General features: G+C 41.8%; 1 protein-coding gene across 3 annotated transcripts; it reads right to left on the bottom strand.

Annotated features, from left to right (window-relative positions):
- Positions 1-41,386: 41,386 nt before the first annotated feature.
- Positions 41,387-106,193, bottom strand: ACSL3 (acyl-CoA synthetase long chain family member 3). Of its 3 annotated transcripts, none has more exons than XM_004762903.3 (16): positions 105,924-106,193; positions 85,515-85,572; positions 70,888-71,304; positions 62,548-62,725; positions 61,158-61,267; positions 60,162-60,300; positions 58,106-58,256; positions 56,107-56,230; positions 55,585-55,656; positions 53,947-54,086; positions 51,755-51,927; positions 50,072-50,146; positions 48,684-48,875; positions 47,140-47,254; positions 45,135-45,292; positions 41,387-42,138 (listed from the first exon to the last, which is right to left on the bottom strand). In XM_004762903.3, the coding sequence occupies exons 3-16, from the start codon at positions 71,263-71,265 to the stop codon at positions 41,981-41,983; spliced, it is 2,163 nt and encodes a 720-aa protein (XP_004762960.1). In that variant the 5' UTR covers positions 71,266-71,304; positions 85,515-85,572; positions 105,924-106,193; the 3' UTR covers positions 41,387-41,980. The 3 variants fall into 3 exon arrangements, with proteins under 3 accessions (XP_004762960.1, XP_004762961.1, XP_004762959.1); XM_004762904.3 differs by having other exon boundaries at positions 85,544-85,572; XM_004762902.3 differs by lacking the exon at positions 85,515-85,572.
- Positions 106,194-144,179: the final 37,986 nt, after the last annotated feature.

Below are 144,179 nucleotides of genomic sequence, written 5' to 3'. Positions count from 1 at the left end.
CTTTAAAAAAAATACTTTAATGTTCAAATGCATTATTACCTTAATGATTAGAGTTGGGTTTTTTTTAAGATTTTTTTAATCTTTTTTTTTAAGATTTTATTTATTTACTTGAGAGAGAGAGAGAGAATGAGCGGGGGATGGGCAAAAGGGAAGGAGAATCAGTGAGCAGGGAGGCTACACAGGGCTCCATCCCAGGACCCTGCAATCGTCCTGAGCTGAAGGCAGATGCTTAACTGACTGAACCACCCAGGCACTCCTTTATTTATTTATTTATTTATTTATTTATTAAATATTTTATTTATTTATTTGACAGACAGAGATCACAAGTAGGCAGAGAGGCAGGCAGAGAGAGAGGAAAGGAAGTGGGCTCCCTGCGGAGCAGAAAGCCTGATGCAGGGCTTGATCCCAGGACCCTGGGATCACGACCTGAGCAGAAGGCAGAGGCTTTAACCCACTGAGCCATCCAGGCACCTCCCCCCCCCAGGCACTCCTTTAAAGGTTAGGTTTTAAATCGCCTGAAAATTAAAATATTATTTCGTGTTTGGATATTCCCTCCTCCAGCTCATGTAAGAGGTTTCTTTGTTGGGTCCTTTGAGATATGCCAAGGTAATTATACTTTTGCATAGCTGGAGATAAAACCGCCCCACATGACCCAGTCTGTCCATCAAGATAATGTCCATGAAGACCCAGTCTACTCCTGTTCTCAGCATTCAGGAGTTTCTTCCCCAGAAAGAAGAGAGTAGGAAGCTAAAGTCTGAATGCTGTTGCTTTTTAACTGATTTTCTTTTGATTACAGCTATTGATTCTTTTATAGCACGAGAGAAATCATTTGTGGTCATGTCTATATGTTGAAAAATAACAGACACCTTCTAAAATATTAGCCAGAAGAGTTTTAATAGTTTCCATGGCCAATGTAAATCATAGCTCAAGTGATGACAATAATAGTTTGATACATATTTGTTGAATTAGCAAATGGATGGTATGATGGTTCAAAGCACATAAACACACTAGAAAAGTCAAAATGACCTGGAATAGTCAATATGGTGACAGACATGACAAAAGTCCCATCTGAATGTCATCTTCTAGGGGATAGAAAAGGGATTTTAATTTAGCCAAGGCATTCAAAACCATGTGTTTCGGATAATCTTCTTAGACACAATCATTATTTTTATTTTAAGTCGTTGAATGATTCTCAAGGACTTCATTCTGGCAAGAAAAAGACATTGTTTATAATTCATTAGATGCATGTTACAGTATTTTGTATTCTGTAATTTTAGCCTGAAATCCCAAGAGTCCCCACCACAGACTCTTCCCCCATGGTACTGAAAAGTTTGTAACAGTACAGGATTAAAGAAAAGACTCTTCCAATGGCATGTGACCACTGCTGTGGGAGATCCCACACCTTTTCCTTGAGACTGGTACCCATCGGAGCACCACATACACATGTTACTCGGTATGGGTCATAAATCTACAGAAGTTCAGAAAAATCGTGATCAATTAACGTTGGACTTAGTGAAGCCCTTTTTTCTTCCACTTCCATCTCCTCCTAACCCAGTCAGGGTTGCCTTCCATGACTAATGAAATCATGTACGCATGGTGGATTCATCCAGGTCAATGTCATGAGAAAAATACCCAAAAGGTACACAATTACAGTCTAATCATTGTGTCATAATGTATTCAGACTATTATGCTAATTTGACAACAGCCACGTGGAATTCGAACAGTGCGACCCATCTTCCTTTCAGGTCATCCCTATTGTACACCACCCTGCTGACCGTCTGGCAATTGTTTCAGGGAATGATTGAACATTATTTCAAGCCTGCCTAGAGACCAAGGGAATTTGACAGAATGGAAATGTAACGACTCAATTGCAACATTCACAGATTTCTAAGACTTTTAAAAATTATTTTTCTTCTCAGCACACATTTACTCAGCTGTTACGTTCCCTGCATGGGACAATATATCAGACATCAAAAAATGAATAAGGCTTGCCCCTCAAGAAACGCATCGCTGAAGCAAAGGAGGGAGAGTATACAACGGCCTGTAACGTAACGTTGGCTGTTCACTAGGGTAACCCCAGCCAATGTCATTGTGAGCACGCTGGCAATGTACTTAGTCTAAACTGAGTGTGCTGTAAGTATATGATACATAGAAGATCTCAAACAACTTGTTATACCTCCTTTATAAGCATTGCATTGTTACATGTTGAAATGATATTTTTAGATATATTACATTCAGGAAAATATGTTTTTGAAATTAACTTTTGCATTGTTTTCACCTTTTTCAATATGGCTACTGGGAAATTTTAATTCCGTATCTGGCCCAGGTTATACTTCTACTGGACTGCACTGATGCGATGTTTGTGCTACAGAAAGACAATTGCACACACAGGAAAAGGCAATAGATTCTGCTGGGCAGAGATTTTGAAATTTAATGCATGTTTGTCTTTAAGGGATTACTTTAGAAGAAGTTTGGGGAGAAAACCAAAATGGAAGAAATAGAGGCAACATCACAGAAGCCTTAAACTCCTTGGCGAGTCTGTGGAATGGCTGGTAGACCGGGGTGAGAGGAGAAGGGAAGCCAGTAGCCATAGTCTAGGCTGGGAAGCATATGGAGGCCCAGACAGGTAGGGTCTTGTCCAACCTAACAACGAGTCCTACTTGATCCAATGAACTAAGGAGCATCATCAAAGGTCTTTAAGCAGGTGATTGACATGATCAGGACTTGCTTGTTCTGGGAGCAGAGAAGAAGCTGAGGAAGGGAGAAACCAGAAGAGAGACCATTAGAAAATCAGGCCAGGAATAATGAGAGCTTGAATAAGAGTGATGATGGGAAGGCAGCCATCAATGAGACACATCAGCTCAACCTCAAAGCTCCAAATAATGTGGTGCTTTCTTTGAAGTCAGGACAGAGTTTACCCGCCAAGCTCATGCTTACTTTCTATCTGATAAATGCACTTAATCTTATTGTCAACCAATAAAATTGTAGAGAATTATATTTTTTTGAAAGATTTTATTTATTTGACAGAGAGAGGGTCAAGGAAGAGCACAAGCCAGGGCGTGGGTGGGGGGAGGGGGAAGCAGACTCCCCACTGAGCAGGAGCCCCATCCAGGGCTCCATCCCAGGACCCTGAGATCATGACCTGAGCTTAAAGCAGACGCCCAACTTACAGAGCCACCCAGGCGCCCCTGCTGAGAATCATACTGATTTTCAGACAGAGTCTCTAGAATTCATAATCTCTACGTTCTTTAGGGCTTTCTTCTCATTCATCCTGAGTCCACAGAGGACGATAAAAGCAACTTCTTGCTAAGTCAGTGCACGTGGGGTACTTCCTCATGAGACAGGCTCGCTCTTTATCTCCTGCCGTGCCGTTGTTGTAAAAGACGAGTCCACGCAGCCAGCCCCAGACTTGACTTGGTCTCCTTCCACTTTCCTTTTGCACAAAGGCCACTGAAATCTGTCCTCTCGTTCCTCTCTTGTTTACATAATAGCTACTTCGGTCTTCTGTCCTCTTTTTGTTTTCCCTTGGGGAGAACAATGCTACTGTCCCCAGGATTCATGAGAAAAAATGAAGAGTATAGTTCAATTAGCACTCGTCAGAGGCAAATATTGGAGTGTTCCAAGTAAGTAGCAAGACATGAAGCTAGCAGAAGTTAGTGGAGGCTGAGAAGGGGAGATGGAAGGCAAGGGCGCAAAAACAGTTTAGCCCTGTAAAGAGAGCTAGAAAGAGAAAGTGAAATATTTAATTTTATTGAGAAGGAGATTAGTAGAGGAAGTGAGATTAAAATACACATGCATACACGTGAGCGTATGTCCATACACACCCACATACAAACATGAGATCCACTGACTATGGCTGTAAAAGTAGGAATCTTCGTCTTTTTAGTCAATATGTGTCTTCGTTCTCAAGAGCCTACTGGATGATTGGTATCATTTTCAAATCTTCACAGCAGCTTTCTGAATGGAACCTCCTAGAGAGCCATGTGTAACAAAACGTGAAACTGACTCACAAAGTGAAACATTCGATTTCCAGACATCTCAGTGTATGACTCAGTTAGCCAGACGACATGATCTGCTCATAAGAAAGTGTAGGGGATTCCATTCTCCAAAGTAAACATTCCAAAGTATTCTGTACTCTGTTACTGACCAGCCAGGATATCCTAAAATACTGGTGGGGGCTGGGAAGTCAGAAACTGCCCCAATCAAACAGGTTTCTTAGTTGTAAGCAACAGAAACCAACTCTGGCTATATTAAGTTAAGAAAGAGAGGAAGAAAGGAAGAAGGAAGGAAGGAAAGAAAGAAAGAAAGAAAGAAAGAAAGAAAGAAAGAAAGAAAGAAAGAAAGAGAGAGAAATTGAAAACCTATGGAATAATTCATGGAAGTGAATAAAAAGTAAGTAGAAGAAAAGCAAGGAATCAGGGTAGCTCTGGAGAACTAAGTAGCAGGAACCAAGGACAGTCTGTTCAGGGAGCTAACATCAAGATTCATCAGGTTACCCCATAATCCTCTGCATTACTCCATGTGATGTCCATGTTTTCTAGGGAAAGAGCTTTTTATCAGTGTAGTTTAAATCACCGATCTTCTTGTCTAGGGAAGACAAACTTCCTTGATTGGCTGTCCCTCCAAGCCTGAAAGCAGCAGAGAAAGTATGGTTGAGACTTCTGAATGGAAGAAGGCATGTAGGGCAGGCAAAAGCAGCAGGTGTCCTCTACAAGACCGGTACCCTTTCTGCGTGCATGCTATCCACCATCTTCACCCACCCACCCACATGGTTCACCTTCAATCCACTTTCTCCAAGATGCCTTTTCTGGATTTACAACCCCTATCGACCTCTTTCACTTCTGAACATATTCAGTACAGCTAGTCATTCACACATTCATTCAACAAGCATTTTCAAGCCTTCACTATGTGCCAGGTACTCACTCCATGGTGTACCCATTTTTCTTCTGATGGTCCCACTCCTCTCCTTCATGTTTCAGGTATAATTGTTCACATTTGGGAACTCAATTAAGATGGTGCAGCATTTATTGGTCATTTATCAATCTTTGTTGCTAAGTCTCAACCTTGGACCAAATGCTCCAACCTAGATACAAGCTCTGAAATTACTTTAAAAGCCTGTACTACCCAACTACTGATAAAACCAAAGACCTTAGACATACTTGCAGGACAGATCAAGTCTAACTCTAAGTGATACAAGCAACGATCTGAGTTTACACTTAATTTGCTGTTATTCACCCCATCAATAAACAATACCATTGGATGTGTTTTTTGTATAGGACACTTTTCTACACAGAGCTGACATACAACAGCACACACTGATACACCTGTCTCTGTTTTGTTAAAATAGTGAAAATTCCCATGGTGGCTAGTCAATAGTCACTGTCCTAAGCCTCCAGGCACATTATTACCACACTAGCCACATCCCCTTTGTTATGACTCCTCCCCCGAACCCCACCTTCTCACAGTCCAGTGACAAAGGGTTCATCTTTGGCCCAGAACTCTGGTCTAGCCGTCAAGCCAGTGTCTGTTCTGTTAGGTGCCCACACCATCACCATCCTTATCAATAAATATTTCTAATATCACCCTGGTTCTAAGTATGATGTTGGGGTTAAAGATGGGCAGACCTTATCTTTAAAGCACTTGCAGATAGAGTACTACTAGCAATAAAAAGGAACAAAGTAGATAAATCTTAAAAACCTTATGTTGAGCAAAGGAAACCAGACATAAAAGAATGCATATTGTATGATTCCATTTATACAATGTTCTAGAGCAGAAAACAAAGAACTTTGATAATATAAATCAGAAGAGTAGTTCCTTGGGGTGGAATGGAGGAGGAGGGTGTGTCTAATAGCTTAAAATCTATTTACTTTGCTGTATGTGAATTATTCTTAAAAAAGAGCTTAAAGTCCGATGAGGAAGACAGCACCTTCAAAAATTAGTTTAATGCTCATTAGAAAGCCAAAGTCCCACAAGAGACACAGCTAGAACCTGCATAGACAAGTGGTTATGACCATTTTCTCTTGGGTTGTGCCCAGCTGTCCAGATTTAAATCTTGTTCGGTGTTGGGGTACCTGGGTGGCTTAGGGGGTTAAAGCCTGTGCCTTCAGCTCAGGTCATGATCCCAGAGTCCTGGAATGGAGCCCCACCTTGGCCTCTCTGCTCAGCAGGGAACCCGCTTCCCCCCCGCCCCCCCCCACTCTGCCTACCTCTTTGCCTACTTGTGATCTTTGCCTGTTAAATCAATAAATAAAATCTTTTTTTAAAAAATCTTATTTTGTGTGACTGCAGGCAAGTTAATTTAGCTCTCTCAGCTTTCTCATCTGCAAAATGGTCACAATAACAGTAAGTATCTAGGGTTGTTATAAGAGGCGGATATATTACCCATTGAAAGCATCTAGGGCATTTGGTACATGGGAGGTATACAACAAATGTGCACTATTAATGAGATAATTATTGGACTTCACAGAAGGAGGTTGTGTCCCACTGGGAAAGCCCTGAGAAGGAACATTTGGGCTGAGATTTGAAGAACTGATTATAAAATGTGGCCATGGGGAGAAAGGAGGACTTTTTATGTGTGTGTGCTTATCTGGCCACTCTAATCCAAGAATTCTCTGCAGTCTCATCTTCTCAAGCAAGGAAGTGATCTTCCCTTTGGCCATGTTATCACTCTCTTGACATGTGCTCTCATACACTTGCATTTATTTTTTTTAATATTTTATTTATTTATTTGAGAGAGACAGAGAGCATGAGAGGGGCAGGGCAGAGGGAGAGGGAAAGGCAGACTCCCCACTAAGCAGGGAGCCAGATGCAGGACTCCATCCAGCACCCTGGGATCATGACCCAAGCCAAAGGCAGATGCCCAACCGACTGAGCTACTAGGTGCCCCGACAGTTGCGTTTAATAAAAAAATTAACCAATTAGTATTTAAGTATTTACTTTGTATTTATCAATCTTCGCTAGGAGACTAGAAGCTGTAGGTGGCCAAGACACTCACTTTTATATCCCCAGGTGTTAGCACAGAAACTTTCAGGAATTACTTAGCTGTATATGAATAAATAATAAATACATCATTTATTTTATATAAATCAAATTATGTTTACTCCATTCGAGTCAACTTAAACTATGTTTATGGTGGACCAGGGTTTCTCTGTGGGCATAGTATTGCTCTGCCACTTTCTCCAGGTGAACGCTGGGCAAGTGAGTGAGGTCCTCTATAGGCCAGTGTCCTCACATGTAGACCAGGGTCATAAGAGTTCATCTACATCGATTTGTTGTTGTTACAGACAAGGGAACGTTTGTAAAGCATTTATCACTGTGCCTATCTCAGGTGATCAAAAAATGGTGTCATTTTCAGTGTCGAAGAGTCATTATCAGTCTCTTTACCCAAACTGGAGCACTACATCACTCCACCCAAGATGTCATTATGCCAAAAACATTAAAATCTATTAAAATACTCTTGACTGTACATATCATTCAATCCTTCTTCTCAAATTCCTCCCCCAAACCCAACTGGCAAAGTGTGGAATAAGGATGATCAGCTTTGTCTTCATTGTATACAGCTGGCCCAAGAATGCATAGCAAAGACATTTATCCCTGTAAGGGCCTGGTTAGCCAGAGGGAGCCATTTCCTTGTAAACTTGGATTGACCCTGCCCTTCCCAGAGGAACTTACTTGCAAACCCCGGATATAGGGGCGAGCCGGGCTGGATGGAGACATCCAATCAATGGGGCCCGCACATATTTACTCTGGTGAATTGAAATTCAATTGGCCACCCGCATTGCCCACCGAGCATGACTGTGCAGTTTTCCTGTGTGTTGCAATCTCATTGGCCACCTGTGGGTGGGCCGGGCTCAACCACCTCTATAAAGGTTAGTCTGTGAGGGGGTGGGGGGTGATTGTTGTAGGGGTAGTTGTTAGGAGCTGCGCTGCTGGGAGCAGTGGCTTTGGGGTCATTGTAGTCATCAGGAGTGGTAGTCGTCGGGAAGCAGCATCACGGGGGGGGGGGGGGTCGTCGTCGTCAAAGCAGTGTCGTCAGGGGTGGCATCATCAGGGTCGCCGTCACCTCTTCATAAGAGACAGCCCCAACCGGTGGGTTTGATTTTCAATGCTTGGTGCGAAATAAAGCTTTGCTTGACTTTTGCTTTGCATCAATCTCATTCCTTTGATCATGGACCCTAACAATCCCAATACCAACATTTCTTTTTTTCCAACTCTAAGATCAAATTTCCTTTTTTTAAGATTTATTTTTTGGGAGCACCTGTGTGGCTCAGTGGGTTGAGGTCTCTGCCTTCTGCTCCCGTCGTGGTCCCGGGGTCCTGGGATTGGGCTCCTCGTTGGGCGCTCTGCTCAGCGATGGGCCTGCTTCCCTTCCTCTCTCTCTGCCTGCTTCGTTGCCTGCTTGTGATCTCTGTCTGTCAAATTAATAAAAATCTATTTTTTTATTTTAGAAAGAGAGAGAGAATGCGTGAATGGGAGAAAAGGGCAGATGGAGAGAATCTTCCATCAGACTCCCCGCTGCGGGCAGAGCCAGACGTGGGGCTTGATCTCATGACCCTGAGATCCTGACGTGAGCCAAAACCAAGAGACAGAGGCTTAACCGACTCAGCCACCCAGGTGCCCCAAGATTATACTTTCTAATGCTTTCCAATAGTGAGTGTGTGAGTTTTACTAAAGTATTTTAGAATGTATAGAAATGTCACACCTACTGTATTTCATTTTACACTTCCATCAACCTTATTATAACACCTTTCAAAATAAAGTTAGAAAATGAGAAGATAACATAATCTGTCCCCAGCTACACCTATAGCAAGGGTTAGGGCCAGGTTTCTAAATTCAAGTTTTCTGGCTCTGAACCTGACATTCTTTAGCTTCCAGTCTAAATGTAAGTTTCTGGAAATTTCTATAGCAGGGGAATAATGACCTCTCTGAGCGTCTTTGTATCTGGGTGTGATGAAGCTCGATGTCTGACTTTGTCTGACCCCCAGGTCTAAGCTCCAGGGAAATCATATCGTACGTGATAAGCACAGCCTGAGGCTTCGAGATTTTAATTAGCCACTGGCCTAGTATGAATTTCCTGCAGCAAAAGTTCAGCTGAATAAAGTCCAATCACCAGGCAACAAACATCATTGGAAAAACTCCCACCTTGAAGAGGTGGTGAAAGAGCCCATCACGTTAGTAGAGAAAAATAAAAGTCCTAGATGTGGGAGCCTCCAGGGTGGGCCAGCTCAGATGACCCGACCACCTACGGGGCTCCGCTTCCATTGTTTGTTTTTTTCCCTGCATCACGTTATACTCAGTTTCAATGTGGTGACGTCATTTTCTTTTTTATCCTTTATGAATTATCACAAAATATAATAGCATGCTTTACATACATATATACATATTCAAGTGTAATTGTAAGCTTTTTTTTTTTAAAGGCTTTATTTATTTATTTATTTATTTGACAGAGATAGAGGGAACACAAGCCAGGGGCACAGCAGAGGGACCCAGGATCATGATCTGAGCCAAAGGCAGAGGCTTAACTGACCAAGCCCCCCAGGCACACCGTTGTTCTTTTAACCTTAATAAACATACTAAATTCTTCAGCGAGGAATACAATGTGAAAGCTTCAAGCCATATCTGGGCATTCAGTAAACGCTTACTAACCTAGAATCTGCTGAAATGCCTTTCCAGGTGCCTTTCAGGGCTTCACAAAATGGCACAAAAGCAAGCTTTCCTCCTAACTCCACCATGGTACTAAATATACCCACAAAGCAGAACTCTTTGGAAGCCCTAGTCCCTTCCCTCCCCGATTCTGATGCATCAAAACACTATTAGATAGAGTTTCAAAGTCAAAATAATCAGACTACTTTTCACCACCAACCCTGGAGAAATAAAACTGCAAACAACTCATTAGAAAAAAAGGCATCTTGATGGCTGTCCAAAATACTATATCACTATTTAACATTTTCTCTGGGATGCTTTCTCTCTAACTATTGGAGAGGGGAAAAATCCCCGCTTCTCTACACATAGATATGCGTGGACCATAGGCTCAAATTTCTCACATGGAAGCCTTGACAGATCCCCCCTCTGAAAAGAAGGCCCACCGGGCGGATGCTTCCTCATTTGTATTTTCCCTCCCCAGCTGCCTGAGTAAATGTCATGATTTTTAAAATGAAGTCTGTTTTTTTGTTTTTTTGTTTTTTTGTTTTTTGCCCAAATCCAAAATATCTTTATTTGCACCCTGGAAATGCTGACATCAATTGCCTTACAAATCCAGGGAGAAAAAATCCCAGTTAATTGTAGTTGACAAGACAGTAGCATCTCTAATAATGGCAGGCACACGGTTTGACGGCAAGGTGTCTGTTGCCATAGTTACTCGTAAGGTAAGACAACGGCAGCTCCAGAAAGTAAAGTGTCACGGAAGGGAGAGTGACTGCATATCACTTAGCGAAATGCGCCCACGTGGCACCTTAACTGATTATTCCAGAGGGATGCTACCTTCCATCAGGTGAAGCTGATAATCGGGAGCAATGGCCTCTGGGAGACCGATTTTCTCAGGGCTTTTTCTTCTAGATCCCAAAAGACTGGTGAAAAGCATCCCCTGATAATTCTTTAGAGCAATTCTTCAGCCTGTGCTCTTTCGACGGTTTAGAAATGGAATGTCACATCAATTGACCACTTGAAACATTTTAGACTCTCTAATACCCGCTGCCTCCACCGCCAAAGAGGGACAAGCCGAGTTCCCAGTGACTTGTCCTATCTATACCATAGCAAGCGACCACGTCCGCCTTTTCCCTTAAATGGTTGGATTCTAAAACAAGCGCGCTGGGAATCAAAGTGTGTATGTTCTTACCTAAGTGTATATTTTACCAACTTAAACAAATGAGACAAATTGATGAATGTCTTTAAATCATTTATACAGGAGCGCCTGGGCGGCTCAGTCAGTGAAGCGGCTGCCTTCCGCTCAGGTCATGAACTCAGGGTCCTGGGATCGAGCCCCATGTAGGGCTCTCTGCTCAGGGGGGACGCCTGCTTCTCCCTCTCCCTCCGCTGTTCTCCCTGCTTGTGCTTGCTTTCTCTCTCTCTCTCTCTCTCTGACAAATAAATAAAGAAAATATTTAAAAACAAACAAACAAATCATATATACACATACATGTGTCCACAATTTAAGAATTCTTGGTAGTGTTTACACAGTGCTTTTGCTCCCTTCCATCAGAGGAGAACATTGAGTCAGAAATAATCCATTTCCGGTTGGCCCAGCTAGTTTCAGATGGCTCCCAGAGCCATTCACAACTCCTTGGAGGCTTTTGTGAGGTAAATAAGCATAGAATACAATTTCTTTAGAAAAATAATGTTAAGTTTATTATATAGCAAGGAGAGAAGGAGTTAAAGTCTTAATGATAGAAATAATGCTCTCCCTATATAAGACTACACTGTGTGGTGAAAAAGAAACACACATTTTCTGTGATGGAATATACTAGAAGGCAATGAAATAGACTAGAAGGTCGGAGTATAATACTCACCAACATGTGCAGTGCTACCCTAATCCCACTACTTTTCCTAAGAGAAAGGGTCTCTACAAAAATTAGAATATAGGAATATAAAAACAAATGGGAAGCCTAGATTCCTCACAAAATCCTGCCTGCAAAAGGTATGATGTTTTTGCTTCTTATCCAGAAAAACAAAAATAATGTAAAAGAACTATTATTCTTTCCTATTTGGTACAAACTTCTGGGGAGAAAAATGCGCATTCGCAAGCATACACACAAATCTACATATGTATGATGTATTCATAAGTATTAGCATATCACTGTGATTCAGGTCCCAGGATTCAGCGAGTCTAATATTTTTGTATCTGTCAATATTTCTCAGTTGCCTGGGATAACCTGAAAGTTTCAAGCCTCTTTTCCCTGGTGGCTCTGTGTCAGAGAAGATAAAGGAAAAGGAAATCAAAAGCCCTAATTGCATCAGCTGACACTGGAAGGGACAGCCGAGGGATCACAGGCGAAGGCTGGCAACCAGCCCCTTTTCTCACAGAGGAAAATTACCAGAGCTGGCTGCAGTGGACTAAGAGCAGCCAGCGCCGGGTGGTCTCCTCTCATCTGAGACGGAGCAGATGAAGTTCTGCAAAGATGGGAGAGGGAAGCCCGGATTCTACCTGCAGGCCACCTGGTGGCTGAGCATCCCCATCTCCGAGCAGGTAGTACCCTCCCCCCCCACACCCTTTGGGACAGTGGACAGATGGACAGAGGGCATGAAACACTACTGGTCAAAAGCCCCACAGGTGCTTCCTAGAACAGCTGCAACACTAAAAATCAACAGAAAAGCACTCACAGTGTGGGTGACCACCAGCTTGTTGATAATACAGTTGTAGAAGTGGAAGCCCCAGGAAACCCGGCGGCTTCTCCCGGTGCCGGAAGAGGTGAGATGGGGGGAGGCATGGTGGTCCAGCTGCTCGGACCCACAGGACTGCCACGACCAAGAGTAGAGGAAAAACAGAAGTCAACGGAAATATGGTGCTGCAGAGATAATAGAGAGTTCAACCTACTGTCCCAAAGGACATTGTTAGGAGCCTCAGGAGGGTAAAGACCCTCTGACTTGTCCCCTGCTCTATTTCAGCTCCTAGTAGAGAAACTGGCTCATAAAGGCACTCAAAACATTTTACATGAATAAATGAATAAACAAATGAACGGATGAGACATTGCCTACATTTAAAGAACTCTAATCATAAAAAAAAAGTTGAATGCGAGGGGCACCTGGGTGGCTGGGTCGGTTTAGCACCCTCCTTCCACTCAGGTCGTGATCTCAGGGTCCTAGGATCAAGTCCCCCGGTCGGGATTCCCTACTAGGCGAGAAGTTCCCTTTTCCTTCCCCTCTGCCCCTTGTGAGCTTGTTCTCTCTCTCAAATAAATAAATAAAAATTTTCAAAAGTTTTTTTTTTAAAAAAGCTGAATGCACACACTATGGGGGATTCATGGGGAAGGGGGAGTGCTACAGCCTGGAGGAAAATCACGATCTTTGTCTCTGTGCTATAGTTAGACCATGAACATGGAACATGGTCTGGTGAGAATGTTCTACTAACTGGAAATTTTTTAGTCTACACTCATACCACCCTGAATGAGCCTGATCTCGTCTATTAACTAGAAGCTTAAATATTTTACTATTTGATTCTTATCTTCCCTTTATGGGTAGGAACCTAAGACACTCCTAGGAAAAAGGCAAATAGGGATAAATCGCACAAGGATCAACGCTCTAGGAAATGGAGTCTTTAAAAAAAAAAAAAAAAAAAAGATTTTATTTCTTTATTTGACAGAGAGATAGAGAGAGAGCACAAGTAGGCAGAGTGGCAGGGCTTAGTCCCAGGACCCTGGGATCATGACCTAACCCAAAGTGCAGCTGTTTAACCAACTGAGCCACCCAGGCACCCCAAGGGGATGGAGTCTTAAACAGTGGAATGAAGGAAGCAGGCAATGACCCGTTGAAATAGAGCCCGTGGTTACCCAGATTCCATTTCAGGAGTTTCAGGCTCTTTGGATCTATGGCCCTAAAAGGAGAGAATCGTGTGTCGTTATTCTGGAACAGAGAAGAGGAACCACCGTACACCTTTATCCCTTCCCAAGTAGAAGCTACTGGGAGTGAGGTAGCATCTATTTCCAGAGCTAAACCCAGTGGCACAGCTCCTTGGAAAGACCTTCGTCAGTGCCTGGGCAGCCGGTTCCACACTCTCTTGCCTCCACCCTAACCTCTTCTTGACAACAGACCATGTTCCAAGAACACCGTTTCCAGACTCTATTCACAAATAAAGGGCAAAAAGACACAGGATTAAAGTTTCATCACCAAAACTCACGCCCCCACTTTAGGCAGATCAACAGTGCTAATCCTCTTTGACCCACATGGATGGCGACCCAGTCCTTCCGCTAGAAAAGCCAGCAGATTTCCAAATGGCTACTGAGCTCAGCCAAGACCCTGGACACTTCGTCCTCAGGCAAAATGAGTCGTCCATGGAAGACAAGTCAATTCTAGCTCTAGGATTGGGAGTCATGGAAGGCTGAATGGGCCCCGAAGGACCTTGGTGTCACCAGGGTTGTGTTTTCCAGCCGTCTTCAGTGGAACAGCCTAAAAGGGAAGGTTTCGAAGTGCTGGGAGGGAGCATGAAAAGGAAAATAAACAGAATGGGGAGACAGCTGGAGTGTGGATGCCCGAGTCCCTTCTGAACTTTGTACAGGGAGACCTCACGTGTTCTCTCTTCCCGCGGAAGCGGGGACAGACGGACCCTGCCCTGCCACAGGGCCAGACTGAGATAGACCTCCACTCGCTCTTTGGAAATCCATGGGAATTTTTCTCTCTGGCCCAGAACCTGATACCCGAATATAAAGAGGGATAACTTTGTTTTCTCTTCCTTTCAGTTCCCATTATCAGTTTCGACACTGAAATTTCTTCTAATTCCCTCCCTGTCTCTGCCGTTCATAGCCTGCTTAGCTGCTTTGCCCTCCACCCCTTTCGCACCAAAGATGGGAAAAGAATTCTCAGGAGGAAAAAAAGTATAACTTTCTCATCACAAAAACAAACTTTTGGCATTTGTCCTTAGGGCTTATCTTAAATAACATAACATGTTATTACACTTTCAATAAGTATTAAACATCAACTTTATACCCAGCCCTCTGCGTGAGATAGCAAGTTGGGCAGAGTACAGATCCCGCTATCCTCGGAATCCCGGTGTTATAATAATTTGTTTATGTGCCTTAACATTTTCATATGGATAGGAGCAAGGCATTGTGGGAATGCAGTGGAATAAACCCTTAATTGTCCCTGGAGATATGGAGGAAATCTTCTTGGAAAGGGTGACATTTGAGCTGGCTCTTAAGGGATAAATAGTAATTCTCTATGCAGTCAAAAAAAAAAAAAAAGGAAAGAGCTTAGGAGGCTAAAGTAAGATCATCTTAAAACAAGAGAAGATGAAAAATCACTTGTGTGTTCAGGAGACTGCATTCAACAGCAATCTAAGAGACGAGACTGTGTACGTATGTAGAAGCCAGGGCAAGTCAGGGCAAGTCAGGGCAAGGACGCTCTCTATTTAGAGCCTTGGACCCGTGTCTCTAGGAAATTAGGGGAATGGAAGGGTTTCAAGTTACAAAGCAGCCTGATCAAATTTGCATATTAAAACAATTCCTCTAACTGTGATGATGAGGATAACTTGTCAGGGCAGGACTGGAGGCAGGGGATCTAGTGAGGAGGTACTGAGAAGTCCAGCCAGAGATGGGGAGGGTCTGTAAGGCAGTGGCATAAGTTTGGAGAAGAGGGCTTCACCTTATTTGTGGCTCAAGTTCCCAAGGTAACTTTTTTCCCTAATATTGGGATGTGGAATCAGACGAGAGGATATCTACATCCTAAGGCAAGGGTTGTGTGCTTTCTTTGCTTATCTTTTTTTTTTTTTTTTTTTTTTTTTTTTACTTGACAGACAGAGAGCACATGTAGGCAGAGAGGCAGGCAGAGAGAGAGGAAGGCAAGCAGGCTCCCCGCTGAGCAGAGAGCCCAATGCGGGGCTCAATCCCAGGACCCTGGGATCATGACCTGAGCCGAAGGCAGAGGTTTAACCCACTGAGCCACCCAGGCGCCCCTCTTTGCTTATCTTTATTAAAAATTATCTCATCCTGAGCCTGAACTAGGCTCTTCCAAGGCAAGTGAGTGGTGGTGGTGGCGGTGGTTTGTCATTGTTGATCATGATGGCAATGGTGGTTGTGGTGATGATGGTGATGATGGTGACGATGGTGTTGATGGTGATGGTGACGATGGTGTTGACGGTGATGGTGATGACGTGATGGTGACAACCCACGCAGAATATGAGAATAAACTTCAAACAATCCTGAATTAAGATTACGCACCAATTATTCTCTCAAAAGTTCTGTTTTATCTTCAGAAATAAAGTTACCATTATTAGTTGAGGCTGTTCTTGCCTTTCAATTAGGATGTGCCCCAGGTAGAGGAAAGAAGGACAGAGCTATGGGCCTGACATGTACTTGGCAGGACAAGAATGAGATTTGGCCATAGTGATCCGAAGGGGCACGTGCACCCGAATGTTTATAGCAGCAATGTCCACAACAGCCAAACTATGGAAAAAAACCTAGATGTCCATCAACAGATGAATGGATAAAGAAGAAGTGGTATATATACACAAAGGAATACTACGCAGCCATCAAAGAAATGAAATCTTGCCACTTGCAACAATGTGGATGGAACTAGAGGGTATTGTTCTGAGTGAAATAAGTCAATCGGAGAAAGATAATGATCATATGATCTCTCTGATATGAGGAATTTGAGAGGCAGGGTGGGGGTTTGAGGGGTAGGGAGGGAAAAAATGAAACAAGTTGGGATCAGGAGGGAGACAAACCATAAGCGACTCTTAATCTCACAAAACAAACTGAGGGTTGCTGGGGGGTGGGAAGTAGGGAGAGGGTGGTTTGGTTATGGACGTCGGAGGGTGTGTGCTATGGTGAGTGCTGTGAAGTGTGTAAGCCTGATGATCCACAGACCTGTCCCCCTGGGGCAAATAATACTTTTTATTTCAATAAAAATAATTTTTAAAAAAGAATGAGATTTGGCAATCATAACTGTATACCTCTTTCAAGTCTGGGAGTTTCCAGACTTGACTGATTTTTATAAATGGAATTAAACCTCCCTCTACTTCTATTCTGACTACAGCTAACCTCTTTCGACCATTTAAAATGTGTCACAAACTATTTTAAGCTCTTCATATGCACTTCATATGCACTATCTCCTATAATCTTTTTAATGGTCTAGGAGTAGGCTTTGTTACTATACCCATTTTGCAGAGGTGGAAGCTGAGACACAGACCCATTCACTGCCTTGCTCAAGGTCACACAGCGAGTCATCCACGATTCTCTGCAGTCTGGCCCTGTTGACCCCAGAACTTTGGCTCTTTTCCTCAACACCAATACCACTGCTCTTACATGGGACAGAGATAGTCACAGAACCTTTGTGCACATTCATATTCGGATGACGAAGCCCTAGGCTGGCCAGTCAAATCAACAACAGTGAAAGTTCAAGGTTGCAGAAAGTGAGAGGCACACATTAGCTTCAAAGGGAAGGTCATTGCTATGTGGGGAGGGATCTTCCCCTGGCCACACAGAAATGGCTCCCATGCTGGCAACTGGAATTCTGTGAAACATCTGCTATTTAAAGCACTTTGCTGAGAGAGAGAAAAGCAAAGAACTCCTCGAATGAGGCACTCAGAGCTACTGGAAATCCCCCAAGACTCATGACTGACATGAGCATTTCTCCACCTCTGCTCTTCCCCCTCACGAGGACATGGGGCAAAGTCAAGTTATTAAGGGAGCAGGTAGAGGGAGAGGCGAGCCGCAGAGACAGCGACTAATATGAAAGCCGTAGGAAAGGTCTGCCGAGAAGACAGTAAGGAGCAGGAGACGGAGGCAGGCATCCAGAGGAAGTGGTTTTGTTAAGGCTTGCTAAGAGCAACAAAGGTTCTGGGAAAACCAAGGACCCCGTGGGAAGGTGAGTGACCCAGAACTTACAATATGTGCTTCTTGAGATCAGAAGATGTCTACTGACTATAACTTTTCAAATGGGAGCCCTAGTAGATAAACAAGGCTTCAAAATCTGAAAATCTTCGTGTGAGTCAAAATACAGCCTGATTCCCTGGAAAGATGTCTTGTCATGCCTCCGAGACTCCTTCGCTCCCCCAGACTTCAAAGCACAGATGTCAGGTTTCCAAACAGGCCAGGCTACCTTCGAAGATTAAAAGAAAAAGCAAGAGCAGGAAGAGATGAAAACCGCAGTTGGTGTGTTGTAAATGGGAATTGTCTCTGTAAGGCATGGGGCTCGTCTCAGTTCTGTGGGTCGCGTGTGAAAATCAAAATGATTACACCAAGTGCAAGAGACTGACATGTCCTCCACCGGCCAAACAGGTGGCCTCTGGCTTCACTGTTGCCCTCGGCCTCACTGCAGAAACGGGACTTGAAAAGACGAGAGTCTTCTGAAGTTGTTCCATCAGAGCCTCTGGGTTCGAAAGTCATAGCCAGTGGGAGAAAGCCGGTTGGCAATGTCGCTTTCTTTAATCTGAGCTTTTTTTATTTTATTTTATATGGGAAATTCTCCTTAATCTTACAACATAGAAGTTTATTTTTAATCTTTTGAAAATTCCTTAAATTAATATTTGAGAACCAGAAATAGAAACACGCTATGTTCAAGAAATGATGGTGGATTTGTCTTATATTAGCTTCTCTTGTTTTCTTTTGTTTGTTGGGGGGTTTGAATCTCTTTCTGAATCTCTTTCCTTGCCACTTTTATTTCTAATCTGTTTAGTAGAAGATGAAAGCAACCCCCTTTTCCAAATGAAACTGAGAGAAGATTCCTTTCTTCCGGTGAGAGTGTGTCCTCATGTCCCGGGTAGTTTTTCCACCAGCAGCAACCAGACGTGAGCCCAGCCACTGCCTCTCCTGGGAGCACCATCTCCTCAACCGCCCAACATCCGAAGGCACATCTGGACCCCTAGCCATTCTTTAAGTTCAATAAGCTGAGATGGCTTCCAAACTTTTTGGGTAGAAAAGACAATATCTTAACACCAGAAAGTGTTCAAAGCCCTTCCACATGAATGTCACTGTGCATTTGCTATTGCTTCATTTTTTAAAACTATCTGAATGGCAGAAAGCAGTGGACTCGATGGTCCTCTTAGGACATATATTTGCAGATTAGCAGAGCATCTACCCAGATCAGAACAGTAGCAGTCAGTGCATCCTCCAGAGGTACGATCCATGAGTCTAGTTTCCGATGCACAATCTGATCCATTGGTCACTCACAGGGATTGGAAATTCCCAGGGCTGTGGGGTCCAGTCTCTGCTCAAAACATGCTGTTCCAGTCTAGGTGTCCAACAGCTCAATCGCATTACACCAAAGCACCAGGGCACTGGGCACTGCCATGGGGACGTTGTCACTCCCCTAGTAAACACCCTTCTCAAATTTTAAAGTACCACAAGACTCCAAGGGCCATCTGGCTGGAAACAGTCCTGGGCTATATTTTAATTCCCAAAGACTCATCACTACCTGAGATAGTCTTAAAGTCCTTAAAATACCTTGGCATTCCCAAGCCCTTATTCAGCAAATTTGGCGTCATGTATATTTCTAAGTGCAACTGACCATCCTGTGATTTCCCTCTTCCCCTCTGCCATGAGACAGACCTCCTGCTCACGAGACACTGCCGTCATGGGTAGTATCTAAAGTGGCTTCTGCAATGCTCTATCCACCTAGGATGGTTTCCTCCTCTCTCCCTCTCCTGTCTCTCCTTTACCCCGCCCTTACAGTCTTACTCCAACCACAATACCTTACTCTTCTTCTCACCCTCCACTTTACCATTCTCCCAGGCCCTAGGTCTGTAGTAGCACCGTAATCGCTGTGCATGGGAGCTTGCATTTGGGATCAAAGAGGCTTCTGATCCATACATAATTCTAGAGACTTTTCTCCCTGCGCAGTTTCCAGCAACAATGCAGCCTTCTTGGTAACAGAGATAACTCAGACTGTGGAAGCAGACAGAGCTGAGCTCACATATTGCTTTGTTCATGTTATCACGCTTGCATGTTCTCAAAAGTATATGTTGAGCAACTTCTATACTTCAAGCCCTGTGTTGGGTGTGGAGGACTCAATAGGGAGCAAAACAGTTTCTGTCCTAACGCCCCGGAAGTTTCTGGTGGAACTGACGCGGCAGATCCTCCAAAGAATCTTCCGAATAATTGTTGAAACTTGCAATAAATAGTAGGAAGATGACATACAGGTGGGACAAGAACATTTAATAGAAAGATTTCACTCGGTGTCTCTAAGGGGAAATAAAGTTCAAGCTGACACTGCCAGGGTAAGTACCAGTTGGCTGCGTAACAAGAGAAGGAAAAACTGGTTGTTGAGGAAAAGAACCTACATGTCCATCAGTAGTAGGATGAGTCAGCGCGAATAGTGGAGGCGAAGGGCCTGAGGTTAGGGAAATGTGGAGGAGAAACGGAAGGGACAGAGAGCAAAGAGAGAGGATGAATGGTGCAAGACGAGGCAAAAGTCACGGGCCGTGTCTGGGAGGCTTCTGATGATCTGGGATTTTTTTTTTAAAAAGCAACAGGAGGGGCGCCTGGGTGGCTCAGTGGGTTAAGCCGCTGCCTTCGGCTCGGGTCATGATCTCAGGGTCCTGGGATCGAGTCCCGCATCGGGCTCTCTGCTCAGCAGGGAGCCTGCTTCCTCCTCTCTCTCTCTCTGCCTGCCTCTCTGCCTGCTTGTGATCTCTCTCTCTCTCTCTGTGAAGTAAATAAATAAATAAATCTTTAAAAAGCAACAGGACATTCACGTCCAAAATATATATTTCAGAAAAAACTCTTACAACTCAAAAAGGAGTGAACAATCACAAAGCAGGTCAAAGGCATGCCAGTTCATGCCACAAAGGATGTCAGAATGGCCAACAAATTACACGAAAGAGTGCTCAGATTCATCGGTCATCAGAGAAATGTGGGTTAAAGCACAGGGAAACCTTACTATGTAACCACCAGAATGGCTACAGTTGAAAATGCCACTGTACTTAGTGTTGGTCAAAATAAGAGGCAACTGGAATTCTCTCACCGCCTCGCAGGTGGGTGTGTAAATTTGCACAATCGCTTTGGGAAAACATGTGGCAAGCCTACAAAAGCAACAGGTGTGTGTGTACCTAGGAGGTATGAGCATATACCCCAGAATGTCCATGTCCACCAAAGGAGCCTTCGCAGCAGCTCCAGGTAGAATGGGTCCAAACTGTCAACAACTTACATGCCCACGAACTCTAGAATGAATAGATAAATGGTGAAATATTCGTAAAATAGAACACCACGCTTCAGTGAAAAGAACAAGCTAATGACACACACGACGTGGTTAAAGCTTACAGATGTGATATTGAGAGAAACGAATTAAATGGGGCAGGAGGATGACTCAGTCTGGGTGGCTCAGTGGGTTAAGCATCTGCCTTGGGTTTAAGTCATGATCTCAGGGTCCTGGGATTGAGTCCCATGCCCGGCTCCCTGCTCGTGGGGAGCCTGCTTCTCCCTCTCCCTCTGCCTGCCACTCTCTCAAATAAATAAATAAAATCTTATAAAAAAAAAAACATTTTTAAAACAGAGGGGGGAGCAAGCAATACAGGAAGGGACGTGCAGGCCAGCTGAGAGTAGGTCTTCAAGACTTTAGATGAACAAGGATGACGAAGCCGTGAGGAGAAAGACCCTCCCGCCCCACAAGCGGGCGTAACCGACACAGAACAGTCCTGGCATCGACATCTGGGGTTTAGAAACTAGGCGGCAGATCGAAAACCCTCTGGAGAGCTCCAAGTCTCCATCCAAGCTAAGCACGAGTCCCGCGCAGACAGCACACTCAGCATCCTGGGCAAGCTGGGGGCTCTTTCTTCCAGGCCCTTTAGATATAGCCCCCCAGTGGCCTGATTCCACCTGGCCTTGTTGCCCGCTGACTCAGACAACGGGGCGACCTTCAGGGGCGCCCAGCAAATGCGGAGGAGAAATGAGCTGAATGAAGGAAAAGGGAAACTGACACGTGCCCGAGGTTAAGTCAAATGACTCGGTTTTCAACAAACCGTCACTCATAGCAAAGAATTCCAGTCAGGTCTTCAGGGCCAATGGCGGTGCTGAGGGACAGGTTTCTAGAATGCATCTGAGGGACATGGCTTCTGTGGGAGTACTTTCTCCTCCTCTTGATTTCTGCAGCATTTTAGCGAAAAGCATTCTTAAGACATCCCTCCACTCTTCCTGGTTTGGTGCTCACGGATATGCTTTTGCTCCCTGCTGGGTGGTAAGGTCCCCGAGGGCAGACACCAGACCAGTTCATCTTGATTCCGCCCGCCCAGACCTCCCAAGCCAGAGAGGCAGCAGGTGTCCCTGGGAGCCGGGAGCAGCATGTCCGCTGCAGGACAGACCCTGATGGGGTGCGGCGGCAGGGGAAGCGGGGCGGGGCGGGGCGCCTTGCAGAGTCACATCGAGTCCCATCATCTGGGGCCTGAGTTATCACTGCTTCTCTGAGAGAAGTAAAAATAAAGTGTTTAAAATTCAAGAAGTCATCTCAGCGAAGCAGGGGCTAGGTGAAGACAGCCCTTGTGCCGGTATAAACAGCAGACGGCGAAGGATAGAAATGGAGCGCCAGAGAAGAGAGGCAAGGTCACCTTGCCCTTGGGTCTCATTAGTGGAAATAAATCTTACAGGAAAGTCACATCTTTTAAAGATGTTTGGAAGTTTCCTGGGTGATCATGAAAGCGCCGGCCGCAGTGTGAGGTTTTCAGAATAGACAGCGTCTGCCCTGAGAGCAACCGGATTGGCCATTAGGACAATGTGGGGTGAGGAGCTCTCTTCACTTCTCTAGCTGCTAATTAAGAAATCCGCTACATGTCAGGGGCTTGATGTTACCTAACGGGCTAAAGCCCTCCATGGTGATGACAATAACATTGGTGGGTCTTCTGGAGTTCATCTCGAACTGGATTTCCTGCGGTGATGAGATTAGATCGTGTTGTTCTTTGACAGTCTCTTAATGGACATATGGAAGACATGGCTGAGCGAGAGGAATAAAGGCTTTTACCTTCTCGCATTCTCCCTCCATCCCCACAGCCCCGACCAGCCCGACAGCCACCGTGTGCCCTCAGCCGTCTTCACCTGCACACGGGTGCTCTTGGTACGATGTGTGGGAATCACAGGGCCTGGCTGCCTGTGGACCCACGCCCTTCACTGCCATGCTCAAGGGAAAACCTCCGAGAGGGCAGTGTTGCAAAGATGTTTTGCTGATACAAATTTAGAGTCCAGCAGATCTGGTTTTTGCCTCACTTTGCCCCTCACCAGGCTCAGTTAAGCTTTGGAACCCCATCTAAGCCTCAGTTGTACTCATCTGTAAAATGGGAGTAGTGATAGTACCTACCTCATGAGTGTTTGGGAATTAAATGAGATAAAGCATGCATACGGTTTAGTGTAGTATCTAGTTCCTAAGAAGCGCTAATGGCACTATTTTTATTATTCTCTGAGAATGCCTCTTTATCTGACCCTCTTTCTTTTATAGAGTAGAAACATTTTGCCATCATTACACCACCCAGGGAGAGAAGAAGGGATGTCTGCTTACAGAGGAAACTATTAATAAGATGGCCATACGTACTCTGAAAAACAATCTGAGGGGTTTGAAGTGGCGGGGGGGGTGGGAGGTCGGGGGGGGTACCAGGTGGTGGGTATTATAGAGGGCACGGATTGCATGGAGCACTGGGTGTGGTGAAAAAATAATGATACTGTTATGCTGAAAATAAATAAATGAAAAAAAAAAAAAGATGGCCATACGTACAGATTTCTACATTCAAGCTTAGAAGATGGCTCTTTGACAGAGGCTAATTAGGATCTCACAGGAAGCTCTAAGGCCCTACATAGGACACACTCCTTTAAATATCATATATCACTGAGGCACCGGGGTGGCTCAGTCAGTTGAGCATCTGTCTTTGGCTCAGGTCATGATCCCAGGGTCTTGGAATCAAGCCCTGGGCCAGCTTCCCTGCTCAGCGGGGAACCTGCTTCTCCCTCTCCCCACTGCTCATGCTTTCTCTCTCACTATCTCTCCCTCCCAAATAAATAAATAAATAAACTATTTATATCGCACGCCATTATGTGTTTACAGTTCTAAAGTAAACTAAGATCTTTGAAGGGTGCTTCTCCATCAGTCTCGTTCTTTCTACTGCCAATGGAGAAGGATCTCTCAGATTGGTGCCAGCATATTGCCTTAAGGAGAGACAAGGCAGACACAAGGCAGTCAAGGCACATCCTCCAAGAAGAGTGGGATTTAACAAAGTTTGCACAATCGTCAACGAAAAAGAAACGGAGTGGCAGTGACCGTGACTCTTGGCTTTTCCCATCCCTGGTGAATGGAGTTATCTCACCTTGCCTACCGAGGATGCTCTAAATGGTATGATATGAGAGATGGGTGTTTTCTTTGAGGCTGACTGACCTCAAAAGAGAGAGGGCATGAAGTCATATCACTGTCGGTGAAGGACAGATGCATATCAATGTATATTAACCACTTGGGTCAGCAGAGTTGCAGTGACTGGTTCTGACCTAGGCCCCTGGGGTTTTTGACACAGAATCACTGGACCAAAGCACAGACAGTGCTGCATCCCTGCGCTCACGGCCCAGACAAAGTGGAAGAATGAAAAAGAGGAAGGCGGAAGTTTGCCACGTGCTCAACAGAAGTCACCTTAAAACAAAAAGCCAAAAAAATTGTTGTTCTCAGTTGTACATCTATTCTCATCTTATCATCTTCATTTAGATACAAACTTGTTGATTTAAAGAAACAAAACAAAACAAAAAATGGAAAGTCATGGTCACCAAGGGTCACCAAGTTCCAGAACTTCATCCTTGTCTAAGACCTAGAACCCCTTCGTTTCTATGAAAATTAGGCAAATAACTCCTAAAACCCAATGTGGAATCCAGGGCTGGCCATAATTACCTGGGAAACATTTATAAATTACAGACACTGTGAGGTTACCCCATATGGACTGACCTAGAGGTATAGAGGTGGGCCTATTGATTGAAGCACCCCCTAGTGACTGTGATGGGTGACCAACTTTGAGAACCCCTGGAATGGGCCATCTCCATGCCCAGCTTTATGGAATTTGCACCTGACTGCCATCTCCTCAGTAACAGTCCTCCTTATAATTCACCACTGGGAAGCCTGCCCAGCAAGAAGATAACGTGACACCAATAGCCAGTCTCTTCTACTACTCATCCACGAGTTTTCCTGCTCTTCTGCTGCAAAAAGTCCATTCCAACAATCGATAAAACTAAAAGGCAACCGACAGAATGGGAGAAAATATTTTCAAATGACATATTTGATAAAGGGTTAATATGCAGTATCTACAAAAAGCTTACAAAACTCAACAAACAAAACATACTTAATCTAATTAAAAATTGGGCAGAAAACATGAATAGACATTTTTCCAAGGAACACATACAGATGGCCAACAGACTCATGAAAAAATGCTCAACATCACTCTTCATCAGGAAATGCAGATCAAAACTACAATTAGGTATCACCTCATACTTGTCAGAACGGCTAAAACCAACAACGCAAGAAACAACAGGTGCCCCTGGCCTTTACCTTGAGCTGTGTTTGGACTTCTCCTCTCTCGAAATGGAATCCAATGACTCGTTCTCATGCTGAACACTTTTCCTGTTGAGAATCTTATAAACGCAACATGAGTTTGTCCCTGAACATAGTGGCTAAATGTCCAGAAGAACAGGGACACCTGGGTGGCTCAGTCGTTAAGTGTCTGCCTTTGTCTAAGGTCATGATCCCACAGTCCTGGGATCGAGCCCTGCATGGGGCTACCTGCTCAGCAGGAAGCCTGCTTCTCCCTCTCCCACTTCCCTGCTTGTGTTCCCTCTCTCGCTGTGTCTCTGTCTGTCAAATAAATAAATAAAATCTTTAAAAAAAAAAATAAACGTCCAGAAAAACAATCACTCCCATAGGTGCTCAGGAAAATTCCTAATGAGCCCGTGGAGTACTACTTAATAAAAGGAGAGAGAGAGTGCTGTATTTCAACTCTGTGTACGTGTATATTGTAGGAGAGGAGAGATTTTTGAGTCAGATTTAAGCAAAGCAATAAATTAATCTTTTATTCCAACAAGGGAAAAAACAATCTGACCTTGTATCTAGAAGCTGGGGAAAAGACAAGCTTCTCTTTTATCATTTTGGAAAGATGCCAGGCGTGGGGAGGCGGAAGAGGTATGGAGGGTGGAGGAGTAGTTTTTCTTTTTTAATCACAGTTTTTAAAATGGTATACTAGGCCTTGTCAGGCCTAAACCTCCCTAAATCATCCTTCAGAGGAAAAAAAATCCTGTAATCTCCCGTCCTCCTTTGTGGGGAAGAAAGATGTCATGGAAACCACGCCTGTGCCTAAAACAAGAGATGGTGACAACGATACGTAACTGTTTCCATGACTCCAAAAGGAGATGTTGGTCTCTACGTGGAGGCGTTTTATCAAGCATCGGGAACTTTCCCTGAGCTGAGTCGCCTGGGCCCACCCTGCCTCGGTTACTCTCTACTCAAGCTTTAAAGTCAAATTGCCCAGAAGCTTTTTCTTCTCCCCTCGGTTGGCAAAGATCCCTATTCCCCTGGATGTGAGCTCTTCAGACCATGAGCAGCGGTTCTCATCAGCGGGGTAGGACCGTCTGGAGACATTTTTGGTTGGCGCAGCTGGGAGGGAGGCATCTAGTGGTAGACGCCAGGGGCGATGTGAAGCATTCTGCAATGCACAGGAGGACCCCGACCAGAAAAAGATTATCGACCCCAAACTTCTGCAGCAGAGAGTTTGAGAAATGTTGGGCATGTGAGCTGTGTGCGGGCCCAGCAGCGGGACTTGACACTGCTGATGTCCCTCCTCCTTGGCCTTTTTCCTCCTTGGTCTCTAGGACACTACCCTCTCTGGGTCTCCAGGATCCATCCTCCAGACATCACCAGAGCATCCCTGACTCACCATATCCGAAACGGAGTTCCTGATCTTTCCTCAAAACCCCTGCTCCCCTAACGCATCTCTGCTAGCGGCCAGCTCAGCCTAGTGGCTCATGGGAGTAACGTCGCAATGGTCCTTGACGCCTCTCTTCCTCTCAAACACTCAGCCAATCTACCATCAAATCCTGTTGACCCAAAATGTATCCAAATGTGACCGCTGCTGTCACCACGGACGGCTTCAGCTACGACCATCTCTCACCCTGAACATCACACTGGTCCCTCTGCTTCCACCTCTGGCCCCTTCTCAGGACAGAAGCCAGAGGGATCCTTTCAAAATGTAAGCCAGATCATGTCACTTCTCTATTGGGAATCCCCCAAAGGCTCCTTCCTATCAATCCCAGGGTGGAAGCCAAAGTTCTTACAGTGTCTTGATAAGGTTTTATATAATCCATCTGCTTCAAAATCCCCTAATCAACCCCAACAGTGTTTCTGCGACTCATAGCCTACAACTCTCCCCTCTCTGCATCACCCTGGCCTTCAGGACCTCTGCTGTACCCTCTGCCTAGAATGATCTGCCCCTCAAGTCCCTAGAACTTGCCCCAAGACCCTTTAGGTCTTACTGAAATGTCACCTTCTCAGAGAGACCTCCCATGGCCACACTATTTAAAATTGTAGCTGCCCCACCCCATCTCCACTTATAGGTTTTCATATTTGTTCCATAGTGTGTATCACCATCTGGCATGATACTTATTTTCCTTAGCTGATTTGTTATCTGATCCTCCCAACAGGAAGCAAGCTGTCTAAGGGCTGGGATTTTTTCTTTTTTTATTGCTGTTCCCACAGTACACAGGTAAGTGCTGTCTGGAGTAAATGCCCACAGTGATGAATGAGCAGATCCCCAGTTCAGCATCAAGATTGTCTAGGAACAGGGGGTGCCTTGTTGCATCCCTGACACGGGGTCGGGCTCAGCCCTCCTTTCTCTTCTCCCTATCTGACACTGGTCCCTTGCCTAGACCACGCACTGGACAAGAAGCTTTGGTACAAATTAAATGAAATGACTAATTGCATTTAATTTATTAGGAACCCAATCCATTTTTAATCACATTTCAGTCTGAATGCTTAAAATGTCAAAAAGCATCTTTGCCTCCGTGAAGGCTTCCTCCTGCTGACCTAACCGGTTTATCATTTCACCAGGACTCTGGCGGAGGCTGCAGAGCTCGCCCGAGGACAGGCTTTGAGCAGACTTTCTGCACCATCTTGTGGACAGTCTGGGAACTACACCTCCGGGCAGTCAACTGGGTCCCAGCGGGCATGAAATGCGTCTACTGACTGGTCTCTTCACAGCCCCAAAGCCAGACGTTTCTCTTCCCCATCCTTTGACTTCCCAGACCGTCTTTGGCCGAGATGGTTCTCAACCTTTTTCAGGAGAAAAATGAATTTCCACGTGGCCCCTCAAGGACAACACTGAAGGCTACTCGCAGTCTTGATGACTCCCAAATGGCCCGTTAATCAGCACCTTCATCCGGTTGAAGTCCCCGTGTCCGGAAACACGGTGGGTAGCATCAGTCGCTAAGATCCATGTCCTGCGATGCATGAGTTCGGTGACGTCAGGAGAGGCTCTCCCACCTTCGGCTCCCAAAACTCAGCCCTTGGGAGTTCTGAAACACGCATCTGAGGTTGTTAGGTATAAAAGCTCCTGGGAGAGGCAACAGCTTTGTTTCCAATCACACCAACCTACAGACAGGTGTTGAAGGGCAAGGGCAGAGGAGAAAGGCCTCGAAGAAAGGTCTGAAGGTGGACACTAAGGGGCGAGGCCCGAGACAAAGAAAGGCAAGGGGGCCTCTAAATTCGACTTCACACACCTTTGCTTTAGTCCTTTTCGGTCCGACTGCGTTCAGTAGGATCTCACTACTTCTATTCTGTGTATTTGGGATTGGGGAGGGAAAAAGGTGTTAGATCCGTCTTAACTGGTGAAAACTCTACATTACCATCCTCTATAAAGCAGTCCTATTACTCTCAAGAACCCCCAAACAATATTCACTAACTGCAGCCACCGAAGTCTGGAAAAGATTATAGACCAAGAACAATAACCTGAAATGAGCACATGAATTGTTAGAAAGGAGCTTGTGCTTCTGAGGTGTGAGACTCCTTTGGCCAAGATTAGGGGGATTGTTTTCATGATATCAATAAAGAAATGAAAGAGTGTGGAATTTTAAGTAAATTCAGGCTGTAGACCCCAATACCTGAATTACCGTCAGAAGGAGAAGGGAAGAGAATAAACATTATTATTAAGAGCCTATTTAAAGCACTATTGAGGCATATTACATACCTTTTCATCAAAATTACTCTCTTCTGAGACCAGCTCTGTGTACTAGTAACTTAACCTCTCTGAGCCTAAGTCTTCTCCATAAAAGGATGCTGACTGAAAAGCAATTCAATGATTTCTCAAAAAGCAAAATGCAGAATTGCCATATGATCCCGCAAGTCCACTGCTGGGAATGCACCCAAAAGAAGTGAAAGCAGGAACTCAAACAGATATTTCTACATCGATGTGCAAAACAGCATTATTCCCCACAATAAAAAGGGAAATGACTCAAATACTCATCAAGAGATGACTCTATGAGCAAAATGTGGTATAAACATACAAATGATCACTATTCGGCCTTAAAGGGAACAGAATTTTTTTTTAAGATTTTATTTATTTGTCAGAAAGAGAGAGCACAAGCTGAGGGAGCCGCAGAGGGAGAAGGAGAGCAGGTTGCCCGCTCGCTGAGCAAGGAGCCCGATGTGGGACTCCATCCCAGGACCCTGGGATCATAACCTGAACCAAAGGCATACATGTAACTGACTGAGCTGCCCAGCCACTGTAGAATGGAATAGAATTCTGATGCAATATACAACATGGGTGGAACCTTGAAGACATGATTCTGTGTGAAATAAGACAAACACAAAACGAGTATGTACCGTCCCACTTACATGAGGTGCTGAGAACAGGCAAATTCAACTCACAGAGACAAAAAGTAGAAGAGATGTTAGTTACTAGGACCTGGGGAGGGGCAGGAATGGGGAGTTAGTGTTCAGTGGGGACAGAGTTTAGTCGGGGAAGATGCAAAATTTCTGTACATGGATAGTGGTGGCCGTGGCTTGTCATGAATGAGCTTAATGCCACTGAACGGTACACTTAAAAAGGGTTAAAATGTTAAGTCTGGTGCTATCTGTAATTTAGCACAATAATTAGACAGAAAACCATGCTGAGTTACCATTCAGAGCCAAGTCTTCCTTTGACCCCCAAATCAATGTCCTTTCTACCAGATCCTCTCATTCCAAATGTGTTAAATTGTGGTTTTGTTAAGAATTACTTGGCAAAAAGTATGAATAGATGTTGTAAATTAATTGGGTAGTTATATTGGTCCCTGAAGCACAGAAAGGAAAGATATTGCAATGAATTTTTCCAAATAAGAAATACTGCTTCCGGCTTTCCTCCTGAGCTGATTGCATTCTGGACCATGTGTCTCCCCTGGGGATGCGGGGGGTGCAGGGTGGGAGGGCAGGGCAGGCAATTTCTCTCTTCTGTAGTCTTGATGAGAAAAGTCTCCACAATGTACTTTTTTTTTTTCTATTAACAATGTAAAAGGACGACTTTTTTTCCTCCAATTTTAATTGAGATGGAACATTCCAGAACAAGAAAATATCATGCATTGGATGATGAGTAAGCCGGACATCATGGGAATGACAGTCGCAGGACGCAGCTATTTGCCAAAAATGTGACCTACGGGATTTAAGGACCATGTCACGCTGCTCTGCTTGGATGGTTTTTATTTGGATGAGATGAAACCACCAATTTAATTTTTTTTTTTTTTTTGAGGGGAAAAATGTCCAGAGCAAACCAGAGTATGGAGAGGGGGTTGTTCGCAGCCATGGGGAAAGAGGGAAAGGTGCCCCTAACTTGGGGAACTCTGGGACTTCCAGAGGAAATACCCTAGTCGCCCTGGGGTGAACACAAAAAGAAAAAGAGATAAGGGGATACTTAGATGCCCCGGTTATGCTCTCACCTGGGAGGAAAGTAAGCGAAAAGGACTGCAACTTTGAAGACAAATGACAGAGTAGGAGTCTCTCCACAGGGGGCACTCAGTCTTATTTTCTTATCACTCCCAAATCCTGCCAAAGAGCATAGTCAAGACTAAAAATATAAAAGGCCATAAAAGGGAGGTCCGAATGGCTCTCCAGATGTGTGCGAATCCATTCTATGAGAAATCACGCTAGCGAGGACAGATAAAAACGCGATGGGCTTCCATGGTAAAGCTGACTTGATTGATAAACATATATTGAGCACATACCGAATAAAAGGTTTGGGGCCAGGTTCTATGGAATACAGAATCAACCCCTATCCCATCCCCATGCGAGATCATAATCTAGCTTTACATTTTTTTTTTTGGAATTTAGTCCCATCAACAGAAAACTATCCTGATTTGAATAGTTTAATTAAATAACAGGTAGCGAAGGGAGGAATTCCAGTCTCAATGGAGGGTTGAATATGTGCATTTAAGGTGCCCCCCTCTCCTTGGTCTTCATTAATATGGTAGCAAGAAAATGTTGCAGGACATAAGCCCACCACAGTAAGGAAAATAAATGAACGGCTATTGTTGAAGTGAAGTCAACAAACATCAGGGAGACAGAGGCTGGATGGAGAGATCTTAGAATAAAGATCGGAGGAAATCATGACTTTAGAATCTGCATGGAAGGGAGTACATTCCAGAAAAAAGCCAAACCCTCTGGGGAGATTGAGGACTCAGACACAGCAGGAATATCGAGATAGTGAGGTGAAGGCCTGTACAAGGAACTGCTGCTCTGCCCACTGCGCTCCCTGGAAATCTCTGCCCCCCCCCTCCCCCTGCCCCAGGCTAATCACTAGAGTGCTCCTCAAGGCAAATCATATGGGGTCTGGAAACATCTCTGCCTTCTGGCATTTAGGATGCCCTCAATCTTGCAGAGGCAACCCCCTCCAATGGAAAGCTTTTGCCCACATACAGGATCTTTCATTGCCTTGTGCTCCACTCTGAATGGACACAAGGATGAACTTCCAGGATAGAGATTGTTTTCAATAGTCATTTTTTTAATGACTCCCACTAATATAAAGAAAAACTAGGTTACAGACAAGAACTCAAAAAAAATGAAAACTCTCATTAGCAACTGTGCCCATAAAACGGAAATAGGATGTTATCTAAAGAAAGAAAATCATAGATCAAAATAAGAGCTATTGAAAAATTTTAAAATACTGCCAACAGAATATTCATTATAAGGTTTGGGAAAATAAAATCTACCCAAAATCAGGTCCCACGCTCGAGAGATAAAAAAGATGATAGAAAAAATAAGAGACCTATAAAACTAATCCATGGATCCAGTATTAGCTAATAGGACTTCCAGGAAAAGAGAAATGGGAAGGGAAGAAATTGTCAAAGAAACAGTACAAGACAGTGAGAAGTCAGAGGTGGGAATGAGCGTTCAGGTGGTAAGGGAAAACATTGCAAAGGAGTAGAGTTTTAGCTCAGCCTTGAAAGATGTGTGGGATTCTGACCAATGGGGAAAGCAAGGATCTCAGGACACAGCCTAGCAGGGCCCAGACCAGAAGACAGCATGCTTTGGCCCATGAACCTGCATAGATTCAGGTCCAAGTACCATCTCGCCAGCATGGGCATCTCCAACACTGATCTATGTGACATCTGTTGGAATCCTCATAGAAAGACCAGGGGGCCACAGTGCAAATTCTGCCTCCCTCCCTAGGAAATGGTTTAAAAGTCCAGAACAAGGGGCAGGAGGGGGCAAAGGAAACCCCCAGAGTGACTTTAAGTGGGCATCAGGCACCTTTGGGGGGTCAAGGAAATGTTCTAGAACCAGATGGTGGCGATGGTGGCCCAACTCTATAAATTCACTACAGATCATTAAATTACACACTTATAATAAGGGAATAATAAGGGAATCTTACGGTATATCAACTCTACCCCAATAAAGCTGTTTTTAAAAAAGAGAAAGGAACCCGCTGCCTGGGAAAGCGTGGTCGTCACGTTCATCCGCGAACGGAACTGAGTGGAATGACTGCCGCGTCAGGAACGGGATGACCGGGTGGCCTACTCTGAGCCAAAATTAACAAAAATCCCTTCGCGGAGTACCGCGATCTTCCTGCCGGCACATATCCAACCTGTTCATTTCCACCCCGTCCCGGACGAAGCGCCCCGCCCGGAGCCAGCGGCGGAGCGGTCACTGTCTCGCTGACCATCGCGGCAGGTGGGCAGTGCCATGCTCGGCCCCCAGCGCAGGCCCGCAGCGGCACCGGTGACAGAGCAGGTGGGCAGAATACCGGGAGCATCAGGGGTCAGCAGGGCAGGGATGGGGCAGTGAACGAGGACACCCATTTTTAGGGCACCATCGCGGGGACGGAGGGAGGCAACACACCTAACGTCCTTGGCAAAGTCTCAGTGTTAGCTGTTACAATTATTATTTTTCTGGAACTCCCAAGCGTGAGAATTATTAGTGTCTTACAGACCCTGGTTTCTCAAGAGGTTTTGCAATAAAATTGACATCATTTTTCTGTATCTTTTTTTTTTTTTTTTTTTTTTAATCTGATAGAGAGAGATCACAAGCAGGCAGAGAGGCAGGCAGAGGAGAGGGGAGGAAAGCAGGCTCCCGACTGAGCAGGGAGCCCGACATGGGACTCGATCCCAGGACACTGGGATCATGATCTGAGCTGAAGGCAGAGGCTGAACCCACTGAGTCACCCAGGCGCCCCATTTTTCTGTATCTTTAAAGCAAAAGAAAGAACAGGAAGGATTGGGGAAGAAGGAAGGGAGACCCAGCATAAAACTCTTGTTCCTCAAACTGCAATGTCAAATTCATCTTTTTCTTCCATAGCCATAATGCGTTTTATGACATCAAGGGCGTGCTGGTGACTGGGCATCGTGGGTGTCCTGCTGCGGTGAGTCTGCGTCAACCTCTTCTACCTGTGACAATAGCATATTCTGCTGCATCAGGTTCCCACGACTCTCTAGGAGAAAGGCTCGGGGTCTGCGCTACTTTGGGAAGCCAGGAAGCCAGGGACAGAGCTGGCAGACGTCAGCATGCACGGCAGCCGGCATCCCAGGGCTGGTGATTCACAGAAGGAGAATGGGGGGCACGGAAGCATCCATTATCTCCACGCAGTCCCTGCCGCTTCCTGTAAATGCTGCGGAGGAGGGAGGCGAGATCCACCCGGCCAGGGCTGCCTTGGGGCTCCCCACCGAGCGCCAGCACGTCTCTTTTTGATGAATGATACTGTGTAGGTTTTTATTTCCCTCATTGTTAGAGTATTCCTGGGAAGGGGAGGACAAAACAAGGTCCCAAGTGACTCAAAAGGCATATGAGATTATTATTTATCATCGGGGAAAAAGGGAGGGAGGGAGGGAAGAACTATGTGACCAAAAATCCTAATAGCTCACATCCCACACCTTCTTTCTCCTGGCCGCCTGCATTTTAGCCTGGGCAAAGGCTAACTGATGAAGAAGGTCCCAGAGCAAACGTTCTGAATCTCAGAGAAGAAAGACATCCTACGCTAGACCTGCGAAATGAAAGGAATTGCTAAAACCTCCGTGTCCTGGGGAATTTAAACTTACCCCAGGAGTCAGGATATATACACTCAATACAAAATAACAATTGGATTGCTTGCAAAACTTCTAAGGCTTGCTCCAGCACTTCCACTACTCAAGAACTGTCCTATATGTGAGTTTCCACTTATGCCCAAAAGTGTTAGTAAGGGCCCTTTGCTGTCACATTGATTGTAGTGGTAAACTCTGGAATAACCTAAAAGCCCAGAAGGAAAGAATGATTAAATACATTATAATACAGGACACCTGGTTGGCTCAGTTGATTAAGCATCTGCCTTCAGCTCAGGTCATGACCCCAGGGTCCTGAGAACAAGTCCCCGCATCCCTTCTCAGCAGGGAGTCGTCTTCTCCCTCTACCTCCGCCCCCACTTGTGATCTCTATCTCAAGATCTCTCTCAAACAAATCTAAAATAAATCTAAAACAAAATAACAAGTATGCATAAAAAATTTTTTAAAGAGCTGTATGGAGACAAAAGTGCCACATAAATAGGAAAATTCCAATTGAGTGCTGAGGCAGTCAACACGAGGATTGATAACATGAAAATTAAAATATACAGAAAAGGGAAGGAAACACAAAAGAAAAAAATGTTTACTACAGGAGGACAGGGATAGATACTTAAATATCACATTATAAAGGTGGAATAAACAGAAAATTGATAAGCAAAATGCATAATTGGGGGGCACCTGGGTGGCTCAGTGGGTTAAGCCTCTGCCTTCAACTCGGGTCATGATCTCGGGGTCTTGGGATCGAGCCCCACATCCGGCTCTCTGCTCAGCAGGGAGCTTGCTTCCCCCTCTCTCTTTGCCTCCCTCTCTGCCTGCTTGTGATCTCTGTCACATAAATAAAATCTTTTAAAAAGAAGTATAATTGGAAGAACACTTTCAAAAAAAAGAAAAAAAGGGGTGCTATGGGTTGAATTGTGTCCCCACCCCCACCCCCCAGACATATACGTTGTCCTAACTCCTAGTATCTCAGAATGGACCTTACTTGGAGGTAGTAGGGTTATTGCAGACGACCAGGGTAATGCGACTGTGTCCTTATGTAAAGGGGAAATTTGAACACACAGATGCACAGAGGGAAGATGATGTGAAGACACGGGGAGAAGGTGGCCATGGGGAGGACCGGGGCGATGGGTCTGTAGGCCCAAGACTGCCACACATCATGGCAAGCCGCCAGCAGCTGGGAAGAGGCTGGAAAGAATTCTCTGATGGACTTCAGAAGGAACATGGCCAAGCCAACACACCTAGACTCCAGAACAGTGAGAACAGATTTCTTCAGTTTTCAGTCACCCAGCTTGAGGGATTCTGTGACAGCAGCCCTAGGAAACTAACACTCTAATATAAATACAATGAGATTAAAAAATCAAAAGTTGGGGCACCTGGGTGGCTCAGTCGTTAGGCATCTGCCTTTGACTCAGGTTATGATCCCAGGATCTTGGGACACACACACACACATTTTGACCTGAAGTGCCTCTACATTTTTATTCCAACTTTCTTCCCCCAAATCATTCATAATATGAAATAATCCTCATGATATAAGAAGTTGTATAAACACTTGTTGCCCATATGATCAGTCGAATGGATGTTATATGACATTTAGCTATTTAGATATTAGGGCATGTAGGGTGTTTCCAATCGACAGTTACTATAAACAACTTCACCGTGAAAGTCTTTGTCCAACCCAGCCTGAGCGCCCCTCCCCTGACGCCCACCCAGCCCCCTGTTAAAGCCATCCTCTGATCTCATTCTGACCTTCAGTCGGCCTCCCATTTCAGACACAGAACCCTTCTGAGGTCAGACAGCATCCAGTACAGGGCCGTGAGGGTAGACAAAGTGCAAGGGCATTGGAACTATAGGCTTTTACAAACAGAATTTGGAAAGCTGTGGCATCACATTATTTGGGCAACATAGCAGTGGGTTTTTCATTCCTATTTTGATGGAGACTGTGGAACTGTGCAGTATCACAGAGCAAAAATTTCACAGCTGTGTTCTGCTAAAAGCTACGATGTTTTTCCTCCAGTGGAAAGCTGGACTCAGGTATGGGACAAGGGACATACCTACACCCCAGCCCACGGACCCGTACGCTCACTTAAAAATGATTATCTTAACATGACTGTGGTCATTAAGGAAACCCAAAGTGAATGATTTTAAAACTCTATACATTTCCTGGTAAAGCACAAACACTTGTGAACGAAAAAGTCCATGATTTTAAAATATCGAGATGTAAGCCACATAAATCAAAGCTTTCTAGGGTCCTCAAGAATTTTGCCAGTAATTTGTTTCAGATTGTAAAGAAGTCCTGAGGTCAAAAAGCAAAAATGAACTATTGGTACTTCATCAGGATAAAAAGCTTTGCACAGCAAAGGAAACAATCAACAAAACTAAGAGACAACCTATGGAATGAGAAGATATTTGCAAATAACATACCTAATAGAGGGCTAGTATCCATAACCTATAAAGAACTTATCAAACTCAACACCCAAAAAAAACCCCAAAAAATCCAGTCAGGAAATGGGCAGAAGAAATGAACAGACAATTTCTTCAAAGACGACATGCAGATGGCCAACAGACACATGAGGAATGCTCCACGTCACTTGGCATCAGGAAAATACAAATCAAAACCACAATGAGATACCATCTCACACCAGTCAAAATGGCTAATATTAACAAGTCAGTAAACAAATATTGATAAGGATGTGCAGAGGGCGGGAGTCCTCTTACACTGCTGGTGGGAATGCAAACTGGTACGCCCACTCTAGAGAACAGTATGGAGGTTCCTCAAAAGGTTACAAATAGAACTACCCTATGACCCAGCAATTGTACTATTAGGTATTTATCCAGAGGGTACAAAAATGCTAATCCAAAGGGGTACATGCACTCCAATGTTTATGGCAAACATTAACAATAGCCTATATACACACATATACATATGCATGCAATGCGTGTACACACACACACACATGAATATTACTCAGCCATCAAAAAGAATGAAACTGGGGCACCTGGGTGGCTCCGTGGGTTAAGCCGCTGCCTTCAGCTCAGGTCATGATCTCAAGAGTCCTCAGATTGAGCCCCGCATTGGGCTCTCTGCTCAGCGGGAAGCCTGCTTCCTCCCCCCCACCCCGCCTGCTTGTAATCTCTGTCAAATAAATAAAATCTTTAAAAAAAAAAATAATAATGAGACCTTGCCATTTGTAAAGACACAGATGGAACTAGAGGGTATTATGATAAGCAAAGTCAGTCAAAAAAAGACAAATACCATATATTTCACTCGTGAGGAATTTAAGAAACAAAACAGATGAACATAGGGGAAAGGAAGGAAAAATAAAATAAGATTAAAAACAGAGTGGGAGGCAAACCATAGGAGAGTATAGGGAACTAACTGGAGGGGAGCTGGGTGGGGGGATGGGGTAATTAGCGGATGGTGGTTAAGGAGAACACTTGATATTATGAGCACTGGGTGTTACATGCAAGTGATGAATACATATGACTAAACTGAATTTAAATTTTAAGAGAAAATCTGTGAATGCAGAAAAACTTTCAGCAACAAAAAACTCGTATTGGAGAGAGACCCTATTTCTACAAGGTAATCCATGCAGAAAAAGTTTTAATCAGAGGCCCCATCTTATTGTCAGAGAACTCACACGACAGGATTTCTCTTTACAAAGAACTCAGGATTGACAAGGAATCACCAAATGGAAAAGTTGCTTCTGAATGAATCCCACCAAGTCAACACTATTCAAAAGTATCACTCAATAAGGATGCTAATGGAAAGGTTTGATGAAAAGGGTTCCAGAAAGTCTAAACTAGAAAAATGCATCTAACGTTCAACACATATATGCCTTGTGGTTATAATTTTGTTAACATTTTAATTTAATCAAGAAAGTGATTGAATGCCCATTCAGGGGCCCATGGACCCTTATTAAAGCACTGGAGCTGGAGCTGATTTCCAAACAGATGGGACCTTGGAGTCTACATGCTTGCAAGTAGATTAGAATCAGAGGCAAGTTTTTGTTTTTGGGGGAGAGGGGGTCACATTGATGATATCACTTAAATCAGGCTATCTATATATGTAAACGTAGACTGTTCTTGTATCTTTTCATGACAACAGAGACCTGCCTCACCTAAAATCATAGGTGTTACTTAGTGTAGTATAAACATTAAGCTACCAAAGTTTAAAGTAACAATCTGAGCAGTTAATGACAGAAATGAGGCACAATTAATATTTAAGTTGATGCACAACACACAAAGCTGCTTTTTTACAGTTGCAGGATTCTGTACAGTGACCTGCTTTTATAGAAGTGTTGTTGCTATCAAGGTACATACATCTGTTTTTGTCAGAAACAAACATCAAGTGGTCTTGAAGGGGGGGGGCGGTTCTGAGATATCACAGCAGGCAACAATTCTTTCACAATTACAGGATTAAAAGTAGGAATAAAACCCAGATTTATGGCTGCCATGTTGCTTTTAATTTCTCCCACAAATTGTAGGATCTCTAATTCCATAATTTGTGAATATTTTATGTGTAGAAAACATCTTAACGGCACTAATTTTTAAATGCTGACAGCAGATAATCTGTGTAGGCACACCCAAAATAGAAAGGAGGCATCAGGAAGGGTTAGAGAAACGGAGATCAGAGGAATGCTATCCAGAAACAAAGTAGGTTAAGACCAGAATTTCTAAAGTACAGTATTTGCCTTCAAGTGGATTGGCTAGGCCAGAAAAGCAAATTCCCCAAACTCTTTTTTCAAAACAAGTATTTCAAGAATGTCAGTTTAAGTTTGACCTTATATTATAGAGACTTTTTTTTTTTTGAGGAAAAAAAACCACAAAATATTGTTTTAATATCAGAAACTTTTTCCATATCTTTATTCTTCAAACTTGATGTCAATTTACAAATAAATAGTCCATACCATGTGGCTATATTGCTTCTTTATGATATACACTTCTTTAGGCAGAAAACAGCAGTAACCAAGAATACATCCAAAATGAGCTCCCAGTGAATAACCAACTGTTAAGCGTAGAGAGAGGACGCATTACATTTCAGCGTGGTCCAGTATGTACACTGTTAAAAGTGGATCCCCTTTAAAACATCACAGATGTACATAATTCTCTTACAAAAAGAACGAACTCACAGACAAGAGATTTTAAATTTTAGAGTTGTATCACAGGAAATAATTGCTTTAAAAACTACAAAAATTTATTTTAGCAGCAAAAAAAAAAAAAATTATTCCAGGATAATCTTTAAACATTGCTGAAAAAATGCAAGCTTTGGAGAACATGGTATTAGATCCATTACTTAAAAAAAAAAAAAAAAAAACGAAGCAGTACTTAATAGAGACCACTTACAGTTCTGTTCTGCTGTTGGTAAAAACCTTTCTAATAAAGTTGAAGCTAAAAAATCCCGAGCAGGAGAGGTGGGGAAGGCTGCCGAGAGAAAAGGGGAGGTAGCCGCCATCAGCCCTCAGACTTACTGTCATGGGCAAGGCTGAGAAGTCTTATGTAACTCATTTCCAGAAAACAAGTTCTTCAGAATCATTCTTTTTAGTATCTATAGTCTGTTTTCAGATTTAGCAACTGACTTCGACATTCTTCAAAGTTTTCCTCCCCAAGTGTCTTCAAGCTAAAACCAGTATTTTAATAAAATCCTCATTGTTAGGTGGTTGTTTTTGGTTTTGGTTGTTAAACCAATTGTTTCTTTTTGAAAAGTTCAGATGAAAAAGTCTCATTTTTCAAGTCACTAAAGATGGTGTGGGTCAGAGAGGAACTTGTTTGAAAGGGGACGCTACTTTATGTAAATTCATACTCTGCTGTGACATCTGACACCTGGCATCTGAGATTTTAGGACTGAAAGGAATTCCAAAAAATGAGAAAAATGGAACAAAATGCAAATTAAATCAGTCCTGTTAGAGGCTTCTGAATAGAAACAACTTGTATCCAGAGTCAGTGATAAGCTGCATCTTCATCTGACACGGTTTTCAAGTCCCGATTCCCTTGTCCTCTCCCTCCCTTTGAAGCACTGAACCTTCTTTTCTAAATACAACTTCTCAAAAATCATTTGAAAGCAGACATTCTAAAGCTAAAGCGTCAGAAACAAATTCTCCACCCACCCCAACTTAATCTTCAGATCACAACATCCTGACAGAGAAGCTCTGTTTAATGCCTTTCATTGTTTTACTTCTTGGCAGTTTTCCCAAACTTTATGAATAAATTTAAACCATGACAAGGAAAAACACACTCAAAACATAATGCAAATATAAACAAATACAAGAAAAGTTTGAAACAGAGCACCATATGCGGTATCTCCAAATATGGTGTGTGTGCAACATGACCAAAAGCTACAGAGTCCTGGGTCTCAGCACTCCTACTATCCTACCCAGATCTACTTCTTTTCTTTGTTTTTGCCTTGTGATGCCTAAAGGAACTAAGAATTGAAAAATAACCAAGAGGACATAAGAAAACATGGTACCTATTTTTTTTTTTTTGAAGTCTTGATCTGAACACATCTTCATTGGTGCAACAGTACTCTTGATAATGCTCAAATACAAGACAAGCAACACATATGAAGACTTAACCATGTACATACAAGCAGTGTTTTTAGAATCTTAACTTCCATAGTAACATAAAAACCTACAAATTAAATCTTAACTCACCTCAGTATAAAGTTAAATTCTCATATATCTTAGTACGAATGCCAGTATCAGAAACATTCTCTATGTTTCTGTTTTCTAGTGTAAAAAAGTTCTGTTTCATAGAAAGGATAAGGTGCCTTTTTAATAAGTTGTCAACACACACACTCTCTCTCACACACACACACACCAGTGCAAACTATCAAGAGAAAAATCCTCATTTTGAAATGTGATACATTACACATCTAAACGAAAAGCATCAGAGTGGACAGAGTAGCTTTCCATGATTGAGGTGCTATAAATATAAACAACTCAATGTACATATGGTTGATGTAATAAAGAATAGCTTTCTATCCTTTGCTTCTTAAATCCCTTAACTTTTAGAATTGCGTCCAACTCTTAAAAAGGTCTGGACATTTTCCTAGCTTCAAAGCTAACTAGAAGACCCTGACTATTCTGAGGGTAAGCCACTAGAGACTAATTACCCACCAGTGCTACACTTGCTGCGTTTCTTCTTTACTATTAAACATGACCCCCTAGTGCTATCTTGTTTCATGCAGCACCAATCAAACTTCCATTTTTTTCCCTAATAAAAAATAAATATATATAGAAGACGCTGTCAGGCATATATTCACAAGGTCTCAATTTCTTAAAACATAAGTATGGGTATATTTATTTCTCTCAAATGCATACAAGACAATAATTACACAGCAACAAATCTTTTATTCAACAATGATTTGATTCATAAGCGTTTGAATTTACATAATTTCACATCCATACCTTTGCATTTTTAAATACTGTAAGTAAAAAAGCCCCCCAAATAACCAGTTCTTATATTTCCTATTTATCCCTCTATACATCCAAACTTTAAAAAGTTACAAACTGAACATTATACAGAACATATAAATCATGTTTAAAAACTTGAGGTTTTAAAATCACTGTTCCCCAAAATGATTCAAAGTCCTCATGCTGACAAGTGCAGTCCTAGGTGGTAAGTTGGAAAGGGGGAAGAAAGAAGAGACAGACACCAGTTTGCTGTCTTAATGTTTTACTAATCCCGTCAGTAAGAACTGCGACGTCAGAAGGAACAGGCGACGTCAGGAGAAGTAACAGCTTAGGTTTACTACGAGGAACGGGGTTTGCCTCACAGTTGGAGACATGCACTTCAAGTATTTTCCTATTTGATCTGAGCTCCCTGCAGCAAACGATGCTGAAAGAGAAGAACTATTTTCTTCCATACATTCGCTCAATGTCCGCCTGGTAATGTGTTTTAAGCTCTTTACGTTTCAGCTTGAAGGCATCTGTCACCAGACCAGTTTCGGGGGTCCACGGTTCCGGGCTCAAACGAATTTTTACTGGAATTTCGAATTTTTCTAGACTCGCTGAGATGGTGGAAGGGTGGGGGGAAATGTAAATGCAGAGGCATAAAAAACGTGCAATTAAAATTCCTGGCAAACAATGTAACTTTTCTAAAGTCTTAGAGCGCCCATCAAAATGCACAACACCCCATGAATCTTGCTTCTAAATAAGCCATCCCTCAAAAACACTAGAAGTAAATAGATACATACAGATATGTATGAGAATTATAAAAGCAAAATTTTTTGTTTAAAAAATCTACATGGCCATCAATAGAGTAAGTTAGATTAATTTATGATGCAGGCATAAAATGGAATAAAATTCAGTCATTAAAAATAAGATCTACATGGTAGGGTGTATAAAGATATTTGCAACATATTGCTAGGCTTAAAAAAATGCAGTTTTCGGATTTTTTTAATAGCAGATAAATGTTATGCACACAGATGTGTAGGACAACTATTCACCAAGTTATTAAACTATACAGCTCTAGAGGTTAAGATCCATGATTAAGGAAAAGCAAATGCCACACACCTACGTTCTGAGTTTATTATAAGGAGATCACTTTAGAAACCAAAAAGTAATAAAGTTTAAAGAGAATCTTGTCATCAAATCAGCATATTCAGCATAAGCTATGAGGACAGAATGTTTGCTTACTACTCTGTCTCTATATACTGCTGGACACCAGTCAGAGTCTCAGTCGCAGAGGGCTGGACGCAGGGAGAGGGACGGAGAGAGGGAGGGATGCAGACGGGGAGGAAAGGGAGAGGTTTTCCAGCATTCATTCAACAAACATTTATTGAAAAAAATTACTGTGTAAAGCGTTTTACTAAACACTCTTAAACACTCTTTAAGAAACACAGAATAGTTTCTGTTCTCAAGAGGTATAAAATCTAACAAGGATAAACAGAAGAACAGCTAGCCATGATTACACACACACACACACACACACACACACACACACACCATACACACAGGCACACTTGCTCACTAAACTGAAGGTGTAAGTACCTTGGGAGCAAAAGAGATATATTAACTCTAACTTATAAACATAGATATAACAAGGTTTTCTTCTTCAAAGACTAAAGCTATTTCGGGAGAGTTCTCCTAGAGGGAAAACACTGTGAGCAAAAGCAGCAAGGCCTGGACCTCAGAACTTATGGAATGGTTCTTGTTTTGTTCTGTTTGTATATATGTTAGAGCAAATATTTTTATTTTCCTCCCTTTTATTCTCCTATCATAATAAGTATTAATAAGCTAACTACGTATCACTGAATAAGAGCAAAAACCGCTCAAGGGGTGTGCATCCTCTTCTGCAAAAAAGGTTAATGTATTTTCAGCTTGCTGGGCAGTTTTACTGCATGAGGCGGGAGTCTTTGTTACTGTCCTTACTTAGAAATCAACTATGCTCTCAGGAGATGTACATGGGTGCCAAGCAGACGAGCAATGATAGACTGGAAAAGTCAGTTTTATGTATCTACTGGCTTAGGCTAGTGTCCCCACTTAGTCAATAGAACTCTAACGCAATACACATTGTACATAAATGATTAAGTCTACAACCAGTTTACTTTATGTGAGGCAAACTATCCTTGATCATCTTAGCGGGTCTGGTTTGGTGGACTGAAAAGGCCGCAGGAGCAGAGCTGAGGTGTCCCCAAACAAAAACCAATTTCTGCCTGTGGTCGGACTTCCAGCTGCTGCCAAACAGCCGCCCTACCGATTTCCAGCTTTGCCTATGTCAACCCCCAAAGAGCATATAAACCAATTCTTCACAGTGAGTCTCTTTATAGATAACTACTAACTGTTTCTCAGGTGTAAACCTGATACAAATTTTGCCCAAGAATGAAGCTGGATCCCTTCTTCACACATTAAAATGAACTCAAATAGACCGTGGACCTAAATGTAACAGCTGAAACTATAAAACTCTTAGAATAAAAAATAGGGTGTATCTTTGTGATAGATTAGGAATGATTTCTCAGGACACCAAAAGCACAAACAACAAAAGAAAAAAAATTACCTTTTCAAAATTAAAACTGTTGTACTTTAAAAGATACCATCAAAAAAGTAAAAACACAACCCACAAAATGGGCGAAAATGTTTACAAATTGCATATCTGGTAAGGGCCTCGTGTCTAGAATACATAAAGAACTTATACAGCTCAGTAATAAAACAGCAACCCCATTTTTTAAAAATGGGCAAAGTATCTGAATAGACATTTCTCGAGAGAAGACATAAAATGGGTAATAAATACAAGAAAGGATGCCCGACATCATTAGCCACCAAAAAAATATATATCAAAACCAAGAGATACCCTACTGCATACCCACTAGGATGAGTAGAATCCAAAGGATGACAGTAACAGGTGTTTTGGGGATGTGGGGAAACTGGAACCTAACACCAGTGGGAATGATAAAATGATGCCAAAATTTTAGAAAATAAGTTTGGAAAATACTTGGAAAAAATATTCTGGAAAATAATCTAGGACTTTCTAAAAAGGTTTAACAAGGTTGACAAAGGCCTAGCAATTCCACTCTGAAGTACCTACCCAGGAGAAAGGAGCCCGTCTGCACAACCCCTTGTACACGAATGTTCACAGCAGCATTATTCAGTAACCACCAGAGCGACCGACTGCAGGCTCCCCCAACTCACACGCAAAAGGGGGGGATAGGACACATCCATAAAGCCACATTAACAGTGCAGAAAATGCAGAAAAGAGTCTTGGGCAGTTGAGGATGGGCCGGGGTGGCCAGGACCCAGCTGAGAGGAGGAGAAAAAGAGTGAACCCAGAAGACAAAAGCTAAAGGGACAAGGACAAGGACTGGTGCATGGGGGTCATGGGAGCACATGATAGGTGAGTGCTCTGGAAGGGCCTGTGAAGTCTGCTCTTCTATCTAGCTGCAGGAAAACACAGTTGGTTTCTGAGCAGGAAATGACATCACCTAAGCCGTGTGACGGCAGCACAAGCGAACGTGAGCACTCTCTTCCCTTCCCGCCTCAGTCCTCAGTCTGTTTCACAGCCACTCACCTGAAATAGCAGCTTCAGAAAGCACTTTGAGGACCTCGTTTTCCATTTCACAGCTGTTACACAGCTCCTCCCAAGTCCCGTGAAGTCCCTTCTTTCGAGCGAGTTCTGTAAGTTCCTTTTGGTTTGGCACAACAAACCCAATGACGTAAGAATGATAACTGAAATACAGAAAGGACAAAGGGGTAAGGATCTAAATGGCACAGGGCGTGAGCTGCAGTCACGATTCCACCAACGCTGTTGTCATCGATCCACGACTGCACTAAAGAACATACGTGACGCCTATTTGGTACTTAGCACACTCACCTCACGCCACTTCTACTGCATGATTCATAGTATGTTCAAGGCTCTGATAGAGTTCCCTGCTAAATAAACCTTCATCTGATATTTAATGACAAATTTCAACTATGTGTGTTATGAATATTCCATTTATACATTTTTTTTTAAAGATTTTATTTATTTATTTGACAGAGAGAAATCACAAGTAGATGGAGAGGCAGGCAGAGAGAGAGAGGGAAGCAGGCTCCCTGCTGAGCAGAGAGCCTGATGCGGGACTCGATCCCAGGACCCTGAGATCATGACCTGAGCCGAAGGCAGCGGCTTAACCCACTGAGCCACCCAGGCGTCCCCATTTATACATTTTTTTAAAGAAAATTACAAATATTAGAAAATTCAACTCTTAAAAAAAAGTCAGTAATTCACATTAACAGGTTAAACAGAAATTAAAATTCATGTAAACAGAAATTATATCTAGGGGCGCCTGGGTGCTCAGCCAGTAAGCAGGTGACTCTTGATTTCAGCTCAGGTGATGAGTTCAGCGTCGAGACCAAGCCCCATGCCAGGCTCCACATTCAGTGAAGAGTCTCCCTGGGATTCTCTCCCCCTCTCTGTTTCCCCCTCCCCTGCTCATGCACTCTGTTGCCCTCAAACAAATAAAATCTTTAAAAAAGTTAAAAAAAAAAATTTATATCTCAAGAAATTTGGCAGCAAATCAAAGTAATGTGGTTACATTTACTTTTTTCTTTTGTTATCACAAGAACTGTTAATAAAAGAGCTGTAGGTACACCTGCCAATGGCAGTAAGAAATGGCAAGCAGCATCAGGAAGAGAAGGGTAGTCTGGTTAATATCACACAAGTAAAAGCCAGAACTGTACTACCACAGAAGAAAACATCTCTTGGCTAATTGAAGGGCAGAATAATTTATAATACAATGTAGTTAATCTTTAAAGTCTGTTTCAAAATTGGTTCTTCTGATACCAGATTTTATCTTTTCATAATAATTATTATGTCAACTGCTGCAGCAAGCAGCAGCACGAAGTAACTGATCATTAACACTGGCCACAGAGTAGCTGATCATTAACACTGGAGACATTACCACATAAATACTGTTAGGGAAAAATGTCACCAGAGTGCCAATCTAAATTTCCAACTCATTTCCCAGGAATACATTTCCAAGATTTTTAACTTTAAACTCTACTTCCCAGCTGCCTTGTATCATTATGGACTAGATATTATAGGAGTTAAGCCACAGCTTAACACAGCTTAAAGCAGAGCCCCTCCCAGCCTTGGTGAGGGTCCCAAGCAGGCTTAAGTCTAGTGCAAGGTAGTAGGTGTGGAGCAGGGTCCAGCTTGAAGACTATCCTCCAACTTCCTCTCTACTCCTCTATGCCCTGGGCTGTTTCTGGGAAGCTTCCCTGTGCGGAAAGATGTGTTGCTGGGGATGCCAGGACAGCAAGAAGGAGCACTGGACTTTCTTCCCCTCCCGATCACACAGGACACCGCAGTGAGATGTAAACAGAAAACAGAGAGAGAGGATGATGAGGAGGGTAAGCATCCCAAGGACAGAATCAGTTATTGGCTTTCCTGAGAAGAGGCCACTCCCAGGGACAAGAGATACGAAGGAAGAAGAGTTCTTAGTATAGTTTTAAGAAGAAGATTCATCTAGGAAGGAAATGCCAAAAACACACAAAAGGTTTGAAGTAAAAGTAACAGAATTCTACTTTCTTACCTGTTTGCATATGCACAAATGTTATCTATAAGGGAGAGGTTCTTCAGGGCTGCCTCTACTTTCCCAAGAGAAACATATTCTCCAGCCTGCAGTTTCACAAGGTCCTTCTTACGATCTGTGCAGGACAAAGGCACAGGAGGGGGCACATGGGAGCACAGAAATATCTTGAATACACATGAATATTGGCCATTCCTGAAGTAATTTGCTATCAATTAAGTTTATTATAATAGTTACACCAAAATTAAAAGTACACAGTAAATTAGGCCCTAATTTCAGTACCATTAAATAAATTCTTTCAAAAAAGAAAATCAGTTTCTGGTCAAGAGTCCCTCCAGGACTTCGAGCATGTTTTGCTGAACAGGTATGTTCCCTATGACATATTAACACCAGGAAGGAGAAGAGTTCTCAGTGACATGTGAAAGCTCATGTGCTATCTGGAGAGAAACATATCCCCTCAACACAGAATGGTAACGGTAAGGGTCAAGCCTGTCCAACCTGCTGATCTGGAAAGAATTCCCACCAAGTGAGGCCTGGGCAGAGTCTCTAGGAAAGAAAGGCGGTAGCCAAGTGCACTGGCCCTGGTAAACAACAGATAGGTAGGTCAGCCTGAACTTCCGCAGCACTTGGGGGGAGGGAGGGGCTGGAGGGGGAGGCGGAGAGGTGAATCTGGCTAAAGAACAGAGGCACTGAACCGAGCCCCTAGCTGCCACTAAGAGTTTTTTAGCAGCAAAGCGGCCCAGTGAGATCAGTGCTGAAGGCTCAAGCGTGTATTTAAGGGGGACAAGCATGTCCAGAGAGAGAAATTACTTGCAACAGGGTGACAGAAGGTGTGGACCTGACCTATGGTCATGGTGAGAGGGTAGAGAGAAAAGAGTGATTTTTTTTCTTTTTTTTTTTTTTTCTGGTGCAAAATGGTAGTTTTATTAAACCACGGGGACAGGACCCGTGGGCAGAAAGAGCTGCTGCCAGAACAGAATGATCTTGAGGCATGTTTCACCTGGTAAATCAGCAGAACATGGATAACACATGGGGAGCTCACTGAAGAGCCTCAGCTCCTCCCAGGTTTCTAGGTAGCATGACTAGGATAGAAACACTATTAACTGAGAAAAAGAATGTTAAGAGGGAAGGCAGGGAGCTATTTTCTGCCCCATGGGTCATAGTACTCCAACTGCCAGGCCTTCCTTATCTCACAGGCAAGGCCAGGACATGGTTCCAACAGGAGAGCCGTGTCCAATAAACTTCAGATACCAAAGAATACAAAATATAAATATTCCCTACTAAGAATTTGATTCCTTCAGGGTTAACTAGTAATTAAAAATATCACTGCTATTGAACAGATTTTGAGATATCCTAAAATGTCAAGCCTTAAAATGTCTTCACAGTCTCTATTTTATATTCCAGAGATATATACAGTTATCTCTTTTGCAAAACTGTTTCAGAAACATCCATTGTCGGAGGGGTATATATACATATATTTTATATATATTAAATATATATATATATCATATATATATATATATATATATATATATTAGTTGGCTCACCAATAATCTTTAAACAACCATCAGGGTCAAACTCCCCAATATCTCCAGTACAGAGCCACCTCTGTCCATTTTCATCTTCAAAGAAATCAGCTTTCGTTTTTGCTTCATTTTTGTAGTATCCTAGTGTCACATTTTGGCCACCAATAAGAATTTCACCCCTGGGGTGTGGTTTATCAGTATTAAAGTATCCACCTAATAAACACAAAATAATTAAGAGTTAATTCTAAATTTTTATTTCTATATACATCATGTGAAAATGAGAAACTGTTAGTTTCTATATAGAAACATCTGATTTTAATCCAATTAGAGTTTCCCAAAAGGAAAGGAGGCAGACAGTATAAATGAACAAAACTCATTAATGTAAAACTAGGTGCAACATTTCAGTTGCTTACACATAAGCACTGACACTTTTAAGCTACTATTCCAAGCAAACATTACACTAAAAAAATCCAACACCTGTGGTATAAAATAATTATGTGTACTACAAGGTAAACTCCTTTAGAGACTCTGTGGAGATTCTTATATACCTGATAAAAGTACTAAATCATGTATTCAGTAAAACACAACACTGTAAAACCAAATTACACTATATTTAAGAGATTTATGCTTTATAAAATTCAGAATGACTCCAAGTTTAAATTTGTCAACCATTTTCACTAATTCTGCTAAAAGAGAAATGAAAAATGGCATCAAACCTTCAGAATATTTATTTTGTATAAAGGAAAAGTGAAACCAATCACTAATAATCTATACGCACTGACAGAATCAAATGCAATTTTTAAAAAAGTGATTACTATTTAAATGGCAAAACAACAGATTTTATGAAATCATAGTAAAAATTTCCTTCTGATGATTATAGATTGAAATCATCAGGGAAAAGAAAAAATATGAAAAATCCTGTTTCAGAGATTAAATTTTATGATTTTTGCTTCTACAAAATAAACTTATGAGCATTCCTAATTTACTGACATCGTTTAGAAGATTTCAAGTTTTTGCCATAATTCTGCCTTGCATTCATGTAATAAAATAAGCAAAATAAAAGCAATTATAACTTTTCAGAATCATTCTTGAAACAAGTAAATCCAAGTATAGCTCTAGATAAAAGAATTCTATTAGACAAAAAACAAGCACTTGTGGGTGATTTATATCCTAAAGAAAATAAAGCACAGTTCTAACTTTAAGGTTAAATATTATACAGATTAATGATCTGCGGGGGGGTAGGAGGTCAGGGTACCAGGTGGTGGGTATTATAGAGGGCACGGATTGCATGGAGCACTGGGTGTGGTGCAAAAATAATGAATACTGAAAAAATAAAAATTAAAAAAAAAATAATGAATACTGTTATGCTGAAAATAAATGAAAAATAAATTTTTAAAAAATGTTATTACCTTCCTCCCAGTTCTTTAATTTGATTTCACAGCAAACTAATGGTGCTCCCACTCTGCCAGTATTGTAGTCCCACACTAAGATACAAATGAAAAAAGGTATTTGATTACAGTGGTGACTAAACAGCTTCATTTTTCTACCAAAGATGATGACTTATCCCAACGCTCTGACATCCCCAGAGAATCTTTAAAAGCAGGAGTCACAAACTGGTGAACCACAAGCTATGGGGCCCACACAGGGTTTCTTTTTATTCTGACTTGGTTATACTGACATTTAAAACTCAAGCCATTTTACACAGAAGTGTGGACCCTCCAGGAACAACAGGGCCTGCATCTCCAGCACAGCAACAACTGGGGTCCCCGTCAGACGGGTCATGCCTGCTCCAGCTCCCCTACTTGCCTGCCTTACTCCCATCACGGATCTTCTTACCTCAAGACCCCCTTCACTCCGTGAAGCTGCCTGGCTCATGAGTCTGGAGACCCTATCCTCAAGGATGATGGGTCCCAATGGTGTACACCCACTCCACTTTCTTGTCAGACCAGAAGGCTTCGCGGTACATGCAGCCTCTCCAACCTTCTCCCGTCTATCACTATTTCAGAGGGAGACCTCTAAAGCCTCCTGGACAGCAGCCTAGGCTATCATCCTAGGGGATTCCCACTCATAGGTGGGAATTCAGAAGACCAAGTTGGAGATTAACTTTCAAGGATCTGGGAAAAGCACACACCACTATTGTGAATTACTATTTCATCATGTTTCCTCTTCAAAGATCATTCAAGTATCAGAAAGAAAAGGTTGACTATTTAATAACTTATAGGTTGTTTTATTTATAACATAAACTGTAACTGATTAATCACATTCAACACAAATTTTAAAAACAGAAGCCATAAAGATCCTCAGAAGGAACCAGAGAAGCACGTAATTAAGACTTATTTCCTGCAAAACAAAACTTAGAAATAGCTTCCAAAATATAGAAAAAAGGAAAATACATAAGTAGTGTACGATAAACCTGACATAAGAAAGGTACACAGAAACATTCAAGGTAAACAAGGAAAATGATCAATTAGGAAGTTTAATATCTATCAGTATCTAGAAAATATAAAGTAGCTCTTCCAAGTACTGAGAAGCAAAATAACTTTCCTCAATAAAAGGGACACAGGAGGCACTCCGGGATTCAACTGGGAACCACTTGGGTAATGGATTCCCTCGTCAATCATGTCACCATGATAAACCCTAGAAATTATATTCTTTAAAACTAAATCTGGTTTTCCTCTCATTACACAGACCACCCCCATAAACCACTTCCGAGTTTGAGCTTTAATACACATACCTCAACAACTGTACAAAACATGTTTATTTTTCTTCACAAAAAGACACTTAATAACTGAAATAAAATAAATGTATATAATACAGCCAATGCTTGTTACTAAAACTTTTTCAGAACTCTAAGTAGCTTTTAATATAACATATTATAATCTAATATGAAACTATCAATTATTGACTACTAGATGTATCCAATACATTCTAAACACTATCAATAATCACAGTACTTAGAATTTACCATCATTCTGCTACACAAATACCTTAACCACTTTTATCCTTCATACTGCAGAAAAAACCTATTACCAAAGAATGCCTGGAGGTGCACCCCAGCCTCTTGTTGGACACACCACTTTGAAGAAACCAACCTTCTGTAATTGTTCCCGCACCGCAAGATTCAGTCAGTCCATATCCCTGACCAACGGGACAGCAGAAACAGATATTCATGAATCGCTGTGTGGTTGCAGAGAGTGGAGCACCTCCACATAACAGAAGCCGAATATTTCCGCCTAGCAAGCCTCGGACTTTTCGGAAAATAAACCTTAAAAAAAAATAATCAGAGAATTTGAAGCTGAATGGCATTCTCCAAGTCATTCAGACTAATCTCCCAATTCTGAAATGTGAGCTTCTGAGAGTCAGGCTCACCCAAGGCTACAAGCCAATTCAAGAGATTCTCTCACCCACTACTTAAACCTTAACTTTTTTTTTTAAGTTTGGCCAAGTAAAGAAAGTAGCATTTTCTCTTAACTTTTCGAGTTAATATTTGAATTCAAAATCGTAAGGTTTAATTTTATACAGTAATGACAAACTCATGTTTATGGCCAGAGCAATTAGTTTTATATTATATAATAATACACATATTAAGGGGCGCCTGGATGGTCAGTTAGTTAAGCGTCTGCCTTTGGCTCAGGTCATGATCCCAGGGTCATGGGATCGAGCCCCATGTCAGGCTCACTGCTTAGCAGGAGCCTGCTTTTCCCTCTCCCCCAACTTGTGCTCTCTCTCGCTATCTCTGTCACTATCTGGCTCTCTAATAAATAAAAACTTTTTAAAAATACACATATTAATACTGAATAATCCTGTTGTATCTTCATAAAATTTAGCATTAAAAGCAAAGCATTTTTTTTGCTTTTGCTTACTTCTTTGGGAATGTGTACGTATTGGGGGCACCTGCGTGGCTCAGTCAGTTAAGCATCTGACTCTTGGTTTTGACTCAGGTCATGATCTCAAAGGCATGAGACTGTGAACTCGGCCCCATATCAGGCTCAGCACTCAGAGTGGAGTCCGCTTAGATTCTCATTCTCCCTCCCTCTTTACCCCTCCCTCTGCATGCACCCACACTCTAAGTATTTTTTGAAAAAGAAATGGGTACATATTTGTACAATCTCTTTAAAATTTCACTGGTTTCTGAAGTGTTTATTGTTTTAGAATGTCTGCTAAATTAAAAAAGGAAAACAATTCAAACATCTAATTAAAATGTTTCTGAAAAAAAAAGAAAAAAAATGTTTCTGAAAATACACTAAAAAAAAACCTCCCTATTAATCATCTTTTTTTTTTTAATATTTTATTTATATATTTGACAGACAGAGATCACAAGCAGGCAGAAGGGCAGGCAGAGAGAGAGAAAGGGAAGCAGGCTCCCCACTGAGCAGAAGCCCAAAGTGGGGCTCAATCCCAGGACCCTGGGATCATGACATGAGCCGAAGACAGAGGCTTGAACCCACTGAGCCATCCAGGCACCATGCTTAATTAATAATCTTTATCAAAAAGGGGAAAGCGCAGGGTTTTTTTTAAATAACTATGAAAAAGAAGACCAAGTAGCAATCATTTTTATATCTCACTCAGAAGTTAATTAAAATAAGTCAAAAAAATATAGTTTCAAATAATGTAGAGCATGTATAAACTACATTAGTACTGCCATAAAAAGGGGCACCTGGGTGGCTCAGTTGATTAAATGACTGTCTTCAGGCTCAGGTCATGATCCTGGAGTCTCAGGCCTGAGTCCCACATCAGGCTCCCTGCTCAGCAGGGAGTCTGCTTCTCCCTCTGACCCTCCCCCCTCTCATGCTCTCTCTCTCAAATAAATAAAATCTTTTTAAAAATTCCCATTAAAACAAATAAAAAGTCATTATTATTTAATTTCTAAATTATTTTATAACTAAATATACTCACTCAGCACTACAAAAACAAAAAATAACAGTCTGTGGTAAAACCTATTGTGTAACAGTTTAAACGCAAAACATTTACTTCTATTTGGTTGCCATTTTATATTCATAGTGAAATTAATTTAAAAACAAACACTATTTCTCAAAGTAACTAAAATTACATACGTGTCCACAGAAAATAAAAGCACACTATTAAATATAATAAAACTGTAAGTGAAACATTTTTTCAAACACTGCAATCTATTTTAATTGCTCATATTCTTATGCAAGGTGAATTTTTAGAGTCCCTTTGACTTTCTAAAACCAAATTATTTCTTATAACTATCTCAATTACCTAGTCTAATAATATGAACAAAATGGTTATGTGACACCAAAGAGAGAAGGAGTCCACTGACCTGTCACACAGTGGAGTACCATGGCCTTTGGAAATCTGTTCCATTTTGTAATTGTATGCCAGAATAAACAGATTACGTTGGAAACTACTCATTTCATTCACTTTATTCATGACGTTTTTGTAGATCCGATCCATGATTTCCTAGATGTATAAAAATGAGTTAATAAAGTCAATAATGTTATCAGCTGCCTTACATATTATATCTTAACATCAGATAAATATTTCTATCAGTATTGAGGCATTTTAGAAGATATATCAGGAACAAATTTTTAAAATAGAGCCACAACTAGTTTAAAAATGAGGTTTCTGTAAAAATAATTTTTCAAAGGACAAATATACCTAGATGTTCATGGGGGTGAAGACAAAAAGAAATAAAAGCCTTAGGTCAGTAACACAATCAGTACTGATTTTTTACATGGCTTTGCGTATCTTATTTATTTTGGAAAACTAAGCTTACTACATAAATGAGCAACCATTAAATAAACAACTATATGAAATGGTTTTTAAATTCTCATAACCTGGGGTGCCTGAGTGGCTCAGTGGGTTAAGCCTCTGCCTTCAGCTTAGGTCATTATCTCCGGGTCCTGGATTGAGCCCCGCATTGGGCTCTCTGCTCGGCAGGGAGCTTGCTTCGCCCTCTCTCTGCCTGCCTCTAGGTCTACTTGTAATCTCTTTGCCAAATAAGCAAATAAAATCTTTAAAATTCTCAAAACCCTATAAAAATACAGAGAGCCACATTCTTTGCTCACAAAAGGACCACAGGGTTATTTTGGTTGGTTGGTTGTCTTTTAATGCTACACTCAGAAATGTTCCCTTCTCTGCACTGCATTTTGCTTGTGAGCCCTATGACTTGAAATGGTTTTCCCTCTATAATTTTAAATTGAATTTAATTTTACATGAACTAAAAGTTTACATGAACTAAAAAGTAAAATACTACACTAAGGAAACTATACACCCACAGAAACTATCAAACTATTGGTCTTTTATAGTTGGAGTAACTATGTAACTCTGCTTGGACTGGAGTACTCAGGTACTCCAGTACCTATGTAACGATGCCCAACACTTTCAAACAAAATCAGGAGTCACATAAGACTTAAAATTCAGGAGACAGAAAATTGTTACCATCCCACTTCTACTCAACCAGGCCCCTGCCCATGCCAGGTACATTAGGCTACAGAGTGCTTCTCAGGTAATTGAGAGGCACACTAAATTCTCTTGTCACTTTTTTTGGTGACTAGGCCAGACTGTTCCTGGGGACTCAGGAGGTAATGGCACAATTTGTTTAGAGGAGGAGGAAGTGGTATCAAACCTTCCACCCTACCTCCTGCCGGGCTTCAGGTTTCTACTAATATCAAACATATCATGAAAATGATCTGAATAAGAAGCGACTTAGGGAAAGAACCCGATGATGTCATAGGGAAGCTGAAACCACATTCAGTCAATTTTAAAAATAGATAAAGCTAAAAAAGAAAAAAAAATAAAGACAATGAATCCAATAGAGCATTAAGGCAATATAATCAATAAGGAATAAATTCTACATTAACCACCTTGTCAACAGTTATCTTTTAGCCTAGCATTTAGGTTGTGTAGCAGATGACACATCTTTAGTACTCAACATTAATTAATGGTCAATTCTTACCGGAACAGCTGCCATCAGTGTTGGTTTCAACATGGTTGTATCCCCTTTGCTTCCTTTTTTTATTTTTGAGGACTAGAGAGAGAAAAAGTGATTCATATAAACTATTCCTTATCTCAGAAATTTGTTGGAATTCTTAGACCAAAAAGTGTATTATAAATTCATCATTATTTACTTATTGTAAAAACAAAAAAAAATTAAAAATAATTATTTTAAATGATTAACTGCCATCCTTACAATATGTTGTCATACGAATATAGAAAAATGTGTTAAAAAATTATAATTTTCTGGGCGCCTGGGTAGCTCAATGGGTTAAGCTGCTGCCTTCTGCTCAGGTCATGATCTCAGGGTCCTGGGATCAAGTCCCGCATCTGGCTCTCTGCTCAGCAGGGGGTCTGCTTCCCTTCCTCTCTCTCTGCCTGCCTCTCTGCCTACTTGTGATCTCTCTCTGTCAAATAAATAAATAAAATCTTTAAAAAAAATTATAATTTTCTTAGTATCTGAAGTCACAGACATTTAACTTACCTGATCTGCTAAAGTCTGTGGTGAAGAGTAGCCAATGCGGCATCCGTGAGAAAGGCAGACAAGCTCAGCACTTAATTCTAAAACATGGGCCAGAGGCAGATATCCAATATAAACGTCTTCCTCTCTAAAAGAAAAGGGAGATGTAAAAGCAACTGTCAGGAGTGATCTCTGCTGGAAGATACTGCAAAGCAAGCCCACCCACATGGAGAGAGGGAAGGAGATCGAGAGAGCACACGTGCACATGCATGTATGGGGGAAGGAGGGGGAGGCAGACAGATGCTGGGGGGAGAAGTGGTGACAAGTACAGTTCAACCTAAAGCCCAGGAGGCAGACATGAAGGAAGAGTCCATCTCCAGGGCCACTTGAAGACGCTCACTAATTACAAGTGTTATAGGAACAACATGCAGAAGACAGAAGAAACAGGGGCTGAGGGGCCAAAACATGAAGGGTTCTTCTACATAACAGAGGAAATCATCCAAAGAGAAGTGGTCTTTAAAAGGTAGAGGGGCTGAGTGCCTGGGTGGCTCAGTGGGTTAAAGCCTCTGCCTTCGGCTCAGGTCATGATCTCAGGGTCCTAGGATCGAGCCCCGCATCGGGCTCCCTGCTCAGCAGGGAGCCTGCTTCCTCCTCTTTCTGCCTGCCTCTCTGCCCACCTGTGATCTCTGTCTGTCAAATAAATAAAAAATCTTTAAAATAAAAAAACAAAATAAAGCTGGGGGGGGGCTCCCAAATAAAAAGTTCCAACAGAATCCAAAACTGCTGGCCACAAATTTTACAACAAAGATTCCTGTTTGGAAAGTTACTTAGAAATAATAAATTATACTGTATGTAAGAAAATGTGTATGTCTGTATGTATTTCAAGAACTGCCCCCACCCCAAAAAATATGAAGGGCAAAGACTAACCCAGGAAACTACTGCTTTTAATTTTTTCTGAAAACTTATCCATTCATAAGAGAAATCTCTCCATCCCTAAATTAAGTTCCACAGTAACCTGTGAGTATAATTTCTGTTCTTAAGGGCATCAGAGGGCGCCTGGGTGGCTCAGTGGGTTAAGCCTCTGCCTTTAGCTCAGGTCATGATCTCAGTGTCCTGGGATCAAGTCCCGCATCGGGCTCTCTGCTTGGCAGAGAGCCTGCTTCCTCCTCCTTTCTCTCTCTGCCTGCCTCTCTGCCTTCTTGTGATCTCTGTCAAATAAATAAATAAAATCTTAAAAAAAAAAAAAAAAGAAATACCCCAGCACTCCCACCACACCATATCAGTCATCAATACGGACTCCTCTACTACTTGTCATGATCCCATCTGGCTTCCCCCTCAGTCTCTTCCCTACAGTATGCCTACCCTGCCACCGTGGCAGCGGGAATTGGCCTTAAAAATAAGAGAATGAATAAAGCTCGGTAAATACTGGAACAGATGAAGTTATTTGTTCACCTGAATTATAACATGTTTAGGTATAAAAATGACTACAGGGGAGCCTAGGTGGCTCAGTCAGTTAAACGTCTGCCTTCAGCTCAGGTCATGATCCCAGGGTTCTAGGATTGAGTCCCATGATGGGCTCCCTGCTCAGCAGGGAGTCTGCTTCTCTCCTGCCTGCCATTCCCCCTGCTTGTGCTTGCTCTGTTTTTCTCTCCCTCCCTCTGTGTGTCGAATAAATAAATAAAATCCTTAAAAAAAAAGACTAGCAGCAATACTATCAACTGATTATTTAAATTAAGGAATTTAAGTCAGATCAAGTTTACACTTTTGAAGTAAAAAAGTATTGATATATAAATGATATATACATTATATAATGATATATAAAACTATATATTAAACCTTACAACAGTAACTATTTTGTAATTAATTTTAAAGTCGCTCTGATTTTTTTTTGGAGGAACTGCTTACTGCCAACAGACTCCGAAAGACTAATTTAGCCACATACCACTAAATGGCACAAACCACGTTACTGTAACAACCAGCATCAACAAGGGACGACTTCATATGCATCGACCGTGTGACATACCCCAGTCGTGGAATCCTTTCCGCCATCCCAGTTATACCAGCAATAATGTTACTGTGGGAGATCATGACTCCCTTCGGAAGTCCTGTGGATCCACTTGTATACATGATTACTGCAATATCTAAGGGCCCTGGTTTGCTAAGAGGTTTGTTTTCTGCATTGGAGAAAAAAAAAAAACACTTCTGAGAAATGCAGTCATAACACCCATTTTTTTCATAATCATGTTTAATAACTCAATTTGACAACCATGAATTATATTCATTCAGAGGTCAACGAAACAGATGAAGTTCCCACACATAAGAGACGTATATTCTACTGAGATAAACAAACCATAAATCTATAATGTAGTAGGAGACAGGAAGAAAAATAAAGACAAGGGGAGATGACAGTAGAAGTATTTAGATGGAAAAGTCAAGAAATGCTTTTCTGGCACGTTGGTGTTTTAGTGAAGACCTGGATACAGTGAGGAAGGGAGCCATGGAAACCCTAGAACTGGGAGACTGACTCAAATAGTAAATAAGTGAGAGCAAAGGCTTTGACGTAGGAACCAGGACCGTATCTGGCAAAGCCTTCAAGGCCACGCTAAAGACTTTGGATTTCACGTGGAGTAGAAAGCAATGTTGTTTTGAATAGGGGCTTGTCATCACCAGCGACAAGGGTCACTTTGGTTGCCTAACTTGGGGAAGAAAGGCAACAGGGAAACAAATGGCTATTCCAACAATTTCACCATGAAGGAAGTGTGGTTGGGCTAGGGTACCCAGACACTTGTTAACAACTGTTCTCCGCCTCATGGTGGTGAAGTGGACTTGGCTACAGTCTGAATCCTGGATTCAAAGACAGTGTCCTCCACCTGCACAAACCTAAGGGCAGCAGCCCACATCCTGGAGGTGACACAGCAGGAAGGCAAAGCGAAGCGGGTCATGGGTGGCACCCCCTGAATTAATCTTAGACCGCCTCTAAGTGTGGACTTCTTAAATAAGTGGCAGAAACAATTTTAAATGTATTGCTGAGTGAACCTTCCTTTCCTACAGGCACAGATCTATTTCATGACACCGCGTTATCTTCATTCCAGTCCTTACTTTCTAGCCGGCCGTTCACTCCTCCATCCCACGCAATTCCCCACCACATCCTAGCAACTGCTCTGGGGTGGGCCTCCCGCAATGCCTGTGTCATCCGTTCCTCCAGGGCACCTGCTCCTGCCGCCGACGCCTGCCTCCAAGAGAGGCTCCTTCATGCGCCCTCATGACACACTGCACACCTCCCTCCTTCCTCTGACCCACCCTCAGTTGCTTTGGGAGACATGGCTTTCTGTGGGTGACCTCACCTTCTATACTTATAACCCAACTTCTAGCTTCTAAATCTCTTAACTCCAAACTTACCTCCAGAGTACATGCCACTCCCCACTAAATATCCGTGTCTGAATGTCCCCTAGCACTTAAATGTCCAATGGTAATGTCAGCAAAACCCCATTCCCAAGCTGAGTGCTTACATCTAATTTATCACTGAGTTTGAGTTTCCAACTATAAAGGAAATATCGTCCCAGCATCCCAGCAGCTTTTAGGATATTCCTTGATACCCATACGCTTTCTAACACTTTGAGACTTATCTGAGAGTAGGAACTTCCAGCATCACCATGCCCAATGTTCAGGCGCATTATAAAAAGATGCTCCCTCTGGAAAAAGGCAGAGTTGGAGCAGGGAACGAAGGAGGGGATCCAGGTCTAGCCACTCCAGCTATTTGTACATAATTACAGATGATCCACATAGGACTAGTTTAATGGCACTGTTTAGAAAACTAACTTCAAACCACTGAAAACTATCTCAAAAGAGAAACGGGAAACCTGTATAATGTTCTCCCTTTAGAACAATAAACTAATGTGTGTATTCTTCCTTAAACACTACTTTGAAAGGAGAGAAAAGTATAGCTAGAGTGACCTTACTTCCCCCAAGTGATGGGTCTAGAAAATTATTTGTTCCTGATCTGACTTCAGGATCTGGAACCACTCCAGAGAACACGGTCACTGCAAAATGACCAAAAGAACTGGGAAGGTGCGCCATACCTGTGCTGGCCTTGGCTCCCAGAGCCTGCACCGCAGCCATCGTGTGAACAATGACGCCCTTGGGAAACTCGGACCACGTTGGTGGCTTACCATCCACAGTGATGATATGCCTCAGGCGTGGGACTAACGAAACTATATCCTGGAAAAACATAAGCACTTAGTATGCTCTTCGCTGCTGTTCCTCAGGAAACAACTTAGCAAACAGTCTGGGACACAAGAAAAGTAGTTTACCTTAATCTGTGAATTACTAATTTCTCACCTTCAAAAAAAAAGGTTAGGGGGTACGCTGGTATGAACAGCACTCTTTTCAATGGAGAAACTGGTCTGACATTTCCAACAGCTATTTTATAGCATTAGATTTACTGTGTATGCCCCTGTTCTTAGGTAAAATCTTAATCAGCAATGTCACTTCCTTACAAAATAGGCATATAAACATAGGCCTCCTGAAATACAGAGTAACCACAAGTCCTAGGTTTTTATGAGGCTCATAAAGATATGTGGGAAGGGGGGAGGGAACTCACAAATCTGGGTATTAAAAAACCCAGCAGATATTACTGTTTTTACTGGAAGTCATCTAGACACTTTCAAAACTTCTTTCTCCAACAGTTTATCACAGAAGTCTCTTTCTTCCCTTTAAAAAATCCTAAAAATTCAAAATTACTCAATGCTTCAGAAATAAATGATTACTTTAGAAACAACCCTTAAAAATTATAAATTTATTGAAAACAGACTAGAAAACAAATGAGCGTAATAAAGAAAAAAGGTAATTCCTTCACCTTGGATACCATGTTAATGATCTGTAACTCTGCACTACTTATACATAAATATGTATGAAATCTACTTTTTCTTTTCTAAAGGCAAGGAAGAAAGTAAGGTATTCCTAAAAGTTTACAAAAATATTCAGGATTTTAAAGATCATAAAAGTATCAGTATTAGAGCTCATGACAATGAGAATGCTTAAGTGCTGGACAGTTATAAAGTAACCACAATCCTCACCTTCAACTTTGTTTGCAAGAGTTCTTTACTGGTAATGATATTGGTCACTTCTGTTTCATTTAATCCATGAACAATAGCTGGGCCTCCTAGAGTAGCATACAAGGTAACAACTACAGGGAAAAGAAGGGCAAAGTCATGTATTTGCACATTTCATGAAAGTGCTACATGTGAAGTCTCTGGAAGTAGTCAGGAATTCTAATGGTATACTGAACACTAAATTGTCAGATCCACAGTTTATTATGTAACTGTGCTATTAGCTAAATTATTTCAATATGCTAATAAATATGTCCACTCATCCTTTCTTACTTCCTTCAAGATTTCCAATATCTTTTATTATGTAACTGTGCTATGATTAGCTAAATTATTTCAATATACTAATAAATATTATGCCCACTCACTTACCCTCATCTACTTCCTTCAAGATTTCCAACATTTTAAAACAAAAATTTTACATTTTATTTCACCTACAGACATTACTCTGAGAGGATGCCACAATGGAAAGAATTATTTCTGACTCCTAAAATGTCAAGCCTTAGTTGTTAAATACTCAGTACTAAAATATGAAAAAGAATAATAATGTAGATAAAGATAATGTACTGAGTATCAGGTTGAAGGTGTTACGGGTTAAGAAAGTAACATGAAGAGGTGGCAGTACTGCTTATTCTAGTAGAAAACTTGGAGAAAACACATTCTTAGTCATACTGAAATTTAATCATCATCATGTGGACTTTTATTTACTTGCTGCCTAGCTCACAGAAGTCAGACTTAAAGTGACTTTAAGAGGTAATTATTTTGAAGCTTCCCAAAAAATGCAAGCTATAAACCCAAGTCTATGAAAACAAAACAGTTTGTCAGTTTAAAAAACCAGTGGAGACATTTACAGCAAGAAATCTGATAAAAATAGCTCTTCTGTTCCATCTGAAAGGTAAGACAATGTCCATAATTAACATCCCATTATGGCACCAAGATCTGTGAAGTAAACTTCAGAACTACCTCAAAGTCTGGGGGCATCTGGATTGCCACTTAAACCACGGTATAAAAAATCCCCAGTCATTTCACCTGGCTCATGGCTCCGAGTAGTGCAGTTTTAGAGGTCAACTGCTACTACCAAGAGAAGAGGGGACAAAGTGACACTAACTTCACAAGAGGATTCCTGAGAGAACCAGCAGCATAATCAAGGACCCATAGGCCTGGTCAGCAAGGCCCCACGGCCCCTATTAACAGGCCTACACGAACTACACAATTTGTTCCAAAGTAGACCTAGAAGTTGTAACAGAACGGTCCCCTGATTAGATGCAAGGTGGCAATTAACTTCAGAATTTTAATTTCTAGATAGTGAAATATTTATAACAACATCCTCTCTCCCACACAGATCAGAAAGCCCACGTACGCTGAAAATTATACATAAAGCACGCCTGCGCAGCAATCATCCATTCGGCTCTGGTTTCACAGAAGATGGCGATGTTGGTCTTTGGTTTCTGACCCAACATCTGTAAACCATTTCCAAAATTAAAAGCTCTAATGAAGACATCTTCATAGGACAGCCAATTATAGTTTCCAAGAATAACCTGATAAAATAAACACAAAACATACAAATACCTTTTAATATAACCAAAATATTACTTCCTAGGAAGAAGCCAAGATTTGTTCCAAATTTAATGACAAACCAGTTATGTTTGCATGTCACTTAACTATTTTTTCTAACGCAAAGCTAGAAAGTAAATTTCAAATTAAAAACTTCTGAAAATTAGTTTTGTTTTTATATTTCCTATGACCAATCTTATGCTAAATCTTTTATTGTGGGGGGGGGTCTTCAGAGTTTGATAGGATTTTAAAGGTTAGCTTTTTTGTCAAAAGCTATATATATCAATAATTCATTTATACATCATTTAAACAATTTAGATGTTAGCTTAAAATTTAGCCTAGTACCAAGTATTGATACCAAAAATTTACTTTCCCCCCTACTTATGAATTCCCAGATTTCAATATCAATATGATTTATGAACAGAAACTGGCTAGACCCAAGATAACAGACATATTTATGGCTGTTCAATGTGAATGGTTCTCTTCTGTACTGAACTCTAAACAAGTCTCTGTTTATGCAGCCTCCAGGACTAGTGTCAATATTCAAAGTCTTTCTGTTGAAGCCTTAAATGCCCACTGACACCACTGGGCTTTCAACATTTCATTTGTGCTTACCATAAGTAAAGGTAACATTAAGTGTTCATTAGTTATAATCCTCTTTAAAAACTGGCTAGCTTACCTTTCTTTAAGATTTTCTCCAACTGAGACCATAAATCCCCAATTACATACAGACTGCATTAAAAGCTCCTCACGCGCTCTCGCTCGCGCGCTCGCTCTCTCTCTATATATATATATAATTTCCAAACATGGCTGTTTCACTCATATGTCTCATATACCTTAACCAAATTCATTTCCAAAAAAGCATCCAACATTTCAGAGAGCTCTACAAATAAGAGATTGGATAAAATTGTGGCAGAGGCGAGTGGAGGGGGGGGTGGGGAGCAGGCAGAGAGGATATATACTGCCCTCTAGTGTCCTATTCCATAATGGACTTAGGGAATAAAGTCTGTCTTTGATGGATAAGGCAATTGGATTTAAAGTATTTATTTAAATTCACAAGTACCAAACTCTCACCCTGCTCTGCACCCCCATGAAATGCTCGGCACGGGGAGCTCCAGTAACTTCAAAAGAAGCTCTGTGAGGGTGAGAAGACAGATGAGAACTTGACCAAAATGTGCATGAACTGGATTATAATTAAGAATTTTATACTCCAAAGATCAGCATGAACTACCTCTTAAGATTCTACAACCTAAATGATGAGCTTTGTAAGTTTCAGAGAATGTATATACTCTGGAAGGTATTATCTACATAATCCAAATCTTTAAACCCATATAATAGGGCCACCACTGACAAAGAAATCAAATCACAGGGCACCTGGGTGGCTCAGAGGGTTAAGCTTCTGCCTTCGGCTCGGGTCATGACCCCAGGGTCCTGGGATCGAGCCCCGCATCGGGCTCTCTGCTCAGCAGGGAGCCTGCTTCCTCCTCTTTCTGCCTGCCTCTCTGTGTACTTGTGATCTCTGTCCAATGAATAAATAAAATATTTAAAAAAAAAAAAAGAAAGAAATCAAATCACGAGTTTAATTCAAATGTAACTAAAGGGAATTTCACTTAATTCTTCAAACCACTGAATCTCCTAGTAGTGATCTTTCCCATAAGGATTACATTTCAAGGCCTCTACCTATCCCCTAATTTTTACTTTTGCTGGAAAAAAATCCCAATTCTAACTCTATCCCCCATGGTTAGCTTAAACCTAAGATTAAACTCATTTATTTATTCCCTGTCCATACGGCTGAAGAACACCCAACTTCATTCTATCCAAGATCATAGATCTCACCACCCAGGAATCCAATAAGGACTCCCCGATCTACTCATTTTCTCACCCTCTGAAATGGCTACTTGAAACCTTCTCTCTACTCAAATATCCTCTACCCCCAGTCCAGGTGATAAAGTGATAATACTGTCTCAAACATCACTGAGAAATTAGAAATTCAACAGAAATGCCCTTATCTTCTTAGCTCCAAGTTCAATAACCTACACACATCTGTACTCCTATGCTTCACAGTCCCCCCCCTTATGGTATTATAATGGTTGAAGTGTACCTAACAAAAGCCAAACTTAGAAGAACTTTACTTCAAAGCACTTCCCAAATTTCTATCTCCAGACACCTCTACTTCCACACTCAAGTTCAAAAACCTGTGCTGGCCTACAAAGCCCTAACAGACCTAGCCATGCCAGTGTCTCTGTGCTCCCATCAAATCCTCTTCCCCAGACTTACCACCCCTAACTCATGACTTCCTGTAAATACAACTTTGTCCTTTCTGTCCTTCAAACAGGTTGGGCCAAGGCAGGAACTAGAATGAGGTAAGAGAGGTACCACGGGCACAAAATTTAGAGAAGTACTCACTCTCAGGATTTCAGTACTTTCTTCAACTTTGTACCTCAAGTGCCTCACCCAACTGGGTTTATTCCAGTTTTAGAGCCAGTGGGCACACACCTTGTCCCACAGTATGGAAGGTTCATTACCCAGATCTTCACAAAGTTGACTCCCCTGCTGTGGGCATCCACTTTAGCCATAACCTACCAAGAGAGGCTACCCCTAATCTCCAATCATCTTTATGTCTTCATACTAGTTATTTCATCTGTTAACTTATTACTGTCTCTCTTCCTCCCATACAAATATAAGACCCATGAGAAGAGTAACTTCTGTGTCCTATTCATTACTGTCTCCCTAGTGCCGAGAACAAAGCACCTAGCATAAAGTCAGCACTCAGTAATTATTTGCTATACACATGGAATGAACAGTGTAATTAAACACCATTTCAATTTACTTTGGGCCCTGAGAGAGTCTTCTGACCCCTTTTTCCTCCAGGAGCCTCATTTTTTTTTAAAAAGACTGCTCTAAAAAAAAAAAAAAAAAAAAAAAACGTATCCATTTAATCTTTTAACCTCTAGAACTACTTCTTTTCTGGTCTCTCCATTCCACTGCACACATCCCTTGCCTACTACCTCTTAAATATTCTTGCTCATGAGACACAAGTATGTTCAATTTTTCCAACTCTGAGTGAGGCAAGGGAATGACTCGAGTGGCTATTGGAAATGATGACCAACCATGGCACCCCTGAGCAGATTCCTCATTTGCAGAGGTAGGGGGAGAGTTAAGACTGGCCCTATGATTGATCACTTCCCTGTCTCATATTTAATTGCTTGTATTTTTAGTCTAGGACAGGTGTGACAATCACATGGCTAAACATCAATGTTACCACTCCGCCCACCAGTGCCCCAGAGGAACTTAATCATTTACTTTGTTCAGGAACAGATGAATTTAGATGCTTTGATGATGCTAATGATGAGGGCCTCTTACCTCAGAAGATAAACTATAAAAATAAAACCGAGATAACATAAAGAACATTCTGTAAAATGAAAGCAAACAAATATTTCACCATTCAGGAACCTGAAGAATGAGAATTAATAACGATCAAGTTTTCAGGTAGCTGAGGTATTAAACAGTGCAAAAACGAGGCCTTTCTTTTCTTGGAGCCACTTAGAATAGAAATACTTCCAGTTACACACTTCCCTGCTGTCTTCAACCAAGTGCCCCCAGCTTCATGGAACCTTTCTCTATGTTAATGAAGATTATTACAGTTCACCGTGAGGGAGCCAAGGGGTGAAAATCTTCAGCAAGTCTGGATGGTTGGTGGTGATCATGAGGAGGAGGAGGGTGGCTAAGCTTTGCCAATGTTCACTCTGGGCTAGCAAGCATACTGCAGCAACTCTCACAGAAACTCCTAAGCCAGGGTTACCCTTAGTATCCCTATTCGACAAATGAGAATACTGAGGCATCAAGAGAGTCGGCAGAACTTGCTCAAAGATAACAAAAATGTCACTGACCACCTAAGTAAGTGACAGGACAAGAACAGGAATCAAGGCAGACTCATTCCAGTATCTAAGCACGAAACCCCAACGCTCCAACTGCTCCACAGAAAGGAGAAGAGATGTTACCGGGCAGGTGAGGAAGGTGTCCTGATTAACACCCTAAGACCCATTCAACTGCTGTTTGTGAGTGCATTATTGTGGGGGCAAGAGTGGAACTAGAAGACCTGGTAAAAAGGGAAGGGGGGCTCTAAGGGGGAAAAAACTCCAACTTCCGGTTTTCAAAACAAAACAAACATTTAGTACATGGTAGGGTCTTTAACAAACAGAGGCTGACTAGGAGAGGAACACGTATGGAAAGGAACCAAACTTTTGGCTGGGGACAGTACTATAATAATGAAAACACCAGCCCTGGCCAAGAGACTGACCACTGGTTTTCACATAAATTAAAATGTAAATGTCCTAACCAGTCAGAAAGTATCATATACACATACAAATAGATTTTAAAAAATAGAGGACTCTGGAGCAAGAACCAACACAAAAGTAGGCCCTGAACAGAAATGAGTACTTCTGTTATCGTTCTGGATCAATTTACAAGAAATGTCACAATGAAATCTTCTCTAAGCACTGTGATTATATAATCCTTACTATTTTCTTCCCTGTCATGTGTGTAAAATATGTAAGAAAAAGAATTCTAAGTGTTTCTGGTAGTTACTAAATGTTAGAACCAGCCTTGTGCTCCTTTCCATTTCACTGTAAACTTATTTTTACTCTTTGCAACCTTGTTCTATTTCAGCTACATGTATTTTAAAGATCTCTGGACACCAATCCTTCACTGTTCTTTATTTCCAAGGACCTTGGTACAATGCATTCGCAGCTGGGAAGGCTGCCATCAGGAGCTGCTGACACACATTCCAGGTGCTAAGCTCTGCTGTATTTTCATAAAGCCGAAGGAAACAAGAAAAAGCTTGCCAAGCCTCAAGAACATGGCAGCCTCTGCTTTCCTGCCTCTCTGTGCCCCACCGGTCCACAAACGGGTCTTAGTGAAGGTAAGAGCTACACTATGGTAGGTGTATTTACAGCAGAATCACCACTGTCTTTTCTTCTGCTTATCTTCCCTTGGGAGCTCAAAACAGACTTATAGGATAAGATGAAAATAAAGCTTCAGCATTCATTTAATTGAAATAAATGTCCGGGAATCTTTCATTCAACCATATCAGATACCTTCTGGGGTTAATCCCTAAGCTCAGCCCCCAAAACAGGAAGAAAGGAAACTTGTAGATATTGCTATACCACTAGCGGGCTTTCCCAATTTAAGATTATCTTCCAGTATGTGAACTATTAATGACGATACATTCATAGGAAACACGCTTGCGCGCCAGTCGGTAAGCACAGCAGAAACCACACCAGCCTAGGCAACACCACTCTTACTATCTACTTAAGCACCAGTTGTGAAAGTTCCCTTTTTACTCTATCAAAGCAGATGCTGCTTCTGCCGAATACAGTGTATAAACAAGAAACCAAAAGGGGGGAAGCCTAGCTTGTTTAACACCCAGCTGAAGTACTCAGCATTCAGTTTGCAAACCACAACACCATTGCAACACAGACCGAGAGAAACTCAAGTCACTCTCTTCTTGAGTAAGTCTAACAGAAACCATTTACTTCATTCACTATACAGGAAACCTAAAAAATTTTACTTTCCCAATAAGCCTAATTTCAAACAGGAAAAATAACACTTTTTATATTAGAGGTTATATAAAGACTTCCTCAAAGAGTCTGATGAAGCACAAATCCCAATTTGAAGGCAAATGTCAATGGCAGAAAGATCTGCGAGTGAGATCCTGTAGACAAAAAAGGCTGCTGATTTTATAAAGGGGTTTTTTCCAGCTTCTAACTTCCCTATTTGAGTTCAAATATGTTGAATAAACGATGACTACAAAGCCACCATGGGCATGACAGGAAGGAAAAGGCCACATACACAAACACACAACAGGGAAAAATACTCTCCTTGTGTACACTATGTTATCTGGCCACATTTAAAGAACAACTGTGAAAGCTCTAGATTTTATTATGTCCTAATTACACTGATAAACTGAATTAAGAAGGAATTTCCTATTCACCATACTGATCTCCTTTTTACATACTTGGAAGCTTAGTTTGTTGCTCTAAGTGCTGAATGAGGACTGAAAAACAGTGCCAGTCCCATAAAATGCCTGTAATATGGGGAAAAATTAGACCTCCTGCTAACAAGATATAAGATTGTTTTATTTAAAGGGGATGGACACTTACAGATTTTGCTGTCTGGAGCTAGAATAATGCTTTAAATTTCTAGGAGTTACTGGCGTTAACTAGCGTTAACTTGCTTGCCATCTCCATGTTTGAAAGAAAAATACTCTGGAATTTGTAGGAGTAAGTGCCAGTTTAATGGGCCAATAGGGCCCATTATTGTTAAATACCACCGTTCAATACCAAATTGTTAAATACCATCCCCCTGGCGCTGCAGTCACAGGAGAAATTGTAAGTATCATTCCTGGTGTGACTATTTGAACCTTCCTCCAATACCTGAGCGTTCCTTCATGACTAACAGAAAAAAGGCAGCTGGCGTCAGGATATAGTTGGAAAAAGGAAAAACAACTTCACCTACACACATAATAAACCTATAATCTGACTAAATTATCAATCAAGCAAAGGTAACTACTGATCATCTTACTGTCTCTTTAAAAAATTTATCTTCAGAGTCATGACTCCATATTCAAAAACAGTATTTCCGGGCGCCTGGGTGGCTCAGTGGGTTAAAGCCTCTGCCTTCAGCTCAGGTCATGATCCCGGAGTCCTGGGATGGAGCCCCGCATAGGGCTCTTTGCTCGGCGGGGAGCTTGCTTCCCCCTCTCTCTCTGCCTGCCTGCCTCTCTGCCTACTTGTGATTTCTGTCAAATAAATAAAAAAAAATCTTTAAAAAAAAAAAAAAAAAACAGCATTCCCGTGCCATTTCTCTACTCACTATCCTTCACAGTGCTGCATTACCCCCATATGTCTCTGAAGTCACGCATATAATTCTGACCACCCAATTCCCAAGATAATGCTAATATAATAAAACTAGAGCATTTACACTAGATACCACAACTGTTCTACTTACACGTGTGTGTGTGTGTGTGTGTGTGATGTATACATACATTCAGTTTATCCTCTCAACAACTCTGAGAGCTGGCATTTGCTAAGGAGTGTGGAGCAAGACAACCTAGGTTCCAGTCCTGGCTTTACTGCTTCTAGCTGGAACGTCAGTGCCTCTGTGGCCATCATCCGCAAACAACAGTAACACGAACTCATTGGGCTACTTTAAGTCTTAAATAAGCTGGTACATATAAAGAACTTAAAACTGCCTGGCTCATAAGAAATGCTAATAAATATCAGCATTAATCATCATCTTCATATGACAGATAAAGAAACTGACACAAATTTGTTAAATAAGTAACTTTTTTCAAAGTCACACAGCCAGTAGGTGGCAAAGCGGAGATCCAAACCCATAGTCTGGATCTGGAATTCAGGTTCTTAACCCCTATGTTATACTGCCTCTAAGGGTATCTTACCCCGTTTCAAACCAACAATGGCAGGTGCTACTATCTATACTGGTGAAGAGAAATCCTTAAAAAACCATGCAGCTGCCACTACCGAAGCACCAACACATTAAGCACCCAATGGAACCTACATTAAAACCAGAAAAAACAGGGCGCCTGGGTGGCTCAGTGGGTTAGCCTCCACCTTTGGCTCCGGTCATGATCCTAGGGTCCTGGGATAGAGCCCCATATCAGGCTCTCTGCTCAGCAGGGAGCCTGCTTCCTCCTCTCTCTCTCTCTCTCTCTCTCTCTCTCTCTCTCTCTTTTCTGCCTGCCTCTCTGCCTCCTGTGATCTCGGTCAAATTAATCTTTTTTAAAAAATAAATAAAACCAGAAAAACCCAGAACCATCTCAAGCACACACAAGTGCTTGTAGTACCAACAGGGAATAAAGTTTCAGACCCAAAACTGCTCAAGACAGTCTATTCAAGCTGTGGTCGACATTTAGGCTCAGTGGGCATTCTGGCCAGTCTGAAAATTCAGAACAAATCCATGCGGGAGAGTACAGGAGATCAGAACACGGTCCTCTGCCCACCCTGGCAGACTGCTTTTCCTGCCACATCAGCCACATGGGACGGCAGCAGGCTGTCCTTGTCCCTTGCCACCACTTCTGAGAGAACCTTTCACTCAGAAAGACAAAGGCAATGAAATATCACCTTACCTTTTTAAAAACTTTTCCATTTGGTTGTACTTCATCTTCCTCATTTAAAATTTCACGTGTTCCCAAGAGTCTTTTGTCCTTAAATTTGTTTTTTGCATACATAAAAACTTTATCTAGTGTATCACATCCAGGGTATAATACTGAAGCCAAACCATCCAAACTGTTAATTGATCTGTATGCAGACTCAGGTTTTGAATTTACAGGTTTTGCTTTAATTTTGTTTGCTTTTTCTTGTCTTGTCTCAAACAAAAGATAATATGGGATGTATGTTAAAACAGTATAAAGTGACATCAGAAAATGTATGAAATACAGAAGAATGGGATTGATGGTCTGTTTTAGCTTCATGGTAGATGGTTTTGAAGACACGTGGTTATTCATAAGTGCTCAAAAAAAGTGGAATTAACGGATTTCCAGAATCTAGAAGGAAGGGGGAAAAAAAGGTATTAGTTCAAAATCATTTTAAAATAACTGTAAAGAAAAAAATCTTCATTTTAGATATGCAAGTGATATTTTTTTCCCCAATCAAGCAGCAGCTGGTACTGGCCTCCAGCAAAGTCCAGTCCACTCCCAATATGGTTGGGTGAGTCTCTTACAACTATCAGCAATGGAAATTACCACAGAGAAGTTTCTACATCATTCTGTAAACAGGTGATTTTTCCAACCTAACTCCAAGTGTCCACAACACTTCCCAGGGGTGAGAAGAGAGCAAGCCAGAAGACTAGAATCAAGGCCAAAAATGTACTAATTTCCTGCTCATCCCTCAGGGATGGCAAGTGCTTTGCAGACACACCATTCTCCTTCCTCATGGCCCTGGCTACCTGCTCAATAATTACTGCATTCTTTCCCAGTGGGCTCCACACTCTTGCTCTAGGTGGCAACAAGCAACTGGTGCTGGCAAAAAACATAGAATTCACTTCCCAAAGTGGTATTTTTCAGTTTGGCAGGCTAAACTTGTGAAGCAAGAATGCAGTAAACTCTGACCATTTCTACTTTGCATTCATCAGATTTACTGACAATCTCCTATGTGTTACATCCTACTCTAAGTACAGGAACTACAACAGTGAACAACAGTCTCTGTCCCTTCCCTCTGGGAGCCTAAAATTCACTGGGGGAGGAAGACACACAAACGTACATATAAAGGCACACCCAGTGATGGTAAATCCTCAGAGAGAAGTGAATCCAGGAAAGGGAAACACAAAGTGAATGGGCGAGGCCAGAGAGGCTAGTAGTACAAGCGTGGTCCACAGGAGTCTCTCCAGCCAGGGCTATCTGAGCAGAGACTACCAAAAAGAGGGACAGTGGGCCATGTGCCTTTCTGGGGGAAAACTGAGCACTCCAGGCAGAGGAAACAGCCTCTGTGTGGTAGGTACATAATATCATTTACAAAAAAAAAAAAAAATATATATATATATATATCCTGCTAATTATTCCATCCAGCTCCAAATCCAGGGTTATGATTTCTAGTATTCTCATCTCCTACCCCCAACTCCATAGTGGAGAAGTTCTATTAAATTCACATGTGGCCAAAAAATGTGAGGAAACATGAGGAAGCTCTCTACTGCAGGCACAGCAGGCCAAGAATAATACCAGGCACCTGTTAGGTTATGAGAAGCTGAGGCAGGGACTAACTGCAGAGAGAGAGAAGCTCCACACAGAGAAGACCAGAGGCAACAGTGCAGGCCAGGGCCCCACTCACAGAAAAAGACAAGCTGATGTTGATGCCCCTGGTTTTGGAACAACGGCACACAGGTTCTACACAGGCTGAAGCAGGCCATAAGCACAGAGAGCCCCTCAGCAATCCCTAAGTGGACTGACTTCAGTTAGAACAGAGAACAGGGAAGCTCAAGCTTCATGGCACTACAGAAAACAATGGAGACTTTGGTGATGAGCAATTAAGATGAGGCTGGTGGTTCCAGGATAGCAACAAGGAAGAGTAGACCAAACAGAAGTTTAACAGAATCAGGGAGAAGAGAATTAAAGAAGAGCTCTTCCAGAGTCAGGGCCACCAAGACTGGCCTCAAATAACCCCTACAAAGGCCATTTAACTGAATCACACCATGGGGCAATTTATGGCCCAAGGCTCTGTTTAACACAATAATGCAATCAGCTAGCTATCAGTGGAGAATAATTGCTGGGTGTGAACCAACAGAGACAGACTTAGCAGATTAACAAGATCAGAGAAAGAGATGGTTCAAGAGTGCTACTAAAACCGGCTGCCAGGGCACCTGGGTGGCTCAGGTCATGATCTCTGGGATGGAGTCCCACATCGGGCTCTCTGCTCAGTGGGGAGACTGCTTCCCTTCCTCTCTCTCTGCCTGCCTCTCTGCCCACTTGTGATCTCTCTCTGTCAAATAAATAAATAAAATCTTTAAAAAAAAAAACGGCTGCCATCCCCTAAAGAGGGCCCTTCAAGGAAACCTTCAGTGTTCCCAAGGCAGTGCTCACTGAGGAGCAACATCAAAGGATGCACACTGGTTGGGCGGGGGAGGCGCCTAAAATGCCAGTCAAGTCACTAAAAAGACAAGGAAGCAACACAACAACCCAGGGAAATGGGGAGGGAGCACTCAGCATTCAGAAATGCTATAAAAGATCTTAAATGTGCAGTTTACAACAAAAAATTAAGAGGCATGCAAATAAACAGGGAAGATCCAAACACAGGAAGAGAAAGCAGGCAACAGAAATTGTCCTTTAGAGGGCCCAAATGTCAGACGTGCACAAGACATCAAAGCAGCTATGAAAAACATATTCAAAGAACTAAGGAAATCATGCTTAAAAAATTAAAAGTCCAGGGGCGCCTAGGTGGCTCAGCTGGTTAAGCATTTGCCTTCGGTTCAGGTCATGAATCCCAGGGGTCCTGGGATGGAGGCAATCAGGTAAGAGAAAAATTGAGATAATCCTTTACTCCTAGGACTAAGGTGGCTAAAGTGTGTGACGGAAGTCAACAGCTGGGATTTCCAGCTCCTGATTGCCCAGCGGGTGGCAGCAGCTGCTGCTCCTCCAATCCTCCCCAGTAACTGAAATCTTTAAATACAGTGCCGTGGTTTCTGTTATCTGAACCCTGGAGAATAAAGCCACGAACAGAGGAGTTGCTGTGAAAGAAGGCAAAAATGGTTTGGGTGCCTTCAACAGAGACAGAAATGCATCAGCAGTGGGATGGCCGGTAGAAAGGAGATGAATACAAGTCTTGAAAATGAGAAGTCTGAGATGCCGATGAGTCATCCAAATATATAAACTGTGAAGATTAAGAGGGACCAGAGCCAGAAGCACAAATTTTAGAGCCATACTCAGATGAAGGATGAGAATGTAAGAAATCTCCAAAATCTGGGACGCCTGGGTGGCTGAGTTGGTTAAGCAGCTGCCTTCGGCTCAGGTCATGATCCCAGCGTCCTGGGATCGAGTCCCACATCGGGCTCCTTGCTCGGCAGGGAGCGTGCTTTTCCCTCTCCCTCTGCCTGCCACTCTGTCTGCCTGTGCTCACGTGCTCTCTCTCTCTCTGACAAATAAAATCTTTAAAAAAAAAAAAAAATCTCCAAAATCAAGTTCAAGAACAGAAAACTTTGGAAGGAAACCAAAGCCCAGACTGAGCATGAAAATCCCGGTGGCAAGACCAATAAAAGTTGAACCTGCAGAAGGCAGTGCTGTGAACGCCAAGGGTTGGGACAAGGACAGAGGGTTCAGAAACATCAGATGCAGCCTGCATGTACCAGCCACATGCAGTGAAGACATTTCATTGTTCCAAAAGCCTCTGAGAAGACCACCCTTTTCTAAAACAGAGTACAGAACAAACCTCTGGCCAACTGCATCCTATTAGCTGAAGCGGTTGTGGAAAATCTACAGAACTAAGAAATAGTCATGGTGCTCTATTATGTTGCCCATCTTACAGTGTCAGCTTTCAGAAAGCAAACCTGAACAATTAAATCTGTTCATCACTTCCTTCGCGACTTCTAGGTTTACAGTTCATGTTAAGACGGCCTCATCCATACCAGGGTTACACTAATGGTCTCCTGTATTTTTTCTAGTATTTGCATCATTTAGATTTTTTTTTATTTTATTTATTTATTTGACACAGAGAGAAAGATCACAAGCAGGCAGAGAGAGAGGGAGAAGCAGGCTCCGCTGAGCAGAGAGCCCAATGCAGGGCTCGATCCCAGGATCCTGGGATCATGACCTGAGCCGAAGGCAGAGGCTTTATAACCCACTGAGCCACCCAAGCGCCCCCATCATTTAGATCTTTAATCACTATGGAATTTATTTTTCTATACTGTCTAAGGAAGAAAGCTTTTTTCTTCCAGATGAACTACCTGAACTGCTTATTAAATAAACCACCCTTTTCTCGATTAACCAAAATGTCATCTTCAACATAAATCCTTGTTCAGAACTGGATCTGTTTCTAGACAAAATTCTGTTCCTTGGTTGGACCTGTCTACTGCTTTGCCGTGCCTCCAAATACAGTAGATTGACAGCAGTGCTTCTCAACTGTGATCCACAAGACCAATTATACCAGAATTACCTTTGTGAGTATTTAAATAGAAAACTCTTCAAACATCCTGTCCCCTCTTCCTTCCCTCCCTAATACCTATAAATTGAAAAACTCTAAATAGCAGACTAATTTTTTAAACAGCAACCATGTAAATTTTATGTACACTGTTTGAGAACTTCTATTTTTAGTATCTAGTAAGACTCCCACTACACATGTTCTTCAAAATTTTCTTATCAATTCTTACAGATTTATTCTTTTACATAAATTTTGAAGAGTTAACATTTGTCTGGCAAAACAAAGTGAAAATCAAAAGGAAAACAAGATTCAGGGAAAAAATACATAACAAGTGTTAGGAGCAGACAAGGAGAAAGAGCCACATGGGTATCCGGGAGAAGGGAAATTCCAGGCTGAGCCCAGGAAGGATGGGGGACAGGGAAAGAGGATGACGAGGAGGACAAAGAGGGCATTGTAGAAGAGTGGGGCCAGATCCCAAAGGGCCTGGGACCACTACAAGACTGTATTGACCTGAGTGAAATCACCTGTTACCATCAAAAGGCCAACTCTGGCTGCTGCAGGACCAAGGAGACCAACTGGGAGCCTTTGCAGGGAACAGATGTGAGATGACCAAGATGTAGACCAGAATGAAGATGAAGCAGTGAGAAGGGACCCTAATCTGACTCTGTACTGAAGGTACAGCCCTAGGAAGAGTAAGAAAGAAAGGGGGGTGCAAGGTGTTTGGCCTGAGATAATGAAACACCACTGAGCTGCATCACTAACTAACGAAAGAAGACTGCAGGAGGAACAGGTCTGAGCGAAGCACAGTTCAGTTTTGTTGAAAGCAACTCAGACAGTGATAGTATTTTTGGCCATGAGAGTGGCTGGCATGCCTAAGGGAGTGGGAAGTACAAAGAGCAGGTTCTGGGGCAGATCAAAATTGAGAGGCCTGGGGCATGACAAAAAGGGTCAGTGTCCACAAGAAAACCAGACGGGTAGAGTAAAAGGAGGAGGACACTGATCAGCTGTACACATTACCTAACAAGTCAGCAAAGATGAGGTCTAAAATGTGAATCAAAGCCTCAGTAGAGCAAACTACACACTCATCAGGATGGCTACTAACAAAAACAAACAAACAAACAAAATAACAGTCCTGGCAAGGATGCGGAGGTAGAGAAACTAGAACACTTAAAATTCTGCTGTTGGGAATGCGGCATGGTGCAGCAGCTACTGAAAACAATATGGCAGTTCATCAAAAAATTAAAAATTAAAAACGGATTACCGTATGATCCAGCAAATGCACTTCTGGGTGTTATTTCCAAAGGAATTAAAAGCAGGGGCTCAAATAGGTATTCGTACACCCAGCTTCATAGCGAAGTTATTCACAACAGCCAAAAGGTGGAAGCAACCCAAATGTCCACTGGCAGGTGAACACGTGAACAAAATGTTGATAAAGACACACAATGGACTATTACTTAACCTTAAAAAGGAATGAAGTTCTAATAGTTCTGATACATGCTACAACATGCATGAATCTTGAAAACATGACACTAAATAAAATAAAGCAGACACAAAAGGACAAATAATACATAATTCCACTTACAAGAGATGCATAAAGAAACTGGACTGGATTGCCAGGGACTGAGGGGAAGGAGGGCTGGCAAGATGTGTTTAATGTGTATAGAGTTTGGAAGAGCAAGAAAGTTCTGCAGATGGATGATGGCGATGGTCCACAACAATGCCATGAACTGTACACTTAAAGATGATTACACTGGCAAATTCTGTTACATGTACTTTAATACAATAAAAAAAAAAAAGTGTGAGGGTCACTGCTGACCTCGAAAATAGCTATGATAAGGATCAAAGCCCAACTGGAATGTGCTTAGGAAAGGGGAAGAGCACTCTACAGAAGAACAGAGAAATGGATACTAGGACAGGACAAAGCAGATTCTTTGGTTTTCAAGATAAAAGACAGTGGGGTGCCTGTGTGGCTCAGTCAGTGAAGTCCGCCTTCAGCTCAGGTCATGATCCCAGGGTGCTGGGATCAAGCCCTGCATCGGGCTCCCTGCTCAGCCCGAACTCTGCTTCTCCCTCTCCCTCTCCTGTTTCCCCTGCTTGTGTTCCCCCACACTCTGTCAAATAAGTAAATAAATAAAATCTTTGTTGGCGGGGGGAGATAGTTACAGCTTGTCTGCATACTGATGGCTATAACCCAGTAGAGGAAAGAAAAAGATTATACAGAAGTGAGGGTGACACGCAGCACCCAAGTGAAGAGGATGGCTGTGCACAGGAACAGGGACACAGATGCATGTGGGTGGTACCAAGAGCCATTAGAAGATTCTTTTCTGAGTGCTTCTATTTTCTCAGGGTAATCGGAAGAAAAATCGCGGACTGAGAGAGGAAGAAAGGAAGGTATTAGAAAATTAAGTAGAAAGAAAGTATTAAGCAGTCATCTAGGAGAACAGGAAAACAGGGAAGGAGACAGTAGAATCACTTGACAGCTCCTAAGGCCCACCTGAAGGTGGAGTCCTAGATGTAAAGGAAGATCTAGTTGTGTGCTTCCCAGCCAAGTTCAACTGATGGAGCACAAATGGGAACCAGGCAGAGAAGCGGGTATTAACCAAGGAGAGGGTTTTACCAGGCAAGTACCGAACAAAACATGGGGAAGGGGAGGAAAACAAGGGAATGAAGACTATTTCCATGACTGATCAGGGAGATTTAAGTTGAGGAAAGAAGGATGGCCCCATTAGGAAGGAAAGGTTTGTGAAAAGGAGATAGGATCAATGATGCAATCAGATCATGTGTGGTGACAGAACTGCAGATGTTGAGGTACTAAGAGTGAGTAAAATGGATCCACAGGAGGTAATGGTTTGAGAAGAATGCTTGAAGTTGGTATGCAGAAGGTGGCATATAGTTAGTATTCATGGAGAGGTCCAGGTTGTAATGATGGAGGAACGGGTAGCAAAGGCAGACTGGAGTAGGACATCTTTTAGAGAAGTATTGAGGGATGTCTGGGTGTTCAGTCGGTTAAGCAGCTACCTTCAGCTCAGGTCATGATCTGAGGGTCCTAAAATCTAGCGCCTACACCAGGCTCCCTGCTCCACGGGGAGTCTGCTTCTCCCTCCCCCTCCGCCTGCCACTACCCCTGCTTATTCTCTCTCTCTCTGACAAATAAATCAATCTTTAAAACAAATCTTTAAAAAAAAATTTTTTTTAATTAAAAAAAAATTAAAAACTGTTGAGTGTTGAATGAAATCAAATAGGAAACAGAAATTAAGCAAGGGAATCTGTATGTTTCTCAGCTTGATACAAAACAGGCTTGGGGGGGGATCCTAAATTTTTTTTTTTTTTTTTAAATTTTGTTTGTTACCATACAGGTTTCTGGAGTAGAATACAGTGATTCATCACTTACATACAACAAACAGCCAGCACTCATCACAACCAATGTCCTCAATGCCCATCACCCACCTAGGCCATCTCCCACCCACAACCCTCCATCAACCCTGTTTGTTCTGTATCCTTAGGAGTCACTTATGGCTTGTTTCCCTCCCTCCTTTTTCAGAAACAGGGTTTGAAACATGCACACACAAAAACACATGCATAAATACACACATATACTAGTCTTGGCGCTGCCGTCAGTTACTATGAGACCTTGTCTAAGTCAATAAATTGTTAATTTTCTTATCATTAATGATGCTGGAATTCAAGTAAACCTATTTTAAGACTAAACTGTACTGATGCCAAGCACTCCCAGATCAATCTTGGGAGTACTGGCAATCATCAAATATTGAAGAAGTAAATGAGCAGAGGAACCCAGTTCTAGCCCTGTCGTCTATACAAGACACTCTTCTCCTTTGGTGGGGGCGGGGGGAGGTAGGTAGTCAAGAATTGCCATGCTTTAAAACAAAACAAACAAACAACAGGAAGATTTCTAAGGTCCATTTCCAAAATTCTAACATTTTCCAATCAATTCATTTTGAATCATGTGAATACACTATCTTAACAACAGCAAAAATACTTTTTAACATACAGTCGAAAGACAATATGGATGGTCTGTGAGAATATGCCAGTGTTTGATGGACTGATCCAACAAAGACAGAAGGGCTAATACCTGGGTTAAATTTCCTGTCAAGTTCAGAACTACTTCAAGCCAACCAACACATAGAGACCCACACACGTTTTAATGCACTGAGCAAGGTATGTTTTCATATATTCATCCTGACCTCTTGCATCTCTAGCCATGTAAGAACAAGAGCCAAGTACTGCTAGATGGTACACTTATTTATGCAGATAAATGTATAAAGTCTAAGGTCTACACAAAAAAGCAGCTCAATCTTTTTACACACCAGAATGTCCCTTCACTCTTATTTGGGGCAGTCAGGCTTAACAAATAAAAACAGAAGATACCCAGTTAAACTTGAATTTCAAATAAACAATCAACAGATTTTAGTGTACATATATCCCAGGCAGTATCTGGAACATGTAGTAAAAAAATTATTTGGTTTTTATCTGAAATTCAGATTTAACTGACTGCCTTCTGTTGTATCTGGCAACCCTAATCCCATCCCCAGTCTACCACGAAGTGTGACAATTAATTAGGATGACAACCACTCTGGGTTGCCCCAGACTTTGGGGTTTCCCAAAACACAGGACCTTTCAGTACTATAACCAGGAAGTTTTAGGCAAACCTGTCACCCCACAATTAACCATCTCATGGAACAGGCAAACAATTTACAGCCCGGATTCTACCACTAGTTAATTTTGATCTTTTGTTTATGAAATAACTTTTCTGTGCCTTATTTTCCCATGTCTGTCATCATTTATCTAATCTGCAAAATTTAAAGTGAAGATAAAATGGAATGCAGAAAAAAATAAAGGACTCTGGAAAATGCAAAGGCAATATAAGTGCTAGTTATTAGTATAGTTGGTTTAGGTACAAATTTCTGTTTATGTGTAATTTCAAAGCAATTTTACTTACAGAGTTTAATTTACATACTTTATATAATCTACTGAAGGTACTATCTATCACCTGCAATACTAATTTGCATATAAAAACGTTCAATAGACTTGTTCCTTTTAGACAATAAGCTCTTGGTTTGATGCTGGCCCTCCCCACTTACTCATTATGTAACAGGGACAATTCCCTTTAACATTCCAGAGCTTCAAGTTCACTGTAGAACTGGGGAGATGGTAATAATAAGCCTCACAAAACTCCCTTTGGGAACAAAGAAAGCAGGTGAACACACTCTACATAAACTACAAAATACAATGCATGTGTTGGTAGCACTTTAAATTCACTTATGCCAAACTATGTATACCAATACCAGTATTTTTCTTTCATCGTGATTATTTAAACTCTAACTGATTCTGAAGATACTTAAGTCAAATGTATGCTCACTGAGACCCTAGGCCATGGAGCCAAACAGATGGAGTCTGACACTTAGTTCTACTACTTACTAAACGTCACCTTAGGTCAACTGATTTTCTAAGCCTCAATGTCCTCACCGGTAAATGTGAAGAGTGTAAAAAGACCACAAGGAGTACTCAGCAGCTAGCACGTGTGAAGAAGGGTGGTGTGTCTGCTTCACAGGAAGCACTCCAGCCTCAGCTGCGGGTTGCCATTACCGTTTCAGGCATTTAATATTCTAAAGGTTAGAAGAACCCAAAATCATAGATCCACCCATAAAATTCCTTACAGAATAATAAGAAGTAAAGAGAATAAGGATACTTAGCACATCTTGCATTTGGAATTGGTGTGATTCCATTTAGCATCTCTAGTTCACTAGTAAACTTTGAGGATTTCTCTCCATGAGCTTCAGTTAGATAATGACAAATTTATTTTTGTTTAGGAAAACATTTATGAAGAATACTTTTTTCTCACAGCTATTACTCCATACTAAACTTTAAATATCCTGGGATTTTATGACACAGAACTACTGGATCCCACTTTGTGGATCCTACCCAACACCTAAAGGTAAAGAACGCATGTGTGATGTAATTCAGGACCAACTCTGTTTAACCAACTCAATTTACCAGACCTCCATACCCTTAAAAAAGAGTTGATCCTCAAAAGACTTCCCTAACTCTCAGGGGTTTTATAGTCTTATCTACTGCTAATAACCTCATGCCAAGACCCAGCAACACACAGGGGAGTCAGAAGTGGTTCTGTTGTCCATTCATCAATCCTATCATGTGGTAGATCCCCAAACACCCCCTACCCAGAAAACTCACACCACATGCATGGGCTCTCTGAATCATGTTGCTTCACCTTCCTTATCTAAGGCAAAAACCTATTACTATTCTTTCTACTCACTTTCCAAACCACGTAACTCCCCTTATTATATCCAAAAGAAGTGACATGGAATCCTCTATATAGAAGTGCAGCTTTTTATCCTAGAATTTTGTTTAAGGTTAATCCATTGAAGGGAAATGAGGGAAATGGTATGTTCAGTCATCATTATACTATTCAAATGGTTGGGCAGAAAAACTAAACCTTAGGAGCCCTACTTCATAGCACTACTTTGACAAATTCATCAGTGTGTCCTATCCAGCCAAGAAGTAAATGCCCTAACTATATTGTAACAATACTGAATAGGACCATTTAACCCTCCGTAGTACTAATTCCTTACTTATTCCAATTATCTCCAAAATGTTCATGAGAGCCACCTATATAAATATTTCAGAACATGAACTATTCGATTATATAATAACATCAGCCTAGATGGTTGGTACTTGAAGGTCTTATTAGTAACTTCAACTCAATCCAGGTAAGTACTTTATTTAGTATTACATGAAACTAAACCTAGGAGAGTAGATTGGTTGATGGCTCAATTAACAACTTCACTTTTGAACTTAACTATTTTCTTCCCTACTTTAAAAACAGAAAATGAAATTAAAGAAAATTCAAAGGCCAGAGGCTAAATAATTGCAAACATATGAAATATGTCAGCAAAAGTAACATGCTTAAAATAAGAAAGAACACTTTTGAGGAGACAGTTCAGGTAAATTCGGTCTTTGAGAATGTAGAGGGATTAACATGTCAAAATTAAGATTTTCAGGATAATTTTAGTCTACACCATCTAAATCTATCCAATCTATATCTATACTTAATTTAAAGAATTTATAAATTGTTCAGTAAGATTCCTTAGCTATTTCCTTATTTTTTCCTCAACCCTCCCCAGCCCAAAAGCCCTTTCTCTCTATCTTGGCATACTGTTAAGAACAAAGTAAGGTGAGGCCCCGATGGCTCTGTCAGTTAAGCTTCCACGTCTTGATTTCAGCTCAGGTATCATAATCTCAGGGTTGTGAGATCAAGGTCCCATCAGGCTGGGCATGAGCTTGCTTAAGATTCTCACTTTCCCCTTCTGCCCCTCCCTTACCTTTCTCTCTCCCCTGTTTAAAAAAAAAAAAAAAAAAAAAAAAAACTTTAATAATATAAAACACAAGAACTGTTAAGTACATTGTAGAAACATATAATTACAGGATAAATAACCTGCATCACAACCAACATTGTATCAACTTCGTTATCTATATTATCTAAACCTCAAATAGTTAAGAATAAGGTTTAAACATGCAATACTTCCTTAGTGAATACTTAGTCTTTTGCTGTTTTTCACTCTATTCATATAATCTTATTCTATTTTTCCTTAACTCTTTACAGAAATTTTCTTGTTCCCATCAACTATTTTACTGCTAATATAGCTTTTCCGGAACAAGAGCTATGAAGACACGGTCTTCCCGTCTCTAATCCAGTCTCCAGTGCGCCCAGCTTTCTGGCCTCTTGCAGCTTTTCTGTAAATGTTCAAAAACCTAGATTGTGTTTTAAAAATAGAAGGCACAAGAAAAAGGAATCTTCTAGCTTCAACAGCTATGAGAACTATCTGACCTTACTCGAGGAAATCGTTTTGAGTTAAGCCAAAAAAAAAGAAAAGAAAAGAAAAAACACCAGCAAACCTGCTGCTGTCCTCATCTCCTTCCAAACTTCAAATCTAGATCACTTTCACATGGGAATGAACAATATTCTGAATAATTTCTCTCTACTGCATGGGTATATGCACCGATAACCCCTTCTGCTACCACCTGAATGTGCAACACTGGATAAAGGTGAGTTTAGTCCTGAAGGCCATCAGAACTTGTCTACTCCAGGAAATATTTAAATATAAACTACCAGAATCATGAACAAAATACACTTTAAACCAATATAACTGAACACCAAGAAAAAAATAAGAATAATGACTTACTGTGCATCTCTAACAGTTAAGACACTAAACAATACCTATGGTAATGGGTTTACATTCATTCATGTACAACTCTATTTGTTAATGTTCTTCTTCAAATTCTACAGACCCTTTTACAGTTGACTAATGCCAACAGCGTTAAAACAAAACTTTGTAATCAAAATCTGCTTCTCTAGATTTTTTAAGGAGCCCAAAATACTACACTATGACCATCACAAAAGGACATGTTCACATGCACATCCGTTCAATTTTTCCATCATTTCTGAAGTCACAGGCCTTCTGAATACGCACAGTTCCCCACATGGAACACCATGCAGTTCTAAGTTTTAGAATACAAAAGATACTGAGTTCCTCAAATCCTCTGTTACATTCCCTTTACTTCCCAATATATTAATCTATATAAACGACAAATGTCCTTTCCCTTTTTGGGGTGCCTGATCAAGTCTAGACAAACTAATGAGAGATAAAGTTACTTCTGTCACTTTGCCATAGCACTTTTTCCCCAGGAACCACTCACCACTTCCTCATCCCCTAAGTAGATGTACGAAAACTCCAAAACCACTTCCCTGTCTACCCCAATCCAGCCAAGCCTCTATGAAAGAAAAAACTGACTGCAATCATCTATAAAAATGCCTTACTATTTAATACCCATTATTTGATACACAGTATTTTTTTTTTTTCAGGTAGGCTCCATGCCCAACGTGGAGCTTGAACTCACAAACCTAAGATTGAGAGTCACACGCTCTACCAATTAAGCCAGCCAGGTCCCTCTACACGGCAAATTACCTTTGCAATTTCAATTACTTTGTAAATCTAAACTCTGCTGGGCCATTCTTAGCTAGAAATTCCAAGTCTGGAGTTTCCAAAACCCACTAAGCACCAAAAGAAATTTGTAGAGAATCTACTGTGTTCCAATGTATTCACTTAGTGACTTCAAAGCATGCTTCATGTGGCTAAATATACAATTCAAGAAAATGTAGGCAAAGAAATGTCTAAAATAAAGTGAAGGCACATCAACAGACAAGGAATCTTCTCTTTCCATCACACTTACTTCATTACAAGATGGTCAACTCAGATTTGCACATAAAAAGGACTAGAAAGACAAACTCCAAACTGGTAAGGGCTGGTCCCCTCATAGAAGAATCATGGGAACAGAGAAGGAAGTTACCCTTTTACTTACAGACTCCTAAACTGTTTAGTTTTTAATAATAAATATAATATTTACTTGCATTCTTTTAAAAAATCCATAGAAAACAAAGATTACTCAATTTGACCAATGTGGGCAAAGATGGGGGGAGGGACAAAAATTCTGAAATGAAACAGAAGATAAACGTCAACACTCATGATTCTAATTGATAAAAATGCTTATTGCTTGCTTTTATAGTCTCAAAGCATTTTATCAACATGGATTATTTCCTGTAACAGTTCTGGAAAGAATACAACCTGCCATATTCTAGCCCACCACACCATGAGTAATATGCAGAACTTGCTGTAGGTTAACAAAAAAACCCACTGCTGTTTCCCAGGCCGGGAACCTACAACTTGGTTAAGATGTTCAGTTAGGAATTTCAAATAACACTAACACAAATTTAAAATGACCAGCACATTCTGAAATGGCAATACCACTCTAATTAGTGCTAAACACAAAATCGATTACTGTGTTCAGAAACGCTCAGATACTTAAAAATTTGAGAAAAGATCAGTGATATTGTTGAATAACATGGCTTAATGTTCCAATGCATTTGTATTCAATTAAAATTAGTATAAAAGCTATCTTCTCCTAACTTTCATAATTCTATAATCACAAAGTGGGAAGAATTAAAAAAAAAAATTGACAGTTTAGACACACTCGGTTTTAACTTAAAACAGTTTATGCTTAATAGGAGTATTCTGTAGTTAAAAAATTAACTTTTTACCAGCTGACAATGGTAGGAGGTGCTAGTACCTTCAAAATACATGCCTTTGATTCACTACCTGTCAAAACAAAAAAAGACAAACATTACTACTTGTAGTCTAATCCATCAGAGCCAAATGATCAACCTTTTCCTGGAGATACTTTTACTTCCAAAAACTCAGAAAATTTTCTGCTTTTTTTTAAAAACATCATCTATCACACTAGCAAATGACATTTTATCATTAACCTTTCATCAAAAAAAATCTTATTATGTATCCCTACACACCTATTAGAATAGCCAAAATCTGAAAATACTGGTACCACCAAATATTGGCAAGAATACAGCACAAGAGGAACTCATTAATTGCTGGTAGGAATGCAAACTACATGGCCACTTTAGAAAACAAGTTTGACAGTTTCCTAGAAAACTAAACCTATTCTTTACATTATGATCCAGCCTCCTGGATGAACTGAGTCCTCCTGGTATTTACCCAAATGAGCTAAAAGCTTATTTTTAATTAAAAAAAAAAAACCTACATAAAAATATTTATATTGGCTTTATTCATAATTGCCAAAACTTGGAAGTAACTAAGATGGCCTTCAATAGGTGAATGCATAAACTGTGGTACATCCAGACAATGCAATATTATTCAGCACAAAAAGAAATGTGCTATCAAGCCACGAAAGACATCGAGGAAACTTAAATGTGCATTACTAAAGGAATGAAATCAACACGAAAAGGGTACATATACTTTTTTATTCCAACTCTGTAACATTCTGGAAAAGGAAAAGCTATTGAGGACAGTAAAAGGTTGCCAAGAGTTAAGAAGGAAAATGGGATAACAGGCAGAGTACAGAGGATTTTGGGGGTGGTAAAACTGTCATTATGTATTTGTCCAAACCCATGGAATGTACAACACACAGAGTGAGCCCTCAGGTAAAATAAGGACTCCAAGTGATAATGGTGTTATCAATATAGGTGCACTGACTGTAATATATGTACCATTCTGGTGTGGGATTATTGATAATGGGGAGGCTATGCATACTTTAGATCAGAGGTATATAGGAATCCCCCTGCCTTCTGCTCAATTTTGCTTTAAACTTGGAACTTCTCTAAAAAATAAAGTCTATTAAGAAAAAAAAAAGGTACAACCAAAATTTTGAAGGCACATATTGAGTTTCTTCTCTCATAATGGTAGTGGTCAAGAAGAATAATTACTAAGATTTATAAACAGTATTTCACTGTGTATACAACACTTTTATCCACTTATCTCAATTTTTTTTTTTAAGTTTATTCATTCATTTGACAGAGAGAGAGAAACAGAGACAGAGAGAGTACAAGCATGGTGAGAGGCTGGGGGAGAGAGAGAAGCAGACTCCCCTGCTGAGCTGGGGGCCTGTCCTGGGGCTGGATCCCAGGACCTGGAGATCATGACCTGAGCCAAAGGCAGACAACCATTTGAGCCACCCAGGTGCCCCTCAACGATTTTTTAAATTGCTTGTGAAGCAGGAAGGTTTGCAGTCATTACAGGCTTAAAAAAAAATAATTTAACATCAGCCCAAACTCACAGGGTCTGTAACTGGACTTAAGTATTTCGACAAAATTTAGCATATCACTACTCATAATTAACTTCCTTATTCCCTGTCAAGGCAGCCAAATATACTTTAAAAAAAAAAAAAAAAAAAAAAGGAGTAGGCCTTAAATCCAGATAACCCTGGGTCTAAACCCCCCAGTCTTTCTCATTTGTTTAGAGTCTTCTAAACAAATTCATTCATTCATTCATCCATTTATCTATCTATCCATCCAGGTAGGGGGAAATCTTACAAATTTACCTGCTATTTCATATGCCAGTTTCCTCATAAATAGGGATGACAATATATATATATATATAATTCATATCCAGAATATTTGTTGAATTTCTATAAATAAAATACAACTCAGTAGAAAAAATAGGCTACATATGTCCATGGGAAAAAAACCTAAACACCCATTAACTATGAAATTGTCTCACTATTAAACACAAATGGAAACATTATCATTTCCCCCATCAAATTTTTTTATTAGAATAAACGGGGCACCTGGGTGACTCAGTTGATTGGGCGGCTGCCTCCAGCTCAGGTCATGATCCCAGGGTCCTGGGATCGAGCCCCACATCAGGCTCCCTGCTCAGTGGAGAGGCTGCTTCTCCCTCTTCCCTCTGCCTGCCACTCTGTCTACTTGTGCTCTATCTCTGTCAAATAAATAAAATTTTTTAAAAAAAAAGGAAAGAAAAAAACATCACAAGTATTGGCAAGGATATAGGAAACAAGAGTGCTCTTGGCTTTGTTGGGGGAAATGCAGCCACTTTGGAGAGCAATTTGGCAGCATCCAGCAAAGCTAAGGATGTAAATTCCTACGACCTAGAAAACGCCTCCTAAAAAAAATTTGCCCTGGAGAAATTCTGGCACATGTGCATATTTTATTTTGTTAATTAACACGAAAGATCCTAGTATTTAACTGGCCCTTAATAAATGCTGAATCTCCTCAACAACTAGTTAGTGAATGAATGCCTACTCGGCTCCATACCCAATGCTATCCACTCTGGAAATGTGTCCATAGGCCTCAAAAAGCTCCCAGGACCAAGTACTGAGATGACAAAAACTACTGGATAAGGAGACAGGCTGTATTAAGGAAACAGGCAAATGAGGTCTTCTGTAAGAAGGCCAAGGAAGGCTGACTAAGAACTGATTTATTTAACTAAGAACTGAGTGGATCCACAGATTTTTGGCAGAGGACACAAGAGAGGAAACTACAGGCAATTAAAATAGCATCTGCGAAAGCACAGAAGCACTGGAGAACTCGTAAGTACCTGAAAGCAGGCTGACAGATGACCCCAGAGGCATCAGGCCCTAAACCCTGGAACCAGCAAAAGCTACTTTTCTTGAGAAAAGATCTTTGTAGATGTGTCTGAATTAAGGATCTGGGGATGAGAGCGCAGTATGGGATTCAGCTGGTCCCTAAATGCCACCACAAGTATCCCTGGAAGAAAGGCAAATCTGACACTCCGAGAGGGCAATGGGAGGACAGAGCAGAGCTGTAACATGCTGGCCTCGAAGTCTGGACCCAGGCCACAGAATGCAGCAGGCCCAGCAACTGAAGAGGCAAGAACAGGTTCTTCTCTGGAAGGGGCAACACTCTGCCGACGCCTGATTTCAGCCCAGAAACTTCTGGCCTCTTTTAACTGTAGGATAATCAATTTCTGTGGTGCTAAGCCACCAAATCTGCAGTGTTAGAGCAGCTCTGAGAGGAAGCAAAGGCAAGAGCTCACTGGCACTGCCCTCTATGCCATACTAAGTGGTTTAGATATTACCCAACTCTCTAAAGAGCCATCCAGATTTGTATGCAGAATAGCCACCCCTCATACGGTTAAATCTCACACCAGTGTGGGGAATTTATTGATGGAGGCGGCGGGGACTAGAAACAGAAAAATCAGAATCAAAAATCCAGAGAGAATATGAAGTTCTGGATCACCAGACATTTGACAAAAAAACCCATCACAATGAAAGACAGAGATGAAAACTGAAGTGGGGGGAACTCGATGGAAACAGTCGATGCAGGAAATAGAAAGAATACTTTAAATACATGTGACCCATCTTCCAAAAGATAGGAGAGGCTATTAAATTGATGAAACAAAACTGGGGCACCATACAGGATTAAAAATAATTAAAAAAAACTCTTGGAGGCACCTGGGTGGCTCAGGGGGTTAAAGCCTCTGCCTGTGGCTCGGGTCATGATCCCAGGGTCCTGGGATCAAGCCCCACATCGGGCTCTCTGCTCAATGGGGAGCTGCTTCCTCCTCTCTCTGCCTGCCTCTGCCTACTTATGAGCTATCAAATAAATAAATAAAATCTTTAAAAAAAAAGAAAACAAAAGAAAAGAAAAAGCTCTTGTTAAAATTAAGAAGAGCACCTGATATTAAATTTAAAAGTCAACAGATATATTAAGAAAAAAAGGCTCGGAGTATTTTCCCAGAAAGGAAAGCAAAATCAAAGAAGTAGAAAACAAATCAAAAAAGATTTTTAGAAGGTTATACCTGGGGGGCAGAGGGCTATAGGGAGTCTGGGGCTCTGAGGGTTCCAACAGTCCAGGCTCAGCCACTCACCAAAGGCAGAGAGACAAGTGATAAGGAAATAAGAAAGAAAATATATTTCAGAAAGCCCACACCAAGAGACAGCAGGCTGATGTTTTAAAGACTGCCTCCAAAGTGCTGAAAATACTTCCAGGTTTATATAGGAAAATGTGCGACAAAGGTCAGTGCGTATAGGCAGGTGGGCAGTCAAGGTCAGGTGGATCGTTGTCTTGGGATCAACCACACAGGTAGGTCTTGCTGGCTCAGGACAGTCCTTATTGCTTGAGAGGGGCAGTTTCGGTTCCCATCAAGAGATGTTTTTTTTTTTTTTTTTTTTTTTAAAGATTTTATTTATTTATTTGACAGAGAGAGACCACGAGTAGGCAGAGAGGCAGGCAGAGAGAGAGAGAGGAGGAAGCAGGCTCCTGCTGAGCAGAGAGCCCGATGCGGGACTCGATCCCAGGACCCCGAGATCATGACCTGAGCCGAAGGCAGCGGCTTAACCCACTGAGCCACCCAGGCGCCCGCCATCAAGAGATGTTTTGTGCGATGTTTTGTACAAGGTCTTTTGCCTGAGTTAAAGAGATAAGCTGGAAAGAAAAACTTAATTAGAAACTTTAAGATAAAAATGTAAGTAGTGAAAGTCCTTTTTCAAGGTGCTGAATTAATCCAAAAGATCAAGAGAACAAGTTCCACTAAAAGGAGTTCTAGAAAGAACGAACAAAGAGAATGAAGAGGCAGAAATTACTGAAACACTCGGCAATAAATATCCCACAGCTGATGGACGCTAGTCGTCAGACTGAAAGGGCCTGCAGAGTGCTAAGCAGATGAGTGGGGGCCAAAATAACTTACCTCTAGACACAGCTTTGTGAATTCTCAGAGCACTTAGTTTAAGAATATCCCAAAAGCTTCAAAACAAAACAAAAACAAAACTAGCTCACCTACAAATAAGTAAATTGTATAACTGATCAATACATAAGGATACTTTTCAGAGTGAAAGCAGGTGCTATGAGATGTAATTTGAAAGTGTCCCAGACAAACCTGAATGTACAGTCTCCCTTCCTATGAAGGAGTAAGAATCATACTGGCCTCAGATGTCTGCAACCCAGGAAGGCTATCAAGAATGCCTTCAAAGTTTTGAGGGAAATGAATTTTAAACTAGAATTCTACTTCTAGCTAAATTCCTGATGAACTGCCAAGTAGAATAAGAAAATACTCAGAGATGTAAAGACTCGGGAAATTCATATTTTGCAAACATACTCTGATGAGACTACCTTAAAAAGTCCTCCACCATGTGCACACAATGACAGTATTTTTAAAGACTATTTTATTAAAACTAGAACTGCCCTACACTTCTGTATTATTTTACAAGAGATAGATCCTACAGGTTAAGGGGTTAGGGGCTTAGTCCCGCAAGACTATTCCCCACTTGCTAGTCATGAGTCACCAGCTGGTTACAAACCAGGGATTCCCACAATCTCCTCCCCAAATTCAATAATTTGCAAGAATGGCTCACACAACTCAGGAACACCCATTACTTACATTTATCGGTTTATTATAAAGAATACAACTCAGGACAGCCCAAGGGAAGATATGCATAGGGCAAGGGATACAGGGAGTAGGAGACACAGCAAAACTTCCAAACCAGGTGTGCCACTGTCCCAGCACCTGGCCCAAGTCACCAACACGGAAGCTCAACGAACTTCGCCGTTCATGAGTTTTTATCTCCAGCCCCCTCACTCCTCATAGGAGGTTGATGGGTGGGTCTATAAGTTTTTTTAAACATTTTATTAATATATAATGTATTATTTGTTTCAGGGGTACAAGTCTGTGATTCATATATTTTGAGTCTATTTTTGTGTGCAGTTTAAGGAAAAGGGTCCAGTTTCATTCTTCTGCATGTGTCTGTCCAATATTCCCAACACCATTTGAAGAGACAGTCTTTTTTCCATTTGACTTTTTTTCCGCTTTGTCAAAGATTAGCTGACCATATAGAGTTGAGGGTCCATTTCTGGGCTCTCTCTATTCTGTTCCACTGATCTATGTGTCTGTTTTTGTGCCAGTACCATACTGCCTTGATTATTACAGCTTTGTAACAGAGCCTGAAGTCCAAAACTGTGATGCCACCAGCTTTGATTTTCTTTTTCAATATTCCTCAGGCTATTCAAGGTCTTTTCTGGTTCAATACAAATTTTAAGATTATTTGTTCCACTTCTGTGAAAAAAGTTGATGGTATTTTGATAGGGATTACATTAAATGTGTAGACTGCTCTAGGTAGCATAGACATTTTCACAATATTTGTTCTTCCAATCCATGAGCATGGAATGTTTTTCCATTTCCTTGTGTCTTCTTCATTTCTTTCATTAAGTGTTCTACAGTTTTCGGAGTATAGATTCTTTGCCTCTTTGGTTAGATTTATTCCTACATATCTTATGGTTTTGGGTACAAATGTAAATAGGACTGACTCATTAATTTCTCTTTCTTCTGTCTTGTTGGTGGTGTATAGAAATACAACTGATTTCTGCACACTGATTTTATATACTGCCACTTTAAGGTCTTTAACCTAATGGCTGGGTCCTTCAGGTGACCAGCCCCATCCTGAAGCTATCTAGAGAACCCCATCCTAAGCTGTTCATTAACATAAACTCCGGATGTGATCAAAGGATGTATTTATGAATAACAGAAGACTCCTATCACTTGGGAAATTGCCATGATCTCAGGAGCTCTGTGCCACTAGTGGGGACAAAGACCAAATATATTTTTGTATTATGCCCAGGATTCTGTTATCATTCTCTTATTAGCAGTTTAACTGGGAGGGAAAGGTGTGATCATGTCAGTGTATGCATTTAAAAAAAATATATATCCAGAGCTCCAGGGTGGCTCAGTTGGTTAAGCAACTGCCTTCAGCTCAAGCCATGATCCTGGAGGCCCCAGATCTGAGTCCCACATCGGGCTCCCTGCTCAGCAGGGAGTCTGCTTCTCCCTCTGACCCTCTCCCCTCTCGTGCTCACTCTCTCTCTCAAGTAAATAAGTAAAATCTTTAAACAATAATAGTAATAATAATATGTATGTTTAAATAAATAAAAAAGTATAAAAGGAAAGTATCAATTATCAAAATTTTTTTTTAAATTTATTTATTTGACAGACAGAGATCGGAAGTAGGCAGAGAGAGAGAGAGAGAGGAGGAAGCAGGCTCTCCGCAGAGTGGACAGCCCGATGCGGGGCTCGATCCCAGGACCCTGGGATCATGACCTGAGCCGAAGGCAGAGGCTTTAACCCACTGAGCCACCCAGGTGCCCCCAATTATCAAAATTTTTTAAAAGATTTTATTTATTTATTTGACAGAGATAACAAGTAAGCAGAGAGGCAGGCAGACAGAGAGAGGGAGTAGGCTCCCAGCTGAGGAGAGGGCCTGATTGCAGGCAGGATCCCAGGACCCTGAGATGATGACCAGGAGCCAAAGGAAGAGGTTTAACCCACTGAGCCACCCAGAAGCCCCACAATTACCAACTTTAAAAGGAATGTCATACACACAAAAGAAAACTTCTTTAACTTAATATATCAGAAACCAATACCAAATACGAAAAGTATTTTACGATTAAAGTAATATATATCAGAAACAAACACCAATTACAAAAGGTAATTTCGATTAAAGGCAGGAAGGCCAGCTGTAACCATCATTACTGGATTTTGTTAAGAAGGCTCTAGCCCTTATGACCATTAGCCACATGTAGCTACTGAACACTTACTTGGAAGTATGTCCAAACTGTGCTCTAAATATAAAATATACATAGAATTATAAAGCCTTAGTATGGAAAAAAATATAAAACATCGCAATAATTTTTATGTTGATTGTATGTTGAAATAGTATCTTGGACACAAGTAGTCCCCCCCCCTTTTTTGGGGGGGGGGGTACATTCCAAGACCCCAAGCAGATGCCTGTAACCACAGATAGTGCTGAAACCCACAGACACTATGTTTTCTTCTATACATACATACCTATGATAAAGTTTTATTTATAAATTAGGCACAGGAAGAGATTAACAATGTTAAAAAGAAAAATACAAGCCTGAAATGGCATCAACTTAAGCCAAATCACTGTATACAGACTTAATACCTAATCTTGCAATTTCGACCTCAAGAAATGTAGTCTTAATGGGTCAGTCAGGAATTTTCTGAGCCCCATCAATGAGGTATGTCATTGGGGCATTCTCCACACACACCCCAAAGAAAGAGTACTCTGCGTAAGACTCCCTGCCATCCCCATAAGGGAAGGTGATTTTCAAGAGAACAATCGTCTTCTATTGTGCATAACTTTCTCACCACACCCTCTTCCACCTCTTTCTACGACTCCTTGGATCTCCCCCTCTACTTGCTAGATGGGATGCTGGCCAAGTCACGATCATTTAATAAAATCCATTAGGTCTTCAAATTTACCTGGATGGATTTTGTTTTTAAACAGCAGCAATAGAACAATTTTAACAAGATACTGTAATAAAAGGTCAACTATACTGCAATTAAAATAAAAAGCTTAATAAAAAAGTTATATGAATGTACTCTCTTTCTCAGAACATTTTACTGTACTATACTCCCCCTTCTTGTGATAAGAGACAATAAAATGCCTAGGGGATTAGATGAAGAGAGGTGAAGGAGTGGATGTTGTGTGGCAGCCTTAGGCTCCTGCTGACCTTCTAAGAAAGGGACAGGAAAAGGGGGGCATTTGCTTCTGGACCACAATTGACTGAGGGTAACCAAAACTACAGAAAGAGAGAAACTGCAGATAAGGGGGTACTACCCTATGCTGGATTAAATAAAATATATTCAAGTTACTTGTTTCTTTTCACTTTATTTAATATGTCTACTAGAAATTTAAAGTTATATACACGGCTCATTATTTGTTCCTCTCACTGCATTTCTTTTAGAGAACACTGCGGGAGAAAAATAAACAGTATGAATACTGGAAAAGGAGAAACAGAATCTTCATTATTTGCATATGATTGCCAATCTGACAAGAAATCCAAAAAGAATCATTGAAAGCTATGCAACCAGAGACAGAATTCACTAAAGAAACACATCTAACAAGGTAACAAACACCTTTATTATCTCATGAAGCCTATTTGAAATCAGTAACAAGAAACACAAAGCTATAATTAATCACCTACAGGTAACGTGCCTATCTGCCGACATCACACAACATAAACATTATTAACTTAAACATGCATAGAGTCAGCTCTCAGTTATCTGTAAGCAAACTACCCATGCATCAAGAGCAATTCCCTAATACTGACTCATGTTTCTGGGTTATATACCATCCGAATTTCTACCATATAATATTCTGATACATGATATCATGTAAAAAATATACAGTTTAAGACTTTTACAAACTGGGGTGCCTGGGTGGCTCCATGTTAAAGCCTCTGCCTTCGGCTCAGGTCATGGTCCCAGGGTCCTGGGCTCGAGCCCCGCATCAGGCTCTCTGCTCAGCAGGGAGTGTGCTTCCTCCTCTCGCTCTGCCTGCCTCTCTGCCTACTTGTGATCTCTATCTGTCAAATAAATAAATTTTTTTTTAAATACTTTTACAAACTAACTCAAACATTACACATGCCAGCTTTACTATGTCCCCATTTTTTTAACAATTTTATTTATTTATTTGAGAGAGAGATCACAGGTAGGCAGAGAGGCAGGCAGAGAGGTAGAGGGGGAAGCAGGCTCCTGCTGAGCAGAGAGTCCGATGTGGGGCTCGATCCCAGGACCCTGGGATCATGACCTGAGCTGAAAGCAGAGGCTTATATGTCCCCCATTTTTCAAATGAACTTGCAGAGACATGCTCCTTAAATCCAATAACCTTCAATCCATTTCCCCGAGCCAACTAACCCAAGCTCTTCAAACTCATCCCAAACTCAACTCATCCCCAAAGTTGCCCCCAAACTAATAAGCCTCCGAACAGGGCCTAGTTTTTTTTATCAAGGAGCCCACTCACTAAACTTCAAAGATCACAACAAGCCCCTTTTGGTAAAAATTACTGGCATTCCAAACACATGTACCTTTAATATTGTGTATATGTACTTTGGTCCTAGCATATCATAAACCCTATGAATCATGCATAAAATGTAGAAATTACTATAAAGAAAAAGTTTCTAACATTTCTTCACTGCACCGCAGAGATGGGATATATACACACCTGGAGCACAGGTACCCTGCAAGGCAGACCTCACCCTGATCCAAAAGAAACTGAAACTCAGAGGTTAAGAATTTGCTGTGGTCACAAAACTAAAATGAGGCAGAACTAGATTTGGGGATTTAAGTAACACTGTGGTCACAAACCTCAAGCCCTTCGTCACTCCTCTCTACCACACCAATCTCCTTCCTTACACTTGGGGTCTCATGAGCTCCCTCTCTGACCTTACACCCCACTTCCAGTCAGTTACTATCTCCCACAACCTTCCCACCTTGAGATGGTACCAAATAAACAGGTATTCATTTTATACCTCAGAAAAGTGATACACAAACTAAACACTAAATTTCTAAGAAGAGTGCTATGCTGTCAAAATAAGCATCGGTCCACAAAGACAGGCCTAGTTTCAGGGCAAATGATGAATACAAATTCTTAGACTCTAGCACACTAGCAAATGGAAAGTTACAATACAAAGGCAAAAGCACTTGGGAAAATATTCACAGTGGATATGTAAAAAATAGTAATAATGACCAATGTATTATGGTCCATGTGGCATAATTTCAATAATGTCAATCTTGTTTACATTAAAATGTCATCATCTACAGTTCTAAGATTAATTAATTTTAGTTCATTCTGGTCTCCTATGGAATTAAAATAAACTCCATATTTCAACTTAGAAAGAAGTCCAGAGATCAAGTACGGAGATCAAGTCAGTCTCGAATGGAAAAAGAGGAATTTCTGGTTGTTTTACTGTTACACTAAAAAACTCAAGATTGGGGCACCTGGGTGGCGCAGTGGGTTAAAGCCTCTGCCTTCAGCTCAGGTCATGATCCCAGGGTCCTGGGATTGAACCCCACATCGGGCTCTCTGCTCAGCATGGAGCCTGCTTCCTCCTCTCTCTGCCTGCCTCTCTGCCTACTTGTGATCTCTGTCAAATACATAAATAAAATCTTTAAAAAAAAAAAAAAATCACCAGGGGAAAAATATTAAAAAAAAAAAATCCCCAAGGTCAAGATCTAGAATGAGGATTACTGCAATCCTGATGAAAGTAAAGTGAGTAAAAATAAACTTCTGTGGCTGAAGAACTTTTTATAATGTTGGCCAAAATAACAGTGAATATTTTACAACCCAGAAACATCAATGCAGAAACATGAGCTGTTACATATCTACAAAATCAATATAGAAAATAATTTTCAAAAGGTTAACTATATCAGTGTAGCTAGTATCTAATAAAACTCATGCAAATACCCCAGTGAATTCCAAGGAGTAAACACAAAATAAACTCAGAGAGGGAAATGCACAAAGCTAATGAAGTTTTAGAGAAACCAAAGAGAGAAATATGGCATAGATAACAAAAAAGCAGATCATAACACTACTGAGCAAGAAAGGATTACAGGCAAGGAAATCCAAACTCCAGAAAAGCTAATGGTGTGGAGAATGCCACAATGCCAGGCATAACAGTCATCATGGTGGCACAACTGGAAACAACTTTAACAACTCAGAGCCCACATGTTTCTTCTCACTTTCTGGCTGCTCAATCTCCATTCCTACTCCTAGAACCTTCCATGCATTCAGCAACTACTTTCTGAATTGAAGGAAACAATGAATAAATGAGATCATCTAAGTTCTTACCTATCTCTGTTCTCCATGCCTCTGCTCTTTGCTTGCCCTCTGGGATATGATTCATTCTCAAAGCATCCCTAGCCCCCCTAAACCAGCTAACGCCTCAATTCTATCTGTCAGTCCCGTTCTTCCCCAACTGCCTGCGACATCCCATTTGAGTACCATCCTCAAACACAACTCTTCTTCAAATCCAACTCATGTCTTCTTTCGCTAAGCAAAAGACCTTTCCTGGTTACTCAGGGCAAACATGACCATTCTAGCCTCTGTATTGCTCACTCTACATGAACCACATCTTGTCTGTATTCTCCTATAGACTGAACATTCTTGTCCTTAAGAAATTATTATTTCCTACTCCCCCTTAAATGATGTACACTTTTGGTACAGGTGGGTGGCTCAGTCAGTTAAGCTTCTTCAACTCAGGTCATGATCTCAGGGTCAAGTCTGCATCAGGCTTCCTGCTCACAGGGAGTCTGCTTTTCCCTCTTCCTCTGCTCCTGCACTCTCTCTCACTCTGCCCCCAAGTGTGTGCTCTCTAACAACTAAAATCTTTTTTTTTAAATGATGTACAGTCCTATCATATGATGGGCTCCCTCACACACTGGATTCAGAATAACCCTGTTATGTTTACCAAAAAACTGCTTCTGAAGGACAGAAAAAACAAACAAAACAAAACAACAACAACAACAAAGAGGCACAAGGAACCTTTTGGCAGTGATAAACATGTAAACTACCTTGATTATGGTGATGGTTGTACAGGTGTATACATGTATAAGCTCAAACTGTATACATTAAATATGTGATTTTTCAATTAAAATATAGAGAAAGGGAGGAAGAAAGGAAAGACAAAGAAAACTGGGGAAAAAAAGAAAGAAAAAAGACAGAAGGCAGAGAAATAAGGCAAGCAACCAACACAGGAGGTCACCTGTGTACCCTAAACTACCATCTGTATCTCCCTCAGTGCTCGTAACTTCGTAAGGTGAGAATTAAAATATTTATGTTAAAGAAACTGAAATGAAAAGGGTTAGAAAGGTTAAGAAACCAGATCAAATTGACACAGAAAGTTTTATACACAGGACTCCTCCACTCAACAGCATAGAGTTGATAATACAGGATAATGAGTGTATTTAGAAATGCTATCTGAATCATTATTAAGATCATATTACAAAAGGTATTAAAAACAAGAGGAGACTCTTAAATTACTTGAATGAGAAGTACACCATGTCAACCTACTTTCAATGTGCTTTATAAATACCAGAAAATTAAAGCACAAGATAAATCCTAAATGACTGATGTTACCCAATTTTCTAGGATTTATAGTATCTTTTCCCAATCTCCATTAATAAGACCTTACAATACATTAGACATTTCTTTGAAGTATATTTGTATATGAAAAGATAATAATGCTGTTTCAGAAGAGAAGGCAATAATAAAAGGTGGATAGACTTAGAATATACTGCATACTCTAAATAAAATTAGAATGGTTAATATTTATTGATCGTTGACTCCATGCAGGCACTTACCCCATATAAACCGTTATAACAATTGACAGGTACATTCCATTATGATCTGTATTTTATAGAAGAAGCTGAGTCACAGAGATGCTAAACAAGTTGCCCAAGGTCACACAGCTATCCAGAAGTAAATCCAGGACTCAAAATCCAAGCAATCTTTTTTTTTTTTTTTTAATTTTTATTTTAGAAGACACAAAGTGAGAGAGAAATCACAAGCAAGGGGGAAGGGCAGAGGGGAGAAGCAGACTCCCCACAGAGAAGGGGAGCCCTGTGCAGGACTCAACTCAATCTCAGGACCCTAGGATCATGACCTGAGCCTGAGGCAGCCACTTAACCAACTGAGCCACCCAGGAACCCCAAATCCAAGCAATCTTCTCCAAAGTCCATGTTCCTACTCACCAAATTACAATGAAAAAGACACATTTTAGAGAAAAATTATTAAAATAGCATTAAATACAGAACTGGCCAAATAAAAAATAGATTGACAAAAACTTCCCAAGAGGAAGCACACGTGAATTATCCCTACAGTCACTTACAGAATTTAAAATGAGAAGATACTAGGCATCTATCTAAAAAATTGCCTAAGAACAAAAAATAAATAAATAAATAAATAAATATGAAGAAAGTCAAACAAAATTAATTAAAAGAAAAGTTACTAAAAAGAACTTTAGAGGAAAAGCAGCCACTGTGGTTTTGTACTACAACTATGAGCCAAGTAATACCTTAAGTCAAATAATGACAAGATTAAAGGGACTCAGAGATAGGATATACAGAAGAAAAAGGAGTACGGGAGGACTACAGTGTCAAAAATGGAATTAGAGAAGGAATGGTGTTTAAGAATACTCATGGTAGTATTCATAAGAACAAAACAACAACAACAACAACAACAACAACAACAAAAAAGGCAGCACAGCAGCAACCCAAAAGGTCTACCAAGAGAGCGAAGAGGAAACAAAATGCGATGTAGTCCTAAAATGTCACACCCTATCACAGTGAAAATAAATGAGCTAAACAGACATGTACATACACACTCTGATGAAACTCAACTGATAAAACCACAATTAAGTGATAACGAGTGAAAAAAGTTGTTGCACAATCATACAATACTACGTACTTGAAATTTTAAAACACATAGAACAGTATTATACACTGCTTGGGGATAATAAATCTGTAGAGAAATGCCTACAAATAATAAAATTCAGATCACCAAACTCAGATTAGTGGTGAACTGGAGGATTTGGGGGAAGGGAGTGGGTTTAACTGGATTAAATATTATGAAATACTTTTCAGACATACAGAAAGCATGTCTTTTTAACAGAAGGAAAGGAAGAAAATGTATCAGATTATAGCATCCCAAATTGCTTTATATTCCCAATCCAGAAAATTCCAAAAGGGCAATTATAATGATCCCTGAAGGAATGCTGAAGTAGGATTCACATTCAAGTACAAGAAAATTCCAGTTAAATTCCCTCAATTTAGGTTGTTACTCTTTATTTATGTCCCGCTCTCTAAGAACAGGATTGGGGGGGGGGGGGAGGAATAAACTATGTATAATTAAAACAGATTAACACTGTCCCTAAATGTCATCACAGCTCCTTTCCTAATAAATTTTGTCTTCAGAGGTCAGTAAGAACTGCAAGCCTGGGCGCCTGGGTGGCTCAGTGGGTTAAGCCGCTGCCTTCGGCTCAGGTCGTGATCTCAGGGTCCTGGGATCGAGTCCCGCATCAGGCTCCCTGCTGGGAGCCTGCTTCCTCCTCTCTCTCTCTCTGCTTGCCTCTCTGCCTACTTGTGATCTCTGTCAAATAAATAAATAATTAAAAAAAAAAAAAAAAAAAGAACTGCAAGCCTGTCACCCCAGACAGGAGGTACAGTGCCCGGGCTTTAAGAACATGGATGGACTCTTGAACCGAACTGCTTCAGAGGAGATCGAGCACACACACAGACTAGTCACTTTAGGTTCTCTGTGCCTCAATTTCCTTATCTGTGAAGTAAGAGTGATTAAAAAAAGAAAAAAAATCCGTATCTATTATAAGTGAGAAGAAAGTAGGAACAGTGCCTGACCAGAGGAAGTACTGTAATGGCGTTGGCTATTAGCCTTATTCCAAAGACCAATCGTCTGGAAGAGGAAAAACAAAGCTTTGTAGCAAGAAAGTGTTAATTGTGGTTACTTTCTAAGTTAAGTAGGGGACAAAAAGACTGACCATGACAAACAGAAAAATGGACAGCTTTTCACCTCTTGAGCAATGTTAGGATAGCAAGATAAGCTTTTTATTTTTCTAATATTCTTTGATATTATAATATCTCCAATATGTACATATTTGTAGACATACACACCTGGACCAAATTCAAGACAAACTTTCTATTCCCTGGCTCCCTTGTTCCCCTCAGCCCAATTCATCAACCATGTTATCAGGGCGCCTGGGTGGCTCAGTGGGTTAAAGCCTCTGCCTTCGGGTCAGGTCATAATCTCAGGGTCCTGGGATGGAGCCCCGCATCAGGCTCTCTGCTCAGTGGGGAGCCTGCTTCCCTCCCTCTCTCTCTCTGCCTGCCTCTCTACCTACTTGAGATCTCTCTCTCTGTCAAATAAATAAATAAAAATCTTAAAAAATAATAAAAAATAAAAGGTAAAAAGAAAAGAAGAGAAAAAGACTCAGGTCACTATTACCGCCACTGCAGTCTCCCCTTCTTCCTTCCTGCTGTCTGTACTAGTTATACCACACTGCAGTACTTCTGTCCTTACACCTTCCTTGCCTACACCATATAATGTTCATACAACTTCCTTCCATCAACCAAGAAGAGCTGAGAACAGAGACTATCAATCATTTTCAAATTCCCAGTGTCTTGCAAGACAGGCATTAAATAAATATATGAATGAATAAAGCAGTCTCCCTACATATAACAAATACAACAAGGGCAAGTAGAAACCTGTAACTGAGGTGGTTTATCCAAAAGGTTATTTAGCTATCTTCAGTTCTATTTAAGAATTAGCAGATCAGTTGAACCCTCTGAATCATCTACCAATTCATACTTTATCCCTCAGAGTAGGAATTACAAGTATGTATGTAAAACATATCCCAGTGAAAACAAAAGCTAAACTTTTATTTAAAAGATTTTATTTGACACAGGGAGAGGGAGAGCACAAGCAAGGTAGAATAGCAGAGCAAGAGAAAGAAGCAGCTCCCCCTCCTCCCCAAAGGAGGGAGCCATGTTCGAGGTTCAACACCAGGACCCTCGGACCAGGCAGGCAATTAATTGAGCCACCCAGGTGCCCAAGAAGCTAAACTTTTAAATGAAAAAAATTAAGTCATTTAAAATGTCAGGGGAAAAGAAGTAGTCTAAAAACTGTTTCTTATGAAACTAAAAAGAGCATGTAGAAGAAATCACAGGACAATGTTTATAATGTCTCCTTTTTCAGGAGAAAACAATAATCACAAGTCAGACTGAAGTACATACCCCATTAAGGTGGATGAAATCAAAATTAAATCACACATTAAATCAATTTCACACAAAGCTTCTATAGTGAGGTTTTGTAAAGAACCTATCGGGTCAGCTAAAATTGAGCTTGTTTTTTTGAATTTAACAGTTCTTGGTAATTTTTGGAAAATTGCCAAGCCTCCAGGATAAAGTACTGACTAGTGTCAGATCAGTTACGAGCCTGTCTTGGGTTACTACATAAAAGGTGTCCCTCCTCCTGGCTAAGGCTCAGGCCTCATTAGGATCCCACCCCCTTCCATCTTCTCAGGAACTTTGCAAAAATAAGCAAACAATTTTCTCATCTGTATTCAACCTCTCCCTTTCAAGGAACACCTTCCCATCAGAATTTAAACTTAAATGATAAAAAAAATCTAAACTCTAGAAAGTTTCCTGTTCTTGCTATCTCCATTTTTTTCACCTTCTACTTGCTTCTGCTTCCCACCCATCAACATCACCTGCAAAAGGGCACTCATGACCTCGGAGTCGCTAAATCCACAGGACATTACTCAATTTCCCTCTTAGCTCCCCCACTGGCTGCAGGGATACCACTCCAGCTATGGCTCCCACCTGAGCCAGGTTCCCCAGCCACTCCTTCCATCTCACTTGCCAAGCTCAGCCTCTTCTACCCAGCTCCAGCCCAGGCCTCCACTTGTTCTCATTCTAGCCTCTCTACAGACAATCTCACCCAAGCCCAGGAGTCTACATCACCTCTGTATGATGGCTCCAAGACAGTAAACTAGTAATCACTGTACAGCTTCTCCCAACTATTAATCACCATGTCTGGCAATTTTACCACCAAATTTCCTTTTTCTCAGTATTTCTCCTGGTGATACAAGGCTTTAAAAAGGATCAAATGGGCTAACATGAGTACTTTGAAAAGGTTGGGGGGAGAGACGTGACTTAAATCTGAGCATTACTATTCATTAAATTTAAATCTCCTTGAAAACGGACTTTGTCAAATTCACCTTTTTACTTATTCCACATGGTACACCTAGCAGTGTTTTGCATGCAGACGGCATTTCAGTATATGTACTGTAATGAATTATTTGTACTGGCTTAATACACATTCAACTGAAATATTCATGTACTTAACAGTTTGTATTTCCCAAACCACATAATTATTTTGTCTCCTAAGAGGTGAGAATTTTAAGTCAAATATAACTACCCTGGATACTTCTGATAATCATGATGCTACTTATCTCAAGTTAGGAAAACCTGTCACCTTTTTGGTCTGGCTTTCCTGAAAACATCCAACTCCTATCAAGTCCAAAGTTTAGATAAAGATTCTTGGTTCCCAAATATTCACATTGGGAGGGGAAAATTTAAGTACTACAGAACAGTTAGGCTGTAAGGCAGATTGACTGCTTCAAAAAGCTCCCGATCTCATTTTCCATGTAACATGAGCTGGAGTGGTATTCTGAGTAGGATCAGGCATGGTGAAATGAAAAGAACATCAGTGTTCAAAAGTTCTCAAACTCTTGCATTAGGCACATTTAATTAGAGACTCAGAATGCAAGATTGTAAAACCTCACCATATCTATTAAAAAAAACTCCCTACTTTCCATCTAAATCATAATGCTCACTAAAATCTTCATTCACACACTTCTTCTTCATTGCACTTCTCATAATTTATAATTAAGTATTTATCTGTATGATGACTTGCTTCTTATCTGTTTCCTACATGAAAGTAAGGATCACATCAGTTCTGTACAGCACTATATTCCCAGCCTTACATAGGACCTAAAATACAACATGAGTGAAAGGCTCTGGCTGAGCAATTAATTGAATGAGGAATGGAAATAGTCATTTAAGCAGAACCAGACAGCAGGGAAGCACAAGATCCTGAGGCTTTAAGATCTGACACACATTCCCACCAGATACAGGATTTTCCGCTCATAATTTACCCATCTTTCATTTCTTTCAAACCTTCCTTCTTCCTTCTTCAAGAAGGGCATTTTAGATTCCGAGTATTTCAGCTTTAAATCCTGTTGAAATATCTTAACAAATCCAGTAACAGAGACTTGACCGCACGAGGTGATTTGTCACCTTGACCCTTCCCGTAAAAGATAGCTTGAAAAGTCTAAAGAACATGCCACAGTGACTACAGCAGTCTTAGTCATCCCCAAGGTAAGAACTGCAGAGGAAGATGCCAGAAAACAAAAGAATAAAGTGTGCAAATGACTACCATCTCGTAACACCTCTTTCCTTCAATAACCTTCTAATACACTTTCAGACAACAGGGCAACAACCTTCAGGACTTATCTAAGAAACAACAACAACCTCCCAGGACTAATCTGGAGAAACAAAAAAGGTTGTGATAATCAGGAATCAAGGTCATCAAACTACAGCTCTCCTGGCCCACCCCTCCCCCCCACCCGCAAAAAAATTTCACGGTGGCAACTATTCAGCCAACCACCAAGGAGAGGCAGCATAACACAAGTGGTTAGATGCAAGAGCTCTGGGTTTTAACACAGGCCGGTCTGAATCCCAGCTTCTCTTAACATGCTGGGATCTGGGGCAAGTTAATGCGTCCAAACTGCAGTTTCTCCAGCTGTAAAATGGGAATAAGCATTACCCCAGAGGGCTGTTACCTGTGTGAAGGCACTGTGCATAAAGCACTTAGTACGGTGCCTGGCGTGTAATAAAGCCTCAATAAAATGTCAACTATTTGTCACTGTATGCAGCGGTGATCGCTTTCACACAGGCCTATTCCTCCTCTAGCGTCCATAGGACTCTAAAGATGTTGCTCTACCTTTCTATTTTTGAGGGGTCATATATGCAATAGTTTAGAGCACATTTTCTAAACGCAGACTGGATAAACCAGTTACATGTCTGCCTCGGGATGCTCACCTAGGAAGCGGGCCTCATCGTCCCTCCCCCGCAGGACTGCTGAGAGCGCGAGCACCACCTCGGCGCGACACATTCTGTTACCGATGTATTAAACCGCACTTGGGGAGAAGTAAACCTGCAACTCTCAACCCCAACCACCGGCCAATCCTAGCCCCACCAGCACCCATCGCGGCCACAGCAAATACCAAGGTCGCCCCGGCTCATCCATCCAATTCCTCCCCACAGTCGGCGGCCACACACACACCCCCCGCGCCGGCCCCTCCAGCAGGGTCTCCCGGAACCGCAGGGCTCAGTTTCCTCGCAGGAACGCGTCAACGCCCACCCGAAGAAAGACGCCAGCCCCCCATGCCGGCCGCCTCCACCGCGCCGGGAGGGACGCGGGGCACCCTTCCTCCCCCGGACCGCGCAGTCACCCGGCTGCCGTTCCCCCCGCTCACGTGGGCCCTTCGGCCCAGGCCCCACGTCACCAGTTGCCCAGACCCACGGCGGCGCCTCCCACCCTGCCCGGCTTTTCCACACACACACGCCGCGGGCCGCCACGCAACCCCCGAGGCGCACAGCCCCGGGGCCTGGCTCCGCGGCCACATCCGGGCCCCAACCCCGCGCCGCCCTCGGGCTCAGCCCGGCCGCACGCTGAGGCCGCGCCGCCGACCAGCCCCCGCCGCTCCCACAACGGGCGCCACACTCACCGCGACGCCGGAGCCCCGGTTCCTCCAGCCTCGGGCCCACGCAGGCCTGGCTGCGCCCGCAGAGCATTCACGCCCCGTGCCGCCTCCTGGGAACCCTGGCGCAGCCGCACTGTAAAGGGGCCACCGTCTGCTGTCCCGGCCGCTGCCGCTACCGCCGCCGCCGCCTCGTCCCAGCCCCGGCCGGGGCCACAATCCCAGTGTCGCAGGCCGGCGCCGGCAGACCAGCGTCTGTTGAGCCGAACCGCCCGGGACGCGCACCCCCGGCCGGCGCTCGTTGCATATGCAGAGAGGCCGCCGCCCATTGGCCCGCGGGCGGTGGCGCGTGCGGGGCTGGGCCTATCGAATTCCGGCGGGGGAGCGCGGCGCGGTCGGCCAGGGGCGGGACGGGGTTACTACGGGTCGTTCGCGGAGCCGCCGCGGACGGGACCCAGCCGCCACCGGCCGCGGGGTGGGGACCCGGCGGGCGGGAGGGATCGCACCGTGGCGGCTGGGGGGAGGGGAGGCGGGCTCGGCGGCCGCGACGTGGGCGGAGGGCCGGCGGCTCCGGGAGGGTCTGCTGTCTCTCCGGGGGGGACCAGACCGCCCCTCCCCTCGAAAAATAACTAGAAACGCAGTTACTGCTGTGATGTTTAAATCTGAACGTAGATCATGAAATGATACACATATCATTTTCATTCTTAACTGGATCATTTATCCTGTTCTTGCACACATTGTTGACAAATTTTGTAAAATAAAATGATTTTCGGAAATATCTGAAGCGAGAGGGACTCCCCAAGATTCAAAGCAGATTCCTCTATTACTTCTCTTGCTTTGGCTTCACTTAACCCAGCAAATAACCCATCTTCTGTAAATGCATGCGCTATCTGTACAAGATTGGGATTTATTGTCATAAGGCTAAAGTTTACTCCAAACTACTGTTTTTGGACATTCTACTTCTGAATTTAGAAGTGTTACTGTATTTTAAAGAATTATCTCATTTTAAACACCACAAAAGGAAAGAAGACCTGGGTGCTGGTACACGACCTCCCCACAAGCAAACAAATGCAAACCAAAACACAAATGACTAAAACAACGACCGCAGTGCTCTATAAAAAAGATGACTTTCGTTACCCTATTGGTAGGAGGGTTGGGCTTTTTCCTTTTTTTTTTTTTTTTTAACCTAACGAAATATTTAGTTGGTCTGTTAACAAAATTATAACATTAAGTCAGATTTGATACCACAGGAAATAAAACTGATTTGGAGGGTTTTGGTTTTCTTTTTTTTAAGCAGTGAAGGAGCTAGAAATAGCTACTTGAATAGTAAATCTCCCTGCCATGCAAAACTTCTTTAAGTGGGTGAAAGGTGACGTTTCTGAGCCAGCCTCAGGCTAAAAGCAAGGGCGCACTTCCCAAGAGAATTTCTAAAATCAGTGAAGGCGTCTGAACTTGAACTAGGGTGGAGTGATGGTGCACAGAGCAAAGAAAGCTCACTCACTTTGGGCCCCAGGCCAATTTAGCTACCTAAAGGAATAGATACCTGATTCAGGCAACCTGTTCCTCCACTACAAAATGTATTCAGCTGCTGCTAATCTATAGAGATGCTATCAAAAGATAGACCCTGAAGACTAATAGAATGCAGAATTATCTAAAAAGATCAACAATGGGGCGTCTGGGTGGCTCAGTGGGTTAAAGCCTCTACCTTCGGCTCAGGTCATGGTCTCAGGGTCCTGGGATCGAGCCCCAAATTGCATAGGGCTCTCTGCTCAGCAGGGAGCCTGCTTCCTCTTCTCTCTCTCTGCCTGCCCCTCTGACTACTTGCGATCTGTCAAATAAATAAATAAATAAAAATCTTTTTAAAAAATAAAATAAAAGACCACCATTTTTCTGCATGCAGAGGGAAGTACAGTACAAACGGTAGTTCCAGGGTGCCCGGGTGGCTCAGTCGGTTAAGTGTCTGCCTCAGCTCAGGTCATGATCCCAGGGTCCTGGGATCCAGCCCCGAATCCGGCTCCCTGCTCAGCGGGAAACCTGCTTTGCCACCCCCCTCTCTGCCTGCCTCTCTGCCTGCTTGTGATCTCTCTCTCTGTCAAATAAATAAATAAAATCTTTTTAAAAAAGAGAAATGGTAGTTCCAAAACCAGAAAAGCCTCTAGGAAAAGAAGTAATTTCCAAGTGAGGAAAGTAAATATAAATACATATGTATATGTATATATCTTAGGAAAACCAGTATTAAATGTCTTTTCCATCAATAAGTACGAAGCAGACTAATAGAATTCTAGCAACATCTTCACATCTTTCTTCATTATCTCTTTCTTATATTATAAAATATGTGTGTATATACATACATATATATATGACATTTTTAAAAATATTTTTTGGAATTAAAATTCTAAATTCTCACCTTGTTAGCTTAAGCTAAACAAATGTAATTTTTCTAGTCTCTAGTAGTTTTGCTTTTCAAACAAAATAATATATATACAATTGCTTTTCTTTTAGCAAAGTTTTCAGTATGTTTTTATTTTTATTTAGAGCTTTTGAGAGTTATAGAATTTGGCTTCACTTTCCCTCTTTTTGGAAGAACTCAGTTCAGAACTATAACGGCCAACGAAATGAAAACATCCAACAGTACCTTTTATGATTTTGTTATTTCTCCAAATTGCAGGGGCATTCAGGGAGATGTCTTTGTAATTCTCCAGAACACTTAATGATCTGTTTTATGTGAAGGGCCACAGAAATAGTCTGTGACCACATGGCAAACTACTACTAACATTTTCCGTAATCATTATAATGTAAAACCAGGGCCCGCCAATGTTCAGAAGTTTAACAGAAACCCTTTTGTTCTTTCATTTCTGGGGATTGAGAAGGAGTTGGGGGAGCTGAGGTAGCAGAGGATACTCTATGTTTGAGCAAAATGGTTCTGACCTGAAGGAGCAAAACACTCAACAAAAAACTATGACGATTATTGGCCTCACATAGAGATAACTCAAGAGACAGGTCAAGTCCAAGATGGGTCCAGAGACTCTGCCATGTGACTGAGGATCTGAGCTTTTACCATCTTTCCCTCTCAGTATATCGGCTTCATCCTTAAGCCATCTTGGTCACAGGTGGCAGACGCAGTTTCAGGTGTCACATGAAGACACAACAGCATCTAGCCAAAAACTAGGGGCATCTTTCCTAACGCCACTTCTTATTAAGGAGGAAATCCTTTCTCAGATGACTCAGACTGATCCTGAAGTCCTATTGGTCAGAATTGGGTCACATGTTCACATTCTAGCTGGAAGGGACCCTGGGAAAGTGTTGGCAGTTTGGGCCTTTCTATAGGAAAGCAGACACTGTCAACATGGAAACAGCCGCACGGGAAGGAATAAGTGTGGGAAAGAAAGCCCCATCAGCAGTATCTGCTGCAGATAGCACCTGAAAGTACCCATCTCTGACTAAAAGTGCTCAAACAATAAAACCGTCTGTTATCTCACTTAAAATGTCCGGAGGAAGGCAATTCCAGGGTTGCTTCAAAGGCTCACTGGTGTTATCAAGAACCTACTCATTCTGTCTCTTAATCCTGCCATGCTCAGCGTCTACAGTCTCTACCTTCTTGGTTACAAGATGGCTGCCATGGTTCCGAGCTTTATGTTCACACAATATTTCCAAAGCCAGAAAGGAACGGTAGCTTCTCCTACATGTCAGTATGTGTTTATTGTGGAACTCCATCTTTCCAAGACACACTCAGCCCACTTCTCCTAAACCAATCACTGACAAATGAAATGGCCCTGATAAACTTAGCTCACTCAGACATCCTCTGCCAGGGCTGGGAGTGGATAGTATAGCAACTGGACACATGGCATTCTCTGTCCTCTGGTTCAAGCTATATGAAGGGCATTTTAAAGGACAGGGCCCCACCCCAAAAGAGGGTCAACCTCAAGTTGGCTCTTCAGCACCACCTTTAAGAGGCCTTTAAGAGTTTCATCAGGCAGGGACGCCTGGGTGGCTCAGTTGGTTGGACGACTGCCTTCGGCTCAGGTCATGATCCCAGAGTCCTGGGATCGAGTCCCGCATTGGGCTCCCAGCTCCACGGGGAGTCTGCTTCTCCCTCTGACCTTCTCCTCGTTCATGCTCTCTCTCTCAAATAAGTAAATAAGATTTTTTTAAAAAAAGAGTTTCATCAGGCAGAGGGTACTTGGCTAGTTCAGTGGGTAGAGCATCAACTTTTGATCTCAGAGTCATGAATCAAGACCCACATTTACTGTAAATTTTCCTTTAAAAAAAGAAAACGTTTTATCGGTACTTATGTACTTATGGAGAATGAAGTATCATGACAGGACCCATGGATCCTGTAGTCACAGGCTTGTCGTTGCTACTCTGCCATAAGATGAGTCCCTTAATGGCAGAACCATATTATGTAAGATCCCACCATAGCAAATTAGACAGTCTCTGAGCCCTCAGATTGTGGTGCTGCCAAGACTCAGTGGGCAAGACTAGCATATCCATACACAGACTTTGTATCAGCCCCAGTATAGTCCAGTAACTGCCCTACCCACTGGTAGGAAGAAAGCCCTGGGGTGGAAGATTCCCATTTGCATACACTGCATACATATGAATGATATGATATGTTCAGGGCACCAGTAGCAGCTACTACAGGTGGGCAATCAATTGTCTGCCACTTATCCTTTTGCTAAAAAAAAAAAAAAAAAAAAAAAACTGGAATGTATTTCAAGGAATTTTCCAGTTACTGAATTTCAAGGAAAGAATCAGGAGAATTCTAGGAGGTCTTATAGTCCTGTCTTTGCAAAGGAAGCCCTTCTTTGCAACACCGATATCAGATGTGGAAGGAATGTGCGTGGTAATTACAGGGTCAGATATCACAGTGGGATACCCTCAAACCCACTCTAGACTGTAAAGATCTCTAAGGATTAAGATTTTTAATGTCTGTGTCCTCAGCGACACTGGATTTCATCACCACTATCAGCACATTCTTTCTTCAATGTAAACTAATTTAATTTTGTTTCACTTTAATGATTAAGAACCTACCACTTTCCTTGTGCTTCATATTCATGAGATAAGTTAAAGTCCTCTTTTACTTTTTATTTTCGAGACTGAACAATCTTTTCTTTTCTTTTTTTTCCCAAACGCCCTATCTCTATCCCTTTTATCATTTTTATTGTTCTTATCCATTCTTCATCATTTGGGGAACAAAACATAATACCTAAACTTTAATGAGGGCCTGACAATTGTAAAATACACTGAAAGAATCAATCTCCAGCCCTTACTCACCAGAATCCATTAAAATAGGCTAAAATTAATTAGCCTTTTAAAGGAACAACACAGGGGCGCCTGGGTGGCTCAGTGGGTTAAAGCCTCTGCCTTTGGCTCAGGTCATGATCCCAGGGTTCTGGGATAGAGCCACGCTTCGGGCTCTCTGCTTAGCGGGAAGCCTGCTTTCACCTCTCTCTCTGCCTGCCCCTCTGCCTACTTGTGATCTCTGTCTGTCAAATAAATAAAATCTTAAAAAAAAAAAAAAAAAGAATGCAGGAGCTTATTAAAAAAATAAAGTAACAACACATACTTTCTCATTCCTAGCTCATTTTGATTAATGATAGCTTCTAGTTAAAGCAGTTAACATTTATTAGCTACACATTTGTATATGTCTAAAAGTCTCTTCAAATACATTCTTGGGCTTGACTGCTGCTCTGCATGGGTGTCTTTGCATAGATAGTTTTAAATATATTTTTTAAACAGTTTATCTTTTTATTTGAGAGAGAGAATGAGAGAAAGAGGGAGAGAACATGAGAGAGGGGAGAGTCAGAGGGGGAAGAAGACCCCCTACTGAGCAAGGAGCCGGATGGGGGACTCCATCCCAGGACCCCAGGATCATGACCCAAGCTAAAGGCAGTCTCTCAACCAAATGAGCCACCCATGCACCCTAGTCTTTTACATTATCTTTATTAAACTTTTTCCGTAATCTATCAATTCTCTTGAATCTCTGTTCCATTTTATATATGTAAACAAGATAATTGCAGAGTCAAAGGTGCTCTTCAGACCTTTGTAGGATAACTGGAAGAAAAGAGGAAGAGAGACACTTTTGGATGGAGAGATCAGGAAGACAACTCTTGGGAGGTGACACCTAAGCCCTAATGAGGAAATACCTGATATTTTTGGCAGAAAAATAATCTTCCTATCTACCAGCACTCTGGTAGAGCTCTTCTACCAGAGACTAGGAATACATTCTTATATCCCGCGGACTTGACCCGGCCTTTTTAGAAATCCTGTCCAGTTTGCAGAGTCAATAAATATAACATGGAACACAGTCCTATCATCTAAAGGTTCATTAGATCTTGCTTTGTCATTTAAGGTATTTAACTTAAATGTCAAGTGTTCTGTGAGGCTCTCAAGCGAAATTACCTGTCCCATTTTCTGTGTTTTGTGTGTGCCATTGGTTTGTCAGGTAGGCCTCTTTGGGTTCCAAAGAATAGGAAATGGAAATTAAACTTGCTTACGCAAATGGAATTTATTGGCCTACAAAATTAAAGGGAATTTATTCTGCCCTCAGGGACAGCTTGATAAGGAGCTCAAAAGAAATCAGAAAGAGCAAGTTTGACTCTCGATTTGGCAAGTCGGCTTGGGTAGCAACCATGTTTGAGGACCCTGGGGCAGCAAGATGGCTGGAGACCCTGCAGACTCCCGGCCCACTGAAAATTCAGCCTCTTCGCAAAAAGTCTCATTTCCTCTTGAGGTACTAGGTGTCCCTCCCTGCCCAAGCTGCGTGCCCGGAACACTCTGCTCTGGCCTAACCCCCCTGACTTGTCCCATCCTGGGATCCTGGAGTGGAGTTCACCAGTCCACACCTCAGAAGCACTGAAGTAGTGTGATGGGGAGACGGATGGAGATTCTCCACAGGGAAATCAGAGTGCGGCTACTAGTAAAGACGAAAAGAGACCAAGAACACCACCAGCAGCTTAGTGCCTCTTGGTTCAAAGTATGGCCAGTTGTGTCTTCCTCTTTCTCTGACTCCATGATGAGCTGTTTGAGAAGAAACACATCTTCAGCTTTCAATCCCCAAAATCTACCCAATGTGTTGGTAGATAGAACCAACCACGCTAGCCACGTTAGCTTGGTAAATACATGTTGAATTCGACTATTGAATACCATACACGCATGCATACGTTTGGAGGGCTCTGTACACAATGCTAGTTTACAGTACCTTTAAATTTCTCACAAAAATTCAAACTATTTCTTAGCAGTTTGATGGATAGACTAGCTTCACACTACATTTACTTCCATTATTTCATTTGTGACAGCTTGCATTTATCTTAGGTTTCATTCTTTCCTTCATGAATTCATACCTATGCATTTTTTTCCTACATTTCAATCCACATTTGATTGACCATTTCATAAGCCTTTTAATCCCTTCCAGTCTACCCCAAGGGTACTGTATGCAAAGGCGAGGAGCTCATAAGAAATGCAAAATCTCAAGCCCCAGCCTGGACGGACTAGAACCAGATCTTCATTTTAACAAGATTTTTCTTGTTAAATCTTCATTTTAACAAGATTTTTCAGGAGATTCACAGACACATGAAAAATTGAGAGTCACTGGTCTTCTACTCTAACTAGTGCCTTCCACTGGAGATCTAATGGAAGCCACATATGTGATTTTATATTTTCTGGTAACCACACTTAAAAAGTACCAAGAAAACAGCCAAATTAATTTTAGCAACAGACTTTATATAGCTCAATCTGTCCCACCATATCACCATTTCATCTTATAATCAATATAAAAAATTATTAATGAAATACTTTTAGAGGGTGCTCTTTTTTTTTTTTAAGATTTTATTTATTTATTTATTTGAGAGAGAGAGAGAGCATCAGAGTAGAGAGGTCAGCAGGAGAGCAGACTCCCCGCCAAGCAAGGAGCCCGATGTGGGACTCGATCCCGGGACTCCAGGATCATGACCTGAGCCGAAAGCAGTTGCTTAACTGCTTTAACCGCCACCCAGGCACCCAGGGGGGGTGCTCTTTTAAACCGGGTGTTCATTTTATACTTAGAGTTGACCTCAATTTGGTTTAGCCACCTTTCAGCTACTCAATAGCCACATATGGTTAGTGGCTACTGTATTGATCAGCAGAGCTCTGGAGGGTTAGATGTATGAAAACAATACACCATGTCTGTTTCACTCGCCACTGTATTCCAGGACCTAGCCCAGTGCCTGACAGGGAGGAGACATCCAGTGTTTGCTAAATTAATCAACTGACAGGACAGATATTTAAAATATTTAACAGCATGGCAAAAGCACTGACCAAACATTATAGGTCCCTGTACCAATAAAAACCAACACAGGATGTGTCATCCAGTCTACTACATTGGTGGGAACTGATACACTATCAGCCAAGAGTAGATGACCTGGTCCAAATCGTTCATATCTCAAATGAGAACACAGCGTCCAAAAAGGTTAAGCGATTTGTGCATAGTCATACATTCTTTATTGCAAAGACTAGGACTAGACAACCAGGTCTCAACTTCCCACCAAGAAAGGCTTCTGTGATAGTCATTCATTAGTAAGCACCTACTGTGTGCAAAAACACCATGTTGGGCCCAGTGGGAGAAGAAACATAAAGAAGAATGATATTCATGTGCTTCCAAGAACACCCCAGCCAATTAAGATCATTTTCATTTTCAGTGGGCCAGATACTTCAACTCAAGCTAATTTAAATTTAAAAAGGCATTGATTCAGTCCTGTCATTGAAACCCCTAGAGTTTCCTTTTCTTGCAGCTTCATCCAGACTCAGTTGTCAGCAGGCTCTTCAGTTTTCCTGCCCCTCTGGGCTGTCTTCCTTCATGGGTTGACTTCACTAGCTCTAAACTACCCTTCCTCAAATTGCCAAATTAAGCCCAACAAAAACCAACTACCTTCTCCAGAAATCCTGGGAAACATCTCACATTGTATTGGCTGTGATAAGACTAGTCTGCTATCATTACCTCAAAAACAGCTCTGTGTATAGGGAGATAAAATATTCTTGCTTGAGTTAGTCTGGGTCCATCCCCAGGGCTAAGTGTGGGGCCACCAGTGGTCGGCAGCACGTAGTCTTAAAGTCAGGAAGAACTTGGAGTGAACTTACCTCACACGGGGAAGAGAATGCTGATGTGCAAGACACAGCAATGCCTACTCCAGAACCTGTTTTTTAATTTAATTACCCCATTTTCAAAATGGGAGAAGTCAATCTGAAATGCCCCTTCTCTCTCTTATTTCTCTCCTCTCCATTTTTCTTGCCTTTCTTCTTCTCATTCATTCTATCTTTTTTCAAGATTTTACTTATATATTTACTGAGAGCGAGAGAGAGAGAGAGAAGGGAGGGTGGACAGAGGGAGAGGGAGACAGATAAAATCTCAAGCAGTGGGGCACCTGGGTGGCTCAGCGCGTTAAGCCTCTGCCTTTGGCCCAGGTCATGATCTCAGGGTCCTGGGATTGAGCCCCGCATCAGGTTCTCTGCTTGGCAGGGAGCCTGCTTCCCCCTCTCTCTCTGCCTGCCTCTCTGCCTACTTGTGATCTCTGTCTGTCAAATAAATAAATAAAATCTTTAAAAAAAAAAAAAAAAGAATCTCAAGCAGTCACCACACCAAGCATAGAGCCCAATTCCAGACTCAGTCTCACGACCCTGAAATCATGACCTGAACCAAAATCAAGGGTCAGATGCTTAACCAACTGAACCACCCAGGCGTCCCTCTTTCATTCTCTTCAAGGCAGAAACACCAGGCAGACAGAATTGAGAGCTACAATTGAAATCAAAACAGAGAAATCATTTTAGTGTTTCTTCTTTGCTCTTTCAGATCTTGACTTGAAAACCTTTATTATTCGTATTTGTCTTATTATACTAGAGTTTTAGTCCAGTAGGCAATGCCATACATCTGACTTAAAAAAAGAAAAACTACACTTGATGATTGTTTATTTGCACTTTGCTAGTTTATTCCTGTTCACACCAGATCCCTAATGATCTTGTATACATTTCTAGGCTCCATAAACAAATCTGAAAACATTTTATATGTTTTATATTTTATGTTACATTTCTATTTTATCTGATATATTTATCTTTCTATGTAATTTCTAAGCCACCAGACTCTAGTATTGATTATAATATCACACCTTGCCTTAAAGCTTATTTCTTAAACTGATGTAATTTGTGAACGTAGCAAAAGTTAACTAAAAGTATAGTGAGTAGGGACGCCTGGGTGGCTCAGTTGGTTAAGCAGCTGCCTTCGGTTCAGGTCATGATCCCAGCGTCCTGGGATCGAGTCCCACATCGGGCTCCTTGCTCCGCAGGGATCCTGCTTCTCCCTCTGACTCTGCCTTCCACTCTGCCTGTGCTCGCTCTCGCTCTCTCTCTCTCTGACAAATAAATAAATAAAAAATCTTAAAAAAAAAAAAAAAGTATAGTGAGTATACCTAATTTATTTAGGAAAGCCTACCCGTGACCTTAAGACCTTGTTATTTAAAGTGTGTTTCTATGGGCTGGCAATACCAACAACATCTGGGAGTTTCGTAGCAATGCAGACTCTCTGGCTCCTCCCCAGACCTACTGAATCTGAATCTGCATTTTAACAAGATCCCTCTTTAACAAGATCCTGTGAGTTTGAGAAGCACTGATTCACCACTGGCATCAACTTATCCACCACCAGTTGTAGATAACACTTGCCACTGAGCTGGGCACCAAAAGAAGAAAACCATTGGCCCGGAGAACAGATGGAGCATCTCTGATTTCTAGTGCTTTGGCCCTCTAAACAGGGACTTAATGGAGCTTTCCACAGATGAAGGAAGAGCTGACATAAAGAAAATGGAAGGACAGACCTGAAATTTATCATGGTCGTTTGCTATTCATCCAAAAAGCAAGAGTTCCCAAACCCCCTGAGCTGCATTAAGGGGGATGTTTGAAAGAACCATGTTTCTCCAAAAGTGACCCAGAGCTTTCTTAAAGACAGCCTTCCTGACTCCCATGCCGGCACGGGCCTGAGTGATGCTAGCAAACACCCACAATGTCAGAACATGTTTCCCAACCTCATTTTATACCAGTGTTGTTAATTCAAGAAACTCAATGTGATCTACCACACCTGTGTTTTAACTACAAAAATTACGAATTGTCATTTACCCACTTTTCAATCAGCTACTTCTGGCGAGGGCAGAAAGAAGTGAACCACCACATGGACAATTAGGGAGCATTTTTTGCATTTGATAAGCTATCCTAATATAGCCACTTTTTAAATAACATTAAATATTATTTTTTTATTAATCTCTATGCCCAATGTGGGACTTGAACTCATGAGGGCAAGTCACAAGAGTCATAAGCTCTACTGACTGAGCCAGCCAGGGCTCCATCCAATGTAGTTCTTCTTATTGCCACTATCAAAGCAACTCTGAAAAAGAATAGTTTCCCTCAATACTTTGGGATATTTAGGTAATGATGTGACAAGCATACTCTTACAGGGGTTAAAGACCTCCATACATAAAATGTCAATGCTCTATTTTAATCTACAGGATCGCAGTAAAATTCTAGCTAGATACTAACAAAAGATTACCCCTAGCACAAACATTTGTCATCTCCTCTTCCCAGCAGCCCTTCCTTTCTAATAAAAGCCACCACCTCCCGTTGGGAAAGGGCTCCATCCCACTGTGTTTCTGGCCACAGGGCTTGTCACCAAGCCTTCCCTACACTGGCCACAGTCGGGACTACAAAACCCAACCTGCCAATCAGAACAACCTGTCGCTCAAGCCATAGGTATTGGCTCAAGAGCAGTCACGTGATACAGGGAGGCCCAATCAGAGTCCATCCCTAGCATTTTTTTTTCCATCTTTATCCGGGGAAAGAGGCTGAATTGGGATGGGTTGTGCCTAGAGTTTACCAAGTCTCCGTCGAGTCTCTCTCAGAAGCCATGAGGCCAACACAGCTTAGGGAAGAGATGGGGTTGAGAAACCCCAAATCTGGTGGGTTTTGAGGTCAGCTCCTGCCCACCACTGTTTTGGCTGGTAAAATGAGTCTCTGTGTGTGCGCGTACGTGTGTGTGTGTTTGTGTAAGTTAGTTTGGGTTCATTCACAACTCAGACGCCCTAGTATACAAACAAGAAAATGATAGGAGGACTTTAAAATGAAATGTATTGAAGCTTAAGAAGGTAGCTTGTTCCTGTGGTGAAACTGAGGTTGTATCTTTAGTCAACAGAGTCGTTCAGCCTTTACCAGGAGTCTGCATACCTTCTATCTCCCCATCTCTATACAGCAGGAATCCTATTTCCAGGGCTTCCTTTTCTTCCTGCACTAGGTCAGGCCAGCTCAGGTTTCTGAGTCAACACAGCAAAAAAGAAGAGGAAAGCAGTGTTTCCTTTTAGACAGATCTACCTGAATCACTCTCTCCTCTATCCTGGTTAACTGGATGAATGGTGTGAAATTTCCATGGACTACTCTCTAAATCAAAATGTTGAGATGGAAAGATAGCATTTGTGTATTGAATCAGTGTTTTAATGTACATATTCCTTTAATTTTTAAAATAAATACCCCGATGGCACTAACACAGCCATCCTCCCCAGCCACAGGATTTGAGCAGCAGGGTGGAAAACCTGGGAAGTCAGTGTGACATGGCCCACTGAGTGCTTTGTCCCACAAAACTCTCAACACCCTGGCAGCTCAACCCTCCCTATTCAGGCTTGTGTATGAAGATTTCCTGCCCCTCCTTGCCCTTTGAAACTTGCCTAGCCTGTATCTCGTTACCTGCAGGCATAGTCTCTGTTTTTGTCATCACTTAATCCTTTAATCTTATGACAGACATGGAAAAGTTTCTAAAATATATTGCTATTTTGTAAGACACATAATGAAAATGCAGAGAAAAGGACTGGGAATGTATACCACATAATGAGGGGAGGGAATGGAATGGGGAGATTGTGGGACGAGGGCAGATTTTCAACTTTTGTTCCTTCTATTTCTGTGTTTTTTAATCTTTTACATGAAACCCATGTTTGTATATTAGTTACATAGCTTTTAAAAAGTGAGTGGGGGGAGGAAACAGAAAAGCTATAGTTTTGTTCCCATTTTCACCTTTTCACTTTCATTCCCTTTTTCACCTTCGTTTTTTTTTTTTTTTTTTTTTAAGATTTTATTATTTGAGAGAGCGCGCACATACAATCAAGGGGGGACAGGGAGGACAGTCTGGAGGAGCAGAGGGGGAGGGGCAAGTAGACTGCACTGAGCAGCAGGGCCTGACTCAGGCCCAATGTGGGGCACGATCCCATAACCCTGAGATCAGGACCTGAGCTGAAATCAAGAGTCGGATGCTTAACCGGCTAAGCCACCCAGGCGCCCCATCAATAGTGACCTTTTGGAGAAGATTGCTGAGCACATAGAAGGTTCAATTTCAGAGATACCTTGGATTAGGTGAGAAGGGACGTGTTTCTGAAGTTGGAACTTAACCTTTAGTGCAGATGTGGGCAGACCCTATGTAATCACAGTCACTATCCCCCATATAGCCAACATGCAAAAGAACGCACGCTGAATAAAGGTAGCCTCTGGAGGGGAAGGGTCAAGTCAAAATCAGGGGACTTTTTGTCTTTTCTCTAATATTTCCATTTCTATAAGAAGAATGTATTAGTAATTAAAATTAATATAAGACAAAGTCAATTTTGAAACATTTTTTGGTGAGTGAGAATGGGATGGGGACTAGATATGCCCCATCTAAGTGGGCCATAGTTTGAAACCCACCCCTCCCTCATGGGTATTCTTTCCTCTGCTACATGCCCAGAGGGTCAATGACCTTAAGCCCCAAGGGTCACTGGGTGGAATGATTTGGGTGGGAGGAAACACATCCTTGTCCTAGGACCACAGAACCAGGGGCCTGTCTACTCACTTTTTTCTCTCTCTATTTGCTAACCATCCTGATGTCAGTACTAATAAAGCCTTTTCAGGTTGAAAGCGACAGAGAACCAAATGGAATTACCCTTTCCAAAAAGGAGAATTTATTTTATCATGAGAAACAAAACAAAACAGGCTTGGCTTCACACAAAGTTGGATTTGGCACTCAAACATTATCAATTTGCTTTTCTGCTTTGCAGCTCTTCCTCCTTTTGCCTGGGCTTCATTCTCAAGTCTTTTCCCTCATGGAGACCACACTGGTAACCAGCCACTGCAGGTTTATAATTCTTCCTTATATTTGCATGAAGTAACCTCACTAAATACAGAAAATCTCAGTTTGGCTCCGGAGAAGATCCAGGTGTTAAGTGTCACTGATCTGAACCAATACGCCAGGGAAAAGAAATGGAATGCTCTGACTGGACAGGCTGAGGGCATGTGTCTACCAATGGTGTGGAAGCCTGGGATCAGCCCCATCTAAACCACAGGGATTGAGTTGGTGGAGAGGGGTTGGTGTCCCAAAAGACACACCAAGGTACAAAGGGAAAAACATTGCTGGAAAGCAAAAACAAGGAATGTCTTCTAGTTTCCCTGACAAGTAGTCCCACAGAGTAATCTAGTTTCATTATCATTACTCTCTTTTTAATATCTCTAATGTCTGTCTAATATGCTCTGATTTGGGGTTCTCAACCAATTCATCTTTTCTTTCCAAGTCTCAAGGAGCTCTTAGGGCACTGCTGTTAATGCCCAGAAGGATTGCCTACTAACCCTCTATGATTTGGACCGAGAAAGAGTAATTTTCCTGGCAAGGAGCATTCATTCAACATGTCTTTCATTCCTTCTATGTATCAAATTGCTTGACCCAGTTCCTACCTATAATAAGGAGCCTCAGGATGGTGCTATCCAAGAAAATCAGTACTAAGACAGCATGATAAGGATTAGAGTTCTGTACCCTACTGATAAAGCTGATAAAAGAAGGCTATGAAGGAGAAGCTTCAAAATCAGCACACAGCCATCAGGACGTGCTTCTAAAAGAAGATATGCAAACTATTTCCCTAAGGACTTAGACAGGTTCAGCAGAGAGGTGAAGGGTGAGGGGGTACGTGGACATTCTGTGTGGAGAGAACAGTACGTGTCAAAGCACAAAGGCAAGTTGGGCCATGATGCATTTTTGGAATTATAAAATGGCCAGGATGACCACAGCTCAGGGAGTATGTAGCAAACTGGCCTGAAACAAGGCAGTAAAAAACACAAATGAACTTGTCACCCATGTCAAGCCTGGATGTTTGAAAATTATCTTGCAAACAATCATTAGCCACTGAAAACTTTAAGGCAGAAGAAAATTATGACCAAATGTGGTTTTGTTTGTCTACTTTCTGGAGAACAGATTGCAGAGGAGTAAGCCTGGGGGCAGAAAGACAACTGGTCCGGGTAGGTTTTGATAAGGAGGAATTAAGCAAAGCACAATGGGATAAAGAAGATAGGGAATGAGACAGAAAAACTAGAAGAAAGGGAGAAGAAGAGAGAAGAAAAGGGGAGTGTCCAAGAGAGTTCCCAGGTTTCTAACTTGGGTGACTGGCTGCTGGATGCTGTCATTCCAACAGAAATGAAGGTTCCAGAAGAAGATGATGGATACAGTTGGGGACATCCAGTTGGAGTTGTATAATGAGTCTAAGAGTTGTCAGGACTGGAAATGGAGATATCATCAGGGACTGGGGGTAGTGAAACCATGTTTCTGAATGCGTCAAAGGGGTGTATAATATGAAAAGGGAAGTGGGAAGAACAGAATCCCAGGTATCACCACCATTTAAAAGTCCAATAGATGAAGAGGAGTCAAAAAGAAGACCAAGGGGAAAGGACTAGACATGGAAGTTGCAGTAAGGATGCTGCTCCCCAGGAAGGGCATATTCCCGTCTTGATAACCATCTGTAATTTTCTTTAAGAAAACTACCCCATCTCCTCCCCACTCCACCTCTTCACTGCTAAAGCTATAGATTGGGGCTGAAGATAAGAAAAGGCTTTGGGGTACCTGACTGGCTCAGTCAGTAGAGCATACAACTCTTGGTCTCGGGGTTGTGAGTTCAAGTCCCACGTTGGGTGTAGAGATTACTTAAAAGCTTTTTAAAAAAATGCAGAAACGCTGCAGCCTCAACACTGCACCCAGCTTAGTACTATGACATCATTTTACTCACTTCTGTCCTCCCATGTGTTAACAGGTAATTTTTGCTCACTTCTGGATTTTTGGCTCTCTCTGGGTGACTGAGGTTGCAAATACATGAATCATTCCATTGACATTTTCAAGGCACAAATTACCTTCACAAATAATCAGCTGGACTGGAGAAAACTCTACTTAGTTTCCCTTCAGAACCAGGAAATTCTCCTTTACGGGACGCATAGGCCCTTTTCCCTGCTATCCTGGATCTGCTGCAAGAAAGAATGGATGTCAGTGTCTGGGTTATCTTGGTAGACCACAGATAAGAGAATCGGTGTATTGTTTGTTTAGCTCCAGGGAAGGACTAAGACTTGAATCCCAGCCCAGCTCTGTCAGTTAGTAGCTATTGACCATGACTAACCCCCTGAGCCTTACTTTCCTTAATTGTCAAATGGAGATAATAATTTTTATGTCATAACGCTGTGTGAAGATGAAGATGACACGAGATCATCGAACGGGTAGAGCTCCTTGTTTCATGTCCCAGGTTCCATGTGCAAAGAATAGAATAATTATAAAACAGATTTTTCTTTTTATTTTACTGTAGTAAAATACAGATAACATAAGATTTGCCACTGTTAGGTGTGCAATTCAGTGGTCTAATTACATGCACAGTGTTGTAGAACCACTAGAACCATCCATTTCCAGAACTTTTCTATCACTCCAAATAGAAAGTCGGTACCCATCAAGCAACTCCCATTCTCGTCTACCCCCCAGCCCTTGGCAACCTCAAATCTACTTTTTGAACCTATAAATTTGCTTATTCTAGATTATTTCATGTAAGTGGGATCATATATGTGCCCTTTGTTGTGTGTGGCTCATTTCAGTTAGTACAATGCTGTCAAGGTTAATCCATGTCATAGCATGCATCAGAACATCATTCCTTTTCATGGTTGAGTAACATTCCGTGTTCAAATAGAGGGTTTTGTTCATCCATTCATCTATTGATGGACACAGGGGTTGCTTCCAACTTGTGGATATTATGAATGATGCTGCTATGAACATTGGTGCACAAGTATCTCTTTGAATCCTTGATTCCAGTTCTTTGGGATAGATACTTAGGACTGAAACTCCTGGGTCTTTAATAATTTTATGTTAAACTTTTCTGAGGAATCACCAAACTTTTTCACAGCACCAGCAATGTACAAGGATTCCAGTTTCTCCATTGCCTCACCAACACTTGCCATTTATCTTTTTTTTTTTAATTATAGCTATCCTAGTAGTTGTGAAGTGGTATCTCACTGTGGTTTAATCAGGATTTAATTATCTCTTCCAATGAGTGAAAAAAGTTCAAATAATGAAATCAAGCCAATGGTCCAAAGATTACCTACATGAAGTGTTGTAGTGTTTCGGTATTATTTGAAGGAGTCTGTGTCACACAAGCCAAGGATACTTATCTGGTTTTAAAAATACATTGAAAAGAATAAAGGCCCTTTCTCCTTTTCACTGCCATCCTGCTGTGTGTGGCTGATTGTTCCTTGCCATGTCTTCTCACAAGACTCAGAATCAAGCAATGCGTGGCCAAGAAACAAAAGCAGAATCATCCCATTCCCAGTGGATTCAGATGAAAACTGATAACAGAATCAGGTACAACTCCAAGAGGAGGCTCTAGAAAAGAACCAAGCTGGGTCTCTAAGGCATCACACATCACGAGATGATGCACCTAATTGGCACACATATTTAAGCTGCATGAAGATCATATGTTCCTATCCTATCACTCTGTAAAAATCCCTTCTACCTGACCTATAAACATGTTTTATCAGGGAAATTATTTTTCTCTGTCACTATGCCTCTCCAACAGTAGGTTCATTCAGTAATAAATGTGAGACCTTTCAGCTGAAAAATAGATATTAAATGAAAATAATTTAATAACCTAACAAAATACCCTATGTACATATATGGCTCAAAAGAGGCTAGAAGCTGGTCCCTGGCTGTGACCCTCACTGCTAATTAATCTACAGTGACCCCAGGTTGATCCACTATGGCATGTCAAGATAGGCTGAGTGCTGGTTCTATGGTTGTTGTCTTTCTGGTTTATGACTTCTTCAATACATAAAGTTAATTATTTTGTTTCAAGAGACTTAACAGAGTGTCTGGGTGGCTCAGTCATTAACCATCTGCCTCCGGCTTGGGTCACAATTCCAGGGTCCTGGGATGGAGACCTGCATTGGGCTCCCTGCTCAGCGGGAAACCTGCTTCCCCTCTTCCACTCCCCCTGCTTGTACTCTCTCTCCTCACTATTTCTCTCTCTCTCTGTCAAACAGACAAAAGAAGGAGACTTAACAGTTTCGATCATTGAGACTTGAAAAGTAATAGCAGCAATACTAATAACATGCACTAATGAACAGAGGAAGTAATGCTGAATTTGAATCTGTAAGGGGCATAAAATTTACAAGGATTGGACTGACCCTGACCACCAACAGATTCATAAGCATTTTTGGGGAAGATAGCCAATTAGACTTATGTGATGCTCTTGAATTTATAACACCTAGAAAGGAAGGATCTTATTTATTTTAGCTCATTTAATAGTCAAAAGAACTCTACAGTAGGTATTACTAATGTCCTTGTTTTACATGATGAAAAAATAGTCTTGGAGAAATTAAGTTACTTGCTCAAATGATTGAACCAAAATCAAGTCCATTTGACTTCTGAGCTGCCTTCATGGAAGAAGGAAACATGTGCTGAAGGGAGAAGGTGCTGTTGGAGTAGCTGTGTTGGTTTTCTGGGGCCACAGTAACATGGTACCACCAACTATACAGCAGAAACAACAGAAATTCATTATCTCTCAGTTCTGGAGACTAGAAGTCCAAAATCAAGGGGTCAGCATGGTTGGTTCTCTCAAGGGCTGTTTGGGATCTTCTGTCCTAGCTTCTGGTGGCCTTGGGCATTCCTTGGCTTGTAGATGGCATTCTCCTTGTATCTTCACTTCAATATCCCTCTATGTCTTTTTTTCTCTATGACCCTAACTGTCCTTTTTATGAGAACACCAGACATGTTGGATTACAGCCCACCCTGATGATCTCATTTTTACTTGACTACCTCTGGAAAGATTTGATCTCCTACGAAAGTCACACCCTGAGGTACTGGGGGTTAGGACATCAGTATATTTTCTTTGGGGAGTTGGGGAAGTTACACAACTCAACCCTTAACAATGACTTACTATTGAGTTGTTCATACCTCCAAATGGGCTTGCACTCCGGTCTTCTTGTAAGTTTATAGTGTCCGAAGGACATGTTAATGTATTTTAAGTTATAAAATATACGAATGTATTTTTAAGTTCGGGGGTGGGGGGGAGTGTATAAGTTTCTAACTGGGAGCCTGCAGAGTATTCCCTTAGTTACTTAAGAACCTCACCACATACTTTAAGACATCTGTTGTTACAATCTTTTCAAACTATGAACTCTTAAGTTTGGTTCACAGTGCCTGTGGGCCTGCTTAACTTTTAGCATAGGTTCAAAAGGAAAGTCCTCTTTTTTTTCCAATTGCTTCAAGGTTTATTTTGGGGGAAAAAAAGTTTCTATTTCCTGTGGAATTCACAAAGTTTAGGGTATCTGGAAAAGAATGCCTTAGGTTTCAGGAATATATTTTGGAACATAGACTTATGTTTCATTTACCCCAAACAAAAATGGTTTGATGTTTCAATTCTTGTTTTGTCAGCGAATAGGACCACCTTGTGTCACAATTTTTGTAGGGTTTTTGTTTTGGAGGGGGGTTGCTTGTTTTTTAAGATGTAGCTGAGTCTTTGATTTTCACCTGGAAAAGCTGTAGACAGAGGCTAGGGCCGAGGACTTGCAGGATGGCTGGTGAAGAAGGAGGGATTGTGGGGGATGCGCTGTGCTCCCCAGATCCCTCCCCCACTCCCTCAGGGATGAGGGATTTGTTTCCTCAGCTGCTGGGAATGTTGGCAGCCCACAGCCCTCAGCTGTCAGCCGTCTTTAGAAATTGGCTGGACTGAGTCAAAGCCCAGGGACTATCTCCTCCAGAGCAGCCAGCACCCAGTGACCGGCCCGCAAGGAGATAATCAGGGCCGACTCAACTCAGGAGGACTCCGAAGAGCTTTCTCCACGTCAGGACTCTCTGTGGGCTGAGGCCTTGTTGCCTCAGCATGACAACCCACCTTCTCCCTCTGCCCGCTTGCCCATTCCCTCCCCACAAACCCAGGTGTTGATCTCAAGGACATTCCCTAAGAAAATTTACCGTGTGATAATCTCAATGTCTGCTTCTGAGGAACTCAGCCTGAGACAGGGCCCCGAGTACTCAGACTCTGAGGAAACGAGGCAACCGTGGGAATAAAAAAGGAGCCGGATTCCAGGCAGTGGCTTCAGTGAGAGAGGAAAAGCCATGTGGGAAGCTGCTTCCAAAGGGATTGTCTCATCCAGCACCTCAAGGAATATTTCTGGAACCTAAATGGGGAAAAATATATACATATTCCTCCAAAAACCCAAAGAGAACTCAATAGCAATACCCCAAACAAAAGAATGGTGAGGGAAGGTGATCCAGGAAAAACTTAACAGGCCAGGATGCAGAAATAAAGCAAATGGCTAAAACACGAAAAGGATAGCAGTAAGCATCAGAAAGGATTGTTTCACGGCTCAAGGTTGGGGTAAGCCAACGGAGAACTTGGAACGGTATTTGTAATTCAGCTCAACAAAGACCTTAACATTGTCTCACTGGGTGAGGAGATGTCTTGCACTTGAACCAGCTGTTGAGTTTAGTAAACGAGACGAGTTCAGAATATAGCTGGGAAAGCCCAGGCGGTGAGAAAAGGCCAGCAGTCAGGGACCTGGCTTTGATGCGGACGTGGTCTGTCTTTATGCCCTTAGGCGGTGACAGTGAAACCTGGTCAGAGGCCATAACCAGAAGCCTGACATATGTGCGTGACAGTGTATATGTATCTATGTGTACGTGTGTGTATGTGCACGTGCTTGATTGTGTGTCTGTGTGAGCATATGTGTGCCTGTGTATATGCATGTGCACACGTGTGGGGAGGTGTGGGTGTAACATGTGTTGTGTATGGGCATGGGTTCGGATGGGATCACCTACCACCGGGAAGGAGGAGTCTGCTCCTTCTAGATAAAGTTGTATCGTCCTTTGTCATTACCTTGGTTTGGGTCTCTCCGAAGACAGAAGCAGGGTTTGAGGGCAGGTAGTTTGATTGAGAGGCGATCCCTGGAAGCAGGAGTGAAGGACAGAGACAGGAAAAGAGGAAATGCCAGTAAGAGAGTAGACTTCTGTGGGATAAAAGGGATCAGTTCCCCTTGGACCTGTTGAGCAGTATTGTAAATGCCTCCCGGCATTACCCACGCAGGGGTGCTGGGCGGCTCGTTCAGTTTAGCACCTGCCTTCAGACCCCAGGTCCTGGGATCTGAGCCTTGTATTGGGCTCCCTGCTCGGTGGGGGGTCTGCTTCTCCTCCCTCTCCTTTTGCCTCTCATCCTACCCCACTCCTACCACACCTGCTTTCTCTCCTCTCTCTGTCTCTCTCTCAAATAAATAAATAAAATCTTCTTTAAAAAGAAAAGAAAAGGACTGGCCACCTAAAGGACGGACATCCGGAGCATTTCTTCATAGGTTTGGCTCCTTCCTTGCCTGAGGGTTGCCCCTGTGGGCACGGACTCCCCGACCATCGCAGGCTGTACTTGCCGGCTGGGTGAGCAGCCTCCCGGCCTGGGAGAGGGCTGTGGGGCACAAAATGAATGACACAGGGTACCTGCCTGAGGTGGTAGGGTTTGATCCACCTTGGCTGTGGCTGAAGTCATCAGGGGTGGAGGGCAGTGATGTAGGCTGCCAAGCACTTCTATCCCGCAGTCATAAACTGCCAAGGGCCCTCGGAAAAGCAGTCACATGTTTTAAAAAGGACATCTCGATAAATCATTGCTGAGCACTTACAATGCAAATTGCAATATTAATGAAGATGTTTTACGCTGAGTTTCTTTGACGTGGTAGTAAGCCACGGGGGTTGCTGAATTTTAAGTAAAGAAGGTTATGGACGCTTTGTATCTGGGGAATTTTAAGAGGTCAGTAAATAAAAACACCTCTTTCTTTCCTTACGGAATTCTGAAGCATCTGGGAAATGAGACAGGGGAGACTAAGGGTTGAAGGGGAAAGTGGCAGCTGATTGCAGAATATGGACTTATACCTGCAGCCAAAATCCGGCAGAGCTGGCTAATGATCTGTACGCATACCACGTGTGAACTGTGGAGTCGAGCCCCTGAGCAGATCCACTCCTTCTGAATCACTGCCTTGCTCTGGCCGGGCAGGGGAAGAGGGAAGAGCGTCGATCTTTGGTGCTTTGCACCCTGGCAGATTTGAAATAGATTATTTTTACCCCATGAAGGAACACGCACCATTTATCGTGGGATCCGTGTCATTCACCGATTAGAAAACTCATTTCTAATGCAGGCCCATTACTCTGATGGGAGTTCCTCCATGTGGAACAATGAAGCAGGGCTAAAAAAGATTTCTCCAAACAATGGTAAAAAAAAAAAAAGAAATCGTTGGAAGAGCCTGCACTCCAGTAGTTCGACTACTCCTGTAGTTCTCACGGTTGACCGCATTGCATTTGACATTCAACTGTGTTTGTATAATTTGCTTTGATGACCAAGGATAGAGATGTCTTCTATGAATCTTGTTCCCCAACTGTAATGTGGACTCAGGAAGGGTCTATGTCATTCATTCTTTCATGGGATCCAGAAAAGAACTCTGGGCTGGGGATCAGGTCAACCTAAGTTCTACTCCCAGGCCCCCAGTAAAACACAGTTCCATCACATGGCACTGTAGACCCATTCCAGGTCCCGATATCAGTTTCAGAATAACTTACAAATTGAACTGAATAGACACTGATATGATGAATGGCATTAAATGTGACCTAAGAATGAAAATAAGACTTGATGTTTGCTAACAGGGTGTACCTATGGAAGAGAGAAGCCCTTGGAATAAGCATGGCTTTGGCATTGAACAGATCTGGGTTTACATACTGGTTCTGTCACTTTATATCTTGAGAAACTTAGTTGGCCTCTCTATGATTTCATTTTTTCATGGGTAAAATCGTAATTCCTACCTTGGAGGTTTGTTGCAAAGACTTAATAAAATAAGGTAAGGAACATAAATAACACACTGTCTGCTAGGTGTTCCAATAAACGACAGTGGTTACATTGTTATCTAGAAAAGAATTTTAAAGTACCGTGGAAAGACCCTTAGTTTGAAAATTGGGGCTTCCCAAGGATTATCTTTGAATAGCTAACAACCTTGAAAACCCCCAGGCATTTCTAGATAAGGGTGAGTAGAGTTATAAGCCCATTAAGCAGAACTTAGCAGCTTTCATATGAGCAAGAAAATTTTCTCACAGTTTTCTTCTCTGCTCCCATAACCTCTAAGCATCCTACGTACATGGGCTCAGCTCCTCCAACTAGGCCCAGCACCTTCCTTCTGTCCTAATAGAAGAGAGGGTGGAAAAGCACAGTATCTGGCACATAAATATATACTGGATGAGCAGAGGAATGAATAAAGTAATGAACTGTTGGCTGAATAAAATACATCAACAAGAAAGAGCACAGACATCTTTTTTTGCCCTATGGAAATGGCTGGAGAGAGCAAGCTACCCTGGATGACTCCCCATTGAAAAGCAGTCAAATAGGCTGTCATGTTATGGGGAGCTTTTTTCTACATCTATGTGTCTCCTACTAAAAGGCTTCGGGAAAGAAGAGTGGAGAGGAAGGGCATCACTTGCATCTGATGATTGCCACTTCTACTTCCATTAGCCCATCTCCTACCATCAGGGATTTCACCCCTACCCCAGGGATCAGTCTCATCCCTGGGAAGGAGAGGGGTCATTTAAGACTGTGCACATGTTTCATACCCTTGGCTGCAGAGAGTGGTTCGGGGGTGGACATGTTGCATGATTTTGGTCAAAGATTGTGCATTTGACAGCTTACTAAGGAGCTAGTTACCCTGGAAGGCGTGAAGAGGTGAGATCTTAACAATGCTGCTTCCATGTTGCCACCTGGAGCTCCTGGGGTGGGGGGAGTGGGACGCCCTGGAAAACCAACGGGAAGATGATTTCCTTCCGGTGACATTGTTTGAATTGTCAGCTCAAACCTTGTCTGAATATTACGTATCTTAAGACTTTTAATGTGAGTCAATAAATCCTTTTCATTGTTGAAATTAGTTAGAGGTGTTCTTCTGTCACTTACAAAAACTTCTAAAGAATACAAAGAACCTTCTTCCCAGGGCACCTGGGTGGCTCGGTGGGTTAAAGCCTCTGCCTTGGGCTCAGGTCACGATCCCAGGGTCCTGGGATCGAGCCCCGCATCGGGCTCTCTGCTCAGCAGGGAGTCTGCTTCCCCCACTCTCTCTCTGCCTGCTGCTCTGCCTACATGTTACCTCTATCAAATAAATAAATAAAATCTTTTAAAAAAAAAATCTTCTTCCCTCCATGCTGGATGACATGGTACTTATGTGCTGACTCCGACAGAAAATCCAACTGAAGTCAACGTCTGAGGACACCCCATTTTGAAAGAGCTTGGTTAAGGCAGACTAAGTTGCCAGGGACACAAGTTCTATTTGAAGAGGGTTTCCTGCAAAATCCTATGGAAATTTCTTAGTCTGACTGGTTCATTACTTAATAAATACTTAACAAATCACTAGAAATTGTATATAAAGTATTCGGAACTACACACGTGGTATTTCCCAGTGTTTTATACTACATCGAAATCTAGAGACATGTACATAAAAGCAATATGTACATTTCAAACAACTGTTTAATTCTGGAAACCCAAAAGGAGATTCCATAAATGACTAGAAACAGAATGTCTTTGTTCCCATAAAGAAGATTTTAAGTCAAAAGCTACAGAAGAAAATAACTTCCAGCTCTGACGATTATAGAGTACAAGCATAAATATTAGGAGGAAAAATAAAAACCAGACATGTTTTTTTAGGAAAATATATTTAAAAGCTCCTACCATGAAGATGCAGGATCTAAAAACTTCATATTCAGTGGGAAGAAAACTAAAGAGGTTTTTTGGTTTATTTGATTTTATTTGATTCAGATATTAAATTTACATCTGATTATGATCAAACTACCAAGGTTTACAGAGCATGAGGGAAATAATCAAATTGTAAACCATCTGCAACAAATTCATATTATTTCTTACGGAATTTTCATAAGATCACTTAGATTTGATTCATAATTTTCTTCCAAGAGAGCCTTTGAAGTTGAATAAGGATTTCAAAAACACAGGAAGTTAAATTATGAGAAATGGAAAGGTAAGAGCTATTTCTTGGCTGTATGTACCATGAAATATACATTTTAAAGCCATAAAGGTAGCCCCATTCTTTGTTCATGAGTTAATGAGTAATATTAAAACGTTCCTTCATCCCGAGATACAGATAATAGACCCACAAGCTTGGAAGAAAGTAATGGTGTACAGGAAAGTGTACAATGATAAACTGGTCTTGAACTCCTCTGGGGTGCTTTGTATCTTGTTTCACCGCTCAGTACCGAATTTAAATTTACCTAAAGAGATGGCCATTCAAGTAATGTTGGTTCCCTCTCATCCTAGATGGTAGTAGTAAATCAATCCAGAGCTTATTTTCTTCATTTAAGGAAGCATTGCTTTTTCATTTTTGTTTGAAGTTGTTTTGTTTTCGGCCTACCGAAGTATGTTTCTCCTGTACTCCATGGTATCTTGAGGAGAAGGTGGGTCAATGTCTATGAAAACCTGGCAGCTTTTGGAAACATGGAGAGGCTCACAGTTCCTACTTTTGGGGGGTTCTTATCTCCCTGAGGGACTGGAATGGTATGCAAGGGGAATCTGCCAAGAAGGAAAGGGCAAAGTTGCCTAGACTCCTAAGCCCAGTATCAGGGCTTTGGAAAAGTCTTGGCATTAAACATTATCATGGACCAAAATGTGCCATACTAATGATAAGCATTTAGCACAATTTGAGACTGAAATTTAGTACAACACTATGTTCTAGATCGGTCAGTCTTAACAGTTTGCCTGCTGTATTTGTAGTAACCATTTTCCTCTGGACTGTTCAAGCAAAAAAGGTAACTAACTCCTTCATTGCCTTTGCACTTACTTGGAAATTTTAGTTATAGTGTTTAACTGGCATGTATTGGTAGAGTTGGAGTTTTATTTTTAAGAAAAATTCACAAGCTAACTTCCACTTAATCCATTACCCTTTATTTTATTGAAAATGTATAGTTAAATTAACTGAAGAAAAGATTCTTGGGAGTATGTTGTCATAACATTTTAAAAGGTTTCCCTTCATTTAAGTGACTGTTTTCTGTCGATCTGCTTATTTCTGTGTACTTGTCATGACAGTGCTTGCATCCTATTTGGTGTACTGAGCAAATAAACTTTCCATTTTAAACAAAAAAAAGAGCTTTTCCAGCAGAATGAATGGCTAGTCCTGGCAAGAAAGATGTGCTTTGGGAACTACAGCTGAACATATATATGCATAAACCAGGGGCATTCGTAGAAACAACAACCACAAAAAATGTGAGAGCCATCAGTGGACTAATCGTATTCTTCAGATTCTGTAGGCAAGATGTTTGGAAGCAGGACCGGTCCAGCAGGGCTGTGGAACCTGTTGGTCTTCTCGAGAGAGGACCCCAAGGGAGAAAGTGGACTCCTTGCACAAGCCAGCAAATAGGGCCCCATTGATTAAAGGGAGATGTGACCCTAGCTGAACCTTGAACATGATAGAGCAGGTTATACAATAGTAAGTAATACGATGCTATGATCTCAGTGGATGCTGGATACTCTGCAGCTATTATCATGTTAGATCCATAAATGACCAAATGGCTATGTTTGTTTCAACACCACTGTCCTGTCTGTATTTATGGCCAGACTACAATAGAAGGTAGTTAACCTTTTAACACACATAGACGTGTCCAAAGATAAATAAGTTACTAACCTAAATTAGTATACTTCTATTTGTTTCTTTTTAACTCTAATAAAGACATGATATATGCCGTCTTTATATACTACTTAAATACCTTAATATTTCTCCCTCCTTAATGTTTTTTACTATTTCAACTAAATGTTTTTAAGTTTGAAGTTTTTGCTAAGACAAACTTTAAAAAGGTAACCACTTCATATCTTATTTCTTTTTTTTTTTTTTTTTTTTTTATTTATTTGACAGAGATCACAAGTAGGCAGAGAGGCAGGCAGAGAGAGAGAGAGAGAGAGGAGTAAGCAGGCTCCTTGCTGAGCAGAGAGCCCGATGCGGGGCTCGATCCCAGGACCCTGGGATCATGACCCGAGCCGAAGGCAGCGGCTTAACCCACTGAGCCACCCAGGCGCCCCCATGTCTTAATTCTTTAAAGCGATTTATTTAAACTCTTAGCCCTTTTGCATAGAAACTTCTAGAACCTTCTTCCTGTAGGATAAAACTGTATATTAATCTTTTAAAAAGTAGCGCTAATGTATTTCTAATCACAATGAGTTAAAAGTATAAAGGATACGTTAAATTTTATTAATGTGATACATTAATGGAACAAACTCATGTAACTATATAGTAGCATCATTAAGTAAAAAATCAGTTTATTTAATAGTTTTGATCAATTTTCCCTCTGGTCTCCTATATCTATTATTCTGTAAGTTGTTACATTGTTAATATTTTCCAGTATTTGGAATAAATTTTTAAAAATGTTAAATGCTTTTTCTTTTTTAGATTTTATTTTTATGCAATCTCTACACCAACGTGGGGCTCAAGCTCACAATCCGTAGATTCAAGAGTCGTGCATTCCACAGACTGAACCAGGCAAGTACCCCTAAATGCTCTCTTGTTAAATTTGTACATTTGGTTAATTCTTCAGGTAAAACTGCATTACACAATTTTTATTTCCCCTCATTTTTTTTTTTTAAGAGGTTATTTATTTGACAGAGAGAGAGAGACAGCAAGAGAGGGAACACAAGCAGGGGGAGTGGGAGAGAGAGAAGCAGACTCTCTGCCCAGGAGGGAGCCTGATGCAATGATGCGGGAATTCATCCCAGGACCCCGGGATCCTGACCCGAGCCAAAGGCAGATGCCTAACAACTGAGTCACCTGAAATGCCAGGCGCTTTTGCTTTGTCCTCAGCCAGCCTCCTGCTCCTTTATCACCCAGACACTCCTCCCCTCAATTTAAACTTTGGTGAAAAGATGCTTCAGTTGATAACATTAGATTATCAGGGTAACAAATTCATTTTGAATGATAATTGGGCTTTTTTGTTATAAAGCAAAGTTACAACTTTTCTCTTTCTCAATTACTTTTTGTAGTCAAAACATTACTTTTCTTGAAATGATTCAGTCACAAGTTTGATCTCCCAGGAGATGACTTCCTGTGGGAATACCAGTATGTGTCTGAACTCACTTGTCATTAATATTTCATTTCCAATTCAGGCAAAGTGTAACCAATTTACCCAAGGGGGTTTATAACTGAGTTCTTATTGTATTTTACAAAGAAAACCAATGTTGGGTTAGGGAGATATTTAGACAGATAATAGAAAGACGGAAGTCCTTCAGCAAAATACCAAAGGTCATATTCAGTGCTTTGAGGCTGAAGCTGGGGAGAGGAGTAGGCAAGTGAAAATGGAAACTCAAGGAAGACAGGATGAAAAGAATATTCTGCTGGATGCTTCACTTTCCCGCATGAGTCAGCAGCAGGTCCAAGCATCTCACCAAAATGTCAGTTTAGATGACAGGGCAACAAGTCATTCTCTCCTTTGTCAAAAGAGGCACTCTAATCTCACTGCAGTATGGTTCATTAGCAAAACAAAGACTCTGCCTTTGTGACCTTAAGGTCTAGTATATACACGTGAATGTATAAAAAAAGATAAGGTTGGGACGCCTGGGTGGCTCAGTTGGTTAAGCAGCTGCCTTCGGCTCAGGTCATGATCCCAGCGTCCTGGGATCGAGTCCCACTTCGGGCTCCTTGCTCCGCAGGGAGCCTGCTTCTCCCTCTGACTCTGCCTTCCACTCTGTCTGCCTGTGCTCACTTTCGCTCGCGCACTCTCTCTCTGACAAATAAATAAATAAAATCTTTAAAAAAAAAAAAAAGAGTAAGGAGCGAAAATTTCGGAGAGGTTTAGCCTGGGTGGGGTGCGTGCAGGGCAGTCCGCTTGGAGAAGGTGACTTTCAAGCCAAGAGAGAAAGGAGGCAAGATTCCAAGCCAAGAATTAAGTCCAGAAACCCAAGCAGGCAGAAGCCTGTATTTCTTTGCCAGCATTAGTATCTTCCATCCAATCTTTCGGGCTTCCCTTAAGGACCTGCCCTCCCTACTTTTCCCTCCCTTTAGCTCCACTGAAAAATGAAAGAGTAAGGCAATTACATATCTAAAATGAGTCATAATTTTAGCTAGAAGAGAATGAGGTAAGAACCACCATGAGCTCCATTCATCCCGAAAAAGTGACTATTACGTAAGGCTGCAGAGAAAAGCAGGACCCATTTCTCTCCCATGCCAGACCAAATGAAGGCAAATGTCCCCAAATCCCTCCTGTAATGATCTCTATGTAGTCACTGTGGTGATTTCTTTTTGTTTGTTTGTTTGTTTTTTTTTTGGTTTTTTTAATTTTTCTTTTACTGTGGTCATTTCTTGATGGTTTCTCTGGTCTCCTTGTCGTCTCCAACTTCTTGAAATCAAGCCTCTGGAAACTGGTTTCTGATGGGCTTTGCCATGGAGGGAGTTTTCTGTTTAGTTGTGGGACGTGTGCAAGTGTTGATCCGATCCTAAGGGGAAAGGTCTTCTACCCACACAAGTTTTGTCGGGTTCTAGGTCAGTGTTCATTGTATCAGAGATTTGGTCTTTCCCAGGGTAACCTCGCTAAAAGGCTCTTCCGCACTTGAACTTGTGAGATCTATAGATTGTAAATTGCACAATTAAGCAAAGTTGCCAGAGACGGCAGAGATAGATGAAGGCGGCAAGTCCCACTTCAAGGAACGGGAACTTTCAGAAGACCGGCTTTTACGGCTTTTGACCCTGTTTATACAGCTGTTTTTCTTGTTTGTTTCTACTGAGGTATAGAAGGCAAATCTGGTGAAGATGTGGTTAAAAATGTCTGCCATGATAATCCTGTAGAAAATAAAAGGACATGAAAATCGATCACATAGATAAAACCAATGTGCTAAATTTGAAATTCAGTACTTTATGTGGTGAAATAGAAATTACCTAACGAAGAACAAAGGGATTCACACACACACACACACACACACGTGTATATTAAGCATTAATTATATATATAAAGTGTTAACTGTGATCCAGCCTATATTAATAATGCAAGTAATTCCATAAAAAGAACATCATTCTATATGCTTGGGACTCCTTCCTCTTACTTTTTCTAAGCAAAAAACTTAAACTGCTTTGCTTAAAGGAGAGTACCCAAAAAACCTTTATTGAGCGAAATAAGTCATCAGAGAAAGACAACTATCATATGATCTCCCTGATATGAGGAAGTAGAGATGCAACATGGGGGGTTAAGTGGGTAGGAGAAGAATAAATGAAACAAGATGGGATTGGGAGGGAGATAAACCATAAGTGACGCTTAATCTCACAAAACAAACTGAGGGTTGCTGGGGGGAGGGGGGTTGGGAGAAATGGGGTGGGGTTATGGACATTGGGGAGGGTATGTGCTTTGGTGAGTGCTGTGAAGTGTGTAAACCTGACGATTCACAGACCTGTACCCTTGGGGATAAAAATACATTATATGTTTATTTAAAAAAAATAAAATAAAATAAAACTATATTGCTTTGCTAAAATAAGAAGACTGATAATGGAAATACCATCTATCCGTCTTAGGCAAGTGTAATGATTCAAGATATGAGAAATAATATCAAACACCAAAAGCACAGTTAAGGGGCACCTGGGTGGCTCAATGGGTTAAGCCTCTGCCTTCAGCTCAGGTCATGATCTCAGGGTCCTGGGACTGAGCCTGGCTTCGGAACCGGCACCGGCTCCTTCTCAGTGGGGAGTCTGTTCCCCTTCCTCTCTCTCTCTCTGCCTGCCTCTCCTGCCTACTTGTGATATCTCTCTGTCAAATAAGTAAAACCTTAAAAAAAAAAAAAAAGCACAGTTAAAAGACTGGATCAGGAGACATCCTTGGTGTCATACTTTGTGTTTTGAAGCAAACTTTAAGCCTGATCAATATCAGCAATAAATTATAACAAAACGTTGGAAAACAAGAGTATCCTCAATAAACCACAAAAGTTGAAGAATCACCAACAAATGGCCCTAAGGGTCAGCACTATGGATTAATGAACAAAGGAAACAAAGTTTAATGTTGGAAGCAATCCCAGAAGAGCTCCTTGCTCAGAGGCAATGGATGTGAGGAGCCACAAACACCGAGGGTGATGAATGTGGGGGTGAAGCGGGATCTCCAATATGGTTTCTCCAATCCACTCTCATGGCTCCCCAGAACATGAGATATGACTGGTAGGTGGCCAGAAAATTTCAGTACAAGATCAACAGAAACCAAGTATCATCAAGTTTTTAAGAAGAAACACTTCCATAAAAAGATACCAAATTGAATAAAAATAGAATAAATACCTCAAGAAGTTCTGTTATAAAATTCTGTTATAAAAATTAACATCCTCAGAAAGATTGGAGAGGATATCTTGGAAATTTTAAACATAATAGATAAGTATTGGCAAAAGGACTGAATACAAAAAACTAAAAAGGGAATATGTATGAGGGAATGAAAATCTAGTCTGCAATAAACTTGCAATGCTAATTGGTGTTGGCCTTCAAGGGTATGGTACATTCCCTCCCTTCATTTACATCACTTACCTCTTTCAGTTAAAACTTGTAGTTTTCTTTTAAAATATAAAACAATAGAAGAAAATAAGAATGAGATTTCCAAAAGAAACCATCTTCTCGGGAAAGAAGGCATAAGTCTGTTAACTCACTATAGAACATCAGCGATTGATACTTGTTAAAACTTGTTAATACTTGTTAAAAGAAGGAGGGGAAAAAAAGGGGAGAAAAGAAAAAAAGATCAGTAGCCGCCAAAGTGTGCCCAGGGTCATTTTGGAAACAAGAGAATGATCTTATAATACAAACTTCTTTCCTATTCTGGGGCTTTACCAAAGATATCAGTGGTGACTTGCAAACGTTTGAACCATAACCCACAGAAAAAGATGTGTGCAACCCAGTGCATATATCCACAGATGTACAAAGGTTTCATAGAACACCTGTTTTCCATTTTACTCTATTTTCTAAAAGCCTTGAGGGTTGCTTGTTTGTTTGGTTTTTTTTTTAAGATTTTAATTATTGATTTGAGAGTGAGAGAACACACAAGCAGGGGAGATGGTCAGGGGGAGAAGCAGACTCCGGCCTGAGCAAGAAGCCCGATATAGGACTCGATTCCAGGACCCTGGGATCACGACCTGAGCTGAAGGCAGGTTAACCGACGGAGCCACCCAGGTGCCCTGGTTTCACTCTTTATGCCTTTTAGATTTTGAGTTATCCGTGGCTTTTTATGAATCTGCGAAGACCGTATACCATAGCAACATTCATTTATGATACCAGGAAGCTCGTCCCTGGATCTCAGTCCTCTGCGTTGGGACAGTGAGCTAGCCTGAACAGGAAGCCTGCCCCTTAACACAGGGTTTCTTCTCCCACTCAATATGCAGCTCTCCATAACCCTCCTATTCTAGTGCTACTAGAAAGAGGAGGTCGTATAAATTGGTGCAGCCTTAACACAAGCGAACTGCTACTTCGGCAACTAGCTATGGCAAGGCGCACGGCATCATTTCTCTAGCCCAGCAATTGCATTCATGCATCCATTGGTTACGCCCAGAGAAGAGAAGCATGCTATGTGATCTAGGGTTTTTTCACCTCAGCAATCATGAAGGTGTTTTGCTGATATCCTTATTAGAATTAATAAAAACCTGGATCCTTCAAATTCCTATGTATTGCCTAATTCTTGGAATTGCCAGCATATTGTCCTAATTCAGGACAGGGCAGTGGTATCCGGGACTAGAACTGCCCGCCAGAGGTCCATGTGAATAAAGGGTGGGGGGGCCTCCCCCTGAGAAAGTCTCTACTAAGGGAAGAGGGAGCCAGGCCTAAGAGGCTTAACCCAGGGGCGCCTGGGTGGCTCAGTCCATTAAGCATCTGTCTTCAGATCAGGTCATGATCCCGGCGTCCTGGGATCCAGCCTTGTGTCGGGCTCCCTGCTCAGCAAGGAGCCTGCTTCTCCATCTTCCTCTGCCTGCTGCTTGCTCCCCCTTCTTGTGCTCTCTCTCTCTCTCTGTCAAATAAATAAATAAAATCTTAAAAAAAAAAAAAAGAGGCTTAACCCAGGAGCAAAGTCCTCAACCCAGGAGAGAAGGAGAAGAATGCTTCCTGGGAAAGCACAAGCCTCTTGCACACATCTTGGTCTGGTGCAGTCTCCATGGTGACAATCCATCTTACAGAGGCAGGGAGGAAGGGGTGGGGTAGAGAGGGGATGTAAGTTAAATACAAAACAGGTAGTTCAGTAAAACTTCCTCGAGATAAAGAAGCAACACACTGTCGGGTAATTCTGGTTTTAAACCCCAAAATACCAGTACAATCACATACTAGTCTCAGAACTTCATCAAGCTGATTTAAACCTCCTATGCCTCAGTTGCTTCATCTGCCAAGAAGTGTTAGTAATCGTACCTGCCTTGTTGCTTATGACTAAATGAGATATGAAAAACAAGCATTTAACCTAGTGCCTGACACAGAAAATCATTTAGGAGGTCGAATCTGTCATGATTAAGGATTGTACGCACTGTTTGTACGGGAGCTTTGTCACCTCAAGGTCCCTGTCTGCAACAGGAGACAAGCAAATAGGGTCCAGGAGAAGGAAGAGATGAGGTATGAGATGAAATTCAGTTGCCATTAAAATATAAGATCCATAAGGAGGGTTGTGTTATTCAAAACTGTATCTACATACAGCATCCCAGGGACTCAGAAAGTGCTTGTTAGATAAACAAATGAGTATCTAGGGGCACCTGCAGGGTTCAGTTAAGCTGGCTCAGGTCGTGATCCCAGAGTCCTGGGATTGAGCCCCACATTGGGTCAAGCTCTCTGCTTAGCGGGGAGTCTGCTTCTCCCTCGCCTTCTGCTACTCCCCCTGCTTGAGTGCTCTCTTTCTCTCTCAGTCTGTCAGATAAATAAGTTAAAAATCTTTAAAAATAAATGAGTGCCTAGGGGAATGAGCCAGGATGAACCTAGGATGAATGAAAAGTCTGAGACAAGCTGTGGCCGGGAGCACGTGTGAAAGCCATCCTGCAACTTGGGGGGGCGCTCTGGAGGGAGCTGGTGTTGAGTGGCAGCTAAGGGGCTAACACTGCTTGTGGAGCAGGAACAGTACCAGTGATTACAACAGCAACGACTTCACATTTTTATGCCCGGCCTTTAATCTCAGGTGTGTACGCCATCTTCAGCATCAACATCAATCATCGGCATCGACACTTCTTTGAGGTTACCTTGGTGGGTAATTTTACTATCCTTTTTATGGACTGAGAAGCTACAACACAAGTGTAGTGACTTGCCCAGGGTCATGCAACAAATTAGAGACTAAATCCAAGACTCCTAAATCATTCTTTCAGGCTTGTAGGCATTCATCCTCCTGCCAGTTAATACTAGGGACATTCAGGTCATGGAGCATATTTGATTAGGTTAGCATTTATGGACCCTCATAAACATCTTTTTTTTTTGTTGTTAAGACAATGGGTTCATTAAAATTAAAATTTAAACAGCCAATGTATGCTTTTTCAATATGGATAATCATGTGCTGTCTGTAACATTTTACTACCTTCTTTTTTTTTTTTAATACTTTCTATCCACCTTTTCTTTTTTTTTTTTTCTAAGATTTTATTTATTTGTCACAGAGAGTATGAGCAGGGGGAGAGGGAGGGACAGAGGCAGAAGCAGGCTCCCCACGGATCAGGGAGCCTAGTGTGGAACTCAATCCCAGGACCCTGGGATCACCACCAGAGCCAAGGGCAGGCGCTTATCCACCTGAGGCACCCAGGCATCCTCATTTTCTTACATTCTATCCTCATGTTCATTTCATTTTTAGTTGGTAACAGAACCTGTAACTAATGATATCAGCACATGATATAACAAGGAGTAAGAAGGCAGAGGAAGAGGCAGCCTGTAATTGAAGAAAAATGTACTTAGGGGGCTTTGAGCTGAGCCACAAGAAGAATGGCTTCCTCCTTGAAGCCAGGATCTCCCCTTCACCCTTTTCCCCTTCCTTCTGTTCTTCCTTCTAGTCAAGAGGCAGCCTATGAACTGCTGGGTTCTTTAGTGTGTTTTATTTCAAGAGAACTGAGGTATGGGCAAAAAAAGCCTCAGCTGGGCAAGACATGTAAGTTCTTGGGGGCTTCAGTGTCTCCAACTTTAAGATGACAAGGCTGGTGGGTTGATGTCAGGGGTCCCTCTGAGCTTGGCCAACCCAAGATTCTACCTCCCTTTACCTCTTCTTGACATCCACTTACGTCCCATGCTTTGAAAGAAAGGCGTGTTTTATCCCTGTCAACAAAGATACTTTGCCTGTGTATTTATTTGAATGTTCCTTGAGACCAAAACTGTCTGATGGCCCAGGATTTACTTAATTTTCACTTGTTTATCTCTCTCTTTATTTCCCTTGTTCATAGAATTCCAACAGTCTAAGAATTCAGTAATCAAGACTCTTCTCAGATGTCTGCATTGTACCTAGGTTATATGAAATATATTCAAATAGGACTTTTTATGTGAAATAATAGAGGGGTCAAAAGAGACTGGTTTCAGGGGTGCCTGGGTGGCTCAGTGGGTTAAGCCTCTGCCTTTGGCTCAGGTCCTGACCTTGGGGTCCTGGGATCGAGCCCCGCATCAGGCTTTCTGCTCAGTGGGGAGCCTGTTTCCCCTTCTCTCTCTGCCTGCCTCTCTGTGATCTCTGTCAAATAAGGAAATAAAATCTTTAAAAAAGAGAGAAAGAGAGACTGGTTTCCTCCAGGGCCATCATCCTCAATTTTGTCATGTTCCAGACTGTTTCCCTCCAAGAATATTCTTACAAATGTCACAACCAACTTTTCCTTCTTTCGCATTAGGATTAACCGCCTCCCTCCTGTAATACTTTCTAGTGATTCTCAAAGAGCAGTATAATCATGGATTTCTTTTTATATAAAACAAATTATAGGAAGTGACGTCTTTGTAATCAATCCTGATGCAAAACTGTGAATGGCTTAAACAAAAGCACATCTCATTCAGATTGTTTTAAGTAACTTGTAGAGGTACAAAAGTTTCCATCCAGCATGTTAATTACCTCAAACTCCTGCTGCTCTCTACTCTCTCACCGAAGAGGCTATAGCATTTCTGGGTTCCTTTCAAGTGCCCTTTTGAAGGTTTATTGTGAAACTGCAGACTTTTATGTGAAATCTGTACGGATTTTTGTTGGCGACATACTTAGTTAATGTTCTAAATCCGCCTAACACCGTGCATTAGTTATGTAAACAGAATTAATGTTAAAACAATGTTCATTTCGGTAGACACCAATTATATTTCTTCTTTTTAGATAGTAACCATTGCAATCATTTTATTTTATTTCTGCAAGGTGTTGTGTTTGTTTTTTGTTTTCGGTTTCCACACTGGCATCTCTAAAATGCCTTTAAATCTGTAAACAGGGATGCTTGTGCTGAATTTTGGAGGACACCTAATTGTCCAGGAATAGATAAAATGTATCAAGCAGGTTTGTGTTTTATGTAAACTCTAGGGGGGGGGGGCAGGAGCTGAAGGGCTTAGGCTTTGTTCTCTAATCTATTTCAGGATCATTTTTAGGAGAGCCAATGACCTCTATCACAAAACATGGCAGTGATTGAAACGCGGACCATTTGGACCAGAAAATGCAGAGCATCCTGGGTCTGGTGGAAAGGACAGGGAGAAGGGTGTAGAAGACTGTTTATGGGAGGCAGTGAACTTCTGAGTGAGACAAACCTGTTCTTTGTTCAACAGTGCCAAGAGGAACACGAGCTTCCGAAACAGTGACTTGAGTTAGTTCCTGGAACCGAAAGAAAGATGTTTTACAAACTGTATTGCTAAGTCATGGGTACCCCTAGCTGCAGACTCCCACTGTACACGGCCCTGCTGCGTTCCCTTTCTCCCCAGTGGTGAGGCCAGGGAGAGGACCTCAGCCTTCCGCCCTCTTTGTTTTTCTTTCGGTCCAGATGAAGTCAAGGGCGGTGCTGGCAGCCCCAGGAAGCAGGCAAGCCAGTGGTCGGCTTGGTGTAGGAGCCTTTCTGAAATGTTATAAAAGCGGGTCTGACTCAAAGACTCTGACAAAGAGATGAACCACCCAAAACAGGTGGGACTTGTTTTTCCGTGCATGGCCGAGCAGGTAGGAATTCGGTTTAGGAACCCAGTGCGTGTATCAATTTATTTCATGGAAAACAAACACCTTCTTATGTGTCACAGTCCTTCTTCGGAACAGTTTCCTGTGAATTAACGTCACTCTCGTGGGCGCTTTTCCCTTTTCAAGCTGTGTTGGGATTAGCAACACCCATGCTGGATAGAAAGCAGCGTGAAATAATTCGGAGAGGTACAAAGAAGGAAATAAAAAATTGCCTTTACTATTCTCACACAGAAATAACCACTGGAGGCCCTTGGGCTTGTTTTCTTTCTGATTTATTCTGACTTCTTTAAAGGCTTCCTACAGTTTAACTTCAGAACATTCTCTCGAATGTACTTAGGTCAGGAATTATGTCTATTTCGCTGATAAGGAAACTGAGGCCCAATGAAATCCCATGACCTGGCTAGTGGGGCCACAGAATCCGGCCAGAGAGTGTAGGTTGGCCCCACAAAGCCCCACAATGTCCCTCGGGCCACTCTCCTTGCTTCTGTGGTTGGTTGTGTTCCTCACGTGGAGAGAGGACATCTTTTTTTCATCAGTGATGACAATTACACTTACTCCTCAGTATTCACAGGCTCCCTACTTGCTAAAATTTACTCTAACCCCCCAGTCAATATTTGCCGTGTTTGACCTACTCGTGGACAGGCAGCCAAAAATTCAGAGTCACTCTTTGCACACGTTGTCAGCTGAGCTCAGACCAGGGGACACTCTGCTTTCTTGTTTCAGCTCTCAGACTGGAAACAAGTGTCCTTTCCGTGGTCCATTTAGTGCCACCTCGTTTGAAGTTTTGGGCTTTTGTTATTGATTTTGCTTAAATGGCCACTGAGTGTGGTGCTGAAGAGCTCCTGAGGGTCCCT

The sequence above is a fragment of the Mustela putorius genome, unplaced genomic scaffold (genome assembly GCF_011764305.1).
Source record: "Mustela putorius furo isolate JIRA1106 unplaced genomic scaffold, ASM1176430v1.1 tig00000275_pilon_pilon_pilon, whole genome shotgun sequence".
In the NCBI taxonomy this organism is placed as follows: Eukaryota; Metazoa; Chordata; class Mammalia; order Carnivora; family Mustelidae; genus Mustela; species Mustela putorius.
This window is presented reverse-complemented; position numbering and strand designations above follow the sequence as displayed.

Bases quoted from the DNA above. Each gene is read 5' to 3' on its own strand.
- ACSL3 (XM_004762903.3), bottom strand. From the start codon at position 71,265: ATGAATAACCACGTGTCTTCAAAACCATCTACCATGAAGCTAAAACAG. The intron at 58,257-60,161 runs GTATGGCGCACC...TCTCCAATGCAG, and splicing joins GGGAGCCAAGGCCAGCACAG to AAAACAAACCTCTTAGCAAA. The intron at 48,876-50,071 runs GTAATAACATTT...TGTGTTTATTAG, and splicing joins ATTAAAGAACTGGGAGGAAG to GTGGATACTTTAATACTGAT.